Source organism: Balaenoptera musculus, chromosome 12, assembly GCF_009873245.2.
Source record: "Balaenoptera musculus isolate JJ_BM4_2016_0621 chromosome 12, mBalMus1.pri.v3, whole genome shotgun sequence".
In the NCBI taxonomy this organism is placed as follows: Eukaryota; Metazoa; Chordata; class Mammalia; order Artiodactyla; family Balaenopteridae; genus Balaenoptera; species Balaenoptera musculus.
The window spans coordinates 22960718-23104896 of record NC_045796.1 but is presented as its reverse complement, the minus strand read 5'-3'; the positions used below and the strand labels follow the sequence as shown (position 1 = coordinate 23104896).

Genomic DNA, 144179 nt, shown 5'->3' with positions numbered 1-144179 from the left:
AAACATTTGTTGAAGATCTACTATATCCCAGTCTTCATGACAAGCACTGGGGATAGAGTTATGCACATGCTGAAAAGATTTCTGCCACAAGGAACTCACATTCCAATGGGAAAACAGACTGTACACAAGCTAATAAGTAAATAAATAAGTAGCCTAGATATTGGGACAAATTCTATAAGGGAAATAAATATGGTGATATGAATGTGAGAGATAATTTTACCTACGGTAGTAGAGAAGACTACACTGAAAAGAAAATTAGGCTGAGACTTGAAGAATGAGAAGAAATGGACTTATGAAGCATTCAGGATGGTCATTTCAGCTGAAGAAACTACAAGAGCAAAGTCCTGGATATTAGTGGTTTGGTACATTTTTTTAAAGTCCAGGTGGAGAGTATAGCGGGGTGTGAGATCAACTTGGAGAGTTCGTTAGATCATGCCAACTATGAAGGTCATGGATAGAGTTTGGATTTTGTTTTAGGAGCAATGTGAAGAGACTGAAGTTTATTTATAATTTTATCCTTTCATTCTTTCAACAAACATTTATTAAGTACCCACTTTATGTCACAAATAATGATAGTTATTGAGAACTTACAGTTGAATAATAAATTCCCTCCCTCAAGAAAGATACAGACTTTCATAAAAATCATTCAATCTTTGTAGAGTTTAGGCATAGCTGGCTGCTAAAAGAATACAGAAGAAACAATAATTTCAGCAGAGACCATATTGGAGTTGTTCATCCCATTTCCAAAGAGCAAAAAAAATGTTTTTCTTTATTTACACTATATCTTCAACCTGCTTTAACAGCCAGGAAATAGTCACAAGCAAAGATGATTTTTTTTTCAGTACTTTGGCCAATTTGGGGCTGGTACAGTCCTAGAGAAAAATCTGGAGAAAACCATGAATGATTAAAATCAGAGGAAGCCAAAGGAAGCTTGATGGTATTGTGTTAGCTTGATGGCTAAAGTGAAGCACCACGGCTTCCTCATTCATCAAAGAACCAGGACAGGCTTTGTGTTACAGTGGAGTCAGTTAGTGCATGTAGAACATGAGGAGTGACATGATATCTCATAAAAGTTCAAGTGCATCACTGTGATAACAATGTCGTGGTCATTACTTGTCTCTAAACTCCTCACTATTGCAGTCTTTTTATTAATCTCCAAAATGAAAATATGAGGGAGAAAGAGAGACTGCCAGGCAAGGTTGAATGAAGTTTACAGATTGCAACTTAAACTTGAATGAATTTTGTTGTTGTTGTTATTGTTGTCCATTTTGTTTTTATTAATGATATGATGTCAATGCCCTCCAGCCAAAGACCACCAGGAATGACCCGATAGTTGAACAAGTTGATTTTTTGCTTGTGCTGTGAGGATGAAGACACATCATGGGACCCACGGGCTAGCTCAGTGACAGGGTGCTAGAGAAGACTTATGATAGGATGTGAGCTTGTGTTAGATGATTGTGGGGAGGATTTAAGGAAGCAGGACCTGGCTGTGGATTGGACGCCTCAGGGATTGAGGATAATTCTATGGTTGGGCATTGTAATAAGCTAAACCCAGTCTAACACCATAACTGGTAAAGAAGCAGTAGTTACTCATATTTAGCCAGGATAAGGGGCTGTCAGGTAATTTCTGTGGCTTGGACAAGGCACATATTTTTCTCAGTCCATCATAGTTACAGCATGGCCTTATCTGATTTTATGTTCTGCAAAATTGCTTATGTTCAACAGGAGAACACTAAGGTCTTGCTTGAGCCAGGACCAGCTTCTGGATGTCAGGGACTGTTTTTGTCTTTCTCACAGATTATTCTATATAGTTGTAGTAGACTGTCATGGCTTCATTTATTTGTTTGTTTGTGTAGGCACAGTAAACTTTCCCCCACGCTTCCATAGGGTAATAGCCCCCTTGGAAATAGGCATGCGCACCAGGCCTTAGACAAATGCTTAGTCACTGGTGCATGAGACACCCAAGAAGAGCTCATCAGAATCCTTCTCAGAGACTCAATATGTGGCTGGTGGAAGAAGAAATTTCTCTGATTCCTCTTATGTTTTTAATTTAGAGCTGCCTGAGATAATGTGCCCTGAGCCTTGAAAAAAGAAGAGAAACACTTTTTTTGTGCACAGAAACAGAGATAAGAGGTCCATACAAAGTTCAGGAATAACCATGGGCTTGGACACAGTTTTGCCTAACGTCCCAATCCACCACTAGATTCCTCAATCATATGAGCCAATACATTCTTTTTCTTCTTAATCTAATTTTAATTCAATTTCTGTCATTTGCAGTCAAAAGCATCTAGAATAATATATAAACATCACACACATAAGTAAAATTCTCCATTCAAGAACCAAAAATCCTTCTATTAAAATTTGTACATAATCCAGCAACAACTCTTTGCATGTATACTCCCATTTATATCTTATCTTTGACCAATTCTCCCCAATATACATTGCCACCATGCTGATACAAGACATCAGTGACCACACGTCTTTGTCCTGTGTACTACTGCAGTACACTCCTTACTCATCTCCCATCTTCTCTCTATTCTCCACAAAGCAGCCAAAATAATCTTCAGTAAGTAGAAATAAGTATACATCGGCTTGGTTAAAACTCTTTAAAACTTCCAATTTCCCCTCAAATAGATTCCAAAGTCTGGAGTTAGGACCACTGCCGAACTCCCAAACCTCATCTCATTTTGCCCTCCCCCTCCCCCTCTCTGCTTCAGTCACACTGGCCTCCTTTAAGCCCATCAAAAATATCCTGGTTTCTTTCTGCCATCAAGACTTTACATCTATTTCCTTTGCCTGGAACACTCCTCTAATCACCGCTGCCCAACAAACCCACCCTTAACCTCCTAGGTATCAGTCAGATCTCTTTCAGGTACATATAATAAAACAATATTAATAGTAAAATAATTTTGAAAACAAGCCTACTATGAGGTGTCTCTCCATCCTTCCTCTCAGCTTAAACATCAGAGGTCCTTTCTCATCCCCACCCACACATTGTTGTTCTCTGTCTCAGCCTTCTATTTCTCTAACAGCACCAGCATCATATTATAATCATATATTGATTTTTTTTGTTGTTTTCTTGGTTCTTGTATCTTTCCCACACTTATCTATAAGACTCAACAATACCCATAAGGCCCACTTTAGCTATCTGACCATCCCGCATAAATATTTGTTTTTGCCAATGTTTCTTGCCTAACTTTACAGTTTCCATGAATTTGGGAAATTCTTAATATTCTTCCCCAAGATTTTCCTTCTGTTCGAGTTAGCTAGTGTCCGTTCCTGACAATTAAGATTTCTCTAACCATGTCTGCTTTATTTACACTGTATACCCAGGACCTAACAGGGCACCCATTACATAGTGATGTTACATAAACATTTGTTCAAATAAAATTTTATGCTGTTTTATGAAGAAAAAACAGGTCTAAGAACTGTAATCAAATCAATAGAGTTGAAGGTAGGACTTCCCTGGTGGTCCAGTGGTTAAGACTCCGTGCTCCCAATGCAGGGGCCCCAGGTTCGATCCCTGGTCCGGGAACTAAATCCTGCATGCCGCAACTAAGATTCCACATGCTGCAACTAAAAAGATCCCGCATGCCACAATTAAGGCCCGGCACAGCCAAATAAATAAATAAATAAATATTTAAAAAAAAATATATATATATGGTTTATACACACCTTCTTTACTATTTGGGTCTGCTGAGTAGTTATCACAAAAAGTGCAAAAATGCTGTGTTGGGAAACTTAAACTTGAGGATGCCAAAAAAGTTATTTCATGTCTAATTGAACCATAGCAAAAGAAAAGGAAGGGTAAACTACTGAGAAAAATATTCTGACACTGAAGTTGTACACTTCTATACATTACCAAGAAAGCTGTGCAGTTGTTTCTCATGGAGACTTTAAAGATGAGATATCACAGTTCTCTTACTAGTGGTTTTGATGTCATCTTACAGCAGATAAAGCTTTGGTACAGATTATGATTCTAGTGATCTACGGTTGTTCAGAAGTTAATGCAATAAACCTGTAAGAAACCACCATACTTGAAATTGCTCATCAAAGTTACAGTTTAAATGCCATTTTACCATGAAAAAATTAGAGACAGGAATAGGATCAGAACCTACATAGGACCAGCAAAGTATAGTACCTGGTCATCCTGATGTGTTAGACTTCACATTTGTCCCAAGGTTGATTATTTTCCCGCTTACTAGTGTTTCACCAATGTAAAGTACATCCTGGGCAACTTTATTTTCATTTTTGTTACTAACCATAGACTGAAAAAAAAAAAAAAAAGACCAGCCATGTTTATCCACACCTATATTTTCAATGAAAATATAAGTCAATGAAACAGTCTCTCTCAATCAAGAAAACATCTGGCACCCAGCTGGAGAAAAAAAACAAGAATTGTAAGTCTAGCCTTTCTCAGTGCTTTTACTACATTACACCTCAGCCTTTTTAGGCAACTGGCATCCCAATGGATAAGAGAACCAAATCTGGAGGGGCGAGAGGGTGGTAAATCATACAAAGTATGGAATTTACAGCATTCAGGAGTTCAGAATTTTCAATACAAGAACTAGATCAGAAAAGCAGACACTCACAACAGCAAATGCCCACAGCTCACCCAAAGTCTCTGGCTCTTTCATCCTAACCAGTCAATTATATCCAACCATAATCATTTAAATTGGAAAATATTTGACAGATATTTCATGAATTTTACACGTTGTATTAGAAAACCATTTATCTGTACTACTTATAGTATTAAGAATACTATCTAAGATTATATTATATAATGACTCTTTCTTTCATTTTTTTCACTTAGTGGAACCTTCAAAAAGAACAGAATGCAGTCAGGTTTTAGTTATAAATCCCTAAAAATGGAAGTAAATTTTCATGCAGATAACAATGGAAGTCAGTGGATTACCACACAGCTATAGTAGAATCATGGTCCCACAGCCATAAAGTGGCTGCTTTAACCTGCAAGAGTTCTCAGGGTACCCTAAGAGTTGTTTCCTGATGACCAATGGTGAGCTTTCTTCTCATTTCAAACTACTGGACATTTAAAAATAAGGCAAATCTAAAGGCATGAGTATCTCATGAAGCTTTCAGAAAAAAGGGTTCAATTATGCTTTATGCCCTTGGCATTTCCCCTGAAAGGTATCATCCAAATGATACTTTGTCAGACACTCCAAGCTTTGCCTGACGTGAGGAAAGCCATGTTTATGGCTGCATAGTAGTGCAGAGGATATAGTCAGAGTATAACATTATGATGAACCCAATACTTCATAGAGTTGAATCAATTGTCTTCCAATTCCTGTTTGAAAGAAGGTTCCCATTTAGTTCAGTAAGAAAGAGAACTACAGGATGATCCCTCGAGGCATTGTACAAAATGCTTCCATTCTTTATTTCCAGGGACCCTTTTTATCTCCCAGCCCAGCACCATTCAACTCTTCATTTATTCCGTCTGTAGTTACTTGGTGAGCACCAACTACATTAAACTATATTCCAGGAACTGTTTTAAGCCCTGAGGATATGGTACACATTAACACAGACAAGTGCCTGCTCTTATAGGACTTTTATTTAAGATGAAGGAAAAGGACCATACAAGTGAGTAAAAAAAGAAACAAGATAAATGCCGTAGGAAAATAAATCAGGACAAGGTAATGGAATGAAATGATCTGATAGTGGCCTCTATGAATTGTTTGGTGACAGACAACCTCTCTGGCAAGAGTCAGCCATGCGAATATCTGAGAAAAGAGACTTCTAGTCAAAAGGCACAAGTGCAAAGACATTGAAGTGGGAAGCTGTCTGTGTGCTAGAGGAACAAAAAAGAGGGCCAGTGAGGCTGAAGTTCAGTGAGCTAAGTGGGAAGTGAATTTGAAACGGTAGTCAGAGACCAGATTATGGGATCTAAGCAAGTAGTTTTTATTTTATTCTAAGTCTATTGGGAAACAAAGGTGTGACATGGCCTAATTTAAGTTTACCATGATTTCTGTTTGCAGTGTGGAGAATGCCTTTAATGTGAACTAGAGTGAAACAGGGAGATTAGTTAAGCATTTACTGCATTAATCTAGGCAAAAGAGGAGGGTAGCTTAGAGCATGTGGTAACAATTGAAATGGAGAGAGAGTGAAAGACTCAAGATATATTTTGGAAGTAGAATCAACAGGTTTTGCTGATGGAGTGGATGTGGAGGGGCAAAGAAAGAATTAAGACACTCCTGGGTTTATTTCCCTTCAGTAAAGTGTGGAAGTCATGATATTTGCCAAAATGCAGAAGAAGGAGGGATCAAGTTTAGGAATGATGAATTAGCTGCAGACACATTAATTTTGAGATGACTTTGAAATATTCATACAGACAGTGTGATTTGCAGGTCTGGACCATAGCTGCTGCCCTCTTTAAGGCCCGTCCAGAACCTACATCCCTTGCTCTTGAGCAAATCAGTCTCTGAGCTAAAACTTGAAAATGAGCCTTACAGTGATTCAAGAATCCCTCCCCTTTTCTTCTCTTTTATTTTCTCATCCTTTGTGGAACTCTTCCTTTTCTTACTCCCAAGAGTGAAACTGTTTATCCCAGGACACTGTAACACACTTCAGCATAGCTTTGGGATTTTAAATGATTCTGTATTTGATCTTAAACATACCCACTCTACCAAAAGAATTTATTCCTATCTCTGCTCTCTTACTAATGACTGATCGTGAGTCCTCATTAATCAGAATCCCCTTAATGCACCAACTGTTGACAGCCACTTCCAAATCAAACCCTTACCCACTGCATCTCTAGTTCAGTGGGCCGATTCAACTGAAGTCTAGGTTCCTCTTCAAAGTCTTCACTACAAAGTAATAAACAATGTCCCTTTGATTTGTTTCACAAGTTCTGGGGCATCCTATGAAATAATTTATTGACTGCAACATTAAAGAGCAGTTTTTAAAGTTTTCTGGAACCTTCATAAAAGAATACGTTAAGGGCTTCCCTGGTGGCGCAGTGGTTGAGAATCTGCCTGCCAATGCAGGGGACACGGGTTCGAGCCCTGGTCTGGGAAGATCCCACATGCCACGGAGCGACTAGGCCCGTGAACCACAACTACTGAGCCTGCGCGTCTGGAGCCTGTGCTCCGCAACAAGAGAGGCCGCGATAGTGAGAGGCCCGCGCACCACGATGAAGAGTGGCCCCGCTTGCCGCAACCAGAGAAAGCCCTCGCACAGAAACGAAGACCCAACACAGCCAAAAATAAATAAAGAAAAAAAAAAAAAAAAGAATACGTTAAAGATGTCTAAATAGTCCATATCGACACAGAGAATGCTCTCTGAAATACATAAAAGCTATCATAAAACATTTTGACTCTGTTTCTCTGATAAATACCCAGTAAAATAAGTTCCCATTAATTATAGTTCTGATTTTTGTCTTACTCTAGAATATTCTTAGCTAAGAAAAGCCAATATCTGCCTTTTCATAAGAAATTATATATAAGAAGGCAAATCTTTTGCTACACCTGACCTAGTTATTGTCGCCTACCTTCTATATCTAATAAGCAAATCAACAGAGGCTTTCACTGAATATTTGCAGTGGTTATTATTGTTGCTGAGAGCTCAGGACAAAATTCTCATTTGTTTAGATAAAGAAACTATGAAAGCATAATTTTTCTTTCATCATGACTAAAAAGTAGGCGGAAACATTAAGAAAAGTATTGATTTCATATACTTTGAGGTAACTGACTCAATTTAAGAAAAGCATAAGAAACTTATACTAACGAAATAATATATTTATAGTTAACCTAGCCACTAAGATCTACTATGAGAGTTTAAGCTGTAACAACACTAAAATATTGCAACAAGATGAAAAATTGACATAATCATATAGATATTTCATCTAAACACCAAATAATAAGACACAGTAAGGTGATTGTGTGGAAGTTTCATTTTCCATCCAGATGTTTGGCACTCTGTTGAAATACCATTGGTTTGTATGTTTCTAGTGGACAAGAATGCTATCCAACCATAAAATACATGTGCAAAAAGGAATGAAAAATACCCTTTAAAGATTAATCAAGTGCAGCAATTTTTGCTTCAAGATTCCAGACCCCTCTCTCACTTTGCAATGCATTACTTTATGAAAATTTGAGTTAAGACCCTCTCATTTTTCACCACTTTTGCAGTCTTTCTATTAGGACGGGTTTAGATACTAATATGCATTAAATCTTATAATACAGTTCTAAAGAATATGTGCCCAAAAACACTTCCTCTAATGGTGGTTTCAATTGGTACAGAACACAGTTACTGCAGCAGAAAACCATGCAAGTAATTTAAATACCAGACATCATGATGCACCAACCAATTAAGCTGTTAAAGCCAAAGAGACTTCTCACATCTTGAACTTTGAAGCAAAAGCTCTCAACAAGTATACTGAGAGGGCAAGATTTTCTCTTTTCTTAGAATACACAGTTGAAATTAAACCCAAGTTTTTTTCAGTCAAAGTATTTATGTCTGAAATAACAACTTCAACTTTATTTCATTTCTCTGTAACCCTTATAGATTTCAAGTTTCTGACATATGACATCCTCCTCTTTGTAAGCAGCTATATATTTTATACTTTTTTGTGTGTTTTCTCTTGGATAATACTGCTCATAATTGAGTTTTATGAACAAATGCTATCATAAGAAAAAATAAATTTATTCATGATGCACTGACTTCTTTTGTTTATTAAATCAAAGAATATAAAAAGTAATCACACATACTTAAAGAGATACAATAATTGCAATCAATAATCTCTGGCCAGTCCCTCAGTGAAAATTCACTCACTGAAAAGCACAAGGTTCAAAATAAATCCAAGATTATTTATTCAATTATGTCATTGATTCTGAGATAGAAAAGAAAAAAAACACTCGCGTTAGAACTGATTCTAATTTAACTTGCATTAAATTTATTATCCCTTTAAAATAACAGTGAACAGTCATACTAATATATTAAATGGAATTATTAATTCCCCAATTCTGCACATTCCCACAATCTGTATGCTGCCAAATCATAACTCAAAATTTAAAGAAAATTACCATAATATCCTTTATCATGACATCTAATTATTTAAAGTTTCAAATAATAGAATGAATATCAACTAATAGTAACAGCAAACATGTTAAAATCAGGTGTTTAAAATTCTAACAATCACAATATGGGTTTTTTACTTATAGTATTATTTTTCCGAACAAATACTTCAAGTTGGCATTCATCTAACCCCATCAATATGAAAAACATAACACAGAAGAAACGAATAGCTTCCTTCTTTGAGCCAAAGTCTCAAAATCATAGGCAAATTGTCCTAATATGCACCTTAGAAATCTAAACAGCAGATTCTGATTGAAACAATCACACTAATTCCCTAAATAATTCTGGGATAGGATGGTATGTCATTAAAATGGAATAAATACCACTTTGTAAACTTCAAAAACGTCATTCTTTGCTAACAGAAGAAAAATGTTCTTTATATTTGAAGCTGAGAGGCAGGTGGACTTGAGGGTAGTGAAATTGGTTCATCTGTGACTTTATTGCTAGTTTGATATTTTGAATTATTTCAGAGAGGAAATAAAATATTCCTCAAAAATATTTAGCAGGATTTTAGTTTTAACTGAATAATTATACAATTACCTTAACAGAAAATTGTATATATAGTGATATTTAGATTTTGAATGATTTAAGGAAATATTAATAAAGGAAAGAATATAGTTATTAGATAATTTAAATAGAAATTTCCCTACTTGACACCAAAACAGTGTTCTAAGAAGACTGTAGAACTTAACTCCAGAACTTTGTGATTTTTGTCTTCATATGTGTAACTTTGCACCCTGAGTTTATTAAGTAATATTTTATTAATTAAAGAGAAGTCAATATGGTATTTTAAATCTGAGGTCAGTATAAAATGAACTAAAAAGCATTAAAAGTGTTCAAACATTTATCTTTATTTTCTATGTCTTGATTTCATTCATTAATAATAAATTCTCCTAAAGAAAATGTATTCTCCTGTACTGTGCAGTGAGGTATGCCAAATCATTCTATTTAAAACATGATACATTTCATTAATATGCTTCTTGGCAAACTGCCTGGAGAGGAGAAACAAGTTCTAATTTTTAAATACTCTAGACAGCTTATTATAGCCTAGGCTGAAATACAAAACGAATGCAGGCAGATCAAGTACTTCTGAAATTCAGCATGCACTTTTATATGGCCCTTATTGATTCCAAGAGGTTTATTTGGTTAAACACGTAAGCAGAAATAACACTGCTCTTGATAACTGGCTATTTAGGTAAATTTATGTTTTTAAAATAAGTTAGAAGTCTACACTAAATTCAATTTCCTATTGAATTTTATTAAGTATCTGCAAGATACCACATATTTGTTTGACCAAATTCTTCCTGCTTTGAGGTGGAGAAGTTTTAGCCATTGAAAACCATGAACTTAGGTGGATGAGTACGTCTAATGGAGAAAGCAGTCATATTAAAATAATTTGTGGGTTTTTTCCTCCTACTTCAGCACTCTCATAACACCATGCTTTTTTATACTCTCCTTTCTTTCATACATGCACGTAAAGAAACATGCAAAATGGGGAAAAAATGGATCATACTGATGAGAGCTTACACTTCTTGGTTTGAAGAATGCAGCAGAATACCACACACTCAAAGCAAATAGATAATTTCTAAAATTCATAAGAAAATTAGAAATTTTAAGCATAGACTCATGTTTACCATTAAATTTTTGCAACATATGCAAACAACAATTTGAACATTTAAGTGCTTGATTTTCAGATTTGATTATCTACAATGCCAAAATACTTCAAATGATTACAGGTTTCCCATTTCAACTAATTCTGTTAAGTACCACTAAATATTTTGTAAAATACTTTTTAGGTCCCTAAGCGGGTTACATTTATATTATTCTTCTACTATGAGTAATAATGGATAATTATTATCTGTTTATTGCCCAAGAGGAGAATTAGTTCCCAGAAATAAAATCTTGGTTAAATTCTGCTGTACACTACTTCAAGTACAAATTACCCACAACAGATTAAGACTTGGCTTTGTGTATAAGAAAATTTCCTGCTTGAAATTTTGGTAAGACACAACATATGGAAAAAAATAGAGCTCTTAAAGTAACTTGGTAAAATAATTTAGAAAATGAAATGGTGTAAAATGCTGTAACCACAGTATATAAGTAACGTTTCCTCCAATAACCATTAAAGATGCAGTTATAATCAGACTTTCTTTAGCACTCTTATTTTATTCTGTTGTAACATTACAAAAATGGCTTTCTGCACTAAAACTGTGCACCCCTTGCTCACACCTATTTACTCACACCTTGCTCCTTGTTCAAAAAAGTCTAATGAAAACATGCACACATGCTAATTTATTTGAAGTTGAAATGCACATGTATTTCATTTCTCAGAAACTTAATGGAAACAGTGCCTCAGTGTGCAATGAAGACAGTAATAAAATATTAGTAAGTGGAAAATTGTACTTGTTCAAAATCCACTAACTATTTTACACCTCTATAGAATTATAAACATTTAAGATATGTTCTAACAAGCAAATAGTCCAATAAAATATATGTTTTGGTATCAAAAGGTGTTCCATTAATTTTTATTATTTCTCTTCTCCCTTTTTTGTATAACATGCACAAAACGGAGAAAGAAATTCGGGGGCAGAAACTATGTTCTCACGTTGTTATATATGAAATTTATTTCTGTAAAAGTATTCACATGGGTGACCAGAATTTAAGCTATTATCCTTACCCCAGAATGAGAAAGGTAAACTCAGAGAACTATTCTTTTTTGTCCTTTATTGTCAGGGAAGCTCTACATTCCAGGGAGGAAAACTTGCATGCTTATTTCTTCTTCCGGTGAATTATCTGATTTCCTGTTTCCTGACAGTATTGACTATAGATAAATTATACAAATTTAAAGTTAGATAGATGAGAGTTCAACACCAAGCTCTTCCATCCTTTACTTATCTGCTTACTAATCCTCAGTTCCTTCACCCACAGAATGGGAACCAGAATAATGCCTTCCTTATGAGCTGACATGAGGCATTCCTGCAAAGGATATACTACAAGATCTGCCACATAGTAAATGTTTAATAAATTTTATTATTATTTTACTACATGCGGAAAGATGACTTTAAAACATGATGATAAAAACTATATTTCCTGAACATGTACTGTTATGCCAGGCACCATGTGAGTACTTTACATGCATTATCTAACTTGACCCTTACAACATTGTTAACCCATTTCACAGACAAAGCAATTAAGGGAACATTCTCTAGTCCCAAGCATTTCAAATATACTATATTTTTTTTTATCTCTTTTGAACTACTCTAGGCTTAAAGAGGAGATTCAGAGAAAAAGACATAGCTTATATCTACATTAAAAATAATAATTTGGTGAGAAATTTCTCTCCATTATGGCAGATATTACCACATTAGACATAGCTTTTTTCTTAATACTTCCATGAATTACAATACTACTAGATGAAATTATATAAATCAATTCATTGATTGTGTTTTTTAAAGATCTATTTCACCCTACATTTTTTAACAGATTTGGAATCTGGAATTTTTGTTCTACTTCTGGCTAATAATCAGTTTGATTTGTTTCCATTGTATGATTTCAGAGATGATAAATTTGAAGCTTATATCCTCTAACTTCATTCCTTAATAATAATAATAAAAATTTTAAATGTCCAGAAATAAATAGAAATATTTCACAATGTACGTACAATAACTATAAATAAGCTAAGTATACATAAGATCTGATCAAGGCCAAAGTTGAAACTCTAATTTTAATATGAACCAAATCTCACATGTGTGAGTATATGTATGTGTGTATAAGGCATGAAGTTTTGTTTGACTTGGAAAATATATGATAAAAGTAAACATTAAATATTTACTTCATCATGTTATATATAGTATGATCATACATCATAGAATATAGACTAATATAGTAACTCTCAGGTTTCTATTCCAAAGAAAGGAAATATTTGAAAAAATTGTGTGATTCACAGAACTTCTTGAAAATGAGAAATCATAAAAGTTTAGTGAGTGAATTAAAATTATAACCCAGTTGTAGAATGCAACAGTCAGATTCACAAAAATGTTTGTACAGATAATCCTCAAACTGCTTAATTCATGAAGAGAGCTCTGAGTATTGAGCATGTCTCCAAAGAGCAGGGCTCAACATTAACAGACAATCTGATTTTCAGTATTAATATAAATAGTAACCAGAAAGAAAATTCTAAAATGCAGTCATAATTTCATAATATTGATAACATTATATAATCAGATATGTGGCTATTGTTAAAATTCTTTTTTTAAAAAAAAGGAAAATTGAAATTTGTGGTGCCATTATTACTCTATAAGTATCATTATAGAAAAACATTTTTAACAAAAATTTTTAATGTTTCTTAATAAAATAAAAATTTTCTAAGATATTTTATAAATAAATATTTTTTCATTCTTAAAAAATAAATCAGATATCAGAGTATATGTCAATATTATTCTCTTAAACTTTCAATTATTGTATCCTTATAGTTAAGATGTATGTATGTCCTTTTAGTTTCTCATATATATAGCATATGTGAAACTAAATACATATGCAATGTATTGTATATGTATTCATATATACAGTCTAATATAGTATATATTTATATATATAGTGAATATATACTCTATAATATGTATTCCATATATCTGAAACTAAAGGGACATAGGCACATCTTAACTATAAGGTTCTGATAATTTAGAGCTTGAAAGAATAATATTGTTATGTAATCTGATATGCATGCATCTTGTAGTTTTTCATATATACCTATTTCTACCATCACATTATTAACAAGGAGAATGGTTCTGCATTGACCAAGGATTCTCACCCAGAAACCCATGGTTCTTTAGATTTTAATGGATGAGACTTGAAAGATTTATAAAATACCCAGAGTCAATATAAAATTTGTGTGCGATATTTTACACCTCTCTGATGAGTGGCTCTCCAACTTTCCTAAAGGTTAAGAACAACTATTAGAGATAGGAGAAAGTCAATAGAGAAAGAAAGAAATTGAGAGATGATGGAATAGTGGGTGCATGCACCATAGTATGGTGTCTGGTTTTTAAATCCTACCTCTCCCACATGGCTGTGGAATCCTCTTTAGCTTTCTTCATTTTTTGTTTAATTTTAATAACAATTGATGTTTATTAAAATGGAAAATGTTTTGTTAATTATTTGGATTCCAAATCTTTCAATATTGCAAATAAGAACTAATTACTGTAATATTAAATATTGACAATATATTAATAAATTTTAACTTATTCATCAAATTACAGGTGACATGAAAACATTAGGGATTCATGTCTTGTTTAAGTCTTTCCTTCCATGTAATTGTTAGGTGAGTAATATTAGATGAACTAGGACTACTACTAATGTTTGACAAATGCTACTAATGTTACACTGTATAAGTGTGACATATTACTTTGTGTATTTTTTGAAAGACCATCGTAAATATTTTAAATGTTCTTTTATTTAAAATTTTAATCCAAAATTATTCAGAGATGACTGTGATACTATGCAGAGTAAACTTCCCAAGTAGATTTTATATACACTTGTCAGGTGCTATTGCAAAAAAGGATGGTTGAACTCATTAAATGGTTGAACTCAGCAGAATTACGTATATCTCATCACAGCTACACAGAATGACCCAAATATCCAGGGATTTAGCAATGTATACAAAGATGGCCATGCCAATTTCTGAGTCATAGTTTTACAGTTTAGGACATATGATACCTATTTTACATTCAGATCATATTCAGATGATATCCATTTCACTATGCATAATACAAATGTCATCATACATTTTAATCACATACTGAGAAGTTACAGATATAAACTATTTCTATAAATTATGATTAATCATAAAAAGATTTGCTCCACCTTTTGAATTTTCTATTAGTTTATTCAAACAAAGGAGATATATACAGGCACTAGTTATGAATAAAATTCACCAGGAAAATATGACTTGTATTTCAGATATTTGGAGTTTGAATATTATACTCATTGAATCACAGAGTCAATAAAGAAATTTATTTCATGCTCCCGAATAAAACAAATTTAAGATAAATGTGCTAGGTTGGCTCTAGGAACAACTTCAATATTGAAGCAATATTGACTTATACACATAGATCAATACAGATATATTGCTTTTTGAATCACTTTTAATGTGAGTAATACATATATTTTTAATGTCATTTAAAGTCTTGTTCAGTGAAAAATGGTAACTCTGTTTGACTTGCCTTTTCTGAGTCAATCATTAAACTGTTTAATGAATTAGCTGAGATATAGTAAGAAAAAAAAGTTGTTTAGTTTTGCTTTACTCAATAGAGATACAAGAGTAAGTTCTTTTCAGGTAGTGAGTTGAATGGCCAAAATCACAGTGCCATTTCCTGCTTCACATTGTGCCCACTAAGTAATACAGATTTGGTCACCATGTTCTTAGAATTTTTTTTCAGGAATGTCACGCGCACTGCGGAGGAGCTGAGTAGGTAGGTGCTTGATAGAACTTGGTAGTCTCTCGATAGGACTTCCTTCCACAACAGAGCTGGCTATTGAAGTGCCTCCTGAAGCTTTCACTGAGCAGGTAAAGAGCAAATGGATTGACACAAGAACTGCAAAAGCTCAGAACCCGGGCCACTAAGGTGACAATCATGTGGCCTAGAGATGGGTCAATCTCATTATAGTTGAAAGACCTATACATGTAAAGGATGTGATTTGGAAACCAGCAGAAGACAAAGCAACACACAAAGACCAGCACAATTTTGGCCAGGCGTTTCCGTGTTTCCATCTGCAAATATAAGGAAATAGTCCCACTGATTAAAATGAAAACGGAGGCAGACACATTCTAAAACACATCATGGTACAAAAGATGTAAAACTTAGCATGCAAATGCATCCAAAATCACAAAAAGGATTTTCCTAGTCAAAGTAATGATTTTAACAATTTGATGAAGCCTATTTTGGTCACTATACTAATTTCACTTTAAAATATTTGACAGTTTATAAATGGGTATGTCTTCGTGTTAAAACTGTGATCTTGAAAATTTTCTTATTTTTAACTCTTTTTCTTTTGCTTAAAGTCTTATTGTGATCACTATAAATATAAATCATTTGTTTGTATTAAATCCATTGAATTAATAAACCACAGAATATATTCAAGCTTAGAAAATTTTTAAATCAGACTATTTTAAATAAGAAATACTGATTTATTGAAAAAGGGCATGACTTTCTTAAAACCCTTATCCACAAAAAAAAAAAAAACCTTGAGATTTAATTTAAACTCCTGACTCTCATAAATCAAAAGAATCTGACGTAACTGTCATTTCTATAAACATTACTATGTTAGGCTGTCTAACCTTAAAATAAAAATAAAAACATTTTCTATCTTTTCATAAAATTCACCTCCTATGTTTACTGTTTTATAAGAAGGTCTTCAGGAATGTGATAAACAGACAAAATTCAAATATGGGACATTAATCTTTTTAAATCTAAAAATCATTTTCTAACATCTAGAGTCCAAAGTTTAGCTCACATTTGTTTAATTTGTTTGAATATTTAAATAAGGCAACCTGAAAGTGAAAACATAATTTACCAAGATATTTATAGTAGACAACATATTTTCTGAGCTAAAACTATTGGTGGTTAACTAGAATATACCAGAAAAGTCTGGAAAGGTTTAGGATTGAAACAGATCTGACACTGGGGAGTAAGTAGTAGTGAATGGTGACAGTAAACAAAGGTGCAAGTGAAAAGGAATCTAGTTCAAGAAGCAGAATGTGGTGCTCCAGATGTATCCCAGTGGCATAAATTAGGCAACTTGGCCTTATAAATGAGGTGGATGTGAAATTTACATTACTAAGCACAGTCCTCCCTAGCAGGTGGAGCATAGGTGCAAGAATTTCACAGCAGTCTATACTTGGAGATTCAAATGTATAGGTAGGCTGTTAGCATTAAGATTACTTCTTGGCAGATGTCAAGCCCAGTTACCCAGCCAGAGTTTATAAGTCCCAATAGGGAAATTCATATACACACACACACACAAAAGTCAGAACTAAGGCCACTGAAAAACAAAAAAGTGGAGGTGGGGACGGTCAGAGGAACTCAACTTTAGAAACCAAAGCAAAAACTCAGATACCCAAACTGAGATACAAATTGGATCACAGAGCTCTGAATAAAAGGATTGTATATAAAGGGAAAAGTACAGTGAGCCTGTGACCCAGACATTTTTGCTTCAATGATGCCAGGTATTGAGGTAATAAATATATTACTTTTTCTAATAATTACTTTAATGACTGGTTATTTTTTAAGCCTTTAAAGCAGATGTGGATCACTGATGTTTATGGACATCAATAAATAGAGGTCACCATCTGCACAGAAAAACCTTAACCAGATTTAGTGCCCAAAGCCCCAGCCTGTGCCTCCATCTACAGCCCATCAAATTTTAATCATCTGTGATTCAACTAATTTTCATTCAAACTGGGGAGCAGGCACCCATGACCTCCCCGTACCTACAGAACCCTTTGGAAGAAGTTCCTCACTAGGAGTGCACAAATGTACAACTTGAAACTGTCCCATAACTGCAGTATTTCCATCTTTTTGTAGATTAACGCAACTGGTTTTACCTTACATTAGTACTATGTATTCTTTAGAGAAGAAAAAGTACGTAAGGTGCAGGTCATAGTTTTAAAATTAGTATATAATATTTATTTATCGGAAAAGCTATAAAGTTGAATTAGTCCAAGTCTTACTTCAGTACCAGCCCACCTCTGATCACTCTCACTATTGCTCTGCTGCCCTCTGTTCCCAGGCTCTCATTTTGGCATCTTAGCCAAACCTCATCCCCAGACCCCAGCAGTGTCCTACAGTCCTTTCCTGATGCATCCTTCCCCCAGACTTTCTGTCATCTTCAGTGAGCTAATGGGAGAAGAAAAAATAATTGAATAAATATATACTTACAATGTGAAATTCTTTTCTGGTTTGTTATGTGTTTCTTTGCATAAACATTTGCACATAAAGAAAAGCCACCAGAGACATTAATTTCAAATAAGCCTAGGCCCAGATGTCAGATAAGCTGGACCTCAGTGGGCTTTTAGAGCTAACACATGGCCACATATTAGAGAACCCCCAACATCCCTTCTAGTTCAGGCTAGTGCGTGTCCCAGTGCCCTTCTGACTGTTCTAATCATTCCTGATATTGAAAGCCCATGAAATAGAACTCAAAATAGCACTTACTGCTTCTGACCAGCTTGCCCCCAACACACACACCTACTGATCTTACCTGTTTTTTGGTATGTTCATTGTATTCTCCCGGAAGATTATGCGCACTTTTAATTAAGGTCCTCGCAATATGATAATAATAAATGCTAATAATAACAAGTGGTATAAGGAAGTAGACCAAGAAGATGAGCACTGAATGAATCTTTGGATGTAATTCGTCAGTCTGGGGGTAGGGTATACACGCCGTGAAGCTGCCGTTATCCAAGCCACCGATGTGCGCCACTTGGGAAAACACGGCTTCTGGAACAGCCAACAGCACCGAGACCACCCAGATACCCACGGCCTTTACACAGGTCCACAGCACCGCCCCTGATGTCTGGATATCCATGGGGTTTACAATGGCTCTGTACCTGGGCAGATAATACATTTCAAATTACTCTCTTAAGAAAGAAAAATTAAAAAGAGAAAGGAAAAGAGAGAGAGAGATCTTACTAAAAAAGAGGTGCCAACACCCCTTTATCCCCAGGCCGTTACGTAGTGTGTGGAATAACTAAGATCCTTGGTGTCTCTCTGTCTACAAGTCATTCCACTGCTCATTAGCACAGAAGACATGAAGAGAAAAGCAAATATTTTAAATTGTCATTTCCCAAATTGCAGTAATTTGCTTACCTCCTTCACAAGTATTTTCTAAATCTACACGTACTACAAGTATCATTGTATATTGAATATTTTTATTTAAATACTTTTATTTCCAAAAAAATCTGTTACTACTGAAATTGCTATAATATGCCATAACCATAAAATATAAAATGTTCACAAAATAGTATTATTAAAATTTACCTGGATACTCTTCTAGAGCTTCTGAGGCTGGGTCTCCTACTTTTTTTTTCCTAAGGACATTAAGAAATCTTAGAGACTAATCCAGACTGGGATTTTCTCCCTAATTCAGTCATAAGGACAAAAAGAACTGAAAATGGAATAACATTCTGTCTTTACAGTTCAAATTTCTTTAATGTCAAGACCTCATGCAGTCTTCTCTCCTCCCACCTAACACCATCATAGTGGTAAATGAACCACACTCCAGGACACAATGGCTTAAACAATCCAAGCCTCTACACCTCATTCAATTACACATGACTATTAAGCAAGGTAATAAATATACAAACCGAGCAAAATTGTATGTAAACCTCAAATTACTTATATCTGTCTTTAAAAGTATTTCAGGTTACAGTATACCTAGGAGGTTAACAAGATACAGCAGAAAGCGATTTTAGTCAGACAAGTCTGCACTGTTATCTCATCTCTGATATCCTTTGGAAAATCACTTAAGATCTTTTTCTTCATCTGTAAGGTAGAGATAAAAACACCACCCTCAAAGTTTTGTGATTAGAAAAACTGTATAGAACACCTATTACAATGCCTTGCACCTAGCAGGTGTTAACCATGCCATGACCCTGTACCTTCTCCTTATTTACATTTGAATTAGTCTGATATTCTAAAAATTCAGAATATTTCAAGCTACATAACAAGCAGATAGAGTCTCCTTCTGAGGTTCTGTAAAGATGAGTCTCATTGCCCATGGGAGAGGAGCAGTCCCCAGCCTCAATACCTTTCTGAGGGGAGCCTCTTTTTCTCCTTCTTGACTTGCACCAAGTGTCATTCCCAGACCCTCAACAGGAGAAAGATAGTTCACATTTTCATCTACAGGGTCTTCCCAAGAAACATATAGAAATTAAAGCAAAGCAAGAGCAAGCGGCTTCCACCCCAAATTAAATAATGTTGCAAGCATAATGCATTTTACCCAGACTTCGCACATGGCAGAACTCAACAGGCGTGAGTTCCTTTCTCCTATTCTGCTTAATTTCATGTACTTAAGAAGCTGAATGAATTACAATCAGTAACTAGAATGAGCTATTTTTTCTGCTTTTCTAAACTTTTTATCAGATGAATAAATTCAAAGAGGTTGGTTTGTTTTTTAAATCAGAGAGCACTGAGAGTTCTAAAAAGAAAAGTAGAAGTCTCTCATTCCATCTCAGGTCTCACTCCTGAGTTAAAACAAATTTCAAATCATTACTTCCTTATGTCTAAGAAATGTACTTCTGCCATTGTCTCTTGAATTAAATATTATAGACATTAGCTCTTGACATCCAATTATGGTAATTGAAGACTTTTTTTTCTTATACTACCTTTATTCCCTTCATTCCTAACTTCCTGATTTAGTAAGATATATTAAATATTTACAAAATAGCCAATACAATATTACTATGGCTAAACAAATATTGCTCACTGCAGAGTTAAGTAGTATATTATGATGATGTTTTCTTTCTTATACACATGTCTGACTTTCCCAGAGTTGCTACTTGGTCATTTTTTTCATTTGCATGATTTTCCAAGTACCTGAATTTATTTTTTCTCTAAATTTTCTTTTTACCACCTTCATGAATAATTGGAGCCCTGGTGCTTGAATCTCAGTACTACTTCTTTCTTAGTTTTTCACTTTATCAAGCTCATCGTCACCTTTTTTTGGTTTTGCTTTCTGAGGTATTTTATTAGCTTTAATTTCCATTCTTCATTCTGAATTTTTATTTCTGCTATCATATTTATAATTCCTAGAAGTTCTTTCTAGTTTTCAAGTCATTCCTTTGCATAGACCTTATTCTTACATTAGGGATGTATATTCTTGTTATGTATCTATGGAACTAAGACAAAAAGATGTTTAATTTCCTTCTCTTTCTAGAATAGTTTCAAGATTTTTTTATTTCTTTGGTCTCTTTATGCTAGAATCTTGCCTCAAAAGTTAGATATTTGCTACCTTCCAATTCATATTTAAGAACAAATTACCAAAAAGCTAACTATAAATTCTTTTGTATGTGGAAGAGGAAGGGAAAGAACAGAGAGATTTGGGGGACTGTTGATCACCACAAATTGGTTGACTAGCCTTCCTTGTTAGTCAGAATCAACAAAGAATATTCTGAACTTTCCTTCATGGATTTAAAAAGGAGGAGAAAAACGTCACTCCCTACCCTCACTCTCACCCCACGTAGAAGCATATGCTATTGCAGAAGCACTACAACTACAAAGGATGTTGGGGAAACTTCAAATAGGAATGGAAGTTATAACTCTCTCATTCTGATAAGATTGCCAAAGTAGAGCTAGCAACAGATCCAGAATTCTTGGTTTAGAAGTAAGAAGCCTAGTGGGAGCACAGGACATGGATAGAGAAGGCCTTTCAACAGGAATGATTCTTAGCCACCCCCTGCAAGAAAGGGAAAATGGACCTCATGGATCTTCCCCTAAATAACATACATGTGGCTGATAGGGGTGGACTACAAATTCTATAAGGCCAGAAATCGTAGTTTAAAACAACAGATTACTGAAGTGTCATTGTTAGTACTAAAACATAGCTTCAAATTGTCATAGGTTATACACCAATCAATGTTTTATTTGCATCTTTAAAAGGATAAGAAGCAAAAACAGTACAATTCAAATTAACATGAACATGTTTAGTCATGCTTCCTTCAAATATTCGTGAAAAAATTAAGGATGAAACAGTCCCTCAGTGTAAAAACTATCTCATTGAATTTAGTAGTGTTAATAGGTAGGTTTAAAAAGCTGGAACTTTTCTTTCAGATAGTATTGGAAAGATATCCCTAACTGAAAACTAGACAATAGCCAACAAAAAGACTTATAAAGAGAGCATAATCATGATTCACATATTAAATATCAATAAATAGATAGGCTTCTTCATTAATTCCTGTTTTAAATCTTGCTTATCATATCTGTGTACAGTCTAAATTTAATGTGAAGAGATAATTAAATTGAACCATATCACAAAATATATAAAGAAAATTAGATCATTTTTAGCTCATACAAATTCATTGCAATATCTCAAAATCTCCATTGACACATCTCTGCAAACCTTTCTAGTTACACTACCCATCCTTTTATTTTTTTCTTTTTCAGACTTTTATTTATCAGAGACCAACAAGGAGTCTAAATGTGAACAATCTGACCAACAGAAGCAGAAAGGGTATTGTGGAAGCAAGAGAGAGAGAAAATTTCAAAAAAGAAGTGTAGACCTCTGTGTCCAATACTCTAAAAGTAAAGAGAAAACTCCTTGAAACCAGATCCTGGGTCTTGCTCGCTGTTGTATCTAAAGAATATAACACAATGCCTGACCCACAGTAGGTTCTGAATGAATGTTTGTTGAACTAATAAGGAAATGTGGTCTAAGCAACAAGGAGATCATGCATTATGAGCAGTTTTGGTAAGAGAATGGAGGTAGTTGCATAACAGGTCGAGGTGAGAATGGAAGTGGAAGATGAAGACACAGTCTGATATCCAAGCTGGATCAATCTTCAGAATCACCCAGAGAACTGACAAAAGACAGAGAGTATTAGGTTTCTCCCTAGATTTACTGGTGCAGAGTCTCTAGGATGTAAAATGTGAGATTCTGCATTTTGTAAGATTGTCAAGGGATTCTGAACATAAGCCAGGTTTAGAAACCACCTTTCAAGACTGACTTCCGCAGTGAGCATCTTTCCACAACGTGAAGGTTTCTAGTGCAATGGGTGGAGAGTAACTGGAATCCAGCAGAAGTTTGGTGTTTGTTTGAAGATTCAGTTGCTTACCCTTTACAGTATGTCACATCATGTTTCTGTTTTTTAATTTTTATTGGAGTATAGTTGCTTTACAATGTAGTGTTAGTTTCTGCTGTACATGTCACATCATGTTTTAAGAGTATTGATACCCACAGTTTAAAAATGTTTTCACATAACTTGTTTCATTTGATAAAATAATCCTGTGCAGTAAAACTGATTAGTGTATCCATTTTACAGAAAAACTCAATGAGACTAAGGGATTAAATAATGTTCAAATGTTTTAAGAGTATTAATCCACAGCAAAACTTATTCTGAATGAAATTATTAAAATTTTAATTTAAAAATACATTTTTTCATACAATAAAATGTCTAATACTGTAAATAACCATTTAAAATTAATGTAAAATGTGGGATGTCACTTTGGAAAAGCTGAAAAATACTGGATCCAATTACAGAAGGGTCAGAAAGTTTATCTGTTCTTTCCTCAAAAAAAATCACTTTGTTTTTAACCCATTAAAATGTATGACTTAAATGACATGAATGTTTAATAAGGAGAATGACAATGACAAGTCATGTTGATGAAGGCAACATGTTGGAACTAGCCAGTCTACGATTAAAAGAATTGAAGGAAGACTATAGAAGGCAGAGAGATCATCTTTATAATTTTACAATAAGGTCATTTTGCTTTCCACTTCAATGCCTGTTTCCTGATAATTAACTGCATGTGTGAGTAAATATTGATTTGAATTAATGAGTCATTTGTCATCTGACACATAGGTAATACAGTAGAAGTAGTTACACAGCAACCCACAGTTTTAAAATGCTTTCATATGAATTGTTTCATTTGATAAAATAATTCTGTGCAGTACAACTGATTAGTGTACCCATTTTGCAGAAAAACTCATCAAAACTAAGGGATTAAATGATGTTCAAATGATCACAGAGCCAGTAAGCAGATGACTCAGGATTCACACCTACATCTTGTGACTACAGATTCTATATTTTTTTCAATGATAGCACATTGCAGAGAATATGAAGAATCAAAGCAACTGAAGAATCAAATGCTTTATCTAATCTATCTATTTTTAGACATTTGACCTCCTTGTCCTTTTAAAGTCAATAGTATTTTTAACAGGAAAGACGTTTTTACGGTGGAGAAACTAAGCCTCAACAGTGCTAGCAAATAACATTTCATATTTTTTTAAGTTATCTCTAAAAACTGAATTTTCACAGAATCTATATAAATGTCTATAATCAACTCTAGGTTGTGCTTTCATAATCCAAAACTGATTCCTAATGAGATGTTTTATGTTTGGTTCTCTCTGAAAATGTGGTCCTTTTCCAAAAATTAATTTGAATTAAATCACAATCATTAAAGTTTTAATTTTCAAAAGAGTTCCCCCAAATCTCCACAAATAATAAAGTAGAGAAGAAGGTCTACATTGGAAGTTGAAAAAATATTCTTAATGAAAATCTCCATAAGAAAAAATAAAAACTTAATGACAAATAGATGAATCAAGGGAAGTGTTAGGATGAAGTAAAAGTTTGGTGTTTATTTTTGCTCCCCATGAAGACCTATGAATAACTGAAAATAGAAGCTACTGCCCAGAACCTTAATAAATCAGTAGTTTTCATGAGGAGTAGGCTATGGCTCTAATGACATTTAATATTTTGTATCAATAATTAAAACAATGAGTTAAGAAACAGCTCATTAAGTTTGAAGCCAGCAATATTAAGCCAGGTCATCACTTTAGAGCATGGATTGAAACTGAAAATAACCTTGGTCAAATGGAAATAAATAAGGACAAAAGAACAGAAAATAACAGCAAGCAATAAAAAAGGGAAATTTAATGAAGACTTGTGTCCTTTTGTGTAGAAAATAAATGAATTTTCCAAATGCCAGATTGTCAGTACATTTGGGATGTAGGTGGGGTTCTCCAAAGAGCTGAAAATAATCTAAGGGTTACATAAAATATTGTTTAAACCTATACATTGATTCAAAAGTAAAAATAATAATGCACTGAAAATATACAAGTATAGCATATTACTATTTATCTTGTGCTAAATATTGGATAAACTCTTTCCAGAAGAAAATCTTCTACACTTCATATCAGCATCAATTTCTCCAAAAATGCAATTAATAAAGAAATAAGGACTAACTAAAAACTTTTAACTAAGAACTTGTTAAGAGTGAGCAAATAAAAAATGCAATTAAAATTATTAAAGGCCTTGGAAATTGGTCAAACCCTCCTGAGCAATCAGTAATTGGAAGGACCAGAGTAAACTGTTATTTTGGGTTTTGAAATATGCAAATAGGAACTGTACTGCTTGTGACAACTAACAATAAGGAAAGTGTTGAACTTCACTCTCTGACCTCATGGCTCGGCCAGAACAGATGTCACTATTTAAATGCATCGCTACAGGCAAAAGACTGAAAGGTATATCTTAGAAGGGCCTTGTTTCCACAGAGAAGTAGGCAAATAGAACCAGCATAAATGGTTAACTGAGAGACTTGTCTGAGATGTGATCACGTGGAACAGTGCGACGGGCAGAGCAGTGACGCGATGCACTGAGCGGCCCCACCAGTTACTAGTGTCCCTTCTCTTCTTTGGGTCCCTCTCTGCTCAGTATTCAAGGAGACAATAGGATCCTATCTTAGGTCCCTCACCTCTGCAGTTAAAGACATTATTCTTATTTTGCAAATGGGGAAAATGTTGCCTTATGGGCATGAGTTTTGTGCTGTTTTATCATTTTTTTCCAACTAGAACATTTGGACATAACAGATGCAGGACTAGCACCGAGATGCCATAACCCCCAACCTGGTGTGTTCCTTCCTTATTTATAGTGTGTCCCAAAGGTTTCAGATTGAGTTGGATAAACAATCTTCAGAAACTGTAAAGTAATATATAAATTATGGCAACAGTGGGAATATTGTGAGAATTATACAGCATCTCTCCCACTCAATATGTGAGATTCCTTCTAAGGAGAAAGGAAAGGGAAATAATCTAGAAGTACTTGAGACTAATGAGGAAAAGAAATCTGATTTATTGAAGATTTATTCAGTTTATTTTTCAAATTAAAAACTAGTACATTGTGCAGATTACAATTCATCCTGTCTCTATGGTTATGTAAAAATAACAACTGAGCACTTGTTATGCAAAACAAATTTTCCTTTTCGAATTGGCAGCTAGGAAGCTCTCAGACAAATGGATGGGTCAAATTTTGTCAAAGTATGGGTCACCTTATATTTTTCACCTTTTATTTTCCCTATATCTGGTTTTCCTCCTTTTTTTTATTCCTATTGTATGTTGTTTGTATCTTTATTTTTAAACTGCCTTAAATTCTTTTGGAACAAGTTGAAAATAAATGTCACCATTCTGTTAACATGGGTTATCTGTAGGGTGAGTGCAAGTGATTTTCTTGGGTATGTATGGTCAATCAGAACTCTCCCCAAAAGAGCTTAGAAGCACACTCTGAGCACCGATCTCAGCATCCACTGAGAGGCAAGGCCTTCTCAGGGTACTGTCCAGGGCTATGGACCAAAGCAGAAAGCATCTCCAATCACGGCCAGGTGGTTAATCAGATCTGAGCTTCAGTCAGGAGTTTTGGTGAGAAACCAGCAAACAGATAACGGCACTCCTTCTCACCACTGGACAAAGACTGATGAAAAAACTTCATAAGTGCTAGGGAGTGTTAGACCTAGGGGCCACATTTGGTATGTTTCAATACTTTAATAAATAATTATACCAAAGAAAACTGTTTGCATAGGTATAATATCCAAATAATGTTAACAATTCAAGGTTCACAGTTAAGGGAACTAGCTCAGTTGTGGAATTAAATAAGATTATCCTAACTAGCAAACAAAAGCTTGAAATTATAAATACATGAGCACATTAGATTTGGTGCACTATTATTTTTGCATTTAATCCAACATTGGCTGTTTAGTATCAGAAAAACAATATAACCTGGTACATTAAATTAATATTAATTTCATTTTCATTGTCTTACAGATTTTTATAATTTAACTTAGAAATGCATTTTAGTTAACAGTTTTATAAAAAGCAAAATAAGAAGTTGATACCTAGTTTTACCTTTGTAAATATATAAAATTAAAAGTTTATAATTTAGCTCTAGGAATCTGTGAAAATTTTTTCCTGTAAAGGAAAAAGGAGAAATTCTTAAAAGTTCCTTGCATTTTAATTATGGGTTTTTAGGCACCAAAAGGTCTTCAAGAATCAAAGAAATAATATTCTAAGTTTGGAAATACAGCTATTATAATAGATAATGAAGGAGATATGAAAATGGCAACAATAAGAAAAGTAGGGCTTATAAGGACCCTCCTACACGGTATCACAGCACACATGTCCCAACAGTAGGGGGTGGGAATGTGTGTGTGTAAGTGTGTGTGTGTATGTGTGTGTGTGTGTAAAACTGTTAGAAACATGATACAACAGAGAATATGCAAATACTTTTAGGCAGCTATTTAATGTTAGCAAGAAAAAGAAGTATATTTTCAAAATAGTAATAAAAAATTCACCAAGATAAAAGTAAAAATTAACTTAGAGCACCACTATCACCATTTCATATCATTCACTGTCTCTCCTCCTCCCATTCTCATTATGATAAGCCTCTGAGGCATATCTACAGGGGACACAAATGATCTTTCCTAAGGATGTATCAGCTGAAGCTCCTCAAAAAAGTATGGAATGGCAAGAATTAATAATCACAATTACCAAAAAGTGTCACCTGTACCACCCTTTGGCCATATCAAACAAGGTGATTCAAACCTCAAGATAGATTCACAAATATTGTGTTTGTTTCAAGTCTCTACTGTCCAGTAGTGCTGTCATCAATCATATGTAACATTTAAGTCTCCACTTCACATTGTGATATGCTTTCCAAAATCTAATTATCTTCCTGTTTCTTTCTCTACATTATTGTAATTCTGTCTCTAAACTCTCTACCTTTATTTTCTTAGGCAAAGATATTTAAGCCATCACATGAAGATAGGATATTTGGTTTAACAAACAATTGAATTTGTTGTTTAAAAACTCTAATAGGAAGTTTTTGTGGGTCTTTGCTTTTACTTTTCCATTGCTACAACTACTTTATTTTAAATTCAAGGTGTTTCTTTTATTTGCAGCTGCATTTTACAAGATTCTTTCATCCTATTGAATCTAATGAATCAGCTTTTGCAATCATTTTTCTGTTTTTACTCTGGGGTGCTTTGTTTTAAACTTAGCTTTTCAGTCTGCCATTAAATAAGAAAAGCCATCAGGAATTTCTTATACCTGGGAAAGTAATAATGCGGCTTAATGGTACAGAGTCCAGGTTTTGAATTGGGTTCAGATGATGTCTCCATCACTGTGAGATCATGAAAATGTTGCTTAATTTCAAGCCTTAGTTTTCTTCACTTTAAAATGGTAATAATTATAGTGCTTGTTTCATAGTGTTGTGAGGATAAAAAACTCACACAAAAGAACTTAGCACAGTACTAAGTGCAATTAGTCTTATACTTGTTTCCAAATCCACAAGAAATCAAAACGTTTAGTGAGATGAAGTGTGAGATTAAGCACTAATCAACACTTGATTACTATGTTCTAGAAGAAAAATAGAAGTGTAGACAACATATAACAAAACATTTCCAAACAATTTTAAGTGAATATTGGAATGTAATGTGTAATTTCATCACTAGTAATTCCAGTTCCTTGATTTAAATTTCCAAAATGCACACTGAGAGGCAAGAGTAGGCTCTGGACCAAGTAGAAGACACAACCCACCTTTCTTTATCATTGTTATTAAAGTATCCGTGCTGTGTTTACGAAGTACGTGATATACATAAACTGAAAAAGTCAGTAAATATATAAATACCATTTTATCTGACCTTGGTAAGAGCCAATTTACCAATCTCCATGAAAATAGATTGAGAAAAGTAGTATGAAATAAACTCAAGCCCTGGGTCTTGCTACAAATATCACCTTTAAAAATGAAAGCATAATGAGAATAATTTTAACTATTATAGTGATAGCTCTTCATTAAGTTTTATTCTAATCATTAAATAGAATTTTTTTTTAACTTTCTAATTAAAATGGGCCCCATAAAGAAGGGCAACTAAACTAAAAAGTCACATTTTAATTATGGAATACAAAAAAACTTTTAAAAAGATAATAGAAATTGTGTCATAGAAACAAAATGAGGTGCATAACTTACCCAAAGTCACCCGTTTTTGTAGGACTGTGGTTTTAGAAAGAATATTACAGGAACTAAAAAGTCAATAGTATTCAGTTTAAAAAGACAATTGCTCTCGACTCCATTCCATTGTCTTTCCTTCAATGAAGATTAACTCCTCAATGCCAAAGTGAAGTAAGGGTACTATTGCAAATACCAGGAAATTTAGATGGACTCATTTTTCATTAATAATTTAATATGTAAATTAAAGAGGAGGGCCATGAACACCATCTTAATCATCCAAGTTAAATTGTTTAAATCGCTTAAGCCAACACCGCACCGCTAAAGGAATTAGACCAGGACTCCATACAATGATGCCTAATTATACATTTCCCCCCACCCCCATCCAGACATCTCGTCTGCTGAAATGCCCAAAATCATGATTATAGACAGCCTGGGATAGTGGCACTGGATCAAGAGTCAGCAGGACTGGATTCTCCTCTCAGCTCTGCCAGGGGAACTTACATTCCCTGGGCTTCAATATCCTCACCTGAAAAATAACACATTTGAACTAGTTGATCTACAAGGTAGAATAATAGATATTTCCCACCCTTATAATATGTGGAAAGCAGACTTGATATCAAAGATGTATTTTTACAGCACTGTTTTAATGCTAAAATTTAGTACCTACCTGTTTGTGGAAAATATATATATATATCACTTGACTTGAGGTATTAAAACAAGAAGAATGTATAAAGTCATGTCTGAAGAACATGTACTAGTCTAGTTGTTTTTGCTTCAAATAAATAGCAGAATTTAGTAAGTGTAAATGATGTTTCTCCTTATTTGAAAAAAAAATCAAAATCAAACATTTCCCTAATATTAAGACAGACAGTCTTACCTATCAGGTTATTAAACTACCAAATAAGGAAAAGTGCACCTCTAAGCTTTTAGGGACATACAAAAAGCTTCTACAAGATTGTTGCACATTCATTCTATAGCTTTTCTGTGAAATGGGTAATAAAGATTCCTAGAGTGTGTGGAGCGCAGGGGAAGGCTAGGCTATGCAATTTTAAAACTACTTTTAAACTAATGCAATTTTAATTATTTTTAAAATAATGATTTTCTTACATATTTTTCAAGCGTCACATCAGTCAATTTTAACTCCTTTTACTCTAATTCCCAGATACAGTCTCTCTCTTCTCCCTTCCTCCTCCCAGCCCTTCCTTTCTCCCTCCTCTCCCCAGGTACACTCCCTGCCCCTCTCTACTGCTTTTCTAGGCCACCCACCGTTACCTATGCCCTTACCTGTCGGCGCTGAGAGCAGTGAGAGTGAACACGGACACCCCCACGGAGGTGAGCTGGATCACCGGGATGAGTTTACAGCCCACCTTCCCGAACATCCACTCGTCAAAGAAGTAGCGGGAAGCATCCACAGGGACGCAGGTGAGCAGCAGCAGCGCGTCCCCAGCGGCCAGGTTAGAGATGAAGATGTTGGGGACGTTCCTCATGGCGCTGTTGGTGATGAAGATCCTCACCAGCATGATGTTGCCCAGCAAGCCCACTGTGATGATGAGCAGGTAGAGGGACGGGATCACGCAGCGGATCACGAACTCCGCAGTGGTCCCGTCCGGGGCGGGTAGGAAATCCCTTTCGGAGACCTCTGGAACGAAACCGCTCTGATTCACGCCCGCGGTCCAGGAGAGGTTGGAAAGAGACTCGGGGGGCATGGTCTCTTTCCCAGGAGAGTCCGCTGGAGTTTTCATGCACCCAGGTGCCCTGAAAAGTGCAACGCACTCTTGGGCTCAATGGATTTCCCTCTTGCCAAGTTCACCTCCCGCGGGGATCGCGTCACACACCGCCTTGTCCCCAAGAGGACCGGGCCGGGTGAGAAGGCTGTCCGCAGGCTCCAGCCCTTCACCTTTAGAAGGGGCACGCACATTGGCTCCTGCTGGCTCCGAATTTAAAAAAAAAAAAAAAGAAGTTGAGTCTTTGTTCCAGTCCTCAATGGTTTGTTCTCGCTTATAGATAGCGGAGAACAGCCTTTCTGTGAACAAAGGTTTATCCCTCTGGAATTAATTAAAATACCTGCCAGACCTTTCTCGGGGAGGGGAGGACGTCATCTTGTCGCTGTCCAGCGAACCGCCGCTGAAACGCTAGGAACTAGCGTGGGGCGGCTGGCACTTTGCTGGTCCCACAGCTTTGCTCTTGTTTCTGCAGTTCCTGCTGTATTGTGTGGGATTGGAGGGGCTCTGAGTCCTCTCTCGCACACTGCCTCCCTATACAGATCTATTCTTACCCGCCTCCGAGTAGGAGGCGCCCCAGACAGAAGTCTGTGAACCTCTGAAGATTTGGGGGCTGAGCTGGTGAGTCCCTGAGGCTCTCGCACTGAAGTTAGGAAAGAAAAGGAGTGACAAAAGAGGAAGTAAATGAATGGAATTCCCTCCCTACTTTTCTTCCTTGATCCACTTTTCTCACCCCAAATATAGAAACTTTCCTACTGCTGGCATATTATTTTTTAACTTACAGTTTATTGAAATATAGCATGCATAAGGTACACAATTCTTAAATGTAAGTTCAGTCTAACCACCATTCAGAATCTACAAGCTAACCACTATCCTCTAATGTCACCACTATTCATTCTGCCTTTTATCATCTAAAGTTAGTTTGCCTGCTTTTGAGCATCATATAAATGAAATCATAAAATGTTTAATCTTGTGTCCAGCTTCTTTTACTCAACATTATATCTGTGAGATCCACTCACATTTTTGTGTGTAGTATTTTTCATTGCTCTATACTATTCCAATATAAATATACCACTGTTCGGGTAGCCCTTCTAATGTTGATTGACATTTGGATTCTTTACAGCTTTAGCTAATTTGAATAATGTTTCTGTAAATATCCATGTGCCTGTCTTCTGGTGCACATTGGAATTCCAGACGTGGATTTACTAGGTCACAATGATTATGTTAAACTTGAGCAGAAATTAACAATTTTTCAAAGTGAATTCCAAGCTTTTTTCTTTTGGAAACTTGCTTGACAATACCTATTAAGGCTGAACATATGCATGTCTATGACCGAGCAATGCCACCCCTAAGTATATACTCAATATATATCTGATACATTGTTTTAAATAGAATGTCCCTAAGAACAAAATAACTCTCCAAATTAACACCATTTGAGTCTAATATAAACCTCTCAGGAGTGGCACAGTTCTGAAGTTAGCCAAATAACACTATTTACATTAGGAAAAAACATCTGGCTAATTCTTGGTTAAAGGATAAAATTGTATGATAAAAAGAAAATTGGTCAAGGACTACCTACAATGATCTAGTCATAAGCTGATGAAAAGTGCCAAGCCATTTGTAAAATTTAAGTAATTTTTTCAGATATTGCTGACCAAGAACAGCATTTAATTATCATAGTTTAATTAGACAAGGTAAACATTTGCATTGTAATCAATTTTATGTTATTCTAACACAATTACAAGTGTTAATTATACTCTTCTTGGATTTCATTACTTATAATAGTCTGTTATTGAGGTTGGCTAAATAGAATGCTTGTACATTTGAATATGTGTTAATGAACTTTATATATCATAGATATCAAGGCAATTAATATTACATATAAGTTGAAAATGTCTCTAGGAATTTTATCTTCAAAGTTATTTAAGTTTTCACTTTTAGCATCCAATCTCATTATGCAAAGTAAATTAACTACAAAGCAATCTTCTAAATTCTGAAATCTCTCAGCCTTTCAAACTGCAACTATACATTTTAACCTATTTTATATGAAAACATATTTTAGTCTAAATTGCTGTATGCATAGCTGTATTCTCTTCTGATTGTGTCTGGATGATGCTAAGGATTTAGATAAGAAAAATGTCTAGTCTAAAACTGGATTAATAAATATCCAATTGCCTAGCATTGTAGAAATAAGGCATCTGAATTACTGATGTTTTCCATTTCAAGTGAATCCATATGCATTTACTGAAAGGCTTGGGCTCGTAGGAGTGGAGAGTATAATAAATGTGTTAATAATGATGGCCTTCCTGATATTTTATTAAAATATGTTATAAAGTTATTGTCACTATGTATGTGTTATTTAGACACATCACCAAGTTACATATAGGTACACGTGTTGTCACATTTGTATAGAATCAATATACATCAGAGATAAATATCTACTGAAGGAACAAACTTTTTTTTGAAATCAATGTGTCATACACTACATTAGATTCCTTAGCATCATGTCTAATTTAAATATTCTATGAAGTAGGTATTTGAATCTTAATTTTACATATGAGACAATCAAAACTCATAGAGACAAGATAACTTTCTTAATTTTATAAAGACATCAGATAAACTGCATTTTAAAGCTTATTATATTTGACTTCAAAGTCTATTGTATCTCACTGTTCCAAGAGAATAAAAGTGCCTGGGAAAATGTGATTTCTATATAATTGAAGGATATATTTTTAGTACTAAGGCATTCAATGTTTATAAAATATACATTATACATTTCATTGCCTTAAACTGAACAAATGCTTTTCAGAACTATATATAAACATTTCTTGCTGTTTCAAATTCATGCAAATAAGTTGGAAACCACAACCAAAAATAAGGACAAAATCAGTCAATTTAAACTAAGCCAATAATGGCACAGATGATATAATAAGTAGATAAAGACATTAAAAATGTTAGCAAAACCTTATTTCATGATTTTGAGGAGGAAGAGGAAAGCATTAGCATGTAAGGAGAGACATGGAGCATATAAAAATAAATATATTGAATTTATATTGAGATAAAAACAATGTCTGTGATGAAAAATAAACTTTACAGGATTAACAGCAGATCAAACACTGGAGAAGAAAAGGTAGAGAATTTGATAATATAGTAAGAGGAGCTATCTGAAATGAAATACAGAGAGAAAAAGACTGAAAATAATGAACAGAGTATCAGCACACTATATCTGTAACTAGGTCTCTGAAGGAAAGAAAGGAAAAGGTTTTTAAATATTTGAAGAAAAAATGGCCCCAAATTTTTCAAATTTGAAGAAAGCAAATCCCAGGCAGAAGAAACATGAAGAAAACTCTACCAAGATTGAAAACTAGAAGCATTCCCACTAAGGTCAGGAGGAAGGAAAGGGTGTCCTCCTTCACCACTTTTATCCAACACTGTACTACAAGTTCTAGGACTGCAATAGGGAAAAAAAAAGAAAATGAAAGGTATACTGATTAAGAAGGAAGAAATAAAACACTCCTTGTTAGGGAATGACATGATTGTCTATGTAGAAAATCCAAAAAAATCAACAACAACAACAAAAAGAGCTCCTGCAACTAATAAGCAATTACAGCAAGGTTGCAGAATATAAGGTTAATTTATAAAAGTCGATTGCTTTCTTATATACCAGCAATAAGCAAGTGGAATTTGAAATTAATAACACAATACCATTGACACTAGCACCCACCAAAATAAAATACTTAGGTATAAATCTGACAAAATATGTACCAGATCTGAGATTATTAAAGCAGATGAATCCATTGGGAACCTAACTGGGCTCAGATACTGCAGATCACATTACTTGTAATCAAGGTGGCCTATGGGAGACCCACAGGCACACACAAGTAAAGGTATATTTAGGGGTAACCACTCCCACATGAGTTTGTCTTGGGAAATGGAAAAATTTTCTGTGCAAATGCGTTTCCTAATTTCACTCAGGCAGTTACAATACAATGGATACAACATATATGGTAGATAAAACAAAACTGGACAACCAGGTCAAAGAGATCATTAGGGGAAATGAGACTAGGCATAGGTAAATCAACACAAACAGAATTCACCTTTAATGCAAAGAGTCATTCAGAGGATAAAACCTTCTTGCAAGAGTATGGTGCCCCATGATATCTTATTCTAGGGAGAAGGCAAATGAGAGTAAGCTTCTTAGTCTGGTAAAGAAGCTTTAACTAAATTTCTTCCAAAGGGAAGAAATGTTAAGAAACTGTGAATGAACAAAATGGTAGGAAGGAGCTTGTACTCTGAATCAAAAGGAGCTGTTAGATATATTACTACAAACAGAAGCAGGAGTAGCCCAGGATGGGAGGACAATGTCTAGAATGGCAGTGCAAAGAGTCCACAGACATTCTCCCAAGTGAAACAACTATAATTGGTGAAAATTATAAGTAAACATATATAATCATTTAATGTCTCTAGAAATTGTCCAAAGTACATACAGCAACTGAAGAAATATTATTCAATATTATCTACTAAATCTAAGTGAAAACATCCAAAGTCTGACATCTGAGACATGATCCTCTTTTTCTGTCCCCCACACTGTTAGCTCTGCATGACAAAAACTCCTCTCTGTGTGGGTGCAACAATGAACACAAGACTCCTTCTGCCCCCAGCAGAGAAACCAATCATTAAGCACCATGAAGAACCATGGTAATATGATATCACACACACATGAAAAAGACAATTCTCCAGAAACCAAACTTAAAGTCATGGAATATTATGATCTAACTGATAAAGAATTCAAGATATAATAAAATAAAATAATTTTATTCAGGAATAAAATTAATGAACAGAAGGAATACTTTATCAAAGAGATTGAAAGTCTAAAAACAAACCAAACAGAAATTCTGGATTTGAAGAACTCAATAAATGAGATGAAGAACACATTAGAAAACATTGGAAATAGAGAAGATCATATGATAGAGAGTATTAGTGAGCTCGAAGATAGAAATATAGAAATGAGACAGGTAGAAGAGGAGACACAATTAAGATGTTAAAAAATGAAGAAATTCTATGACAGTTATCTGACTCCATTAGGAAGGGCAATGCTAGAATAATGGGTATCCCAGAAGGAGAAAAGAGGGAGAAGAGAGCAGAGAGTTTATGTAAAGAAATAAAATCAGAGAACTTCTCAAACCTGGGGATGGAAATGAATATACAAGTCCATGGAACTAAGAGAACATCGAATTACCTAAAAGCAAAAAGGTCTTCTCCAAGACACATAATATTAAAGCTGTCAAAAGTTAGTGACAAAGAAAGAATTTTAAAAGCAGCCAAGGAAAAAAGAATGGTAATCTACAGAGGAACCTCCATTAGGCTATCAGCAGATTTTTTCAGCAGAAACTCTACAGGCCAGGAGAGAGTGGAATGACACACTCAAAGTATTGAAAGATAAACACTCTCAGCCAGGAATACTCCACACAGCTAAATTATACTTAAGATATGAAGGAGAAATAAAGGATTTCCTAGACAAACAAAAGCTGAGGGAGTTCATCAACACTAGACTTGCCTTACAGGAAATAATGAAAGAAGCTCTTCTATCTGAAACAAAAAGGGAAAAGCACACAAAACTTTGAGTAAGATGATAAATAGACATACAGAAAAAATGCAACTCTGTATTGGAATAGGTTGTTAAAAACTTAATTGTAGAACACAGGTTAAAGGGAAAAAAGCAGTGAAAGTACTATAACTACTTCAATTTGGTAACAAACTCACAACAAGAAAAGGGAAAATTTGAGACAAAAAAATCAAAAATGGGGAAGAGGAAAAGGATGGAACCCATATAGGCAAATGAAGATAAGATGCCATCAGCAGAAAAAGGACTATTTTATCTATGAGACAGTTTACACAAACCTCATGGTAACCACAAAATGTAAATCTAGAACAGAGACACAAAACATAAAAAAAGAAGAAAATGGGACTTCCCTAGCAGTCCAGTGGTTAAGACTCCATGCTCCCAATGCAGAGGGCACAGGTTTGATCCCTTGTCAGGGAACTAAATTCCCGCATGCCACACAGTGCAGCCAAAAAAAAAAAAAAAAGAGGAAACTGCTGAAAAAAAAATTATAGAAAACCACCAAACTAAAATGGCAGAATGAAATAGAAGGAAAAAGAAATAATAGAAATAGATAATAACCAGAAAAAAAGATAAAATGGCAGTATTAATTCACATTTATCAATAATCACCCTATACGTAAATAGATTGAATTCACTAATCAAAATATACAAAATGACTAGATAGATTAAAAGACAAGACTCAACTATATGCTGAATCCAGGAAACCCATCTCAGCTCTAAAAAAGAAATATAGACTCAAAGTGAAAAGATGGTAGATGATACCCCAAGCAAATTGTAGCCATAAGAAAGCAATTATAGCCTACTTTATCAGACTAAATACACTTCAAGCCAAAAAAGGTAACAAGAGACAAAGAAGGACATTATATCATGATAAAGGGGACAATTCATCAAGAAGACATTATTGTTATTAATATATATGGACATAACATAGGGGCACTAAAATGTAGAAAGCAATTATTAACAAACCTAAAGAGAGGAATTGACAGCAACACAATAACAGTAGAGAAAATAGTAGGGGACTTTAACACCCCACTTGCATCAATAGATAGATCATCCAGACAGAAAGTCAATAAGGAAACAGCAGTCTTATATAAAACATTAACCAAATGGATTTGATACACTACAGAACATTCCATCCAAATGCAGCAGAATACAGATTCTCCACAAATGCACATGAAACAGTCTCAAGGATAGACCAAATGTTGGGAGACAAAACAAGTTTTAATAAATTTAAGAAGATTGACTTGAGAAAGAAAAACGAAGCTGGAGGAATCAGGTTCCTTGACTTCAGACTATACTACAAAGCTACAGTAATCAAGACAGTATGGTACTGGCACAAAATCAGAAATATAGATCAATGGAACAGGATAGAAAGCCCAGAGATAAACCCACGCACATATGGTCACCTTATCTTTGATAAAGGAGGCACGAATATACAAGGGAGAAAAGAGAGCCTCTTCAATAAGTGGTGCTGGGAAAACTAGACAGCTACATGTAAAAGAATGAAATTAGAACACTCCCTAACACCATACACAAAAATAAACTCAAAATGGATTAAAGACCTAAATGTAAGGCCAGACACTATTAAACTCTTGGAGGAAAACACAGGCAGAACACTCTATGACATACATCGCAGCAAGATCCTTTTCAACCCACCTCCTAGAGAAATGGAAATAAAAACAAAAGTAAACAAATGGGACCTAATGAAACTTAAAAACTTTTGCACAGCAAAGGAAAACATAAACAAGATGAAAAGACAACCCTCAGAATGGGAGAAAATATTTGCAAATGAAGCAACTGACAAAGGATTAATCTCCAAAGTTTACAAGCAGCTCATGCAGCTCAATATCAAAAAAACAAACAACCCAATCCAAAAATAGGCAGAAGACCTAAATAGACATTTCTCCAAAGAAGATATACAGATTGCCAACAAACACATGAAAGAATGCTCAACATCATTAATCATTAGAGAAATGCAAATCAAAACTACAATGAGATATCATCTCACACAGGTCAGAATGGCCATCATCAAAAAATCTACAAACAATAAATGTTGGAGAGGGTGTGGAGAAAAGGGAACCCTCATACACTGTTGGTGGGAAAGTAAATTGATACAGCCACTATGGAGAACAGTATGGAAGTGCCTTAAAAAACTAAAAATAGAACTACCATACGACCCAGCAATCCCACTACTGGGCATATACCCTGAGAAAACTATAATTCAAAAAGAGTCATGTACCAAAATGTTCATTGCAGCTCTATTTACAATAGCCAGGACATGGAACCAACCAAAGTGTCCATCGACAGATGAATGGATAAAGAAGATGTGGCACATATATACAATGGAATATTATTCAGCCATAAAAAGAAACGAAATTGAGTTATTTGTAGTGAGGTGGATGGACCTAGAGTCTGTCCTACAGAGTGAAGTAAGTCAGAAAGAGAAAAACAAATACTGTATGCTAACACATATATATGGAATCTAAAAAAAAAAAAAATGGTCATGAAGAACCTAGGGGCAAGACGGGAATAAAGATGCAGACCTACTAGAGAATGGACTTGAGGACATGGGGAGGGGGACTTGAGGACATGGGGAGGGGGAAGGGTAAGTGGGACAAAGTGAGAGAATGGTAGTGTATATACAGACATATATACACTACCAAATGTAAAATAGATAGTGAGAAGCAGTCGCATAGCACAGGGAGATCAGCTCGGTGCTTTGTGACCAGCTAGAAGGGGGGGATAGGGAGGGTGGGAGGGAGGGAGATGCAAGAGGGAAGAGATATGAGGATATATGTATATGTATAACTGATTCACTTTGTTATAAAGCAGAAACTAACACACCATTGTAAAGCAATTATACTCCAATAAAAACGTTTAAAAAAAACCCAAAAACAAATGTACCAAGTAAAAATTTGCAAAATAAATAAATAAATTTAAGAAGACTGAAATCATAGCAAGCATCTTTTCTGATCACAGTGGTATGAAACTAGAAATCAACTACAAGAAGAAAGCCAGAGAAACCACAAATATGTGGAGACTAAACAACATGCTACTGAACAACTATTGGGTCAATAAAGAAATCAAAGGAGAAATTTTTAAAATGCCTGAAGACAAATAAAAATGAAAATACAACCTACCAAAATCTATGAGATTCAGTAAAAGTGATACTAAGAGGGAAGTTTATCCTACTTCAAGAAACAAGAAAAATTTCATATAAAAACAATCTAACCTTACACAAAAGGAACTAGAAAAAGAAACACAAATGAAGCCCAAAATCAGTAGAAGGAAAAAAATAATAAAGATCAAAGCAGAAATAAATGAAATAGAGACTAAAAAGATGATAGAGAAGATCCATGAAACTAAGATCTGGTTCTTTGGAAAGAAACAAAGTTGACAAACCTTTAGGTAGACTCACTAAGAAAAGAAGAGAGAAGGTTCAGATAAATCAGAAAGCATTTATAGCCTACTAAATCAGAAATGAAAGAAGAGAAATAACAACAGATACCACAGAAATACAAAGGATTATAAGAAAATATTATGAAGAGCTATATGCCAATAAATTGGACAACCTAGAAGAAATAGAAAATTCTTAGAACCATACAACCTTCCAAGACTGAACCATGAAAAAATAGAAAACCTGAATAGACCAACCTCTAGTAAGGAGATTGAAACAGTGATCAAAGCCTCCCAAGAAAACAAAACTCCAGGACCAGATGGATTCACAGGTGAAGTCTACCAAGCATTCAAAGATTTAATAACTAACTGTCCTTCTCAAATACTTCCAAAAAATTGAAGAGAAGAGAACATTTCTCAACTCATTTTACGAGGCCAACATTACCTTGATACCAAAACTAGACAAGGACGAAACACAAAAAGAAAACTACAAGCCAATATCTCTGGTGAACATAGATGCAAAAGTCCTCAACAAGATATTAAAAGGATCATACATCATAATCAAGTGGGATTTATCCCAGGGATGCAAGAATTATTTAATATCTCCAATAAATCAACATAATACACCACATTAGCAAATTGAAGAATAAAAATCATATGACCATCTCAATAGATGCAAAAAATCTTTTGACAAAAGTCAATATCCATTTATGATAACTCTCAAAAAAGAAGGTATAGAGGAAACATTCTTCAACATAATAAGGGCCATATATGACAAACCCACAGCTAACATCATATTCAACAGTGAGAAGGTGAAAGTATTTCCTCTAGGATCAAGAATGAGACAAAAATGCCCAGTCTTGACACTCTTATTCAACATAGTATTGGAAGTCCTAGCCAGAGCAATTAGGCAAGAAAAAGAAATAAAAGGCATCCAAATTGGAAAGGAAGGACTAAAACTATCACTATTTGCTAGTGTCTTGATTTTATATATAGAAAATCCTAAAGATGCCACCAAAAACCGTTAAAAATGATAAGCAAATATAGTAAAGCTTCAGGGTACAAAATCAATATAAAAAAATATGTTGCATTTCTATACACTAACAATGAACTAGCAGAAAGAGAAATTAAGAAAACAATCCCATTTACAATTGCATCAAAAATAATAAAATACCCAGGAACAAATCTAACCAAGGAGGTGAAACACCTGTACACTAAAAACTATAAGACATTGTCGAAAGAAATTGAAGAAGACAGAAATAAATGGAAAGATATTCTATGCTCAAGTATTGAAAGAATTAATGTTGTTAAAATTTCCACATTGCCTTAAGCAATCTATAGATTCAATACAATCCCTATCGAAAACCCAACAATATTTTTTTCACAGAAATGGAAAAAATAATCCTAAAATTTATATGGAACCACAAAAGACCCCAAATAGCCAAAGCAATCTTGAGAAAAAAGAACAAAGCTGGAGGTATCACACACCTTAATTTCAAACTATATTACAAAGCTATAGTAATCAAAGCAGCATAGTATTGGCAGAAAAACAGACACACTGATAAGTGGAACAGAATTGAGAGCCCAGAAATAAACCCACACATATATGGACAATTAATTTATGACAAAGGAGCAAAGAACACACAATGGAGAAAGGACCATCTCTTTAACAAGTAGTGTTGGGGGACTTCCCTGGTGGCTCAATGGTTAAGAATCTGCTTGCCAATGCAGGGGACAAGGGTTCGAGCCCTGGTCTGGGAAGATCCCACATGCCACAGAGCAACTAAGCCTGTGCACCACAACTATTGAGCCTGCGCTCTAGAGTCCGCGAGCCACAACTACTGAGCCTGAGTGTCACAACTACTGAAGCCCATGCACCCTAGAGCCCGCATGCCACAACTACTGAAGCCTGCCCACTCTAGGGCCCATGTGCCACAACTACTGAGCCCCTGTGCTGCAACTACTGAAGCCCATGTGCCTAGAGCTTGTGCTCTGCAACAAGAGAAGCCACCTCAATGAGAAGCCCGTGTATCACAATGAAGAGTGACTCCCACTTGCCACAACTAGAGAAAGCCCGCTTGCAGCAACAAAGACCCAAAGCAGCCAAAAAAAAAAAAAAAAATAGAATTGGGGAAAACTGGACAGCTACATGCAAAAGAGTGAAAATAGACCACTATCTCACACAATACATAAAAATCAATTCAAAATGGATTAAAGACTTGAATGTAAAGACTGAAACCATAAAACTCCTAGAAGAAAACATGGGCAATACATTCTCTGACATCAGTCTTAGCAATATCTCTGTGGATACGTCTCTTCAGGCAGGGAAACAAAAGCAGAAATAAACAAATGGGACATCAAACTAAAAGCTTCTTCACAGCAAAGCAAACAATCAACCAAACAAAACGACAATCTACAAAATGGGAGAAGATATTTGTAAATCATACATCTGATAAGGGGTTAATATATATAAACAACTCATACACCTCAACAACAACAACAACAAAAAATCTGATCTAAAAATGGGCCAAGAACCTAAATAGACATTTTTTCCAAAGAAGACATGCAGATGGCCAACAGGCACATGAAAAGATGTTCAACATCATTAATTATTAGGGAAATGTGAATCAAAACCACAATGGGATATCTCCTCATGCCCGTTGGAATGGCTATTACCAAAAAGGCAAAAGGAGAGGATGTGTAGAAAAGGGAGCCCTCATATATTATAAGTGGGAACGTACATTGAAGTAGCCACCATGGAAAACAATATGGAGGTTCCTCAAAAAATTAAGAATAGAACTCCCATATGATCCATTTATTTATCTGAAGAATATGAAAACACTAATTCAAAAAGATATAGGCACCCTTATGTTCATCATGAACATTATTTATAATAGCCAAGTTATGAAAACAATCTAAGTGTCCATATTTGAATAAATGGATAAAGAAAATGTGGTATATATACAGTGGAATACTACTCAGCCATAAAGAAGATGAAATCTTGCCATTTATGACAAAACAGATGGACCTTGAGGATCTCATGCTAAGTGAAATAAGTCAGACAGAGAAAGACGAATACAGTATTATTTCACTCATATGTGGTCTATTTTTTAAAATAAAATAGATGAACAAACCAAACCAAACAAAAACAAACTCATAAATACAGAGAACAGAGTAGTAGTTACCAGAGGAGAAAGGGGAGGGGGGTGTTTGAAGAGAGGGCAAAATGGGTAAAGGGGTCAACTGTATGGTGATAGATGGAAACTAAGCTTTTAGTGGTGAGCATGCTGTAGTGTATACAGAAGTCAAAATATAATGTTGTCCACATGAAACTTACATAATGTTATAAACCAATGCTACCTCAATTTTTTAAAAGTTTGTTCTTTGTTCTTTGAAGAGATCAACAAAATTGAAAAAAGTTTAGCTAGACTACCAAGAAAAAAAGAGAGAAGACCCAAATTACCAAAGTCAGATATGAAAGAGTGACATCACTTTGGTGTTTTACAGAACACAATCAAGAAAGTGGAGTGACAATCCACAGGATGGAATTTATAAATCATATATCTGAAAAAGGACTTATATCTTGAAAATATAAAGAGCCATTACAACTCAATAATAAAAAGATAAATAACCCAATTTAGAAATGTACAATGGATCCAAATAGATATTTTTCTAAAGAAGATATATAATTGATCAATCAGCACATGAAAAGATGCTCAACATCATTAATCATCAGGGAAATGCAAATCAAAACCACAATGAAATACCACGCCAAACTCACTAGGTTAACTATAATAAAAAATAAAGACGGGGAGTTCCCTGGTGGTCCAGTGGTTAGGACTATGTGCTCTCACTGCCAAGGGCCCAGGTTCAATCCCCGGTCGGGGAGCTAAGATCCTACAAGCCATGTGGTGTGGCCAATAAATAAATAAATAAATAAATAAATAAAGACAAAAACAAGTTATGACAAGGATGTGGAGAAATTCAAACCCTTAGAGAAATGAAAAATGGTGCATTCACTGTAGAAAACACTCTGGCTGTTCCTCAAAAGATTACATAAAGTACCATATTACCCAGCAATTCTACTCCTAAGCATATACCCAAGAGAACTGAAAACAAATGTTACACAAACCTATACACAAATTATCTTAGCTTTATTCATAAGAGCCAAAAAGTAGAAACAACTCAAATGTCTATCAACTAATGAATAGATAAATAAAATGTAATATATCCATACAATGGTATTCCTATACTGCATTAAGGAATCAAGTACTGATACATGCCACAATGCAGATGAAGCCTGAAAATATCAATACTAGGCTAGGTAAAGAAGCTAATCACAAAGACCACATAACGCATAATTTCATTTATATAAAATGGAATTTATGAAATTTATATGAAATGTTGAGAATGGGCAAACGTACAGAGATGGAAAGTACTTTAGCAGTTGCCTAGGACTGTTGGGAGTTGGGAAGAAATGGGGGGAAATGCTAACAGCTATGGACTTGTCTGGAGGGGATACAATATTTTTAAATTAATTGTGGTAATGGTTACACAACTGTGAATATATCAGAAACCATTTAATTGTACACTTTAAGTGGGCGAAAGGCATGGTCTGTGAATTATATATCACTAAAGATTTTAAGAAGAAGAAAGAAAAGGAGGAAGAGAAGGAGGAGGAGACTCATTAGCTTATTGTGTTTCTTGCTTCATCCATTTAGGGAAAATCTATGAACCCTCTGAATTATGGAAGTTTCTAAATGGGGAATATAATTCACATCAGTCTCCTTGACAGCTTTGGTTTCATGGGTAGATCAAAATAAGTCATACCCCATTGTTGACCTTGTGGGGACTGGAAATATTTTACTTTTCTCTCAGATTATCCCATTGAGAAATTGCTTGGCTGTTTTAGAAGACCCTTCCCATTGGGAAAGTATTTCAACTCAGTCCTGTAAAATGATAAAAGATCTGTGGTTATGCCACAAAATACTTGTATCCTGAACTCACCCATGTATGTCTTTTGGTTTACACCACCATATGCAGCAAAACCTGGTACCTGGGAAGAGGTCATTTCTGTTGGGAAGGAGCAATGAATACAACCATTATAATTTCTGATTTGTAGATTAAAACAAAAGAATTAAATAATTTTCCTAATGAGAAAACTTTGCTTTGGTTATATAATAAGGTGATTTCTATGAGTTTTCCAGTTAATGTTACTTGTAAAAAAATTAACTAGACTGCCACTTATGTAGCAGTGTCTTCACCTTAGTCATTCAGAAGAAACTTCTTCGAAATAGTTTTATCCACTTGCTGGTTTCAAACAGGATTCACAAAAATGTGAAAAAGATCATTTTATGCTAATTAGGACATAGAATTGGGATGAGATTGGATATTAATGAAAAACTTGAAGATTGAAAAACTTAGGGTACCAGAAATGTCAGTAACTAATCTGTGTAGAAATATGACTTCAAAGAATATGCATTAATATGCTCTTAGTAAACTCCACTGAAACTCCCCATTTAAGATGAAGTTCTTTCTCTCTTGGTGGGATATTTCTAGGTGCCAACCACCAAGGCATTACCTAACACACGAGGAAATGAGATTTGTACAGCTTAATTATTAAATTGACAAAGTAAGCAAATACTTCAATTCTTTCTAACTTAATGATATTTTCTTATTCTAAAAAGCCCATTTAATTATCACAGTACATTAGGTTTTCATTCTCAATGCTCAGTAGAGCCACAAAACGAAACAAAAAAATTCCAAATTGGAAAACTTGGCCTGAATGTGAAACTGGTAAATAATCTGCTAGGTGTCTTTCAAAAATAGGCAGGATTATAGTTTCTTGGGACTTAGTAGCTCCCAAGAATTTCATTTGAATTCTGAATTTTGTGCTTAAAGGAATCACCACAATGTGATTCAACGTTTTCCCCTCTTGCAGCATATGACTGGAAAGTAGTTCATACAGGCAAACAACTTGACTTAGTTTTCAGTAGAAGGTGCTTTATTTTTTTCAAATATTATGAAGTAAACATGAAAGAATAAATATTATCTTCAAATTCAATATAAGGTAAGAATTGAATAAATCTCGAAAATCATTGGATGTGGCATCAGCACTCCTCAAATAAGAGACAGGATGACTAGCATGTCTTTATCCCCTAAATTCTTATTACTAAACTATAACGTATCTTCATGGGCAATAGGAGTTGACAATTCAATATTTTGTGTCTCATTAGCTCCACCTACTGAGTGCTGGTCACATTTCAGAAATAGTTACAAGTAAATGCAAAAGGAACCAAATCAAAGTAACAGAAGGCTGACAATAGAATGATTGTATCTCAGCATTTCTTTTAATCCACGCTATTTGAATAGACATGCAGTAACCAGAGCAGTGACCGTCAGGTCAAAAAAAAAAGAATTATCTTTAAATTTCATTTATATAAGTATGACACTTAATTTGATTAAAATATTTGACAAAAGCAAATATTAAGCCATACCAGCCTTACTCATCAGAATTATAATAAAAATTATATAAAAAATACATGTGAAAAATCTTTGCAAACCACAAAACACTAAAAAATTTAAAACATTCTATACAATTTAACCCATAATGGAATGCCATTTTCAGTTTTAATTTTTTCAAAAAACTTTAAAATGCTACCACTGAACTTATGATCTAAGCTAGGCTGTTACTTTAACTTTGATTAATTAAAAAATTTGGGAAAGCTGAAATATTTCACTGGAAAGAGATTTTCCATATTGGATGTTTAAACCCCTTTCTTAGTATTTTCTCATATCTAAAAATAAAGGGGGGGGGGTATTTTTATAGCCTAAAGTCATATTTTATTTTTCAGTTTTGAAAATGCATTGAATCATACACACTGAACATGGTGTATTAAGACTCAATTGATGAAAATGGAGTGGTAATTCAAAATTCTGACTTCGCTGAAACAACTGAAAGAGTTAGGAAGCACATGAAGAACTCAAAGTGGTTAAGTATCAAGTTTATTGATATTCAACTGTTGGTAAGTCTTATAAAACAGAGTGGTTCTATTTGGAAAGAGTTCTTCTCACAAACTTTACCTCTTTTACCACCTTCCTGGAAATCTTGTCTGAAGTAATAAAATAACAATAAATAATAAAATAATAACTAATAATAAAATTAAAATTAAATAATTCCATATATCTGATTAAATACATTCATTACATGTTTTTTTCCTACTATATGCATAATGCAGGTAGAACACCAGGATTGAGGAATCAAACAATGCTCCCATTACATGTTTTCTCATCCATAGTCTCCAATCGTATAATAAGCAGCTTACTAAATTTGAAAGCATCTAAATATCTGTAAACATTTAAATATTTGCCACTTTTCCCTGAAATTTCAATTTTGTCTGAACATTTCCTTTTCACGTAGAGCCTTTGATGTTTTGAAAATATAAACATAGACAAAATATTGAAGTCACTAGTAGTCTCCAAATGCAAATACATGAATGTTTAGCAGAAATCTTCCTTTGGCCCAATTCCTTCCTACATTCACATTTTCCTGGCTGTAAACCTCTGGTGATGCCCCAGAGGTTTCTCAGCATGAAGAGCCCAATTATGAAATAGGCAAAACTCCACTCAAAGCTTATACATGCAGTTACAAAATGCTCTGGAGAGGTTAAAAAACTGATAAGAATTTGGTCCACTGAATATAACCTGCAGTGATATTGCTAGAGAAGACAAGAATTTGAATGCACGTAGGTTGGAAAAATAAATTACCTCGTTGCCTTGAAGGCAATCTCCTTGGGTCAAGGCTAAGACCTTTTTCTTTGGTGTTGTGTGGAGAATTATCTCTATCACTTTTTTTTCTCCACGTAACTAGGTGGTTTGTGGTCAGTAATCTGCTATTTTTTCACAAATTGTCTTTCAAAAAATGGAAAGGGTCCTCATTAGTTGAATGGGAATGATTGATCATGATAACAAATGTCTTTCTCAAAATCCATCATGACTTTAAATCAAGGTCAGGGTATGAATAGGACTTCTACCTTCCTCATATTTATTTTCTCTCTCTAGGTTTGTATGTCAGTCTGTGTCCAGCTAATGTCAACAGCAGAAGAAAATAACATCATGCTTCAAGAAATGTAGTCTTGTTAATATTTATTTAAGAGGTATTGACTTGCTAATGATCATCAGAAAACATTTCAGTCAAAAAAACAAAAATGTACTTGTGTCTACAAATACATTTAATTTCCATAGCAGAAACTTTAATTCAAGGAGAAAATAGACTAGTCCTGAGACTAAGGATGGTGGCACAAAACATAATATTTGCAAAGGTCAGTACAACTTACTGATTAGGGTTTCTATGCCAAATAACTTGCTAGACAGTTTACATTCATTATCTCATGTCGTATTCTTACCAACACTATGAACTCCATATTATTATGCTTGTTTTACCAGGAAGAAAACTAAATTTAGAGAGGTAAACTAACATATCTAAGGTCATCCAGCTAGACAGTGACAGAAGAGAGAACTGAAGTCTAGCGAATCTCCATTCACTAGGAAAAATGCATCCTGGCAAGGAGCTACATGTGATAGGATTAAGAAGTACTTTTTTCTAATTCACTTAGAATCAGAGTCAGCTCACCCAGCTATGCGCCTGTGGGACTGTCTGCCCAAATTGAGTGAGTTTTTCTCATTTATACAAAAATGTCCAGGGATCTAGTACCAGCCCCGTGTGGTGGCAAATGTTCTAAAACTTCAGGGAGAAGTTTGCTTTTAGCTCAGTTGATCAGAAATAGGATCATACACATAAAATTTAAACTTAGCCTGAAAAAAAGTATAGAATTTTAACTAGGAAGATGAAGAGTGGGAAGGTAAAGCAGGACATTTTTTGGAAAATGCAAAGGATCCACCCATTGTTCTGTGTATTCTCTTAATCTCACAGAAACATATACCTACCCAAACACATACACCCACACCCACACAAAAAGAAATCTTCAGCCTACAATTACTATAGGAAGCTGTACATAGAATATTTGGCTCAAAGGGAGTGTGTAGCATTATTAAAACCTTGTTTGAATGCAGATAAAGTTCTTCAAGGGGTTCTATTTTTAGAAACTTTTATGAAGAACTCATGCTCAAACAGTACTTTCACTAACAGTCTTGAAATTCTAGAAGGTTGTTGATGCTTTTGAGTTGTGACATAGCAGGAATCAGGGGAAGGTCTCTATATCATATCTGTGATACCACTTGATTCCAAATTACTCTGTCTACCAACTCCAGGGTCTTGCTTTTTCACAAGATCTCCTTGTGTCATTTGACAATTGATAAGCAATTTTCAGCCAGGTGTGACTTAGGCATTCTTTTATTTTCTTATCCATCAAATCTCCATTCATAACTGTTACATATCTCAATAGATTTAAGATCTATTGGCATAAAATCATTTTTCAGATTATTATTATTGTAAATTTTATCCAGTGAGGCAAATAACCCCATAATTATTTTCTTTGTTGTTAACATAATTGCTTTAAACAAATTAACTTATAAAATCATCATTAGAAACCTGCCACCTCACCCAAAGTAAGTTGCCTTACATACATTTTATAGATAAAAAGTGTTATTAGGAACTTGCAGCCCATAAACTCATCTTAAATTGTTTGTATCTCAAAAACATAAATGATGGGACTGGTTTCCATTCGTTGCAGTGTACAAGGATCTTGTGATGATAAGGTCACTAAAGGTCTCTAGACATTCACAAAACCTTTCACTACATCTTGAAAAGTATGTACCCTGAACATATAAAGCTGGATAAATCATTCCTTCTAAAACTATCAGAGACTATGTGATGGTTTTAGTTCATCTGACTCATAAAACTCGAATAATTATAGTCAGTAGCATATTTATATAATCATCTCACATATGGTTTCATATTTTACCAGCTCCAGTACATTTGCATCCTGAGATCTATATTAACATTTTAAAGGTAAATTAGCATATCCTAATACTTAATAAGTAGGAATTCATAGAAAAATGGACGTTAAAATTTTCTTCTAAAAGGGAGAAAATATGGTTTATATATTAGGTGTTCATAGCAGGGAAAGGCATTAATCAGCTTTCAAAAGCTAAATTTGTCTCAAGCTCATTATTATTCAAAGCAATGAATTTTCCCTGGTAACATGTCACAAAGCGAATAAAGAATGGAAGTTCTAATGATAGCGCAGCAATTTAGCACAGGGTTTTAATTCAGTAATCTGGAGTTTATGCACATAAGACTGATTATATGCACCAAAGTTTGATTCTACAAGCATTTCATAAATTAAAGGAATGCTATGTATTTCAACAATGCAAAATATGATTCAGTATATACTGAAATTAATAAACAGTTGGAGTATACTGCTTTGCCAAATATAAAAGAATCATTACTTTTCTCCACACTAAAGCATGCAACAAAAGCACTTACAATTTCTCATTGTGTCCAACATTGGAAAATTACAGCAAATTGATCACTTATAGAACCTATACTGATGAAAATCAGGGTGAAATCAAGGATAAGCACTGACAAATGAGTAATATTAAGATTGGGCTTCTGAGTTTGACTCTATAGCAAATAATTTCACAAAAACCATTGACTGTCAGACGTTTAGTTCCCTGCAGATACTTGGTTCACAGAAAATTATTTAATAAAACTGAGCATGAACGAATTTTAAAATTTAGTATTTCTGAGGAAGATGAGTAAAGCCTCCAATCAATAAATCTAAAGGGTCCCGTTACAGCGCCATAATGCTCACTAACTCCTTTGGTATTGAAGTAATTTGAAATAATATGAAAACTTGGGCATGTTAAAGGTATATGCTAATACACTCATATTTGTAGTCATCACTAAGTTATTACTAAGAATATTAATCCTGTGCACATAGCCAACCCTAATACCTAAGTTTCTCATTTGCTAATGGCAATTTGTAATAACTTCAGATAAGAGCCCTCCAAAGTCAGGTCTATTGATGCAGATTGTCTCATATTGGGAGAATCTGTTAATTGAAGAATTACACTAACACACCTTCAGGTTTACCTAGGAATCACTTTTAGGAGAAACGGCCATGTCTGAAAATCTTTTGGAATATGTGGACTATTCAAAAAGTGTCAGGAAGCATGGAAGCTTTGGGGAAGTTAATGTGAATCTGAGAGTTAAGAAATATTCCATCTTCCGGCACATCTGAAAGATAAACACCTCAGCTACCTAGAGCTATCTTTTTTTTTTTTTTTTTCCAAAAGCGACTGTGCAAGTTGGTCTAATTATTGCCTCTCTTTCTGCACTTTCTCCATATCCTTCCTTCCTTCCTCTTTAAGATTGAAATGTATTCAGGAACACATGTATTATAAAGGTTTCCAATTTAAAAAGAAAAAACATTTCCAGATTCACTTGGGTGACTGAAGGTTGTGTTTAAGAACCACAGGGAAGGAAGGCATAGGAAACCATCTTAGCAGATGTTCAATAACTCTTGATCTCCATACTCCTGATTCAGAGGCCTGTGTCTGGTCTCAGAGAGAGCCAGAGCAATGGAACATCTGTATGCCAAATTACCATTCTCTCACTTGGGTATGTCTCATATTCATGCTCCCCAAGTGTCTTAGATTGGGTTTCACAAGAATGGACTTTGAGATGATGACATGTGTGCAGAAGGTTTATTGAAGAGTGCTCTCAGGAGTTGACACTGTAAGGAAATGAGGAAAGTAGGACTGAGCAGATGAAGAAACACTTGCCATTTGGTTGCAACTGAAGTCTCCATCAATCCCAGGGGTTGCTCCAGAGCTGGAATGGCCCTTTAGAGTTGTTCTGAAATGCGATGGGAGCAGGCCTTTTAGCTCTGCATCAGCCAGTTTCTGGCCACATATCCTTTCCCTCTGGGAGGGGACACAAGCTTGGGTGAGGCATTTCCCTGCAATGGAGGGCTGTGTTCAGTGAAGAATATATGCATTGCCACCAGCCAATATTCCCAGCAGCGGGGGTGTGGTGCAAAGGCAAAGCGCCATAGCGTTCACCACCCCAAGAAGAGAGCTCTGACTCAATCAGGTTACTTCCACTAAATAAGAACACGTCATTAGGCATGGCCTTCTCTACCATACCTACTCATAGCCAGTTTCAGCTGGTGCCCTAAGAGCTTGTTCGGTCTGTTGAAGCCAAGTAAATTGGCCTGCTTTCACCCAAAACATAAAGCAAGGACTCTAGCAAAATGGGTACTTAAATATTTATAGACTCATCTTCAGTACAACTTCTCAATAACAATCACATCAACAACAATAATAAAATAGTATTTTATGTTAATTTGGTACATACAGTGCTAGGTACCATGTTAAATAATTCTATTTAATCTATCTTACTTAATCTTAATAGCAACCCTATGAAATGTGTACTGTTATTTTTATATTACAGATGGAAAATTGAAACCTAGAAAAAAAACCTGACAAATGTATTTAATATCACATGACTGATAAGTCATGCAACTTAGGGTTTCACACTCCATCATTGTAAGAACTTTACTAAACTATCTACACAACTTATTACTAACCATATACTACTTGACACTTGAAAAGAACTCTGTTGACTTCTTAATTTTAAATGTAAAGTTAGATCTACTGTGTTACAAAGATTGCAAAGTTGGCATTATACTTATTCAAAGCTCATATGATCTTAACTCTTCGGAACATTGTCAAGAACCATGAAACCAGTGTAAAAGTTTTTATGTTTTGGTAGAAATGGAGTAATGAGGATTGGGTATTCTTTTCTGCTTTCTTCATAACAACAACTAGAAAACTGGATCAAAAAAGGTAACCATCATTGTAAAATATGAGACAGCCATTGGAAAACAAGCAGCACAGGACTATAATCACCGAGAAGAGGGAAGCAAACCACGGGAGCCTTGAACACAAGAACTTATTTCCTTGAGGCAGTTTTCAGGCCACTGTTCAGGAAGTGGAAACCCTAATAGAGCCCAAAGTCCTCCCTGAATTTAGGAACCAGAGGCAGCATCTGAGGAGGCAGAGATGGCTAGAATTTGCAGGGCAACGTACTACCGAGGTGGGAGCTAAACAGAGAGAACTTCAGAAATCTGCAGGGGGTTCCACTTAAGGCTTTGACTGAGTACTGATCTGCTTATGCATGAGAAGAAACTTCCCATGGCTAGAGAAAGAACCACCCACTAAGATTTAAAGTACAAGCTGGGCTGAAAGTAATTTGTGTCTCCACAGGAGAGTGGAAAGACCTTGTAAAGCAATGTGTACCCTGTAGAATACTTAGAAACATATTATTTGAGTTGTGAGCCTAAATACGCCATATACTACAAGTTAATCTAAACTCAGCTTTGCAATGCTTTGATCAGGCCTCAAGGGTATCCAACTGATTCCGGTGACCTACCTGCATGCCAGAACAAATTCTAACACTATTGAAAGGATGACAATACAATACAGCAACCAACAAGTTAGGCATCCAGTATTAAAAATTATCAGTTATATAAATACCAGGAAAATATAACCCATAATGAGGAGAAAATCAATCATTAAAAAGAGACATAAAAATGACAGAAATGATGGAACTAGAAAATAAGGACATTAAACAGCTATTAAAATATACTCCATCCTCAACATCATTCATCATCAGGGAAATGCAAATCATAACTAGAATAAGAAGTCACCTCACACCTGTTAGAAGGCCCATCATAAAAAGACAAGAAATAACAAGTGTTGGCAAGGATGTGGAGAAAAGGGAACGCCTGTGCACTGTTGGTGGGAAAATTGGTGCAGCCTCTATGGAAAACAGTATGGAAGTTCTTCAGGAAATTAAAAATAGAACTACCACGTGATCCAGCAATTTCACATCTGGGTATTTATCTGAAGGAAACAAAAACACTAACTTGAAAAGATATATGCACCCTTATGTTCATTGCATCTGTGTTTACAATAGCCAAACATGGAAACAACCTAAGTGTCCATCAGTGGATGAATGAATAAAGAAAATGCAGAATATATATGCAATGGAAAATTATTCAGCCATAAAAAAAGACGGAAATCTTGCAATTTGTAACATGGATGGACCTTGAGGGCATTACACTAAGTGAAATAAGTCACTGAGAAAGACAAATATGATATGATCTCACTTATAACTGGAATCTAAATTTTTTTTTAAAAACTGAATTCATAGATACAGAAAACAGATTGCTAGTTGCCAGAAGTGGGACATGGGGGGGTAAGTGAAATGGGTGAATGGGGTCAAAATGTACAAATTTCCAGTTATAAAATAAACAAGTCATGGGGGTTTAATGTACAGAATGGTGACTGTAGTTAATAATAATGTATTGTATATCTGAAAGTGGCTACGACAGTAAATCTCAACAGTTCTCATCACAACAGAAAAAAATTTGTAACTATGTGTGGTGATGGATGTTGACTAGACTTGCTGTGGTGATCATTTCACAATATACAAAAATATCAAATCACTCTGCTGTATGCCTGAAACTAAAATAATGCAATGTTATTTGTCAATTAAGACAAAAAGTGAAATAAATATATACTCCATCTACATTTACAAAGGTAGAGAAAAATATGAACATGATGCTCAGAGAAATGGAAGATTAAAAAAAGACCCAAATTAAACCTCTACAGCAGGGCTTCCCTGGTGGCACAGTGATTAAGAATCCGCCTGCCGGTGCAGGGGACACGGGTTCGATCCCTGATCCGGGGAGATCCCACATGCCACGGAGCAACTAAGCCCGTGCTCCACAACTACTGAGCCTGCACTCTAGAGCCCGCGAGCCACAACTACTGAAGCCCGCGCACCAAAAGCCCGTGCTCCGCAACAAGAGAAGCCACTGCAATGAGAAGGCCGCGCGCCACAACAAAGAGTAGCCCCTGCTCACCACAACTAGAGAAAGCCCATGCACAGCAACAAAGACCCAACACAGCCAAAAAGAAATAAAATAAAGTAAAATAAATACATTAAAAAAACAAATAAACCTCTAGAGCAGGGTTGACTCTGGAAAGATTGGCAATTTTTTTCTTAAAGGGTCAGATAGTAAATATTTGGGGCTTATGGGCAATATGATCTTTATTGCAAACATTCAACTCTCACGAAAGCAACCACAGACAACACATAAATGAATGAGCATGACTACACTGCAATAAAACCTTATTTTACAAAACGAGTGGGCTGATCCATGGACAATAAATAGTTCACTGACCCCTGTCCTAGAGATAAAAATATCAGAAATGAAAAATGCCCTGAATAGGATTAGCTTCAGATAAGATTCTGTATAAGATCAGGGAAATTAACATAGTGACTATTCACAATGAAACACCATGAGAACAATGATTTATAGAGAGAATCACATATGTTTGGCAACATATCAAGCAGTCTTGATATATACACATATTCTTAGTCCCAGAACAAGATGTGAAGGAGAAAGAAAAAATATTTGAAGAAATAATGGCTGATTTTTTTTTCCAAATGTGTTGAAAACAAATCTACAGATACAGAGAGCTCAACAAATTCCAAGCAAATGAAGAAACTGAGGTTTAGAGTTGTTAGGTAATTTTGCCAATGTATTTTCATTACAAGCTATGATTCAAATTCATGTTTGCTGTTTAAAGAACCCAAGTTTTTACTTATTTGGTAGGCTTCCTCTCAAACTTGACAGAATGACTCTAGTCTCCATAATAAGAGCAAAGATCATATTTATTGAGAAGCCAAATATGCATCAAGCACTGTGCTTCATGTTATCGCCTATATTCTCTCATCTAATTACAGTATCTCTATTAGATAAGAATAATTTTCCCCATTTTACAGATGGAAAAACTAAAACTCACAGTTAAGACAGAATGTTTAAATAACAACCAGTAATGGTAGAAAAAGACATGAACTCAGGTCTTCTGGATTTACAGGCTGTGTTCTCCTATAGAGCTTGGCTATATGGATGGAGTATCTGAAAAAAGAAGTAAAGCATACATATTATATAACTAGAAACCATGTAGTTTAGGAATATTTAAAATACAAACTCATTGATAAAGATGGAAAACAAGGCCTTCAATTTAACCATTAGGTCAAGTAATTACTGGCATCATAAAAATTACTGACAATAAATCTCAGAGCTAGTACAATAGCTCCAAGTATGGTTATAAGACTTAGAATCAAAAAACAAAAAACAAAAACATAGATTGTGAAATTATTTATAAATCATAGAATCCAGTCTTTTCATTTTGGAGAAATGGAAACACACCCCAGAAGGTTAAATAACTTGCCTAAAATAACATCATTGGTTACTGACCCTTTATTCTAAGCCATCCCCAATTGCATTCCAGAAAATACAAATTATTCATGCAGAAGGACAAACCCAGTTTTGGCAGGTCAGAGATTTCAATGAGATGTGAATTGGTTAAGGATTGTGATTTATGAATTGAGGCAGCTATCCAGACTGCCTTATCTCAGCTGTCCTTCTGTGAAGCATGCTCTTGTGAGCACCTAAATTGACCTCTATTCCATCCCATTCAACAGTCATTGGATAGCTCATGTGGAGGGGGGTAAATACTATAACAGTACAAAACTTATATAGAGATCATTTCTTCTTGTTTGCCAGATATAAAATAAGCCAAGATAGTTTACGACACTACTCTGAAGGATTTAATATGTCATGCCTCATTTTAAGCAAGTTCTCAGCAGTATACACGTCAACTACATGCATGTATACAAATGTACATATGTACATACAACACAAGCACACATGCTCTTATGTAAGCCCCATGAAGGCAGGGGCCACAACGTTCTTACATATTACCAATACCTTACACAGCAGTTGATACTGTAGGTGCTCAATATTTATTGTATGAATGAGAAAAATGGGTGAAAAAGCACAAACACATAGAAAAGCATAGATCTAGAGCAATACATATAACTCAATTTTAAAGTACTAACTTAGAGCAGATTATTAAATAGTAATAATAAATAACATATGGATTGATTTTCACGTGTAAGCTGTCATGAATAGTGCTTTTCTACACTTTTAATTTATTCAATACTGTCTTGGGTTCTGCACAGAATCAATGGTTTATCCCCCTTCCGGGTTAGACCACAAAGGTCTTAAATGTTTTTAATCTAAGAAATTTTAGGACATCAAGAATATCTGTCAAAGATTATATGTGACTTTAGATTAGTACTGGAAGATAACAGCGATCAATAAATGCCAGCAATTTGTGTGTATGTGTATAGTAGTAGTAGCAGCAGTAGTAGTGCTAAATCTGAGCTTGCCTTCACCCCTCTATCTGAAGTTAAAAGCTTTAAGCAAGTTTGAGCAAGTAAGCTGGTATGGTTGCCTCAAATTTTTGGCCATTTACTCAGGAAATTGATAGAGGTGTCCTGGTCATTTTTTAAAATCTTTGAGGCTTGGAGAGCAGAGGTAGCTTTTAATGATTAAATTTACTCAAAGCCCACTGGGGTTCAATCCCACTAGTCCTTGCTGAGCAAAAGTCCATGTCTTGTCATCTTAGTAATAGACCCTAACAGAAGAGACACGCCTCCCAAATAGATTAAACAGAGATGAAGAGAGAGACACTGAAAATAGACATGGCATTTGCATGTTATTTATCCTTCCCTGAAACATTCTTACTCTGGCCAACACGAAGTTTCTTTACATTGAAGAAAGTAGTGGTTCTTCCTTGTTTAAGAAAGATTATTAATATGTTAATATCCTGTAGTCTCCACAACAAGGAAAAATGAATAGAAAACAATTGATGGTTCAAGCTCTCATTAAAGACAGGAGGAATAGTCCTCCAAATGCTTTAATAATCCACATGCAACAACCCTGTGAGGTAAATACTATTGTCATCCCCAGGTAAAGAAGCTGAGATTGAGATCTCAAATCTAGCCAAATGGTGAAACCAGTGTAGATTTTCTGACTCCAGAGCCCCTGATCCCAGATACCATGTGGTCATTTCGCCTTACACTGAGGCCAAATGGGAAAGAAACATTGGCTGAATTCATTTCTGTGGAGTCCTTCATGTTTCTCAAGTACTCCCCCAGCATGTATTATACTTGGTTAGCTCTCTGCATGGCCTTTCATATTCACAATGAGATCTGGCCAGGAGCATGGGATAAGGGCCAAGCTCTGCAGAACCATCCAGCTGCTGTGTGCCCTGATAACTCTCTGAGCTCTTCTCAGGAGAAAATAAGAATGTCTGAGCTTATTTCCCCTTCATTCCCTGTGTTTCAGGATCCTAGCAATCAACCTATTAATATCCTCAATAATATCCTTTAGCTTGTCATTTAACAACAAGTAACTCATTCACTGTCTGTCTCTACCTGGTTTTGCCACTTACTAACTGTAACTTTGGATAAATTGCTTAAACCCTCTAAGCCTCATCTGCAAAATAGATCTATAAGAGTACATACTTTACGGAGTTGTAAGAATTTAGAGAGAGAATTTGTTTAAAACACTTAGTAGCAAATAGAAACCGTTCAATAAGCGCAATGCATTATTATTAGCTTTTAACTACAGGAGAGTTCTTTTCCCATCTGTTCTAGTCCTTCTCATGTTCCTTTCACATCAGGAAGTGGGGGCTCAATGTAACAGCACACAAGCCTGACCTCAAACTTTAGTTCTCATAAATTGATTCTAGGATTCTCTACGAAAGAAAGTACATATCCATGATTCTCAAATTGCATTTTGAAACAGCCAAGATTCTTGAATATTAGATTTACTCGATTTACACCCCCAGTCATGTGGTAGATTGTAAAATTACTGCAAATTCTTCATCTTTCCACATCCATGCCACTGGAATGTGACTTCAGATCTTCCCACTATGAGCTGGAATCCAAGTTTGCAGTGAGACTTGCTTTGGCCAATGGAACGTTAGCAATCATAAATCAAGCAGAAACTTGAAAAGCTCTTGCACATTTGGGCTTTTCCATTACTTGCTGCTTTGGGAACTCTGCAATCACCACCATAATAAGAAGCCTGGGCTAGTCCCCAAAATGACAAGAAACATGTGCCATAGTCACCCTTATCACTCCACCCAAAGCCTGCCAACCACCTGACATGAGTGAAGTCATTCTAGATAATCCTTCTGGCAGCTTATCTGCATACTGACCACACATACACGTGAGAATCCAGCAGAAGTCAACTGAGCCAGCCCAGACAAGGAAAAATAATCACCCAAACCATAAGCTAAATAAGTGTTTGCTGTTTGACCATTAATTGAGTGGCTTGCTATGAAAAAAATTCTTAACTGATATAGATATTGGTAACCAAGGATCAGGGGCTACTATAACAAATATTTTAAAAAAACATGACATCATCTTTGGGACCAGGCAGGAGGCAGAAGGTAGAAAAGTAACAAAGAAACTATTACTAATGTCAGGGAAAGCAATGAGAAACTATTAGTGAAGGCTGGAAAAGCAGTGAGGAAACTACTGTGACAGGCTGGAAATATGGTAACCTTTATTATATGTAGTGAGACAATTAGCACAACAGTCACCTGAAATAACTTGGAAGGTAAAAAATGTATTAATTAAATGTTGGATTTGACTAAGTAACATCCCAGAGAGAATACTAAAGGTAACAGTTTGGTACTCCTGGCCACATTTTATAAGGTATAAGAAGAGAGAGATTACCTAGTGAAGGAGCCTAGAGATGAGTTTGCAAAGAAAATTTGGGGAAAATATAGAGGGATCAGGACTTGCTACACAGGAATTCCTTTCTTTCTTTTTTTTTTAATCCCTAGTGTTGGCCAGTAAAACTTTCTCATGTAAAACATGGTTTGAGGGTAAAAAACAAATCATTCATGTGACTATAACAGCCTTGATAAGACTCAAATACTTAAGGCATGACTAATGATCATCTCAATCAATTAGACAAAAGTTTTCTAAAAATCTTAAAAGCATGGTCTCAGAGAAGCTTAATCCAAAAATAGCAGTAAATAAATAAATAAATAAATAAATAAATAAATAAATAAATATCTGTAAAATAATTGTGGGTGTAACTTTTTTTTCCAAATTAATTGCATTAAATCTAATACAGGGGCTTCCCTGGTGGCGCAGTGGTTGAGAATCTGCCTGCTAATGCAGGGGACACGGGTTCGCGCCCTGGTCTGGGAAGATCCACATGCCACGGAGCAACTGGGCCCGTGAGCCACAACTACTGAGCCTGCGCATCTGGAGCCTGTGCTCCACAGCAAAGAGAGGCCGCGGTAGTGAGAGGCCCGCGCACCGCGATGAAGAGTAGCCCCCGCTTGCCGCAACTACAGGAAGCCTTAGCACAGAAGCGAAGACCCAACATAGTAATCAATCAATCAATCAATAAATCTTAAAAAAAAAAAATCTAATACATAGAAAACTCAAAAAGTGATTAAGAGACTTGTACGAGTAAAAGAACTACTAATTTCAATTAAAATAAAATAGTGGTAAAATTGTAGAAACGACTTCTGGTGCCCCAACTTTCTTCTAACAGAAGCAGTTTGAGGAAGATAATCAGCTTTGAATACAGCCATTCTTTTAAATGCAAAAGGGAAGATATTTTCAGCCAAGGACCCACTTCCATTAAGCGGTAGAGTACAGTAAACTAGGGAGCAGCTTTCGGGGAATACTACTATACCTTAATCACGGACATTTTCTCACTCCAGAATAGGAAGAACTGGCAACATTTCCCCTTCAAGATTTCAAAATTGTTATGGACCAGTGACAGTGATGTGCCTCTTGCTGGAGTGGAAGCATCTATTGGAATCATCCTACCCCTTATCACCATTGTATATTGACTTTGTAAGGAAAATAACTTTTCCTTTTGTTTCATTAGATTCTGGATCACCAAGAGTCACCTCTGAGCCACATCCAGATTTGCACATGAGACAAATCACAGAACCCTGGACTCAAACTTTAATGCTATAATTAGATGAGAGTTCTGACATCCTGGGATGAAGGTGAAGACATGTAGGAGAGATATGAATATATGTGATCATAGGACACACTGTGGTAGAATATAAAGTTGGCCACAGATTTTTTTCTGTCCTTGTACCCACAGCTCTGCAACATGACTTTGAAGGTCCATCAAGACATAGAATCTATTTCTTGAATCTGGGTTGGGATTGTAATTCATCTTGCCTAATGTAACATCAGCAAACATGAAGCAAGCAGAGGCCTAAACAATGCTTGCACACTGGGGATTGCCCTCTTTTGCTGCTTTTGGAAACTTGCAACTATTAACATGTAAGGAAGCTCAGGTTGTCACCCTAATTAACAGCCCTACCAAGTATCATACATGTGAGGCCAACCTCACTATCTTATCTGGTGAGTTCACCTTACATTTGGAAAGTAAAACTTGGCATACATCATTCATTTCTTAGCATCTTCCCCTTGGGAGCAGGTTGCCCACAGAGATCAATAGTTCTATTCTGCTCTTTTCATGCATAAATCTTATACAGGAGGGGGGCGCTCCATGCCAGAAAGGCAGCCATGATACAGCATTGACCTGGCCTGCACCTGTGTCTGCCTGAAAGTCACACTTTCCCAAAGAGTTAAGCTATGTCCCTTTTCCAACCAAATCTTTATGGTAGTAAGAGTGTAACAAAGGTGACATTTTGGTGCCCATCTGCCTTATTCCTTTGTCTTATGATTCAGTCGGGTCATAACCCATAAGAGGAAGACCAGTATTATTTATTTTGCCTCTCATAGATCCCAACAATGAAATGATGCTGCATTTTCCTCTTCTACACATGCAATTAAGGTTCAAGACAATTTCATTCATCTCTGGAAAAACACAGGAAGAACTTTGATGATTTTTACAAGTCTGACACTTGAATATATTTGTCTAAACAAAAACATTTACTACTGTACAATGGTAGAAGTCAAAGCAGGATTCCTCTCATGCAAATGATTGTTTTGGCTTTTGGATACCCCTTCGAAGGAATCAACACATAGCGAACCTGGAATTCTGTTTCACAGAAGATGAGAATATATACCAATTTCTCTTACTCAGCAGTTCTGAGGGGTGATTACATTGCCCATTTTTATTTTTTCCTATCCAGTACAACAGTCTGGTTCAACAAGGCCACGGCCTCTTGCTCATTGGTTATAACTACATGTGTTATGCAATCACTTCTCCACTTGCTGACAAGAGCAAGGAAGTCAATTGGAGTTATCACTTTCACAGATTGCAAACAAAACAAAGATGAGAAAAGCAGGTGAAGAAATCAAGTTTGATCAACCATTGGCTGAATAGTGTTATAGGTGGCTGGAAGATAGCAAGCAGACGTATTATCAGTTAGAAGGCAGCCACGTGTCATTCTTGGCCCCTGCTCATTCTCAGTACCCATAACCATGTCTAGCAGATGATGTGTCTACTGAGGACAAAAGAAAGGGAGGGTGGGATTATTCACATGATTTATGCTAGATCCTGGTCTTATCTTGGTTAGCAGTATCCTATCTTTTTCCTTAGAATCGAGATCTAACTGCAGATTTTTCCATGTCTGTGGTAAGTATTCATCAAAAAGACAAAGATAGTAACACATCAGTAATATTCAGTGATGTAATAGCTATCATAACCTGCTTTACAGTTTCTTAAACTTCCCAGAAATCAGTTTTATTCCATGGAAGTAAAAAAGAAAGAATCAGGAATATTTCCCATATACTTATCTTTTCAGACATACCTAAAAGGAAACCAAAAAAAAAAAAGATCACTTGACATTTCAGAGAAAACTCTAAGCTAAAGAGTCCACTGCTTTACGCGCAGACAATTCTTAGGTAACTGAGAGGCACTGAGTGTCAGAACCCTTGCCGGCCTGGCCTCCTGCTTTACTGGCACTCCTGTCTGTCTGGCTGGCTATGCTGACAGTGTAAATCAAGGGATTATCAGATTGACCACATGCCCTAGTCTTTTGTTTCTTTGTTTTTGTTTTGTTTGGGGAGGGAGAGAGGAAAGTTGACTGGAGCCCCAGAGATCTATGAAAAAAAAAAAAGACAGAAAAGGAGGAGGGGAGAGAAATGTGCAGTGATAAGTGTTTTCTGTTGTAAAAGTTATGACAGAAAATAAGAGTTTGATTCTGGCAGAAACAAACTGGCAATGTGGGTCAAGGATTAACCCACAGGGATGCCGGGATAACATCTCCTGAGACATGTCTCTAAATTACATCAAAAACTTCTATGAAGGATGTGTAAGTATTATACAAGCAGCAGCAACAACAATTGTATGAGCCCTATCTGTTATTTTAACCTGATCTGCATGAGTGCTGATGAATAAGTTTCTCTACATGTATGGAGAATAATATAAATATCAACCATTTACTTCAAAATATTCTGAATTTAAATAACTGTAACTAGAATAATTCAGGACGTACTTTTAGCTGTTGGTGCTTTAAAGCTGATCGCTCTCTCAATTTGATAATTGAGAAGAGAAGCTGTAATGACAACTAAATAAACATTATTTGCTTATTAAGATAGTGTGTATACTAATGAATTTAATGTTGGATTTATTATCCAATTTTTTAAAAAGGTACTAGATATACTAAGATTACCTTGATTTTATTGCAAAAGGATTACAGGGGTAAGGGATATTAATTAAATTCAAAGCTTTTTACAAGTTTCCAAAATTATTTATGTCATTAGCAACAAGTCCCTATTTGACTGTTGCACTTCATATTTTCAAAGTGAAAAGGGTAAGAAATCTCAAAATGCAGGATTTGAATTGGGCTTGATGATCTCTAAGTTTCTGTCTTTCTTCGAAACTTCATGAATCTTAAATTTTTTTAAATGTGATAAAGAAAACATCCTTTAAAATATCCCCCTTTAATGTTTGTTTTCAAAAGTTTTTTTTTTCTCCTAAAACTGTAACAGATGAAGCCTCCCACCGTGATCGGTCAATTCCACACCCTTTTCTTTGGATCGGTCCGAATGTTCTTCCTCGGGGTGTTAGGCTTTGCAGTCTATGGGAATGAGGCTTTGCACTTCAGTTGTGATCCAGACAAGAGAGAAATAAACCTCATCTGTTACAATCAGTTCAGGCCAATCACTCCACAAGTAAGTGTTTCTGTGTGCACAAATGTAAACCTTACTCTACACCAGATAAAATTGTTTTCTTTTAAATGTAAAATAATGTCATAATAAGATGAAGAATATTCTAACAGGTATTATTTCTAGAATAATTACCTTTTTTACATATTAGCTGTATATTTCAGGTAAATTAATTGGAGTTGGTCAAGAGTTTCTTCCAAGTCCAGCATTCTATTATCTATTGATGTTAGAATTATACTCCAGGCTTGTAATTAGAAAATGGAAATTGAGTAGATACTGAAATAATATATTTCATCATTATTAGTAATTGGTAGGTGATGACAGTAAAATATGACTACTTTTTCACAATTACTAAGTGTTTAAAGTTTTAAACTCTAAACATCTTGGTAATTAAATGAGACTATGTCCAGCATTACCACCTTCATTATATTATTTTTATCCTCATAAGACTTACAAAACTTAGAATTTTTAAATTAGCCTCTATTGAGGGTCAGTGAATTTTTTGTGTGTGTGTGTGTATTTTTTCATTACGTGTTGATTGATTTGACTAAGATATTTCTGACATACTTTAGGTGTTCTGGGCATTACAACTAGTGATTGTCCTGGTTCCTGGAGCTATTTTTCATCTTTATGCTGCATGTAAAAGCATCAATCAAGAATGCATTCTTCAAAAGCCCATCTACACTGTGATTTATATCCTCTCTGTTTTATTAAGAATTAGTCTAGAAGCGGTAGCATTTTGGCTTCAGATTCACCTCTTTGGTTTCCAAGTAAAACCTCTCTACCTATGTGATGCTGTGTCTCTCGGGAAAAAATTTACTACTATAAAATGCATGGTGCCAGAACACTTTGAGAAGACCATTTTTCTCATTGCAATGTATACATTTACTGTAATTACAATAGTCTTATGTGTTGCTGAAATTTTTGAGATAATATTTAGAAGATTATGCGTTCTAATTAGGCAACGACCAAAAGGTTGATTACCTACTGTCATGCCAAAATTATTTATCAACCATTTTTATTTAGTTTTATCTCATTCAGTGAGTATCTCAATTTCAAACATAAATATCTGTTTTTCAAACTAACCTCAGTGTGTCTAAAATTTATGTCTAGTATAAAATACAATACTCAGTTCTAAGGCAGAGATTCTTGAACAAAACTTTTGTTCCATTTTAATTTTGTCACACATTAGGAAATATACATGGAACTAATGTTAACTCATTTTTAAATAGTACTTTTACAGAGTTCTTTCATACACAACATCTTAATCAATCACAGTATTTTATGGCCAGAGAAACTTTTATTAACTCTTTTACACAGGGTAGAAAAATGAGGCTCAGGGAGATTAATATATGCAATCCTAGGATTCAGCTTTCCTAACTATAAAGCCATTTTCCTTTCCAATTAACTATGCAGCATAAACTTTGAGGATGTAATTATTGTAGTATTCATGTAAAATATAACTTATTTAAGTGCAAAAGTTGTCAATTAATTATTAAGAGTTATTCTATAATTTGATGACTAACTTGAAGAAATGGAGCACTTACATTTTTAATATTATACTTATACCGTTTTCTTGGAATTTTTAATATTAAATGATATGGTAATATGGCCACCAAATAAATAAAAAATGCTATGGAAAATACTGTGCATGGTTTCCTTGTTGCTTGTTGGAAAAAAAAACCCTCTGTGCTCATAGATATCCTACAACTACAGTTTCTATATTCAAGATTATTGAAATAGTAAGTTATATTTATATTAAGCTAGACTTCCTAAATAGCTATGAAATGATTTCAAACGCAATTTTTTAAACTTTTTATTTTATAAAGGAGTATAGCCGATTAACAATGTTGTGATAGTTTCAGGTGCACAGCAAAGCGACTCAGCCATACATATACATGTGTCCATTCTCCCCCAGACTCCCCTCCCATCCAGGCTGCCACATAACATTGTCAAAGGTAATTTTATATTAATTCAGTGCATTTCTTTTTATCTGCCTGTCTTACCAAGAATCACGTCCATACGATATCATTTAAAAACTTTATGTAGGGCTGCCTTATACTGGTGCTTTATTAGGGAAATAAGTATAGTCAGTCAAAAACTGAGGTTTTCAATTTTTTTCTTAAGCATTATTCAACCTATGGTTGATACCATGAATTTCTACATTAATTTTTAAATCATTGAGGCTTTCTCCACAGAAAAGCACAAGAAAAAATCCAATTTACCTTCATTCAACAAATAGCTGCATAGTATCGATTATTAAACACGTACCACATTACAAGTTCAAATACAAAGATAAACAAGATGTAGTACCTTTATAAGATCATATTCTAGTGAGGGGCACAGTGGCATGACAAGAGGCTGGGGGCTGTTGGAAATAGCCCCCTCTGAAGGGAAAGACTATTTGCTCATTGTTTTTGTTTAGAATCACTGGCCCTTAGTGATAATAAACAGCAACAATGTCTAGTATGTTTTATTCTTATTTTTAAATTATCTGTAGATAATATACCCCTTATTGCCTGTACCTAGGGTGGACTGCTCCAACCAATTCTCCCACAAACACACACATCTTCAATATGGGTCATATTTTCCTAAATCTTTAGAAGGCATGTAGTTTTTTATTGGATACCAGACATTGTGTGTTTTACCTTGTCGGATGCTGAATATTTTTGTCTTCTCATAAATAATTCTTAAATTTTATCCTGGGGCACAGTTAAATTACTTGGAAACAGTTGATCCTTTGTACTTCCTTTTAAGCTTTGTTAGATGGGACCAGTGTAGCCCTTACTGAAAGGCTAATTTTGCCCCGTTACTAAGGCAAAACCTTTCTGAGTGCTCTATGAGATGCCTCTTTGGTGCTTTGGAAATGTTATCTTTCCACCATTCTCAAATTCTTGAATTCCTTCCTCAAGCTGATTGACTCATTGTCTTAGCCCATTTGGGCTGCTATTACAAAATACCTAGACTGGATAGTTTATAAACAAAAGAAATTTATTTCTCATAGTTCTGGAGGATGGAAGTCTGAGATCAAGGTGCTGCATGTTCAGGTTCTGATGAGAGCCGTCTTCTGTGTTACAGACTTGTCATTGTATCCTCACATGGTGGAAAGAAGGCCAGAGAGCTCCCTAGGGTTCCTTTTATAAGGACACTAATCCCATTCATGAGGGCTCCCTCCCCATGACCTACTTACTTCCCAAAGGTCCCACCTTCTAATACCATCACATTGGAGGTTAAGATTTCCAAAATATGAATTTTGGGGGGACACAACATTCGGCCCATTGCACTCATCATGGTTACAACAAAAATTGCTGTAGCTACAGGAAGCAGGTTTTTGCTGTGCCCAGGGAAAGAAGGGAGAAGGGGCAAAATGACATTCTTCTTGTTTGCCTCTCAGGATTTTTCTAAGGGAAGATCATTGTTTAAAAAAACCAACAGACTTCCCTTTAATATCATTGCCCACGCACAGGCAAACAATTTGATTTATTCTTATTCTGATTCATCCTAGGACATTGTCAAAGTATGCTCCTATTTAAGAGGATTTCTACCTTAGCTGTTGGAAAAAGTAACTATTCTCAGTTCTGTGCAAATCTTGGGTATTGTTCCTTTTAATCCTTTCAGGTAGCTCTTTTTCTGCAAAGATGTTTAAAGATGTTACACTGATCAGGACTCAGTCGAAGACCCTTTACAGGTCTCTGGAGCTCTCATGCTTTGTAGCTTCTCCCTCTAAGGTAGTCTGTCCTATGAAAACTAGCCTCTTTAGCCCTGGACTCTCTCTCCTCAACTCACAAGGAGGAAGGATAGCATTTCTAAGCCACTAGAGGAACTCTGGTCACCTCTGCTTCTTTTAAGTAAACAGTCCATATTGTTATGTGTAAAGATACAGATCCTGTGAGAGTTGGTTTGGACAGTCTTTTCAATTCCTTAATGATCTATACTATTCTATGATTTCATTTTGTTAGTAACTATATCAGGATTGTTAGCACACAGCTCTATACTCCTGGATAATAAATGCTACATAAAAATATAGCATTTATAAAATATAAGATATTTAAATATATGTAATATAGTTTAAAATATAAAAACTGATTTTTCTAACTAAACTGCAAATGTAGCAAAAATTAATAAGAATGTCAAAGCTAAACAAATAACTAACCACTTGAAAATATAATTAAACTTATTCCATAAAAAGTTGTTGGGTCAAATAAGGTAATTCAAACTGAAATTTTTCAGTTTGTTTATAAATGAACAACAGTCAGAATATTACATATTAAAACCTATAAGATATTGCCAAAATTGCAGTGCATGGCCAACTGACAGTGGAAAATACATTTCTTTTTAAAAAATAAACAATAAATGTAATTCAAACAGCAAATGTGAGAACTTCAAAATAAAACTAAGGAAAAGAAAAATAATTTAATAAGGATAAAGAGAGAAAGTAATAAATTAGAAAACAAACAGCATACTATGGATAAATCCAAAATTGTTCTTGAAAAAACTATAAGTGTGGCATATCAAATCAAGTGTGGAAGTATATCCTTATAAGATTTTATAATATATATGAAGTTATATATTATCACTTGAAGTACACTGTGATAATTTAAAGATGTATACTATTAAATACAAGACAATCAGAAAAACAAAACAACAAAATTTTAGCTACTAAACCAACAAAGGAAATTAAAACATTCAATTAATCCAAAAGATGACCAAAAAGACAAAAAGGGAAAAAACCAGATGGGACAAATTGAAAACAATAACAAGGTAGTAGAACTAAACTTAAAAATATCAACAGTTACAATAAATATAAAGAACTTAGCACTCCAAACCAAAACAGGGATTTCTGACTGCATTTTTTAAAAAAATCCAGATCAAATTATTAACGAGACCCCACTTTAAATATTTAAATATTTAAATATTTAATATTTAAAATTTTAAATATTTTTACAAATAAATAATAATAAAAGTGGAAAAAGATATATCATGCAAACAGTAAGCATCAGAGAGCTGAATTAGCTGTATTAATATGAGAAAACTCAAGCAGATTTCAGGGCAAGGAATAATGACAGGGATAAAAGAGACATTTCATAATGATTAAAGTATAATTTCATTAGGAAGCATAACAGTTATAAATGTGTATGCCACCAGTGCCAAAATAGAAGAAGCAAAGCCTGCTAGAACTGAAAAGAGAAATAAATCCAATTATAATTAAAGATTTCAACATTCCTCATCAGTAATCAATTGACAAAGTAAAACATCAGGAAGGAAACAGAACACTTAAACATTACCAATAAGCAACTTGAACTAATTGATATTTAGAGAACACTCTTACCAGACAACAGCAGAATATACATTTTTTTCAAGTGCAAGTGTAACATTCACCAAGAAAGTTCATTTTCTGGGTCATGATAAAGTCTCAATGACTTTGTTTAATTCACAATAGAATTAAACTAGAAATTAATAAAAATAAGATATCTGAAATATGCCCAAATATTTGAGAAACTAACAATACATTTTTATTAACCCATTGATCAAAGAAGAAATTACATGGAAAATTTTAAACTACTTTAAACACAATTTATCAAAATTTGTGGAAAGCAATTAAAACAGTTCTCGACAGCATTTTAAAAGTTCTATATATTATGTTAGAAAAAAAGAATTTTTAGCTTCCACCTCAAGAAATTATTTTTAAAAACAGTTTAAATACAAATTACATAGTAGGGAAATAAAAATAAGAGCACGAAACATTGAAATAGAAAACTGAAAGACAATAGAAAAATCAATGAAAGGAAAAGCTGGTCTTTGAAAAGATTAGTAAAACTGACCAATTTCTAGCTAGACAGATTGAGATAATAAAAGAGAAGATGAAAATTACTCATATCATAAATGAAAAAAGAAAGAAACATCACAACAGAACATTTAAATGATTATAAGGAAACGCCATGAACGATATTACGCCAATAAGTTTGATAGTTAGATGAAATGGAAAAATTCCTTGAAAGACACATATTACTAAAAACTGACTCAACAATAAACAGAAAATATGAATATCTCTATACCTATTAAAGAAATTGAATTTAAAATCAGAAGCTTTCCCAGAAAAAAAACATCAGGCCCAGATAGCTTCATTGGTGAATTCCTTCAAATGTTTAAGAAATAATACTCCACAACCTCTTGTAGGAACTAGGAGGGACTATTTGCCATGTCATTTAACGAAGCCAGCATAACCTTGATATAAAAAATTCTTAGCAAAAATAGTCTAGCATATGTAATCCAGCAATATATATAAAGATAATACATCATGTTCAAGTGGGGTTTATCCCAGGAATGAAAAGTTTTTTTAACAGTCAAAAACCAATTAATGTAATTCAACTAGATTAATGGAATAAAGGAAAAAAATCACCTAGTCATCCTAATAGATGTGGATAAAAGCATTTGATTACATAACACCCATTTATAATGAAACAAACAAACAAAAACCCAAATCTCTCACTGTAAAATGGAACTAGCTAAACTTGATAAAAAGCATCTGGAAATATCCTATTTAATAGTGGAAGAATGAATAATTTCCCGTATAATCGGGAAAAAAGGTAAGGATGTGTACTATTACCACTTTTGTTTAACATTGAACTGAAGGCCAATAATACTAAACAAAACAAAAATTACGTATATATTTAATATATACTTATTCAATAAATGCAGTAAGACAAAAAATAGAAGATATACAGATTAGAAATGAAGAAATATCATCTTTAGTCACAGACATAATCATGTAAATAAAAAGTTCTAAAGGATGTGCTAAAAGTTACTAGAATTTGTAATTAAGTTATCAAGATTAAAATTTCTGTAGAGCAATAAAAAATGAAATTTAAATTTAAAAATAAGATTTACAATAATATTCATTAAGTATGAAACAGGTAGAGATAAATTTTACAACAGATGTGCTAAACCTGTACAATGAAAACTACAAAATGGTATTGAGAGTAATTAAAGATGTTAGGGCTTCCCTGGTGGCGCAGTGATTAAGAATCACCTGCCAATTCAGGGGACACGGGTTCGAGCCCTGGTCCGGGAAGATCCCACATGCCGCGGAGCAACTAAGCCTGTGTGCCACAACTACTGAGCCTGCGCTCTACAGCCCGTGAGCCACAGCTACTGAAGCCCGCGCGCCTAGAGCCCATGCTCCGCAACAAGAGAAGCCACCGCAATGAGAGGCCCATGCACCGCAACGAAGAGTAGCCCCCGCTCGCCACAAATAGAGAAAAACCCACACACAGCAATGAAGACCCAAAGCAGCCAAAAATAAATAAAATAAAATAAATAAATTTATTTTTAAAAAAAGAAATTAAAGATATTTTAAATAAGTGGAACAATAAACCAAGTTCATGGTTTAGAGGCCTTAATCTTTTATAACTTTGGTCACTCCAAATTGATGTGTAGATCCAATACAATTCCAGTCAAAATCCCAGAAAGCTTTTGTAGAAATTCATAAGCTGCTTTTAAATTTTATATGGGATACAAAAGACCTAGAATAGCCAACATGATTTCAAAAAAGTAAAAGTAGACGACTTACATTATGTATTCTAAAAACTTACTACAAAGGTACAATAATCAAATCAGAGTAGGTTTGGTATGCAGATAGGCATGTTAATTACAGGAACAATAGAGACCAAAAATAGTTCAGCACATATATAGTTGCTGTTTTTTTTAATTCTCCAATTTAATTCAATGGTGCTGGAACAACCAGATATCCATGTTGAAAAAATAAACAGCAATTTTTTACCTCTACCCCTGTCTCAGCCATGGACGTGTAAATGGACCTGGCCAAGTCATTGGTCTTCTCTTTCAGTCTTCTGCTAGCAACTGTAGGGAGAAAAAAACAACTCTATTTTAGGGGATGCTAAACAATCAGAATGTGAGTCTCATATACTGGAAGACAAATTTCTACCGTAGAGGGTGTACCCAAAAGAGAGAGCTATAGGTATATACTACCCTTATTACATTGGTTGAGCCCTGTCGTTTCCCATCAAAGTATTGGTGACCACAATTAGAAAGTTTTGCTGTGAGAAGACCACGAGTACACTGCAGTCCAGGGAATAGTGCAGAACATTTAACTTTTCCCACCAAAACACCAGTCAGTTCTGGTCTCTCTCCCTTTTCTTCTTCCTGTGGTTGCTCCTATCCCCTATCTCTGCCCTCCCCTAACTTGCCAAGGTTCTAGCCCCAACCTGGAGGGTGATATCAGGTCCTTCAGCAACTGATCAGAGTTGAAAGGAAGAGAGTTAGGTCTTTCTTCAGAGTAAAATATCAGTAAATTCTTAACTGTAAATCATCAACTGGAAAAATCAACTTCATGTTGTTAATATTTACTTTGTTTACACTCATAATTACTAGCTGTGACCTGGTGCAAGTTAAATAAATTCTATGTGTCTCATTTTTCTTACCTGTAAAATAATGAAAATGATAAACACCTTCTTTGCAGGGTTGTAGTAAAGATTAAATGAGTTGATTTAAAGTCACTAGAAACATGCCCGATACACAGTAGATGCTTGGCAAACTGCTAGCTAGTTATTATTGCTTTGTTGTGGCAGGGAAGAGTTGAAACAATTCATATTTGGTGAATGTAACTTCAATAGCAGGAAGTGTAGTTTCTGACCAAGGCAATCAGGCTAGAGGGTCTGACTTGAAGAGAGTGGAGAAGGCTTAAAACATCAGCCATGTACTGATGATTCACTAGGGCACTGGCCCTCAAACTTGAGTGTGCCATTAATATTCCCTAAAGACCTTTTAAAACTACTGATATTTAGGATCCAACTCAGAACAGTTAAATCCGTAAGCCTGGGCGGGGGTACCTAGACATGAACTTTTAAAAAATTTCTGGGGTGGGGCTTCCCTGGTGGCGCAGTGGTTGAGAATCTGCCTGCCAATTCAGGGGACACGGGTTCGAGCCCTGGTCTGGGAGGATCCCACCCACATGCCTTGGAGCAACTGGGCCCGTGAGCCACAACTACTGAGCCTGCGCATCTGGAGCCTGTGCTCCGCAACAAGAGAGGCCGCGATAGTGAGAGGCCCGCGCACCGCGATGAAGAGTGGCCCCTGCTCGCCGCAACTAGAGAAAGCCCTCGTACAGAAACGAAGACCCAACACAGCCAAAAATTAATTAATTAATTAAAAAAAAAATTTCTGGGGTGAACTTTAAGGACAACCACAGTTGAGAATCAAGAACTAATAGGAAAGAATAAATGAGACATCATAAGGACAGAGAGATGATTCTGCTTTGCTTCATTAATTTCTCTACCAATCTAGCAACTTCTGACTGGATAGTGGGAATAGAGCAGGAGAAAGAAACCATACTATCTTTGTCTGTTCAGGCTGCTATAACAAAATGCCACAGACTGGGCAGGTTATAAACAACAGAAATCTGTTTCTCGCAGTTCTGAAAGCTGGATGGTCAAGTTCAGGTGCCAGCATGGTCAGGTTCTGGTGGGAGCCCTCTTCCAAGCTGAGGACTGCTGATTTCTCATTGTATCCGCAAATGGTGGAAGGGCAAGCTAGCTCTCTGGGGTCTCTTTTATAAGGGCATTAATCTCATTCATGAGGGCTCTGCCTGCATGACCTAATCATATGCCAAGGGCCCCACCTCCTAATATCATCACCTTGGGCATTCAGTTTCAACGTATGAATTTTGGGGAGACACAAATATTCAGTCCGTAGTACATACGTTCTCAACTGGTAATGAATGTGTTGCTGAAATTGGGGAGAATACAGAACTCAGGTTTCTTGTAAAACAGGCAGCCTGCTGACTGAGGTGATGTACTCTGCAAAAAGGGATAGACAAAAATGTGGACTGGAGACAATACAGGGACACGGAGTAGGTTCTGCTGAGGTTGGGGTGGGGATAGGGTGGAGTGTTGATTAGAAAATAGCAGGCAGAGGGGAATTTCAGAGCTTGAGATCTTGTTTCTTGGAGATGGTGTGGTTCCAATGAAACCAGTTTTAAGATGAACTCTCAAAACTGGGGACTGAGATAAAATAAAGAAATAAAGATTAAGGTTACTGGAGGAGGTAAATAAAGTGTAAAGTCCTGATAGTATGGGCTGGAGAGGAGAGAAAAAGAACTGATGATGTCACTGATGGTAGAAGGAAAAGTTGATGCCTACCTACAATGGTATGAGTCGGCAGCATTGAGCAAGAGCTACTACCTGAACGCCTTATCTGTGCATTGACAAGATAGTAACTGTCAAATGACTGCAAATCGCTCATTACTCTCCAGAAACAAACGATCTACAAATTATGCATTCACTCTCCAGCTCAGAACAAAAGCTCAATTTTCTTTAAGCTTAATGTGTTAGTATTTATGTTGAAAAAGTATCTGGTTATTTTATCCAATGTGCCCATACAGAAGAGTGTAATTTAAAATTGAAACACATCATCTCTCATCTTACGCAAGAATTGAACTTAAAGTTTCTAAAATTAGAAAAGCTTCTGTGGACGCTATTAATATAATCTGAGGTACTGGAAACGACAATTCCTGAAGGATGCCAAAGGCAATTCATGTCTTTACCTTTTCTCCCAATCAGCAAACATTATTTTCTTTTTGTTTTTCCCTTTCTACCCATCCTTCAGCCACAAAAGGGGGGTCGAGGCTGGAAACAGAAGAGAAATAAAACAAAATCTCTTCTCCCTCCGGCCAGCGGCCAGCAGGGAGCGCTGGTGCCATAGGCGGTATCACCGCCAAGCTGCTCCACCTCCTCTCGGCTCTATAACTGCTACGAGCCAGGCGCACTGAGGTTGTCCCTGCTGCGAACCCGTAGTTGCCTCGGTGTCGCTGAGCAACGGGAAAATGGGCGGGATTTGCTTGCGCGTTAGTGCGCGCACCCTCCCAGACGGAAGCGGAAGTGTCGGTGGCCGGCGAGTAAGAAGGGCTTATTCCTGGAGTGGACATGGCGGCGCTTGCTCCGCTGCCCCCGCTGCCCCCGCTGCCCCCACAGTTTAAGAGCATACAGCATCATCTGAGGACGGCTCAGGAGCATGACAAGCGGGACCCTGTGGTGGCCTATTACTGTGAGTCTTTCCGAGTCGCCGCGGCCCTACTTACCCTGCGGGGCCCACACACCGCCCCCTGGTTCTTAAGGCAGGCCCCGCTCCCCTAGCTTTAGATCTGAGCTTTGACCTCTGACCCGCCCTGGGAATCCCTTGGGGCCCCTCCCTCCTCAGGGATCTCCACCTTCTCTCCGCCCCCTCGAAGGCCCCAGAAAGGCAAAACTTCAAAAGCACCGTGGTGTCCACGACCTATCCAGTCTTGTGCTTAAATATTTTTAAACAGAATACTTGGGCTCATGAACTCTGGAACACACTGTTCTAAGGTTTTTTTATTCTGCATGTACAACAAGAGCCTCCTATCGCCGCCAGGGAATCCTGATAATAACCTGGGTAGTTAAGTAATTGAGTTGGAGCTAAAACGAAGGTAAGTGTCCCAAAGACAGTAGTGATGTGGACAAAAGGAAGATTGACTAGTTGAAACTATAGTAATAAGTGCAGGTGAATTAGGGCAACATGCAAGCCCATTCAAAAATTCATCAATGGAGAGGAGCTGCTACAAAACAAGCACTTGGATTTGTCCCTTCCCCCTTCTGCATTCAAACTACCCTGTTCCACTAATGAGAATTTATAGTCTTGATTTTGAATAATACCTGGGGTTGAGACATTTGGTAGCAATAGTCTCACTTTGGTTGACTGTGATGCTTATAATCTACAGGTGATGAAAAACACAGATTAAATTTGTTGACACTTTTTCCTTCGCAGTGAAGAGAGTAGGTCCGGTGAACTTTATTTCATATTCCATACTCTAACGTTACTGCAAATAAAACACGTGGCTAAGCAACTATAAAGCTTCTGAAAAGGATTTTTAGCCTTTTGAAGCTCAATATAATGTGTCCTCTATTGTGGACGTTATGAGATTAGCTAAAATATGGTCCACTGTCATCCCTGCCATATTCCAGGTGACCCCATTTTCATTTCTCAAATTGCAAGGCCCTTTCAGACCTCCACGTTCTTCACTGTCTTGGACCGTCTTCCTTTCTTCTCCACTTGGCAGACTCCTTATGATTCAGGGTCTAACTCAAATGTCACCACTTCTGTGGGCAGTAAGTTGATTACTCTCAAGGCTTTACCTCAGCTTGTTCAAATCGTAGCAGCATTTTTCCATTATACTTGTTTTTGAGGTTCCTCAAGTAGGGACCATTAGTCTTTCATTCAGCTTGTATTTATTGAGATTCTACCTATATGAGCATTACCAGACACTGTGACTACAGTTCCTGCATTCATGGAACGTACATACTATGGGGTGGGGAGGTGAAGCAATAAAATGAGTATATTATGTAGAATATTAGAAGGTTACAAAGAAAAATAAAGCAGGGAAAGTATAGGGAGTACCAGGAGTAGGGTGGTAGGAAGTGAGGAAGGGATTTCATTTTTAGACTGGTCAGGGAGAGCTTCATTGGGTTCACGTCTGAGCAAGACTTGAAAGGAGTGAAAGGCAGGCTTTGCATCACCGGGGAAAGAGTACTCTCCATAGAGGGGGTAACAAGCACAGAAGTCTTGCTTGAAGGAGGATCAAGGTGACCATTGTAACTGGAGTGATAGAGCAAGGAGAAAAACGATGTGATAAAGTCAAAGAGGTTATCTCTTATAACAATGAAATAGGAACCCTTGATTCTGTGTAAAACTAATCCCTGTTTATGGGTTCTGTATTATATACCTTTGTGACTGCCCAGAGACCCTTTATTTCCCATGTCATTATCTTCCCTCTTTTGCTATTTCTTTCTAAACTTGCCCCAGTTTCCTTTATTTAAAAAATAAAAGGAGCTCCCACTGTGACATTCCCCTAAAGTTGCAGTCCTGTCTGCCCAGCCTCAAAGGTAAGCTTGAAATAATTGTCTGTAGTTGTCTTTACATCCTTATCTCATAGAACTTTTTCAGCCCATTGCGGTCTGGTTTTCATGCTCATTATTTCACTGTAATTGCTCTCAGCAGGGTCATGAACAAACATTTTTATTGCTAAATCCAGATGACACTTAAAAAATATTTTTGTTATGAAACATATGAATGTTAAAGAACATATATAATCTATATAAGGAACAGTAAAATGAATGCTAATGTACTCACTATATTTGCTGCTATTAGACTTAAATGTTTGCTGATCTGACGAGTGTGAAATGATGTCTCATTCGAGTGAAATTTGCAATTCACTGAGCCTTAATAAAGTTAAGCATCTTTTCATATGTTAATTAACCATTTGTGATTTCCTTTTGAAATACCTATTTATTGCTTTTGACCGTTTTTCTATTTCATTATCTTTTCTTAATAATCTAGCTGCTGATCCTTTTGTATATGCATTGTGATTGTCTTCTCCAAGTTTATAGTTTGATTTTTCACTCGATTTATGAAATCCTTTGATGTGCAAAAGTTCTTAATTTAAAAATATGGCCAGTTTATTAATCTCTTCCTTACGGTTCATGTTCTGATTTTCTAGGCCTTGATTTCTTTTTGTATACCTTATTTGGGACTTTGGCTTCCTGAGTTTGTAGGTTGGTGTCTTTCATTAAATTTAGAAAATTTTCTACTATCATCTGTTCAAGTACTGCTTGTCTGCTATCTCTATTCTCTCCTGCAGTTTTAATTAGGTATGTGTTGCATTTTTCTCCTTTAGCTTCTTTGTCCCTTAATGCTTTCATAGTTTGTATCCATTTTCTTTCTGTGCTACATTCTGTATAATTTCTTTAGGTCTGTGTTCACCTCCACATGTCCTATTGTAGAACCCATCTGTTGAGTTTCTATTTCCATTTTTTATTTCTAGATGTTCTCTTATTTTGTTTTTAAATCAGCCTAGCCATTTCTGATAATCTTTTGTTAACTGTGTTTTTAAAACACTCTTACTTCTTTAAATGCTTTAAAAAATATTTAACGTTTATATTTGCTGTCTGATAATTCCAGTGCATGTTATATTTTAGGTGTGATTCTGCTGTCTAACAGAAGATGGCTCATGATGACTTTTTTTCCTTGTAATTTATGCTCTAGACGTACTAAACCAGTGCTCTTCAAACTTCAGTATACAAATAATTCTACGGGAATCATTTTCACAATTCTCAACTTCTGTATGTTTCTTTCCTGACAAAGTTCCTTTGGTCAAGGTAGCAGAGTAGTATGCTTCTTCTTTTTTTTTTTTTAATCATCTCCTGTTCTCAGTTGCCCTTCTCCTACTTTAAAGAAGAAGGACATACTCTGATGCCTCATTAGCATTTTTATGGTGTATTGCCCTGGAGGAGAAGGTGGAAAATACTCCAGGGTGTCCAGAAAAAAGGGACAATTCAAATAAGTTACTGGTATTAGTGAAACCCCCATTAATTAAGGTATTAGGTAGAGCTTCCTACCTTTCTCTGTCTTATTTGGAAGAAAACCAGTCAGAGCAAAGAATAAGCTTTTATTTTAAAATGCTGGGCATGAGAAAGAAAAGATGTCAAAGGAATATTCTAACATATAACTTTTTATAAGGGGAGCGGTCAAGAATGAAACTCAGAAGAAGGAGGAATTGTTCTTAGCTATTAGCAACCATTGTTTGGTCATTTTGGATCTTATCCAGAGGAGTGCAGAGGGACAGTTTGCGACCAAGATCAAGTGCAAGGGGGTGTGGGAAGGGTTAGCTGTGGGGACAAGGACATGAACGTACCACATTGGAAATTTCTCTGTATTTCAGAGTCTCTTACACTTGTATGTATGTATGTTAAGGGTAACATCTCATGTTCAAAATTGCCCTGTGTTGAGGTGTTCTGAAGTTTCAAAATGGTAAGAGTTTTCATTATATGACCTTACCTTTTTGTTCTCTGTTCCTTACTAAAGTGTCATTCCGGAGGTAAGAAACAAAAGGGAAATGCTGAAGTGGGGCAGTGCCTTATTTCATCCAAGTCACAAGCTCATGTAAAGGTCTGTAGGTTATCAAAATTTTAGAATTAGAATTCAGAAATGAGGTACCCACCTCAAATATGTTAACATATTTATTCGAATTAGAGAAGTCATATTTTTCTGAAAAAAGTAAACCTCCAGTGGCTGATTGGTTTGGCTTTAACAACTGGTTTTGCCATTTATGTAAAATGGTGGACATTCTCCTTAAATGAGGTAAATCTTTAGCTCTGAAGTGTTTTGTTTTTTCAGAAATACATTTAAAACAAGTGACAAAATTAAAATATTAAAAAATTTTTTTCCTGCCAGCGGATGTTGAAATGAACAGTATTTCAGTTTTCCCAATCCTGTGTCACTGTCTTAGGATAAAAAGAAGCCTTTGAAAGAAAATGATGAGTCTTTCTTTATAAGATCTTTTCTGAATACTTCACAAGAATTGAGAAAATGAATACTCTAATGATGGGGTGACAGATTCTTTTCTAGTCTTAAAACAAATTTTGAGGCAGACCTAATTAAAATGTCAGCTAAGAGATTATTAACAATATTATTTGATGATAAGTGATGATGTGGTTTTTAGCCTATAACCCAGAAGGAATTTAAAGAATAAAGTGATTTTGCTGTGACAGAGCTTCCATTCTCATCTGCTGCTTTATATGAATGAATTTTCTCCCTTGTTAAATTCATAAAAATGAAAGTAGGAATAAAACCAATACTCTACCCTGGTTCATTATGAGGATGAATCATATTAATTCATAGATAGGCAGTTTAACTCATTATTTCATGCATTTCCAAGAAAATTGTACTATTTATACTTAATGATTATTAAAATAAATAATCATGTTGTCTTGATCAATTATACGTAATCATAATTGCCAAAACTCAATTCCAGAAGAAACATTTTAACACATAGTACCTTCTCTCACAGGAAGTTTTGTCAAAATTTCAATTTTTATATACTTTCTGTTGCAGAGCAGTATGATAGGATAATCAAGTAGGACTTTTGAGCATACAAATACATTTTTTATAATAAAATTCTATAGGATAAGTAAATAGAAATATGGGTTAAAAGAAAATACAACAGTGTATTATTTCTGACTCTTAAAAAACGAGCTTTTTGTATCTTAAAATAGATTATAATAGATACCAAATTGCTATGGTATTTACAGTTGAAAGAGTGATATAATTTTTAGATGTCAATATTTGATGTAGTACGGAAATTACATTTTTTTACCTGTTTAAACTTCTGATGAGAAGTGGTAGATGTCAACTGAAAAATGTGTGAAGGGATACATTTCTATAAACTTAGAGCAAACAAAAATATTCTAAATTCCTAGAGCAAGGAAGAATTTTTTGTGAGAAAAAAATTCAAGATTATTTTGCTAAAGTACTTGCTGATTTATAAAAGTTCCATATTCTCTTTTATTTCTGAGGCTTTATATATGTTGCTCTCTGCTTGGAATCCCCTCTGACTTCCTCTTAAGCTAACTTATGCTTACGGACTCAGTACTTTTTGCAGATTGGTTTTCCTGACCTCATAGAATGCTCTAGAAATGGTTTCACATATGTCCCTCATCTTGATCACATTGTGTTATAACACTGTTATCTTTCTGTCTCCTGGATTCTCCTGGAGGACAGGGATTGTTACCTTTTTTTCACCTGGCACATAATTGGCATTCATAAATATTTAATGAATGCCATTGTTCTAAATATTATGAATATTCCATTCTTACTAGAATGTAAGCTCTGTGAGAGCAAGAAGTATGTCTTAGTTGAATCTCTTAACTCCTAATACAGTACCTAAGCCATGGTGGATAATTGTAAATTATGTAATTTACATGTAATATCTGTTGATTGAATAAATGAACTATACGGTAATTCTTAGTTTTTTCACATGCTCTTACTACAGTAAGGAAACGTAATGAAAAGAATTTCAAAACACAGTATTTTATGACTTGTGGGTATTAGATTAAGTCATAGATATGTCATAGGATGTGCCCATTGTGCCTCCTCCTTTCCAGTATTTTGTGATTTCCAAAAATGATTTATATCTGGCCTTAATGGGAATACTCTAGTGTTTTATCATTTTTTAAATTGTTACCTTAATATTCCTACATTTCTAAATTGTTTGATCTTTTATTTTCTTTTGAAGTCAGGAATGAGTGTTGAAATAGCATAGATCAAATTACTTTTTGACTAATATGCTTAGTGTTTACTTCTCTGAACCTTTTAATATAGTAAGTAATAACAAATTATTAAATTTACTCATATTTGGAACATCTCCTCATTCCTGGAAAGAGTCCCATTAGATTTTTTTTTCATTAAACTTTTTATTTTGAGATAATTGTAGATCCACATACAGTTGTGAGAAATAATACAGAAGATCCTGTGTGCCTTTTACCCATTGTGCCCCAATGGTAATATCTTGCAAAATTATAGTACAGTATCACAACCAGAACATTGACATTGACGCAATCCACTAATCTGATTCAGACTTCCCTAGTTTTCCATGTATTCATTTGCGTGTGCGTGTGTTTTTAGTTCTAAATAGTTTTGTCAGGTGTAGGTTCATGTATCCATCACCGTAGTGAAGATAGAGAGCAGTTTCCTAAGAAGAATCCTTCATGTTACCCAATTACAGCCAGAACTTTGTTTTGGGGGGAAGTTCTTTTTTATATTTGTCAATTTCTTACATTTAAAAAATTCGACTTGAGCTAATATTGATGTACTAAAGTTTTCTAGAATATCTTTCATATCTGTCAGATTTTCAAATTTATTAGTTAAAAATTACAAAGTTAACCTTCCCATCCTTTCCTCATACCTATCACAATCAGCCAGTCATCAAACGTTTAAAATTTTACTTATCTCCTTAGTTTCTCTGATATCATCCCCTCACCTTACATCTAAGCTATTGACATAGCTTCCTACCTTCTGCTTAAAGCAGGTAGTCCCTGTTGCTACTAAAAAGTTCTGCTTTAAATGCTTAGTGGAAAAAAACACAGAATAAAAGAATGATAAAGTTAACTAAACATTTAGGAATTGTATGTGACGCAAACAGTACAATTAATTTATAAAAACGTTGCGTTAGGAAAAAATATTTCCAATAGATGAGAGACAAAGGACCAATATCCCTGATATATAAAACACTCATATAAATCCATTTAAAAAAAACCAAAACTAAGATCCCCATAGATAAATGGACAAAGAATATGTATGTACTACTAAAGGAGCGAATACTAATTATTAACATTCAGGTAAATTAAAATGGCATACCTTTTTTGGACTATAAAGTTATGACTCAGTGCAAATGAGGATATGGTGAAATTTTCATTGACGTGGCTGTGTGAGTTGGTTCAAAGTTTTAGAAAGCATTTTGTCAGAGTGTTTGGAATTGTAAAACTATCTGATGTTCAGTAATTCCAGTTTTGAAAAGCTTGTGCTTAGGAAATAATCACTAATATATTAAGAACTTTATGCAGAATTCTCTGAATGATTATTTACACATTTGTGGCAAGCTGAAAACAACCTAAATATATATCATTGTGGAAATGGTTAAGTAAGTTATGGTATATCCATCAGATAGAAAGTGATGTAATCATTTAAAAATTAGAAAGCATCTTTTGTAACATGGGAGAAAATTGATATAAAAATACAGGATATAAAATTATATATATACTACGATTTGAACTTTCTTATATGTACATAAATACATATACTTGGAGAAGAAATTGTGGCTTTTAGGTTTATGTATGGTTTTCTTTTGATTGTCTTTTATTTTTAATGTTTTCTATTCTGTAAGTGGGCATGTCTCAAATACTAAAAAACAAAAGCTTTATTAAAAGCAAAAATTTTTTTAAGGGTACTTGTGGTAGCTCCATCTGACTATCAGAAAAAATATAAGTGCCTTTAGGAGCTACTTATGATTTGAACATGGCATCATCTTTTGTAGTTTCAATCAAACTGAATTTCATTCCGTTTCTAGAACCTTACTGACTTTCTGTTGTCTCCAAGCCTTCCAACATTGTTCTCTCTCCCCTGGTACCTCTTCCCTTCTCTACCATCCCCGCTTCATTTTTATCCTTTGGATACTAACTTGAATGTCACTTTTTCTGGGAGACCTTCTCTTAAACTCCCTAGTTTTAAGGTGCATCATCTCTGTGTCCTCATTATGCCTTGTATGGCTTTACCTGATTGCTTTTCATTTGCCTATTGTGTCTTCTAGATGGTAAACTTAAGAAGGCTGCACCCTGCTGGGAGCTCTTTATTCATTTATTGTACCAGGTAGTGCTAGGCCACTAGACATATTTACACAATAAAGAATAGGTGCTCCAAAAATGTTAAATTGATCTGAATTTTAAGGCAACTATGGTCCCTACAGAGAACTATGGCCTTATAGCTGTCACTGAATAAAGAGGCCAGATGACTAACATTTATGTAGCTCTTGGCATTAATAACAATACTTTTCTTCAGGGTATCTGATTTGAACCTTATAGTTATCCTGGTCCTTTTATTAGTAAGTGATGGAGCCAGGACTTGAATGCCAGATTCTAGATGAGAAATGGTTATATGTAAAATTGTTGATAGTAGGTAGTAATTAGAATACCACTTACAGAGTGAAGGTAAAGGCACTAGTTAAATTGGTGAAAAAGAAAGGGGGAGCAATGAAGATTCCTAATAAGTGGAAGAAATGGAGGACAGGCTTGATGTTATTAACATATCTCTGAGCTCTGTATGTCTCTCTCTGTTTTTTTTCCTTAATGAAGCCAGAAAATACTTGTCTCTACTAAACATGGGCACCATATGATAACTGTTTTGATTCTGTGAAGTTTGGTGTTGTGGATAAAGCTAAAAGTAGAAAGACTCCTTCCTTTTAAATTTGCTTAAGTAACTAAATACATAAAGTTTCAAGTTTGTTTTTTTAAAGTTTCCTCTAGGGGGTGATATTGTACAGTTAATAGACATTCAGTGAACGTGTACAAGTGTTCTTTCAGAGTCATGTTTATATGATCATAGGAAAATTAAATATAGTTTTCAGGAAGTTGTAAATACATATGGTATATTTCATATACAAGATGTTATAAGATGCACAAGTGTAAATTTTTAATTTAGTTTAAATAAAGGCTGAAAAATATTGGATTTTTTGATTGATGGTGGATATTAGGATTAATAATCAGTTGCCTGTTATTTTTTTGTTGTTACTCACATAGAAATTGGATTTTTTAATGACAGATAAGCTTAACTAAGCCAATAAAGATAAGCAGTGGCTTTTTTTTTTTTTTTTGCTTATTTCTGAACCTGTAACGATTAATTTGAGCCCATAGTCCTCTTATCTAAGTACTTATCATTTTTTATTATAAGCTGACTCGGGATACTTTACTGTAGCAATGACAGGTTAATAAATAGGCACAGAAAGCTGGACTACTGGCTTATCCATTAGTACTCCATTCTTTTTGTTTTTGCAAACACATATGCAGACATGCATTTTGTATCATAAAATAGTCTTTTTAATAATTACTCCTTTTTTGAGTAAAGTAAATCATTTTGGTTTTAGACTCTTTCAACCTGTTTCTGAGGTTGAGGGGACAGGATCAGTGTAGTCAAGTAACTTGTCCTTATCTGTCATTGTCTTATGTTTGGCACCCATGCAAGTTTAAACCATCTTTGATAAGATTCTTTTTTTTAATGACAATTATGATTGTTCAAAGTGAAAGCTTACATCCTCTTGAGCAGCACAGGTTTCAGTGCTTGATAAATTCTCACTTTCATTCAGTTCAGCATGTATTTTTCTGTGGCTTGTCCAGGTTTTTTGGTTTTTAGGTGTTTTTTAATCCCAGTTAATTGTTTCTCTTTGGAAACACTTTGGAGTCCATTGTACCTCCACTGTGGGCTTATTAGATATTCCTCTTTGTTTTAATTTTTTTAATGGTTGCTCTAGCATTTACAGTAACTTGTCACAGTCTACTATCATATAACACCTCACATATAAGGTAAGAACTTCACTTTCTTTTCTCCTGTCCTTTGCCTGTAGTTGTTATGCGTTTTATTTATACATAAACCATAAACCCTAGAATATATTTTTTATTTTTTAACCATCCTTTTTAAGAAGATTCATAAAATGAGGAAATACAATTTTTAATATATTCCCACATAATTACCATTTTTAGCACTCTTCATTCCTTTGTGTAGATCATTTTAAATCTGGTATTTTCTTTCCTGTTGAAAAGTTTATCATTTCATTCTTAGGATTGCCACCAATTCTTTCAGCTTCTCTTGTGTGAAACAAGCTTTTATTTCATTCTTATTTTTGAAAGATATTTTTGCTGGTTAAAAAATTTTAATTTGTCAATTTTTTTGCCACACCTCCCCACCTTTGGAGGGGAGGATTCCAATTACATGTATGTTAGAGCACTTGGTGTTTTCCCACACCTCACTGAAACTCCGGTTTTGTGTTTGTTTTTGTTTCTCTTTTCAATCCTTTTTCTCCCTGCTTTAAGTAGTTCCTATTGCTGTGTTCTGAAGTTCACTAATTTTTTCTTTTATGGTGTCTAAACTACTATTAATCCTGTCCAGTAAATTTTTTATTTCAGATAGTATATTTTTCATCTCTGGATGGTCCATTTGTGTTCCTTTGTGTATGTTCTATTTCTCTCCTCATTTTATTCATGGTTTCCATTAAATATACTTTATAAGAGTTCCCCAGTATTTTAATGTCATTGTCTGCTATTTCCATTATTTTGTCATTGTTTTATCTTATCTTATTGTTTTATCTTAGGTTCACATTCTTCTGCTATTTGCCATCATTAGTCATTCTTGATTGGTAGCAGGACAGAGTGAATTAAGTTCTTGAATGTCTGTTCTTGAAGGGATTTAATGCGACCAACAATTAAGTTAATTGCTGTTCAGTTAGATTCTTTTGTGCTTTATTTTGTTTGTTTTTAGCTTTGGGGAGCAGGTCTAAAGTAGTCTTTGCTTTAGGGACAGGTTAACCCTATCACTAAAGCATATCCCTTTGGGGGTCTCTACCGAATATCCTGGGTAAGCATCTGGGGCTCTCCACTCCTTTTGGTTGGAACTTGAATGCATCCCAGCCCTGTGTGTGCTCTGGGGACAATCCAGCTCACAGCTTCTGCTCATTCTTTGGCCGTGTGGAGTTTTCTCTTTCACATGCACATGATAGGGTTCTCCTGAGCCTCAAGTTTACCCCTATACAGATTTCTGGATTTCTTTTCTTCATAGCTTCATCCTCTTCAGAACTCTGCCCCTCAACTTACAGCTGCCTCAGTCTCCGTGAACTCCAGTCTGTTTTCTCAACTCAGCTAGAGGACTGTGCTCTGCTTTGGACTCCCCTCCTACTCCTTAGACTGGGATGTACCTCCAGGCAGAATGCTAGGCTGATATTGGTGTCACCTCATATGTTTCCTTTCTTCAGATGTCTTGGTCGTACCATGTTTGTTTCCATTGTCTGAAAACTTGTTTTGTATATTTTGTCTAGTTTTTTGGTTGTTTACAGTGAGATAGCAAATCTCACTACTCCATGTGGTCAGAATTAGAATCTGTGTTCTCATTTTAGTAATCAAATCATCACTTAGTGTTTGCTAAGTACCAGCACGGTCTTTTAGTAGGAATTCAGAAATAGCGAACTTTTTCTTAAAGCTACTGTATTATGACAGAAGCTCAAAAAAATTTGTTTAATGAAGGAATGAGTGAAGTAAATACCCTTTATTAATATATATTCATTCATACTTTGTTTTTATTCTTTGATTTGGAGGTCCATTCACAAAAGATAATACTAACCATATAGCAGGGATTTATAATAGACTTATGAGTAGAGTAATATATTCAGTTCTATTTATTGGAATAAAATTTGCCTTTACACATCAGTGTATAGCATAATGATTCCTATTTGAGTGCTACATTAATTTAACCTATTAACTCATCACTATTCACAATTGTTTTTATACACCTTTTGTGTGTTTATATCATGCATTTCATATTTTTAGATTTCTCATGTATAAGCAAGGGTGTGTTAGAATGTTAATGTTTAGATTTAATGTTCATACCTTCAGGATTAGTAAATGTTTGTCTCCTAAATGTTTCACATTAAAGTTAGGTTGGAAAGTATTTAATCCTTTTGCAAATATGCCTCATTACTCATCTTCAAATAATATTTATTCATAAAAATAAACACATCTCCTTGATGAAATAAATCAAATATATTTTCTTATACATGATTCTAGCTACATATTTATTCTGTTTCAGTAGGTAACTTTCCATGTTAGACATTAATTTTTCGTCGTACTGCTGCTGCTACAATGAATTACTTGTCCTGAACAGAGTTCTATATGAAAGTGATGCTTTTTTTCCATCCATTATGAAAAAAGATCTTTTGGTGTATTTATTAATTTTCATAAGTAGATTTAATGTCTTTTCATTTTTGTTAATATTAGAAAGTGTATCTTGTGATACAACTTAAGAATTGTAAACCATGTAAGATATTCAAAAATGTAAAAGGCCAACTTTTATCCTAAATCTTTCCGGGTCTGAGATGGTTCTTTCCAGTCCTTCGATTAAAGGTGTTGCTTTATAATAATGTCTTTGTAATTGCAAAGACTGAATATGCATGTAAGCCAAGAAAAAAATGCATGTAAGTGAAACCATTAAACTATGTTGTCATTACACTATATTTTGAGTATCAGCCATTTGTATTAAGGTTAACTTTTAAAGAACAAGAAGCTGACATTTGTTTATATTTGTGTTGTGAGGGAGATTGATGATGGTTGTGGTGATAGTGAATTGGGAATAATTTGATTTTTGCTTCAAAGGAGATACAGATAATCTTCATTTTTATTGTAAGCAACAGTAGAAGTAGTTAAGAGTAACATCAGAAACAGATTTGTACTTTCTACATAGGAATAAATCACTTTCGCTTGGTAGCAAGAAAGTGCTGATTAATTTTCTGCATGTTTGCTTAATGGGCTGTTACCTATGCTGGATAACCATTTATGCCCAAAGTTGGTCCACTAAGTAGCTAACTACACTCCATAGATGGTAGAATTCATATATTGTTCACTACTTTGATAAAGTAAGGAGAAAGACCTCCTAGGGAAATCAAACTGTCAGTACTGTATTTCCTCACATTATTGTGTTATTGTGTTGACTAATAGTATATATAGATAGCGAGTAATTAATTAACATCTACTGAATTTTCTGTGTGTGTGTTTGGGTGAGGTTTTGTTTGAAAGATGTTTGAAAAAGTCATTTGAGAGATTGGGAAGATAAGGAAATCAATCTTACACAATTAATATAAAATGTCTTCAGAGAATGGAGAAAACAGGAGAGAAGATGGTAAACAAAATAGAGAACTTTAATATTTTCAAACCAAGTGTTTCACATAGGATGCAAAATGTCGGCACATCATAAAAATTTTAAACAACTGTAGCTTGTGCTCAGTTTATAGTGATGGAAAGTGTATTTTACTTTGGTCGAATAAATAATACTGAAATATTCAATTATAAAAAAAGGTATTAAGCTCATTTGAGGTTGATAATTATGGTATTTATAGTGATGCTGATCTGCCAGTGGTCTCTGTTGCTAGTATGTAGGCATAGGGAGAGAGGATAGTTGGGCTTATATATGAGTGTGCTTTTGCCAGAGGAATGTAATAAAAAGATTCAGGGATAGGAGATAGGACAATAAAGTTCAAGAAAAATCTATCATAAAATCAAAGCTGGTTGCAGAGGGAAGTTAAAGGAGAAAAGACTGGTTGTAATGAAGAAGTAGGGCAACACCAGTGAACTGGAAGCCTGTTGTAACAAGCAGAGATTAAAATTGGAAGAAAAGGAATTATGCTTAGAGTGAGTGCTTGATATACTGATATTGACAGTACAGCAGTTTGAGATGGTAATTTAGTCATGGGGTGACTGGCATGTAAAGGAGAGTACGTACAGTTATTGGAGATCATTGTTGATAAGAATTGAGAACACAGCACTGTGTATGCATAAGAAATAGATTTGCTTTTTTATCACAGAAAATTCAAAATTACAATTGCTAAGTAAAATAAGGATTTATTCCCTCATTTAAAGGAAAGTCTGATGTTGGCAGTACCCAGTGCCAGTGTGCCAATTCCATGAAGTCATCAGGGACCCAAGCTCTTTCTAATTTCATGTCTACAAACTAGCACGATTACCAAGGTCGCCTTGTGGTCCAAGATGTCTGCTAGAGTTTGTCATCCCATTTCTATTCTTGGCAGCAAGGAGGAGAAAGGGGAAGGAGTCAGTAAGGTCTTTCCCCTGCTGTCATTCCCCCTTTTAAGGTCCAGAAGTCTCTCCCAACAATTTCTGGTTATATGATATTTGTCTTAGGTAATAACATGGCCATATCTTGCTTTGAGGAATACTGGGAAATACACTGTTTTGGCTAGCTACGTTACAACTCCCTAATAAAGTGTAGGGATCTAGTTTGTAAAGAACACGGGGAGAAAGGATGCAGGTAGACAGCTAGAAGTCTTTGCCAGAAGTGTTGATTATCCATGTGAACAGCGAAATTTTCAAGATGGTGGAAAGACAAGGAAAGACCCTGAGGTCCATGGGCAATTACAAGCATAACAATCCAATGGAAGAGAATTATGGATTATGGAGAATTATGGATGAGCCCTAGACCAGCGTATTTAGAAAACATTGAGAGAACACTGTAATAGTGGGATGCAAAGAGAAAACCAGTCATACTTGCCAATTCTCTTTTTCAATTCTCTTACACACTGGAAGGAATGTAAGAGAATTAAAACTCATTACTTGAGAGGACTGCAAATAAAATGATTTTTTCAAGTGGCATTCAGGTTTTAATTAAGACAAAGAGGAAGAAGGAATCTGAGGAGAGGTAAGGGGGTTTGCTGATTCTGAAACAGTAGTTCCAGGGAATATGGTAGAAGGAACAAGGCTGTGTGGAGAAAGTACAGTTTACAGTTGAGAAGAGTAAGGATGCAGTGAGCAGTGATTCTTAACCTTTTGCTCACCTACCCACGAGTTAAAAATAATTAAACACAAATCTCCAATATTATGTAATTATTTATAAATAACTTTTCTGTATTGATGTACTAATACTATATATGTATTATAAAAATACTATATGTGTTATAAAAGATATGTAAAAATAGGAACTTATAAAGAATGAGATAGACGTATCAATAGAAATGCTGATATCTTCCTCCCCACACTCCTGCCAATCCCTGGGATCTTATAGGTCTCAAAGGCTGCAGCCTCAGTATAGCTTAGGGTGGGGACTCTTAGGGGAAATAGGAGCAACCTAGCACAGAGTTGATCCCTACACTCAACTAAAAGCCTTCGCCTTAAAAATAAGAGCAAGAACACTTAAAATTCTTCAGAAAAAAATTTGTAATACCGTAAGACATAGTAAGATTAAATTTGGAGGAAGAAAAAGCATATTATCAGTTACAGGTATTATCATGTGAGATGACATTTAATCTGTGATCTCAGTGAAATCAAATAGCCAAGACATACAAAAAGCAAAAACATATTAAGGAACCACAGATCATTAGAGAAAGAAAGGATTATTTACTGAGTGTATTTGAGACAGATGCCAGTAACTGAGGTGGATGCATGTTATTAAAAGTTAAATTCAAAAAGGAATTTAACTGGAAAAATCATAACTGAATATCCAGTTTCTTAGAGATAAAAGAGCTTTCCAAGCTTAGAATTGATCGGGGGAAAAAATCGCTTTGGGTACATAAATATTTTAAGCTTCTGTGTTTTAAAACAATATTCAAAAATTGAAAGATGGCACAATATTTGCAGCCAATATGTTTATTTTCCAAAGAGCTCATGTGATGCACTTTTAATTAAAAAAAAAAAAAATGCAACAAAAATGCTGGAAAAAAAGACCAGAACAGCTCACAGAGAGGAGGTGTTGGGGAGTTCAGTCACAATTACAACAAAAGCTGACTGAAACAGGTGCAGAGCTTGAACAACTCAAGAGATAGGACTGGTTCGAAGAGGGCAGGGTGTTCAGCCATGCTTCAAAAGGCGTGGAGTGGGGAGAGGTGATTAGAACCTAGTACTCAAATGGGTAAACGACCTGGACATGTTGTTAAATATGACTGGTTAAAAGAAAGAGAAAAAGACAAAATTTAGTCACACTTGTGATTAAAGCAATGGATAATAAGTGCTTTTTTTGCTTCTCAGAATTTTTTTTTTTGTCAGAGTGATATCCAGTGCTGGTTACTGTGCAGTGAAAATGAAAGCATCACGCTTTTTACACTGTAAGTCGGTGTAAATCTATACAGCACTTTTAGAACTCCATTTTTTTCCTCTCATTAATACCTAGATGGATCAAACCCTTAAATTTGATACAGAAATAAATGCATTAATTAATTAAGCTTAAAGCTCTGTAACATGTGTTAGCTCTAAAAGCCTAAGCCTTCAAAAGTAGTTCCCTCAGATACAGCTATTGAAATTAAAAATACATGCAGAATACATAACTGTATTATTTGTATATTAATGCATCTTTAAAGAAGATATGATTGGGTTGACATAATTGAATTGGAAATCCTGAGAGTAGCTAACATACCAAGCCATGTTCTAAAGCTGCAGTAAATAAAGCAATGATAGACCAGTAGACTAACAAATAACAAAGCAAGATAGACAATATAAAGAATTAGGCCCTTTTATCCTATGAAAGCTTAATATATGATAATGAATGATAAAAGTGGCATTTAAATCAGTGGGGCAGAATGCGCTATTCTTTCATTCATGTATTTATCTATTCAGAAAATGTTTATCGAAGGCCAGGCACTATCCCAGATGCCAGGGATACATCAAACCAAGTAGACTACAATCGCCATTTTCATGGAGTTTAAGTTGGAGTTGTAGTAGAATCAGAGGATAAAAAAATTGAAGATGATTACCTGCTGAGGAGAAAATAAAGCAGAGAAGGGGGATAGTGTTCACAAGATTCCATTTGGTGGGGGAAACATGATATCCCTCCTTCCTACTGTATAAAGGAACTGCCACACGGCAATCTGTTAAAAAGCAAACAACCCAACAGAAAATTTGGCAGATTTTTTCCTTTTATTTTGATAGCTATTCCTAATTCATAAAGGAGGATATAGAGCTATCCAGTAAATCTCTAATACCTTTTGAGTAGTGAAAATGCAAAATCAAAGTGAGATAACACAGTTCTGACATTGATAAGTCTAATATCAATTTTTAATTTAATATCAATTTTTTGTGAGTTTAGGAGAAATGGGTGCTTGCATGTGTTATAGATATAACTGCATAGTGGTAATTCGTTTTGGAAGACAGTTTTAAGAGTAGCTCTTAAAGTGAGAAAGGTACTACATATACTATGAGCCAGCAATTCTCATTCTTGGTATCTCCCTCAGGGAACTCTTGAATGTATGCTCAAGAAGGTCTGGTAGCGCAACATGTTTTGTAATGATGAAAATCTGAGAACTACCCAAATGTGCTTTAGTTTGATGTGGCCATAGTGTGGAGCACTGTAGTGCTACACAGATCTCCTGAGCATATTGTTGAATGTAAGAGGTACATTATAGGCAGTATATGTACATACCAGTGGTAACAACAATTACCACCAAACTTTACAGCTCTTATCACTGGGAAAGCTATTTAGGATTGTGGTAGCAGAGAGGTTTTTAGCTTCAGCCTTATCTCTAATATTTCTGTTTTTTTAAAGAGATGGTATACTTACTTATTTGTATATATAAAAATGACCAAAACAATTCTCCCTGTTAGCCTCAGCTCGAGTGGCATTTCCCATTGTCCCAGCCCATATTGTGTATTTTATCAGTATTACTTATCTCGCCCTTGGCAAGTGCTCCTGTACACGTGGTTGTTTTTCTGAATGCCCTCACTTACCTATTAAATTGCAGGTCCCTTTGACAGCTTAGGACCTAGTCCTTTTATTTTTTAAACATAATGCCAAAAGAGAAGGCCTTACTTCATAAAAATTTGTTATCATCATCATTCATCTTGCATTCTTTGGATAATATTTTTGTGTTCTTTATATTTGTGAATAAGAGCCATAGTAAATCAAAGTTTTATTTTATTTCTAAATTCACTTAAATTTTGAATTATTAATTAGACAAAACATATTTTAAACATTCAGTCCTGGAAATTGTTCAAATCGTATTTTTCTTTGTAGGTCGTTTGTATGCGATGCAAACGGGAATGAAGATTGATAGTAAAACTCCTGAATGTCGTAAATTTTTATCAAAGCTAATGGATCAGTTAGAAGCTGTAAGTTGAACACTGAAAATTTATTTTCTGATTAATGTTTAAAATGCCGTTTTATTTCATTTGTGTGTGTGTTGTCATTTTAGTTCTTCCTGTTGGCAGCAATCAGCAACGTCATAGCTGAGGAAAAATAAGACACTTTTTTTTTTTCATTTACGTCATACTGCTTAGGGAGTTGTAAGTAGGTGTAAGTCGGTTTCAATATCTTTACATATACATTATATCTTGTTCCAGGTTATTGTAGATGATCTTTGAGTCATTCTTTCATAAGTGACAAACCCTTTCTAACCTTCCTTCATGCAGTCACACGGATGATTGATTTGGGAATTCTTAAATGGCTCTTGTAATAATGAAATCGGGGACTTCCGTGGTGGTCCAGTGGTTAAGACTTCGCACTTCCACTGCAGGGGGTGCATGTTCGATCCCTGGTTGGGGAACTGTGATCCCACGTGCCGTGAGGCATGGCAAAAAAAAAAAAGAAACGGGCAATTTATTTAGTGAAAAGGACCATGAAGGAAGTTGCCTATTGTTTCTTCCTCCTACTCTTGGTCCCATAACAAGATACTCTTATGGTCTAGGCATTTTCCTCTGCTAGCAGAAATGTGGTAGGTGACTAATAAGTCATCTTGAACTATGATGGAACTTCACAGGTTATGTAGAAGCACGAATCCAGGGAAAATTGAAGGATTTGATTGGGTGTCAATGCATCAAGAAGGCAGTGTTAAACCATAGTAACCTTACTTAGTAATCAGGGCTCCACCCTGTGCCTCCCGTGCCCAGCCATCCCGGTGTCTTTTTTAACAATGTCAAGGTTTACTTCTCATTAATGCATCTCCTCCAAGGCAGTTATATTCATAGCTGTGGCTTACTTTTTATTTGCTTATTTAGTTATGTGACCTGCTCAAGAGAATTAGAAACCTAAATATTTATTTGATCAGTTGCATTATTTTGTTTGGAGAAACAAAATTCAGACATATTAAAAATCAATACACTTATACCAGTCAGCCCAGAACTTTTTTTAAATGTTGAAAGTTATTCAGATCAAAGCCTACTTGTATTAAGCAGCCATGGGCAGTAGTGTTCTCTCTAACTTTGTATGGGTGCCTGGCCTTCTGACCCGGAATCCTGTCATCTGCTACTATTAACCATCCAAGGTAGCCTGGCGGCACCACTGATGACAACTCAGCTGCCCTTGGAGCCTGTCTGGCCTTCTACTTCTAACACTGCTTCTGTGGATGCAGGAAGAATTTGAGTACTCTTCTTTTGGAGGGTGGGGTTAAGAGGTGGGAGGAAGAATGTGTCTGACACATAGCAATACATTTGTACAATACCGTCTCTTACAGACATTTTATATAGAATATATCTCTTTATTAATTTTACAGCTTAACAATAATAGCTAAAATAACAATAGTTTATGGATAAGACAAAACTCAAACAGTTCTTTATAATACTCAGAATGTAAAATCACATTTATAAAGAGACTTACCAGGAATTTATTATTTAATCTACATTAAATAACAAGGAATTTCATTCCATGGTGAGAACATATCTGCTTGTGCTATAATGTTTATATTTATAGTTGGAACACTTCAAGTGTATCATGTTTTTGCTGCCAGATATTTTATGCTGAAGGTGAGATGAAATGACATGCTCCCACTAAATTTTTCTAGAAATAAATTGCCTACAATTAAATCATTTCACAGTGTGGATACAGTAAACCAGTGTTATATGTGGGGCTTTTTTTCTGTTTTTGTTCAGGATAAGCATGCCCAGACGTCCTTAAATTCCAGTATTCAATCTCTTCTGGGCCTTAATTATGAGAATATGTACTTTGCTGATTTTATGAAAAATCCTCTTGCTTTTTCTAAATTTAATTTGTTATTTTACAATGTTCTTTGAAAAAAGCAATTTTTAAACAGTAGTGTGGTACTCACATCTAATATGCCAGAAGGTCATTTTACTCCAGTATGACAGTCTGAGTAAAATGTAGGAATTTAGTTTGTTGTTTTTAAAATACTTTAAATTATTGTATGTGTAGGAAAGGGATGTACTGACTGGAAATTTACATGGTTGTAAATTGTGTTGATTTGAGGTATATATTTGTCTAAATTTTTAAAACTTCCATAATCCTATTCTAAGTTTGTTTTCTTATACCTTACTTAGAATTAGATCTCTAATGCAATGTGCTCTGAGAGATACTTTTTTAGGATATAATGATTCTTCTCATTGTATTTTTCTATATTTGATAGAAGAAATTGAAATAGGAATAAATTAAAAATTTAAATTATGTATGGTTAGGAAAGAATTTCTTAATTCCATTTTTAGGATACTTGTTAGTACATTTGAAATATTTGTCTGATGCTTTACATAGATAGTTGGATGTTTTTTATTCTTGATTATTTTGATATTTAGAGCTAAATTATACTTTCACGTTATCATGAGTGTCTTCAAAATTTTGTGAACATTGGATTTGATTATTGGGAATTTTTATACTTAAGTATACACTTCTTTGAGCCCAGAATCATAAGTTCTGTATCTCATTTTATTTTAGCTTAAGAAACAGTTGGGTGATAATGAAGCTGTTACTCAAGAAATAGTTGGTTCTGCCCATTTGGAGAATTATGCTTTGAAAATGTTTTTGTATGCAGATAATGAAGATCGTGCTGGGCGATTTCACAAGTAAGTAAAGATAGATAAAATAAAAATTATAAGTTTAGTTACTGTATAACCAGAATTTATCCAGTTTTCTCTTGATCACTCTCAGCCTTCCTGATTAATGATTTAGATTTTTTTTTTTTGAATCTCAGAATGAGTTTGGGTTACAAGAGTAATCCTGGCTTTTTAAAGAAAATGGCTAAACGAAGAATACCCAGGGCAGACTCATTTTCTTAGTAAATATACCCTAACTAGCCATTTAGTAAAATCTGTGTTGATTTTAACCAAAAACAGCCTGGTCCAATGATACTGATTTTAAAAATTCCCACCCCTACCGATTCAAGTGATTTGTCATTATTATGATAAGACTTAAATACAAAGAAATACACATGGCTTGATATGGATTCAGATAGTACTGTCATTACATTTTCTAAAATCAAAAGCATACTATGAAACCTTGTAGTATGGTCACCTGTTGTATGTGTTGTAACTTCCTCCTAATAACAGATTACAGAAGGAGCTCCATTGTGTTCTTGAAATCTGATTTTATTTAAAACATTAATTTCAGAGTGCTTTTATAAACATTGGAAGTTTTTGTCTTGTAGCTACAAGACTAATTCTTACATCTTTCATTTGAATTAGATGAACTTTTCTTTTCTCTTCCAGAAACATGATCAAGTCCTTCTATACTGCGAGTCTTTTAATAGATGTCATAACAGTGTTTGGAGAACTCACTGATGAAGTGAGTGTACATTCTTTATTGTCTTATTGGCTGGAGATCAGTATGGTTGCTTTTTATTAGTTTTATTATTACATTGTTTATTTAGAGCAGCATGTCCATCAGAAATGTAGTATAAGCAAAACGTGTAATTTTAAATTGTCTACTAGCCACATTTTAAAAAGTGAAAACAAAAGATGGAATTATTTTTAACAATAAATGTTATTTTTTGTAGTAAGTTCTTTAAATCCAGGATGTATTTTATACTTTAGTGAGTACATAGCTACTGTACTGGTCTCTGAACCCCAGGTTCAGAGTTTGATTTTATTAAGTGTTTAAATATTACGGATCCTGGATGCTGTTAAATTTCTGTACTGTTATTTGGTAAACATTACTGGAGGCAGAGACTTTTTAGTGCTGTTTTTTTCCTATTTTGTTTCTAGCCAGGAATATTATTGTTAAAGATTTGTCTCTATTGTAAAATACATATAGAACTTGACATTTTACAAGATACTTCCTATCCATTTTATCAGTTTGTTTCTCATAAGCACTCTAAGATAAGTAGAGCACATATTCATTTTATATATGAGCAAACTGAGGCTAAGTGACAAACTTGTTGCCGTGAGTTCAGCGTTGTTTTCACTGTAGCAGGCTTTACCATTGACGTGGAAAATTTGTTTTCTGAGACGGGAGATATTTCTCTAGAAAGAGAACAAAAGAGAGAGAGAGAGGAAGGAAGGGAGGGAGGGAATGAGGGAGGGAGGAACGGAGGAGAAAAGAGAGTTACAAATGAGACTGATAGAGGCATGTCATATTAGTGATTTGAAATCTATGAAGAACATTGCTTTCTATGAAATGATTTTTTCAAAATGGTGAGCAGCTCAGTGTATCGTTCCAAACAAAACAAAGTACAATCTATCTATGAGATATTTTACATGTTCATAAAACAGTGCATCAAAACTGTACAATAAATGCTTGGTTTATATGTAAAATGTAGTTAAGCTCTAGGCCTGATGATCATAAGCTGAGTTTTTGAGTTGGCAGAGATGTGCAGAACATTTCAAAATTGTGCCGAATGAGGGACACTTTTTTATTGTGTGTGACTGTCCCTTTTCTTTCAAAACATCAAGCATCCTGGCTCTTGCCCACACAGCATTCCCCAGTCAGATGACTAGAAACCACCAACAGATATTTCCAAACACCCGCTAGGGTATAGGGAAATGCCCATTGAGAGCCACTGCTGTTAACTTTTCTTGAAATAGAGAAATATAAGAGAAAACTGAGGCCTGGAGTGTGAAAACCACAAATGCGTCTCACTTTTTTGCATTTTAGAGGCCCTGTGGATCCACTGTTTAGCTCCCTTTCTACTCCTGTCTCGTGTTACTACTGATCTGGATTTTTTTTCCTGTTTTACTAGTATGGGGCTCTATACTAAATAGGGCATACAGAGGACATAGAGGTGATTTAAGCATGACATTATGGAAAGCTGTAGATAGGTAGTAGGGTTTTGGTGAGTACCAGGTGGCTGAAGGAGAATAATGAGACCAGATTAGAAAAGTAAGTCATAAGCCAGATCAGACAGATGATAAAAGGCCTGGCATCTTCAATTAGGGGATTTATTGAATAAAGAATTATACTTTGGGGTGCTTGGTATGATAAGACTCTATAGAATGAACTGGGGTAGGAAAGAACTACAAGTCATTTGGCAAAAGAACTAGTTAATGATTACTGTGGAACTTCGTACAAAGTGGGTTGTCGTTGACCTGAGGAAAAATAATATGTTTAGACTTATATTTTAAAGTGTGAGGTGCAGGTATAGCATCCAAAAATAAATCAGCACAAGACTCTCAGAAACAAAAAGACAAGAAATATGCAAAATAGAGATGAAAGTTCAAGTTAGGAGATTAGACAAACCCTCAGGTAAGAAGATAGTTTTGAAAGAGAGAGAAGATGGTCAGGTAAACATCCTGATAAACACCTGTATTTAAAAGGCTAGAGGAAGAAGTGAATAAAGAAACACAATTAGAGAAGTGGATAGAAATGTAAGATATTAGAAGAGAAGGTCATGATAAGGCACAGTAGCAGATCAGTTTGCCAGACACTTCTGAGATGGCTTTTCTTGCCTCTCCTACTTCTTACTTAGAGGAGCTCCTTTTGCCCACGTATCTCAGACGCAAGCACACAGTTCTTTGAAGTTATAACTGCTAACAGTGGGGAACCCAGATAAAAGGTAAAGTAATAGATACAGGAAAAAGAACAAAATGTCCAGAAGTCTTAAGTGAGTAATGTAGGTTTTGTTTTGTTTTTGTTTTTGTTTTTGTTTTACTTAAGGGACACATAAATACCTCCACACATAATTAGCATGTAATTCATCTGCATTTCAGAAGGAAAAAACATCTAAGTTTACATATAGGTATCCTTAACAAAGAACAGCTTTCTTAGTTATTTGAACATAGTAGCTAAGGCAAGGACTCTTAATGGGACAAATGAGAGGGCTTCAAAAGGAGCTGGGGAAGAGATGTTTAGATACTGAGGATACTGAAGACTGCACGTAGCCCAAGAGTGAAAGGGACATTTTCCCAAAATGTTTACACTCTTTTCTTTCCCAGTCTAATCACCCAACCTAAGTTTTTCTGCCTTGCATTGGCATTAAAGTAGGAAATAGCATCTGTGTTGGTGATTAAAGGATCCAGAGAGCAGGAGGGGTCTGAAATGGTATGGGAAAAAGAAATTAGGCATTGTAAGGCCAGCATGGAAAGGAAGTCCCTATAATTATTTGATTGGGCTGAGGTTTATTCTTTGGGCCTTTATGTAAATCCTGCATTTTAAATTAGAAAATGTATGTACACACATTTAGTGTGTAATTATATGTGGGTGCTCTTCACTAACTTACATGTTTGTTATAACATGCAAAGTTTATACATCCAGTGAAAGTTGTATATATCAAAAGTTATAATTTGTTTGGCATACAATGCTGACATTTCTCATATCCATTATTATACAGTGATCTTATCCTTATAGGACTAGTGAACTGGTTTTTGGCCATGAACTAAGGTTGACTAAATAAAGGCAGCCGACAAGGAAAGTGAAATACTGGCAAGATTGTCCATACACCAATAACATAATCCCCCAGCCAGCCAGTTTGATCAGCCTAGTTTCAAATTCTATTTTCCCTTACTTTTAATGTTGGTTTTTTGTTCCATCATTTTCCATTTCTAGAAGTGGCATCTTCATCATTATCACTGAGATACAGGTTTTTCAGAATAATGATTTAAAATGTCATAACTTTAAATAATGCTCCACTTGAGTGGAATAGGGAGGAATACACTCTAGCTGTGACTTTCACAGCTCCTACCAAAACAGATAAGCAAAGTAGCCATCGGCATCAACCCTCTCTGGTAGGTCCTCATTGTTGTCTGAGGAAATCTCAGGCTTGTATTTATTTACTTGTGATTTAAGCACTCTATGCCTAAAACAAGACACAAACTAGCAGAACATTTCTTATTTCACAATAACTATTAAAAACATGACATGTTTTAAAAGCTGGGTATAACTGGTTACTCAAAGCATTGTAACTCATTCCCTCCTTTCCACTTTCACTTTAGTTTCATCCTATACTTTGAAAACACTAGCAGAGACAAAGACAGGAAACAGAAAGGTGGGAAAAGAATAAGTTTAAGGATTTCAGGTAGGCAGATTTTTTTTTTTTTTAATATATGCTCCTGTAGGTGTATTTCAGGAATTGCTATTTCTTATTTGTTCATTTATAAAGGAAATGTGGTGGTGTTATTACCTGCATAGTATCCCATAGCTTTTTAATAAAGCTGGAACTTTCTTCAAAAAGAGTTGTTTCCCTTGCTTCTCAAAGAATGCTGTTTGAGAAACATTAAAGTCTATAATAACAGAAAATGAGGAAGGGAAAGGCATTATAATTATCTTGTAGTTTTTATTTGTGTATTTTAAAATTATCTTTTAATTTTATCATCTTTATAATCAAGATAATGGGGTTTTTTTAATTATATTTTTTAAAGTTTAAAAAATGGTGTGTTTTTTCCCTATCAGTTCTGAAAATTTATTTAAAAGAACAGTGACAGTGGTTGTCAGATCCAAGCCTAAACTCCAAACCAAGAGGTCATTTTACCTCTCAGGACTTGGTTTTTCTTCTGTAAAATGGGAAGCCTGGTTGAGCAGATCTCTGAGGTCCTTTGCAGCTCTACCAGTGTATGATTATATGTTCCAAGCATGCAAGAAGAGATGGGAAAAGGAGAATAAAAAGCAAAGATGAAAAAGCAGACAAAAAAAGAAAAGGAGAGAAGCAAAAATAGTTTTAGATTAGAAGCTACAAAAGGAGGGATGAAAAATTACCCATTTAAGTTATATAAACGATAACAAAAAGTAGAGACACCAGAAATTATGACAGCAAAGAACTAATTTCTAGTAGGAAGAAAGGAGAAGAAACATGACATGGCAATGTAGGGGTTGTCAGTGTAGGGAGGGAGCAAGACGAACATCTGGGGCCTTCTTATGGCATTTGTACGTAAAGATATTGAGTCTTCTAATTAAATTCCTTTTATTTAACATTCCAGCCTTTTTTTTTTTAAGGTCGTTCGTTGGTTCACAAGCTACATTACTGCAGTTTACCTAATTAATTTTCCTATTTTAGGCTCTTTTACCCTGGAACCTATTCTCCTCTGTCATTGTTTTATTGAAGAACCTAACAGGGACTTTTCCTTTCCTGGCATTGCAAGTCCAGACGCCTTCTTATGCTACTTCTTACCAGTCCAGTTGTATGTTTGTCAGACTATTCTGCTTACCTCCCGCTCAGCTTTCACCGTTGTAAACTTTGGTTTTTTAGCCTGCTTTGTCTAAGTCTTACCTTCTCTTCGAGTCTTAGCTCCATTATTCTAGCCCTTATATGCATTTCTCCATTCTCTCAACTCATTTAGGATCTTAACTTTATGAGTGTTACACTATAAATGTATTGACTTAAGTTTTTTGTTTTTTGTCAATTATTTTTTTGGCTGCGTTGGGTCTTTGTTGCTGCACATGGGCGTTCTCTAGTTGTGGTGAGCGGGGGCTACTCTTCATTGCGGTGCGTGGGCTTCTCATTGCAGTGGCTTCTCTTGTTGTGGAACATGGGCTCTAGGCACACAGGCTTCAGTAGTTGCGGTGCATGGGCTCAATAGTTGCGGCGCGCATGCTCTAGGGCACAGGCTCAGTAGTTGTGGCACACGGGCTTAGTTGCTCCACGCCATGTGGGATCTTCCCAGACCAGGGATTGAACCTGTGTCTCCTTCATTGGCAGGCAGATTCTTAACCACTGCGCCACCAGGGAAGTCCCTGACTTAAGTTTTGTATATCGTATTTTGGAGTAGATTACACTGCAAGTCCTCAAAGGGGAGACTCTCATTCTACTCTTACATCTTCTCTGGCAGTAGCTGTAAATTTGCACATTGGGTAAAATCTCAGAGTAAAAACAGTAGCTATTTAGTAGCTATTTAGCTATAGATATTTCAAAAGTTGCTATAGTTTAGCTTTTCATTTTTCAATCTATAGATGAAGATAATGTTCAGACTTGTTTACATGAAACTTCTTTCATAACTCATCTAAAATGTAATAGATCTCATTTTTCTTGGTCTATTTCCTGACATTTTTTCCTTTTAATTTCATGTCATTATTCATAGTTTGCAGTATTCACAGAAATTTTAAAAGTCTGTATTTTCTTTAGTCTTCAACTTAAAAAAAATACTTTGTTGCTATTCTGTTTCTGAACACTCCTATCTGTTTAGTTATTTAACTCTTTTAACTGTGCTTTATATATACAATTCCATCTCAAAATTTGATTAAATTTGTTGTCATTGTAAACTTCTACCATTCCTATAACTGTCTTGGAATCAGTTTCCCAGTTTTAGGTATAGAGTTACCAGAAGTATATATTAAAATTTTTAATTTTGTATTTTAAAGCAAGTGATGTTCAAAATATAAATAAGTTATTTTTCTACTTTAACATCTTGTATTAACTACTTACGGCCAGTATTGATAGGCTTTCTTTTATCGTATTTTAGATTTATTTCACTTCTAGCAATGTTTGAGGAGCAGATACCATTTTGCCTTTATCTGTTGAGTTTCTGCTAATTTGGGGAGTCAAATGAATATGGCATGTTTTCCTGCCCTCACAAGGTTTGTGTTCCAACTTGGAAAGGGAAGCAGAATAACTGAGTATGATGATATATGGTGTAGTAATGACAAAATACAGTGACACGATCCAGTCCTACCATTTGCCTGGCACTGTGCTTAGACACTTTAGATATATCTTGTTTCACTTTCACAACCCTGAATTACAGTGAGAAAACAGAATCAGAAAATAAAAGTTCCTTGTCCCCAGATGCTATGGCCCAGAACAGTATTAACAAACTCTGTGTGATAAAGGTCCAGCATTTTTTTCTTCTTAATTTCCATTCTGTTGCAAACTGATTGTTTTGTAAAATATAAGTAATAATTAACTAGAAAAATAAAACCTTAAAAAGACATATAAAATACAAGCCTAATTTGCTATAAGTTTCCTAAATGCTCTCAATTTCTGTACTGTCTTGTCACAAAAGTGGTAAACAGTTTGCAGGCCAGCTCTGGTTCTGGGACCATATTTTGATTGGCACTGATCTACATCCCTCTATGGGAGCTCCCAGAGAATCCTGTTTGTGTCTCAATCAGAGACTCTCCCTACTCGAAAAACAGGGCTGCAACATAACTGGAATAATAATGTACATGAATAGCTGTCTTCAAAGGAGGTAGTACATGAATAGCTGTCTGCAAAGGAGGTAGTCTGTTTAAGGTATTCATTTGCACTGTAAGGTTCAGAATTAAGCAACATCTTCTTGCGAGCCTAGAAAACCATGGTAGATCAGGAGAAATGCATCTACTTACAAAACTGTGTTTTGTACATACACCATACCTTAAGTTTTCATGCTCTCACTGTACACTGAAGGTCTCATTCTTAATAATTGTAATAATAAATAGAAAGATATGAGGGTAGTATTGTCTCTCTTATTAGAGTAGGAATTTCATGTATCTTGTATTCACTTCTGTATAATAATTGCCAAGAACAGTGTCTTGTACCTGATCTTCAAATAGTTGTAAATGAATGAAATATTTTTGTATGCAATGTTAGTATAATGTGGTTCAGAATACTGCAGGCATTGGCCTCAAAATCCCATATGCCACTTCATAACTGTGTGACTTTGGGTAAGTTATTTGACTTATGTAAGCCTGTTCCCACATGTGTAAGATGAAGAAAATTGTTACACCTACTTCTTCAAGGTGTCTTGGATTTTAAATGAGAAAATATATGTAAAGCCTTTAACAAAGTACCTAGCATATAGTAAACGCTTAAAAATCATTAATTTTGCTTTTATTAGTTGATGGATAATGTTCTAATATTTAGAGAGGACATCCACATAAAATACATGAAAATTTTAATGGAAACTATCCTCATCTACTCAATCTTATATATTAAGATAAATTTATTCAGAAATAGGCATATTATGTATTATTACTACTATATTTGGAGGCCCAGCATGTACAATTGGAGTCCCAAAAAAGACACTAGAAAGAAAATGTTGAAGAAATAATGACCATAGATTTTCTGAATTGGGTGAAAAAAATAGTTATGGAGCCAAGAAGCTTAGTGAACCTCAAGTAAAATAAATACAAAGAAACCATACCTGAGAGCATTTACTGGTTGTGATAGTCCAACCAGTAAAGTTCAGTGATGGAAGAGGAAATCTTGAAGGAGCTGTCTTGGGAGATGACACATTACGCACAAGGTAACAATGCTTTGAAGGATGGGTGGCTTCTCATTTTTTAAAAAAGTTGTGGCAAGAAGATAATGAAATTGGCATATTTAAAGTACTGAAAGAAAAAGGAAACAAGCAAAAGAACCTGACAGCTCAGACTTCTATGTAGAGCAAAGCTACCCTTCAAATAATGAAGGTAAAATAAAAGACATTTTTAGATAAATTAGTTCATTACTAGCAGATCTGCACTAAAGTTCTAAAGAACTAAAGAACAGCAGAAAGGAGGTTTTTCAAGCTGAAAGAAAATGATACCAGATGACAACTTGGATTTATAGGAAGGAATAAAGTACACTGATACAGTGTATAAGTAAATACATTAAAAACTATATATTTCCTCTTTTATTTGTTTCTTGAAAAAAATATATATGCCATTTAAGTAAAACTTATTGTAACTATACATATATATTTGGTAATCCCCCCCCAAAAAGGCAGGGAAAGGGAACAGAGGGAAACAGAAGCAGATAGGACTAATATAAAACAAATAGCAAAGTTTAGGCCTACATACAGCTGTATCAGTACATACTATAAATGTAAATGGAGTAACACTCCAATTTAAAAGTAGAAAGCAAGTCCTAACTGTATACTATTTATAAGAGACATCCTTTAAATACAGAGACACAGATATTTTGAAAATGAAAGGATGAAAAAATATTCAGTGCAAATACTAAGTTAGCAAAATCTGAGGTGGCCATATTAATATTAGATAAAGTAAACTTTAAGGTGATGTTTTACCAGAGGTAAAATGGGACATTTTGTTATCAAGAAGATATTACAGTTCATTAAGAAGATATCACAGTTATAAATGTCTATGTACCTAATAGCAGTTTTAAACTTTATGAAACAAAATGTGATAAAAATAAAAGAAAATATAGAAAAAAAGTCATAATTGTGGTTGGAGATTTTAACACCCCCCTCTCAGTCATTGGTAGGATAAATAGTTTAAAAGCAGTAAAATTATCTAAAATGAATAAAGACTGCCCACATCAAATATTGGCTAGAATGTGTGAAAACAAGAGCTTTCGTACATCGCTTGGTGAAAATGTTAGATGTCATAACCACTTTGGGAAAAGATTTGGCAGATTTTTATAAAGTTAAACATACACCTACCTTTTTACCCAGCAATTCCTTGGTGTTTATCCAAGAGAAATGAAAACATATGTCCAGAAAAGACTTGTTCAGGAGTGCTCATAGGAACTTTATTCATGATATCCCAAAGCTGTGTAAACAACCCAGATGTCCACCAGCAGAGGAACTGATAAATAAATTGTGCTGTTACTAAGGTATAAAAAGAGGCTACTGATATACCCTAAAACATGGATCAATTTTGTAGACATTATGTTGAGCAAAAAAGGACCCAAAAGAATACAAACTGTATGATTCCCTTCATATAAAGTACTACAATAGACAACTTGATTCTAGTGAAGAAAATTAGGAGTTTTTTGGTGTATGGCAAGGGGAAATTGATCCGGAAAGGGATATAAAGGAGCTTCCTGGGGAACTAGAAATGTTGTATTTTGATAGGAGTATGTTTTACACAGGTAGATCTTTTTGTCAAAACTCAAACTATACACTTAAGATTTATACATCTCAAGGTATATCAGTTTTACTGCAAAAAAAATTTAAATATTGAACTATTGTTTGTAGATTTGCTTTTTCTTGATGGTATTGAGTTGGCAATTCTAAAACTTGTGACTCTATATTCGAGGATTGTACAAATGAGTAAATATATTGAGGGAGCCAGATTTCTCACTTCTGGGGAAAGAAGTTACAGTGGGGAATGGGCGAAGACTAGATTGTATTATAGTGTTGGATTGGAGTTGGAGATGTCCATATTAACTCATGCTTTTAAATATACAAATAAGGCAAAATAGATATATTTCTATAAACAGTATGTATGTATACTATAAATGTGTGCATATACAATATATGCATGTATTTGTATATACAGCATATATACATAGGTGTGTGTACACATGCACATAAAACATAGTTCCTATATCTCTGTACTGAAAGAACCTAGAAGCAATGATGCATCAATAACAGTGAGCACCTCTAGTGCCTGATTTTGTGTTCTAAATACCCTTCATCTATAAAAGGAACCAGGACTCTTATAGAAAGGACTGAATCTAGGGCTGGGTAAGTGAAAGTACTAAATGAAGCTGGACCTTCTTACTGTGCCAGAAAGTAAAGAAATGGTTCACATAATCACAGGAACATGTCAGAAGGATCCAGAAGCCAACTTGAAAGGGTTCCCACTGTCGGCATCAGGGACAATTTGACTATCGAAATATAAATGATATTAATAGGTAATGCATTGAATAAAATAAGAATTCATTGGTCCCTACTGAAACATACATGGAATAAATAAATGAATGAATAAATAAATAATGGAAGGACAGAGAAAGCTCCTTACAGTAGCGTTCTAACTAATAAATAGAGAAATGACGATAAAGTTAGAAATAATTAATGGGATTTAAAACTAGAGGGTAGAAAATTTAGTGATGAGCAGGATATTTATATTAGTCTCTAAATGTCTCCCCTCAGATTGCTTATTAATTTTAAAGGGGAAAATAGTAAGCCAGTAATGGAAAAACCTGTCTGACACCACTTTAACCAAGTCGTCAAACCTAACACAATCAATATTGGGACCAGCTGATATTATGTGGCTCCTAAAAAGATGAAGGGAGAAAGGCAAATATCACTTCAGTGCAAATCCTGTGGAAAATGCATAATCTGAACCTAATCATGAGGAAATATCAGATAAATCCAAACTGAAATGTCAAGGTCAAGAAACGCTAACAAAGGCTGTTCCAGATTAAGGGCTAAAAAGATAATGACAACTAAATAATGGATGCTTTTTAAGTTAAATAGACCCAGGGGAGGAACTACCAAGGACATCATTGGGCCAATTGACAGAATTTATTGGGACTGTGGATCAAACAGTATTCTTGTGTAAGTGTTAAATTTCCTGATTTTAATAACCGTTGTGTGTGAGATTGTCCTTGATCTTAGAAAATGATTAATGAAAGGGTAAGGGGGCAGAGTGACTTCCAACTTACTCTTAATTGGTACAGAAAAAAATGCAGTAAACATTTTGCATATTAATATGTGCATAGTAAGTCCATGCATATTTGAGTAGATTGATAATACAAAATGTAAACAATTGGGTGATCTGAGTGAAAGATATCCTGTACTAGTTTTAAAACTTTTCTCCAAGCTTGATGAAATTATATAAAGTAAAGTTATTTCACAAAACTATATATATATATATTTTTTTTTCCCCCCCCAAAAGATAGCATTGGCTTCTTTTCTTGCCCTGGTGGATTTTTTTTTTTTAACATCTTTATTGGAGTATAATTGCTTTACAATGGTGTGTTAGTTTCTGCTTTATAACAAAGTGAATCAGTTATACATATACATATGTTCCCATATCTCTTCCCTCTTGCATCTCCCTCCCTCCCACCCTCCCTATCCCACCCCTCTAGGTGGTCACAGAGCACAGAGCTGATCTCCCTGTGCTATGCGATTGCTTCCCACTAGCTGTCTATTTTACGTTTGGTAGTGTATATATGTCCATGCCACTCTCTCACTTTGTCCCATCTTACCCTTCCCCCTCCCCATATCCTCAAGTCCATTCTCTAGTTAATGTTCATACCTTCTTTGGATATCTTTCAGCTAATTGGAGTGTACCTTTCAAATATTATAAAAATAGAGTAAATTTAAGTATTTGTGTATTATAGTTAAGATTTTATGGTACAGTTTTACTCTCATTTTTAAAATTTGTTTTATAAAATTCTAGTTGCTTTGAAAAATACAAAGGTATAAAAATTTTGAATAAGTCTCCAGGAAATACATGTAATTTGTGATAACACTTTAATATTTGAATCATGATAGTAAGTTTGTTGAATATGTATTTTTAAAGTGTTTCTCATTGTGCTATGTCCAGTGTTCCTGGGAGTTATATAGAGCCCTTGTTGTTTGTGTAATATACTTGGGAGAATTGAGGGCCTAAGAGTATAAATGTGTTATCTGTGATGTTACCACCAACTTAGAGATTCTTATTTTCTTTTGTGTCGCTAACTACTTTGAAATGTTATGAAAGCTGTGGCTTCTCTCCCATGCATATGTGTATTGCTTTTTTTTCATATAATTCAGGGGGTTTCAAGGACACCCTTCACCCTATCCACTGACCCCTCCCTGCAAGCTTAAGTGAAACTGTGTACTGAAGTTTAATGTTCACATTTATTCGTTAGCAAAAAGTGTTTCACTCCAGTTCAGTGTTTTTCTTAGTGCCGTTCTAGAACAGCCAGCTTCAGAATCGTTTGTGGTACTCGATTTAAAAAAAAAAAAATGGATTCCAGAATCTACTGTCCATTCATTCATTCACCAAATATTTGTTAATGTCTACTACATGCCAAACACTGTTCTAGGCAGTAGTAATACAACAGTAGATTAAATCCCTGCCCTCATGGTAATCACATTCCTCTGGTGAAGACAGACAATAATCAAATAAACACATAAAATGTATAGTATGTCATGATAAATATCATGGTAGGGATCCCATGGTTGGGATAGGAAGGTCAATTTAAATAAGGTATTTGGGGAATGTCTCACTAAGAAGGCAACATTTTAGCAAAACCCTGAAGAAGATAATGGAGTGAATCATACAGATGTTCCAGGAAGAGACAAGAGAAAGTGCAAAGATTTGTGAACAGCACAGTTACCTGTTAAAGTTCAAGACATAGCAAGGAATACAACGTGGCTTAATCTAGAGTGAGGAAAGTGCTGGCAGGTGATGGTGGGGATGGGGAGCTCAAATAGAGTTGACAGGATTTGACTGCTATCTTTAAAGTGTTATTACTTGCATTATAATGGACAAGGGTGGAAATAGGGGCACCGTTAGTATATTATTAATAATCAAAGTGAGGGCAGTGGTGGCTCAGACCAGAAATTGCAATCGAAGACATGGTGAGAAACTGGATACATTTTGAATGTAGAACTGACAGAATTTAAGATTCATTGGTAGAATATGAGAGAAATAGAGGGCTCAAAAATGACTTCAGAGGTTGGGGCTTGAACAACTACAAGACATTTACTGACGTGGAGGAACGAATTGAGTAGCGGGAAGATCTGAAATCGGTTTTGAACTTTGGATGTTTTGAGCTATCAGATGTACAAGTGAAATGCTGAGTTGAATGTATACATCCTGAAGTTCAGAAGAGAGGTCTGAGCAGAGAATATGAATTTGGGAGTTGACTGCACAGTATTTAAAGCCATTAGACTGGAAGAGATCATCAACGTATAGTGTTGAAAACAAGACAAGAAGAAGTCTAAGAACTGAAGTCTGTGGCACTCCCCACCCTGGAGATGAGAAAAAATCGCTATGAAGGTCTGAAAAGGAACACCCAGTGAGGCAAAACCAGAAGACCTTGATAACCAGGAAAGCAAGTGAAAAGGGGGTTGCAAGGAGGAGGGAGTACTCAACTTTCCATGTTAATGGGGACAAGTAAGATGACATCTAAGCTTTGGATTTAGCAAGAGAAGTAATCCTTAACCTTGACAAAAGCAGTTGCAGTGCATGCTAGGGGTAAAAACCTGACTAGGATGGGTTCAAGAGGAAGAATTGGAGACAGCTAATATAAAGCATTCTCTAACACACCATTATAAAGCAATTATACTCCAATAAAGATGTTAAAAAAAATAAAAAATAAAGTATTCTCTTTCAAGGTGGCTTTTTGGTATGCTAATGGAGAATGATTTATATCAGGTTTTCTATAATTTGGGCCAAGAATTTCTTTTTTTTCATGTGGACCATTTTTTTAAAGTCTTTATTGAATTTGTTACAATATTGCTTCTGTTTTATGTTTTGGTTTTTTGGCTGTGAGGCATGTGGGATCTTAGCTTCCCAACCAGGGATCAAACCTGCACCCCCTGCATTGGAAGGTGAAGTCTTAACCACTGGATCACCAGGAAGTCCCAGGAATTTATTTTTTTGTTACACCCTAATATGATTCTTCCATGCTCCAGGTTTGAGAACCCCTGTTTTAACGTATGATTGGTGTTTGCTGGCCAGTCATTCTTCAGTGTAGCAAGTGCAAATGATTTAAAAATTAAATGAAAATTCTTATTTAACCACTGCTGACTTAGTGGCTAAAATCTGCAGTTGTCAGTGACTCTCATCAATCCAGTTACAAAACAGGAACATAGAGGCCAGGGACAAAAGTAAAAGTTCTTTTTGTAATTCCTATTTCCCAGAAAGGATGTCTAATCAGCCAAAAGAAGTTAAAAGATTTCAAAAATATTGACATCTTGAAATTCTTCTCTTCAAATATTAATATTTAGCATCCTTTATTTTAAAGAAAACAATGTAAAGGTGAATTAGTTTTGAGTTACAACTGCCAAAATCTGCTCAAAATACAAGCACCAGTTTCTAGGGGTGTCTTGGAAATAGTGTGGAATAAAAATCAAACTGTTGTGTTGACTTATCTGCTTTGGGGAAATTTTTTTTGATGTATTTATTAAAATGAACCCATTTCAGGTTAGAGTAATGTTTTTTAAACTTCACATACTAATGAAGGAACCCAAGGTGTTTTAAATGTCTCTACACTGTTCATACTATGAAATTAGGAATGAAGGAACCTTCTAAAGTCATTACAATACGACTTACCCAATTAAGTCTTTAGACAATATTAAATTATTTCAGACCAAAGAAAATCTGTCTCATTTTTAAAAGACTTCAAAAGAAGGTAACTTAAACTTTCCTAAGCAATTTATTCATTTACTTTAAAAATGACTCTCTTTATATTTAAAGTACCATTTAAAAGCCCATTTTCTGGTTCTGAAGAACCTAGGAGCAGGACAGGAATAAAGACTTAGATGTAGAGAATGGACTTGAGGACACGGGGAGGGGGAAGAGTAAGCTGGGACGAAGTAGGAGAGTGGCATGGACATATATACACTACCAAATGTAAAGTAGATAGCTAGGGCTTCCCTGGTGGCGCAGTGGTTGAGAATCTGCCTGCCAATGCAGGGGACATGTGTTCAAGCCCTGGTCTGGGAAGATCCCACATGCCGCGGAGCAACTGGCCCCATGAGCCACAACTACTAAGCCTGCGCGTCTGGAGCCTGTGCTCCGCAACAAGAGAGGCCGCGACAGTGAGAGGCCCGCGCACCGCAATGAAGAGTGGCCCCCACTTGCCGCAACTAGAGAAAGCCCTCGCATAGAAACGAAGACCCAACACAGCCAAAAATAAATATAAATAAATAAATAGGTAGATAGCTAGTGGGAGAAGCCGCATAGCACAGGGAGATCAGTTCAGTGCTTTGCGACCACCTAGAGGGGTGGGATATGGAGGGTGGGAGGGAGACGCAAGAGGGAGGGGATATGGGGATATATGTATACGTATATCTGATTCCCTTTGTTATACAGCAGAAACTAACACACCATTGTAAAGCAATTATACTCCAATAAAGGTGTTAAAATAATAATAATAAATAATAATAAATAAAAATAATAATTAAAAAAAGCACACTTTCCCTTATTGTATATATTCCCTTCTAAATTGCAAATTGCAGTTTGCTAATTGTAGCTTACCAGAACAGCCCTAAATTGAATGGCTGGGTTGACTACTAGTGTGACATGGGGTAAGTCATTTTACTTTTGTAATGCCACTTCCTCATCTCTATAATGTTGGGATTATAGAATCCTAAGAGAAAAAGATGAAGAAAGTATTATGGACTTAAGACAATACAGGTGTCACATTTAGTGATGGAAGTTATTGCCTGGCTTTCACATTGGACTCCAAAGCTCATGCCGAATTTGTTCATCCCGTTACCTCTGGCACTTAGCATAGTGCCTGACTTGAGTAAATGATAAATAGCTGTTGACTTGCTGGGAGTCAGGGTAGCTCATACGGGAATAAACATTTGAACTGAACCTAAGAGAAGAGGAGACTTTTGGCAGAAGAGGAAACCGTATGAGACAGGGAGAATAGCACGAGAAAGACTGCAGGTGAGGCAGAATCCCAGCTGGATTGAGGGAAATGATAGGAAATGAGACTGAAGCCATGTCCACAATGTAGAAGGCCTTGAATGCCAGGTTAATCTGTGTTTTCATTGAGCCAGTCTTTTAATGTCTCAGAGCCTTAGTGTGAGTAAAACATGACCTGCCTAAATTTCAAGGTTGTGGTAAGGACCAGGTAAGGGGAAGTGGAGCAAAATATAATTGTACCTGGAAGAAAATGAGAATCAACGTATGGAACTTTTAAAAAAATGGAATATATGAGAGGATTGTTTTATAAGAGAAGAAAAGTTAAATATACAAATTCAGTAATTTGAAGGGTTACTTTTTCTTTAGGTTTCTGTATATTGTACTACTTATCTATAGTAGTATGTACAGAATCTCACATTACAGAATACTCAACTAAGTATCTGGACTGTATGCAGTACTTGTAGTTATTGATGACTTAGTGGATCTTTACAAAAGGCAAATTGCAGTTGTTTTCAACATAATAAAGTCATGTGTTCTCTCCAACTTTAATGTGCATACAGATCACCTGGGGGGTCTTGATGTAGTGCAGATTGTGGTTCAGTAAGTCTGGGGTGGGCTAGAAGAGTCTACATTTCTAACAAGCTCCCAGGTGTTAGCAGTGCCACTGGTCCATGATTATAATAAAGGTCAAATGAAAATATAAACTGAAAATCAGTAGTCCATCCGAAATTCTAACAGGTTCTACTCTTGTATTTTTAAAGCAAATTTTTGTCTTATTTTATAGCATGTAGCATAAATTTTAAGTCAGGATAGAAGAGGCAACTAGCAGGTTCTTCACTGATTTTCCATTTCTCTTTACAGCAATCCAGTGATGTATTATTTTCCCCTTTTTAGAACCGAGGTAACTGAGATTTAGAGCTGGTAAATAACATAAGTTAAAAGGTCAAGTTTGCGTAGCTGTCGGTCTGATGTTCATGTGTTTGCTGTAACCACTATAGCATCTTAGTTTTTTGTTTGTTTTCGTATATTTGTACAGATTAATTTTTCCCTCTTTAGTGAAAATCGTTTAGTATGTTGTTATTTTATGTTTAATTTTAAATTCAATTTAGCCTATTTCTGTCCTATGCATAAAAGTTGCAAGTTTTGCTGAAAGGACACTCCTATAGTTCCCTTGTAGACCTTTTCTGAAGCACGAAACCACAAAAGAGAACTGGTAATGTGTCTTGAGGAAGATGGCTTTTCATGAAGTCTGTCAAGCCCTAGGCAGTTGGTAGAATCCCGTGATAAGGTGGGGAGATTGCCAGAATATTTCAGAGCTGTACCGTGCAAAAATAGGTTTTATCACAGAAGTATGATGTAGGTCATCATAATGTATATTTTTATTTGACTTATTTACTGCAGTCTAACATTGACATAAAAATATTTCTTTTAGAATGTGAAACACAGAAAGTATGCAAGGTGGAAGGCAACATATATTCACAATTGTTTAAAGAATGGAGAGACTCCTCAAGCAGGGCCTGTTGGGATTGAAGAAGATAATGGTATGTATTTATCTAAGTAAAATGATTTAGTAGAATCATAATTGCTCAATATATTATTATTCAGAGTTTTTAGAAGGAGTGATACAGTTTTGTTTCCTTCATCAGGTCCAAAATCAGGTGTAAAATTATAAACTTAGGGACAAGTGAAAAATTAAGGCCAAACTGTTCTAATATCTGTCTGTGTCAACTGCTCTAATATCTGTCTCCTGCCTCTAATCAGATTTCTTTCCTACGTGGGACAGGCAATCCTTTTTTAATCTATAAAATGTTTCCAAAGAACACTGAATTTATTTTGTATATACCTGAGGTGGGTTTTTTGGGGGGAGGGGGGCAGGTAATACTTTCACATGGTTAAAAATTTATACAGTATATAAGAAATATGAAGTGAATGTCTCCTTTCCACCACACCCTTTATCTTCCCAGATTCTACTGAAACCCAAATAAATAAATAATGTTTTTAGTTTTTTGTGTATTTTTAGAGATTATTTTTTATAAATTACTAGTAAATAGGAATATATACCCTCACTTTTTTCACACAATTGGTAATACACACACTGTTCTACATCTGGTTGGTTGGTTTATTTATTCATTCATTTGGAGGACTATTTAGAATTTTATAATGCCACTCAGTAAAAAAGCAACACTACAGTTCTACATATAAATACTATGTGTAAACTATTTTTGCAGCTCTTCTCCTAGAGAAGCAAGCTTTTATGCATCATTTCAAGTGAATTTTTTGCTATCTATTCCTGAAGGACACTTCATGATATATCCTTGTTTAATCTTGAGGTAGCCTTTTTCACATAGAATGCTTCTTACAGTCATGTAATAAATGCCTTGCATTCATATAATGCCTTAAAGCTTACAGATCATTTTCATGTATATCATGCCCTCAAAAACCTCCAAGAGACAGTTGATGTTATTTCTGTTTTACAGAAGAGGAAATTGAGGTTCTGGGTTTTGGCCTGCCTAATGTCATAGAACCACAGAGAAGGAGAACCAGAAGTTGAATTATTACTCAAAGTCCTTTGTTCTTTTTACTAACACTATAGCATGAATACTGTAATATTAAGTTGTTACTAAGTGTTTAAAGTTAACTATTCTAAGACATGGTTAAGTTTTGGAGTTATTTACATCATGGCGGTGAAATTGGATTTTTTCAAGCGTATTGCTACAACCTTATTTCTCACTTTTTCATTTAATATTTTGGAATGTTTTACATACTTCCTTTGCTGCTTTAATACTGACCACAGTCAGGCATGTTTTATGTCAGTCCTACTGTTTACAAAACCATTAGTCACTTCCAGTTGTCCAAAAGGAAAGATCCAAGATCCTTAGCCTACCAAGCAAGACTCACCACGATCTGGCACTGACCAGTTTTATTTCCTACTCCTATCTCCTGTTCTCTTAGTCTGCTAAGGCTGCCATAGCAAAATACCATAGACGGGGTGGCTTAAACAAAAGGCATTTATTTTCTCACAGTTCTGGAGGCTGGAAAATTCAAGATCAAGGTCCAGCAGAGTTTGGTTTCTGGTGAAGATCTACTTCCTGGCTTTCAGAGGACCACCTTCTCTCTGTTCTCATATGGTGGAGTGTCAAGGAGAGGGGGCAAAGGAGGGGGAGAAGCGCAGATCATTCCTGTTGGATTAGGGCTCCTCCCTTATGACCTCATTTAACCTGTAGTTACCTCTAAAAACCCTGTCTCCAAATACTGTCACATTGGGGGTTACGGCTTCATCATACGATTTTTGATCAGTAGTATGTTTAAATATAGCCATTCTGACCCATGTGTAAGGGTTCTACATTGTGATTTAAGTTGCATTTTCCCAATGACTGTGATACTGAGCTCTGCGTGTATTGGCTTTTTATATATCTTTATTTATGAAGTATCTGTTTAAATCTTCTACCCATTTTTTGTGGTAAAATAGACATATACTATAAAATTTACAATTTTAACCATTTAAATGTACAGTTGACTGTCATTAAGTACACTCAGACTGTTTAGCCTGTAACCACCGTCCATCTCCAGAATGATCTTCATTTTCTCAAACTGAAATTCTGTGTCCATTAAACAATAACTCCCCTTTACTCCCACCACCCCCAGCCCCTGGTAACCAACTTTCTCTTTTCTGCCTCCGTGAATTGACTACTCTAGGTAACTTATCTCAGTGGAATCATACAGTATCTGTCCTTTTGTGACTGGCTTATTTCTTTTAGCATAATGTCCTGCAGGTTCATCCATGTTGTAGGATGTGCTGGAATTTCATTTCAAAGCCTGAATAATATTCTATTGTATGTGTATACCACATTTTGGTTATCAGTCATCCATTGATGGGTGTTTCGGTTGTTTCTATCTTTTGGCTATTGAAACCAGCTTTGATCCCTGGTTGGGGAACTAAGATCCTGCAAGCCTCGCAGTGTAGCCAAAAAAATAAATAAATAAGCCTCTCTTTTTTTCTAATATAAACATTTAAAACTATCAGTTTTCTTCTAGGCACTGATTTAATGTCATCCCACAAATTGTGATGTCATTTAATTCAAAATAGCTTCTATTTTCTTTGTGTTTTCTTTTTTGGGGAATGGATTATTTAGAAGTATACTGTTTAATTTTAAAATATTTGGGCTTTTCTAGCTGTCTAAATTTAATTCTGTTTTGATCAGAGAACATTTTTTTGTAAGATTTCAGTATTTCAAAGTTCATTAAGGTTTGTTTCATGGCCCAAAATATTATCTGTCTTTGTGAATGTTGCATGTGCATTTGAAAAGAATGTATTCTGCATTTATTAGATGTGCTGTTCTGTGAATATGAATTATATAAGGGTATATTTTAATTAATATTTTAATTGATATTTTATTCTCCAACTATGGGGATTTTACTAGTCCTGTCAGCTTTTTTTCACTAGAAACTTTATTTTATTAGGCACATACACCTTTACAATTGCTTTTTTTTAATATATGTATATTTATTTATTTTTGGCTGTGTTAGGTCTTCGTTGCTGCACGTGGGCTTTCTCTAATTGTGGCAGGTGGGGGCTACTTTTCACTGCGGTGCTCATTGCGGTGCACCGGCTTCTTATTGTGGTGGCTTCTCCTGTTGCAGAGCATGGGCTCTAGGTGCGTGGGCTTCAGTAGGTGTGGCATGCAGGCTCAGTAGTTTTGGCTCGCGGGCTCTAGAGCGCAGGCTCAGTAGCTGTGGCGCACGGGCTTAGTTGCGCCGCGGCGTGTGGGATCTTCCCGGACCAGGGCTCGAACCCGTGTCCCCTGCATTGGCAGGTGGATTCTTAACCACTGCACCACCAGGGAAGCCCTACAATTGCTTTTTTTTTAAATCGACCTAACCTTTTTATCATTATGAAACATCCAATTATATCTCTGCTAATATTCCTTGACATGAATTCTGTTTTGTCTGTTACTGAAATTAGCCACTTTCAGCTTTTGCCTCTTGATATTTACATGGTATCTATTTTCATCCTTTTAAACATATCTGAGTCTTAAAGCACATAAGTGTGTCTTTTATTTTTCAATCTTTCAAAATCAGCCTTCAAAATAGTGTTTAGCCATTTACATTTCATGTAATTATTACTATATTTAAGCCTACTGTTTTTGCCATTTGTTTTCTGTTAGTCCCATCTGCTTCTATTCCCTCTTACAGTTTTCTTTTCTCTGGTGAATTTTTCTTCTTTCATTCATTATGACTACATTTTTCTCTGCGGCCTTGAATGTATTTATAGTACCTGCTTTAAAGTTATTTTCTGCTAATTTCAGTATCTGGGTCATGCTGGGGTCTTTTTCTGTAGGTTCTCTTTTTCTACTGACTCTGGTCACATTTTCCTCCCCCCCGCCCCCATATTTCTAATAATTTTTGTTATTGATAACATCTTGTAGCTTTGCATTCAGTTATCTTCCTCTGCAAAGTCTTGATTCTTGTTCTAGCAGACGGTTAACTTGCCTGAACTCAAACACTGCCCCTCTTTTCTTTCAGCTTTAAGGCTGTTGCTTTCTTCAGGCCCCTTAGAATCTTCCCTGAGTGTGCATGCATAGTTCAGGGCCATATAGATATTTAGTTGAAGTTCGTACACACATTTCAAGGCTCACTTCTCTGCAACTCTTTCTTTTGCATAGACTTTTGGGTGCCCTCAGGTGAAAGACCACATGAAAGCAGACTTTACCTGGTGAGATTTCCTTCCTCAAGGGCCATCTTCACTTTAATTTCTACCAGCTTTTGATCACTTGCCACTATCTTTAAAAAGTGTTGGGGGGTTTTTTGTTTGTTTGTTTGTTTTTTCCTTCCCAGATGTATTAGTGTTAGAGTTCTCTAATATGGGAGAAAATGATATGTATATAAAGTATACATACATCTACAACTTTACTTAGTAAAATTCCCAAAAGTGGCTCTCTTATTACTCCTTTCTACATAGACAGCTCAGTGTGAAATTTTATTCCTTTGTTTTTGTTGATTAATTTGTTGAACAACACACAGGTAATCATTTAATAACTAGTAAACAATAAATATTGAGTAAAAGGCAGCTGTCAGAAAGTAGAGTTCTTATGGAGAGCATAAATGTGACATGTTTTGCCAAAAATGTCCTCCATTTTTCATAAATTTAAAGAATGGGTTTAAAGAAAATTTATTTTTAAGAAAGTTTTTTTCCCAGGTATTTTTTATTGTAATAGCATTCAAGGTGGTATTTGGAATACCGGTTCTGAGACTTCTGTGCACATGTTACTAGTGTTCCTCTGCTCCTTTTCTTGAAGACTGCTCTTGTCCCTCTTGCCTCAAATCCATCTATCTTGTAGCTTGTTATTGAGCTGCTGCATTCCAAGGGACCCGACCTTGGTTAACCTTTGTACTGGAGACAGAGACACTATGATTTCCAAATGCAATCCTTGAGGTCAGACACATACATTCATTTTAGAGACCAATCAGACTTTTCCCCCAAATTAAAAAAGGCAGTATTAGAAACAAGGTGATGATTTGTATGTGTGTGTGTTTTATTATATATTAGCCTCTTAAACAGAAAACAAAAAGTGGAGCTACAAACCAAAGTTACAATAGTACTAGCTTTTCTCATCGCCCGTCTATCTACTGTTACCAGAGGTCTTTATTTCTTCATAAGGCTTTGAGTTACTGTGCAGGGTCCTTGACTCCAACCTGAAGAACTCCCTGTGGCAGGCGGGTCTGGTGGTTAAGAACTCTCTCAACTCTTGATTAACTGGGAATGTCTTGATTTCTCCCTCATTTTCGAAGGAAAGTTTTGCTAGATATAGGATTCTTGGTTGATGGTTTCTTTCCTTCAACACTTCGAGTACATTGAGCCATGCCATCTGGCCTCCGAGGCTCCTGATGAGAAATCTGCTCATGACCTACCTTCCTGGGAAATCTCTCAGCTTCATAGACTTTCATAATGTACCTTATCGTGTCTTATGCAACAGAACATTTTGTGTAGTATCGTGAAGTCAGTTAAGTTGTAACATTATTTTGAGACCAGAATTTAAGGAAAAGGAATTGAATATTTCAAGTGTAGACATTATGAGCTCTTTAAAATTATTACCCATTTTCAAACTAGAAATAAAAAGGCCACTGAAGTATCCTACAGATTTTAATTTATAACAAAGTGAATACCAATATCTAATAACACATGTAAAGAAAAATGTCTTTGGGATTCTTTTTCCTAAGTGTAAAGGGGCCTTGAACTCAAAAAGTGAGAAAACCACTGTGGTTTATCCCCAGCTGTGATGCGTTCATTTCTTGCTCTGACCTCAGAGTGCACCACTGTGATGTACTTCACAAAGCCCTATAAAAGAGAAAGCTGGGCCCAGGTTTTTGGTCCTTAGAGCCCAGGAAGCTGCTTTTGGTGACCTGACGGCCTTGGACCTACAGTTAGCTTGTTTTTTCCTTGTTTCTGCCATTTTGTTGATTTTTGTTTCTCATTTCTCTACTCTTTTTTATTTGCCTCATTGTTCTTTCTACAGTTAGCATAGTCAGTATTGTTGGTATAGTTAGCACAGTTGGTATAGTTAATAGTTTATTAGCATAGTTAGTGTAGTTAGTACTAGTTAGCGCTGTTGGCATAGTGAGTATTGTTGGTATAGTTAATACTTGATTAGCATAGTTAGTGTAGTTAGTACTCGTTAGCGCTGTTGGCATAGTGAGTATTGTTGGTATAGTTAATACTTGATTAACATAGTGTAGTTAGTACTAGTTAGCGCTGTTGGTACAGTTAGCATAGTTAGCGTTGTTAGTAGAGATAGCATACTTAGCACTGTTAGTACAGTTAGCGTTGTTAGTTAGCATAGTTAGCGTTGCTAGGTAGTGCTGTCAGTCAGTGTAATTAGCAGATCACCATGATGCAGGGCCTCACAGCCAACTCTGCTGACAAGGAGGTTCATATTGATGACTTCGAGATCCTCCGCACCATTGGTGAAGGCACCTTCGGTAAAGTGAAGTTGGCCCGGCACATTCTGACCGGGACACAGGTGGCTGTGAAGGTCATAAAGAAAAGGCGTCAGAGCTTCTCAAGTGCCCAGGCACTTTTCCGGGAAGCGTGCAGTATGAAGGCTCTGAATCACCCCAATATTGTAAAACTGCTGGGGGTGATTGACACAGAGGAGACAATTTTTCTGATGATGGAGTACCTTAGTGGGGGGGAAATGTCCCGCTATTTGAAGATCCATGGCCGTATGACAGAGGCGCAGGCCCGAGGCCCGTTCCAGCAGCTGGTCTCTGCCCTGCAACACTGCCACCAGAGGGGCATCGTGCACCGGGACCTGAAGCCAATGAACCTCCTCTTTGATTCCAACATGAACATCAAACTTACAGACTTTGGCCTCAGCAACAAGTGTGATGACACTGGCCTACTGGACACGATCTGCGGCACAGCCCCTTATGCTGCCCCGGAACTCTTCCTGGGGCAGAGCTACAGCGGCCCTGCGGTGGACGTGTGGAGCTTGGGAGTAGTGCTCTACACCATGGTAACTGGGTCCCGGCCCTTTCTGGGAAAAGACTTACAGCAGCTGCGGAAGCAAATCCTACAAGGGCAATACCCCATCCCACCTTATCTGTCTTTGGAGATAAGGGATCTATTACAAAAAATGATTGCCCTCAGCCCCAGTGACAGAGGCACCTTACCTGACCTCATGAGTCATGCTTGGTTAAAAATGGGCCAGAAGGAGCCACTCCAGCCACCCTGTGAAGAGGACCTGGAGGTGACAATGGTGACGACTCCGGGCTTGACTTGCGACCAGAGCCAGGACACTGGAACAGGCAGTGTGAGCTCCATGAAACCCAACGTGGGGGTCTCCATCATAACTGTGAAGCCCTTGTCTTTCGGGGACCTCAGTGGCAGTGAACTTGAGCCTCCTCCAAGCCCTGTGGTGTCCTCCCTGCAAACCAGGTGGCCCTACCAGAGACAAAATGTGCAGCTGCAGGAAGACCAGCAGGCAGGGCAGAAGACCGGTGAGTCTCCCTGTCCCCCACCCAGCCTGGAGTCGAGGACTGCCACCCCCAGCCCAGCCCCCCAGCGTGGCACTGGGACATCCACCTCCAGCAGCAGCGGGATTGGAGCCCCAGAGGGAACCAGCTGCTCCCTGTGTGTGTCCAGCACTGGAGGGTCCTCCCACACTGGGCAGCCTGAGAGTGTGTCCTCATCCACTCTCTCTGGCCACAGCCAGAAAAAGCAAGGGGTGGCTGGGAGAATCCGGAACTTTATTTTGAAACATCTTTGTTGCAAGCTGCCCAGCATGAGGCGTCATAATAAAGTGAGCCCATGTGAACCCCATGCATGACCGAGGCAGGAAGGTCAGGCCGCCGCGCTCCCTGGGGCCCGGTGCAGGGGAAGAGGAGTGTGTTCTCTGCACGGCCTTCAGAAGCATCGTATCCAAGACCCTGGCCAGCTCAGAGGATGGTCCGGAGCAGCCCGGGCGACCGAAAGCGAGGCCACCGTGGCTGCAGGTCTGCCCCTCAACCCCCACCTGGGTGAAAACTTCAGAGACTGGACTGTCACTCCTGGGGCACGTTTCCCCTCCCCCACTCTTCTGTCTTCCGTGTTGGTGGGGGAGGGGGATAGTTCTTGTTCCAAGAACTCCTTGGTTCTTCCAATTCTGGTTAATAAACTTGATGCTCCAGAAAAAAAAAAATATATATATATAATATATGCAAAGATTTTACAGAGTTGGAAAGTATTAATTTAAAGAAATGTTGATCATACTGCCAGGCACAACTAAGTGTTTTAAGAAAAGGAAAAAAATTAGAACAATTATTTTAAGAGAAGCTGCTTATCAATTGCATTAAATAGAATTACATTCAAATGTCTGTCATGTCTGTATAGCAAAATAAGAATATTTGGCATTTCTATTTCAAAATACAGATCTTCCTCGACTTACAATGGGGTTATATCCTGATAACCCATTATAAATTGGAAACATAATTTGAAAATGCATTTAATACACCTACCCTACTGAACATCATAGCTTAGCCCAGCCTACCTTAAAAGTGCTCAGAACACTTACAGTAGCCCACAGTTGGGCAAAGTCATCTAACACAAAGCCTATTTTATAATAAAGTGTTGAATATCTCATGTAATTTACTGAATAGTGTACTGAAAGTGAAAAACAAAATGGTTGTAAGTGTGTCGGTTTTTTACCCTTGTGATTGCGTGGCTGACTGGGAGCTGTGGCCGCAGCTGCCCAGCATCACAGAGAGTACTACACTGCATATCGCTAGCCTGGGAAAAGATCGAAATTCAAAGTATGGTTTCTACTGAATTCCTATCACTTTTGCACCATCGTAAAAAAAACCCGTGACTCAGGGACTGTCTGGACCTCATTTAACATTGCATGTGTATTATATAATAGATGTTGAGGAAAATGAAGATGCTGGAGCAGCCTCTCTGCCCACTCAGCCACCTCAGCCGTCATCTTCAACGTATGACCCAAGCAACATGCCATCAAGCAGCTATACTGGAGTACAGATTCCTCCCGGCGCCCACGCTCCAGCTAATACCCCAGCAGAAGTGCCTCATAGCACAGGTAGGAAATTGAAGCTTCATGAGTTTGACCTCTCCTTTCATAAATAACAACTGCAGTTCTTCTCATATATGTGCCTCATAATGATGGTCCTAAAGCATGATAAGATCTTTAAGTTCCATTTGAACCCACCAAAAAATTAAATCCTTTTCGTTGAAGTTTTAATATTAGTTGTATTTTATTTTTTTAAGAAATGACAAAATATTTATGTGTAATTGATTACTATTGACCTTATGTTTTATTAATAAGTAAAGTTCCTGTGCTTTTCGTGTGTGTGGCTGTTTTCTTTTTCTTCCCCTCCCTTTCTTTCCCCTTCACTGTTGAAGAATAGCACTGAGGTGAGTGGGGCTTATTACAGGATGTGTCTGTCAGGTTCCCACTGTGATCGCAAGATTCATTTTTCTTGACTTATTCCCTTAGGACCCTGCCTCCACCCTCAACATGGGTATTATTGATGAAGGAGCAAGCTTTGAGGCACAGAATCTCAATAGCAGTGGATTCACAGACAAGTGAAAGGAGGGGGTTTGGGGTTTGTTTGTTTGTTTTTTTAATATTACAAACGTGTCTAAAAATAAACCACGGAAGTGATGCCTGCTATCTTTGAATAAATTAGTACTATATGTCTGTGTTTCCATAGAAAAAAGATCTGACAAAACTAGTCTCCAGGAATAAGTCAGGGTCATAAGATAAACTTTTGAAAGTTGCAGATACTCTTGTTTACTTGTATTGTTGACAGAGTATCACCCATACTTCCAAATAGAGGGGCATTTAAAACCATAGTTTAAATAAATCTTAAATTTAATTAATTTTAATTTTTTTTCCAAAAATTGTTTTTAAACTTTTATCTCAGCATAAGGGTAATCTATGGTAGTAACCTATATATTTCAAAATATTTAATTAATAGAATAAAAGTTGTCTTTGCGCCTTGATTTCTACTATTGCTGTTATTCACCATTACTTCATTGACTTTCAAATTTTCAGCCTCAGTTTACCCAAACCATTTAGGTTATTTTGCATGAGTTGAATAACATTTAAGAGTTTTCTGTTTTGACCATTGTAGCAGCGATTATGATTAGTTTATTTCCTCCTATTTTAAAGCTTTCAACTTCATATCATCTACAAATAATGCGAACATTTTTGTCTTTAAGCATATTGATGAACATGATAATTTTAACACTGATCTCTTTAGTATCATCATTCTGTATATTTTACCCTGCCTGACTTTTCATTGCTTTCAGGTCTATGTGATGGAATTAATAGACCAATTTCCATTAGTTTTGTAAGTAAAATTTCATGGAACACTGTTTTAAATATTTTATTATCTTTTGGGAATATTCAGTTTTTCCAGGGTAGAATGAAGTAAGCAAAACCAGCTACATATTTAGATGTATTTGCCTTTGATAAATACTGCTCAAGTTATACTATTGGTAGTAAGTTTAAAAACTGACCAAGAGCCTCCAACACAAGCATCCTTACAGAATGGTGAAGTGAGAATAAAATACACTTGGGAGTCACATAGTATTAGTTATTAGTTTCTACTTCTTGCTAAACCACAAACTCAACTGTTACTCAGTTCCCGACCGAGGTTATTCCCTCTTTTAAAATGAAATTAATCATACTTCTCATAGTTGTTTTAATTATTAAAGAGGAGGAAGTATGAAAATTGACTACTATGCCTAACACAAAATCAGTGTTCAGCAAATTAGCTTCCTTTTCCTTTTTTTTTTTCTTTTCCCGTATATTTTATTACAGAATATTGAGTAGAGTTTCCTTTGCTATACAGTAGGTCCTTGTTGGTTATCTTTTTTTTTTTAACATCTTTATTGGAGTATAATTGCTTTACAATGTTGTGTTAGTTTCTGCTGTATAACAAAGTGAATCAGCTGTGTGTGTATATATATATACATACCCATATCCCCTCCCTCTTGCATTTCCCTCCCACCCTCCCTATCCCACCCCTCTAGGTGGTCACAAAGCACCTAGGTGATCTCCCTGTGCTATGAGGCTGCTTCCCACTAGCTATCTGCTTTACATTTGGTAGTGTATATATGTCAGTGCTACCCTCTCACTTCGTCCCAGCTTACCCTTCCCCCTCCCTGTGTCCTCAAGTTTGTTCTCTACGTCCGCATCTTTATTCCTTTCCTGCCACTAGGTTCATAAGAACCATTTTTTTTTTCTTAGATTCCATATATATGTATTAACATACAGTATTTGTTTTTCTCTTTCTCACCTCACTCTGTATGACAGACTCAGGGTCCATCCACCTCACTACAAATAACTCAATTTTGTTTCTTTTTATGGCTGAGTAATATTCCATTGTATATATGTGCCACATCTTCTTTATCCATTCATCTGTTGATGGACACTTAGGTTGCTTCCATGTCCTGGCTATTGTAAATAGTGCTGCAATGAACAATGTGGTACATGACTCTTTCTGAATTATGGTTTTCTCAGGGTATATGCCCAGTAGTGGGATTGCTGGGTCGTATGGTTGTTCTATTTTTAGTTTTTAAAGGAACCTCCTTACTGTTCTCCATAGTGGCTGTATTTACATTCCCACCAGCAGTGCCTTTTCTCCACACCCTCTCCAGCATTTATTGTTTGTAGATTTTTTGATGATGGCCATTCTGACCGGCGTGAGGTGATACCTCATTGTAGTTTTGATTTGCATTTCTCTAATGATAGTGATGTTGAGCATCCTTTCATGTGTTTGTTGGCAGTCTGTATATCTTCTTTGGAGAAATGTCTGTTTAGGACTTCTGCCCATTTTTGGATTGGGTTGATTGTTTTTTTGATATTGAGCTGCATGAGCTGTGTGTGTATTTTGGAGATTAATCCTTTGTCATTTGCTTCATTTGCAAATATTTTCTCCCATTCTGAGGGTTGTCTTCTTGTCTTGTTTATGGTTTCCTTTGCTGTGCAAAAGCTTTGAAATTTCATTAGGTCCCATTTGTTTAGTTTTGTTTTTATTTCCATTTTTGCATCTATGTTCATCAGTAATATTGGTCTGTAATTTTCTTTTTTTTGTGACATCTTTGTCTGGTTTTTGTATCAGGGTGATGGTGGCCTCGTAGAATGAGTTTGGGAGTGTTCCTCCCTCTGCTGTATTTTGGAAGAGTTTGAGAAACATAGGGGATAGCCCTTCTCTAAATGTTTGATAGAATTCACCTGTGAAGCCATCTGGTCCTGGGCTTTTGTTTGTTGGAAGATTTTTAATCACAGTTTCAATTTCAGTGCTTGTGATTGGTCTGTTTATATTTTCTATCTCTTCCTGGTTCAGTCTTGGAAGGTTGCGCTTTTCTAAGAATTTGTCTATTTCTTCCAGGTTGTCCATTTTATTGGCATATAATTGCTTGTAGTAATCTCTCATGATCCTCTGTATTTCTGCAGTGTCAGTTGTTACTTCTCCTTTTTCATTTCGAATTCTGTTGATTTGAGTCTTCTCCCTTTTTTTCTTGATGAGTCTGGCTAATGGTTGATCAATTTTGTGTATCTTCTCAAAGAACCAGCTTTTAGTTTTATTGGTCTTTGCTATTGTTTTCTTCATTTCTTTTTTATTTATTTCTGATCTGATCTTTGTGATTTCTTTCCTTCTGCTAGCTTTGGGGGTTTATTGTTCTTCTTTCTCTAATTGCTTTAGTTGTAAGGTTAGGTTGTTTATTTGAGATTTTTCTTGTTTTGAGGTAGGATTGTATTTCTCTTGACTTCCCTCTGAGAACTGCTTTCGCTACATCCCATAGGTTTTGGGTGGTTGTGTTTTCTTTGTCATTCGTTTCTAGGTATTTTTTCATTTCCTCTTGGATTTCTTCAGTGATCTCTTGGTTGTTGAGTAGTGTATTGTTTAGCCTCCATGTGTTTGCATTTTTTACAGATTTTTTCCTGTAATTGATATCTAGTCTTATAGCATTGTGGTCGGAAAAGATACTTGATACGATTTCAATTTTCTTATATTTACCAAGGCTTGATTTGTGACCCAAGATATGGTCTATCCTGGAGAATGTTCCATGAGCACTTGAGAAGAAAGTGTATTCTGTTGTTTTTGGATGGAATGTCCTATAAATATCAGTTAAGTCCATCTTGTTTAATGTGTCATTTAAAGCTTGTGTTTCCTTATTTATTTTCATTTTGGATGATCTGTCCATTGGTGAAAGTGGGGTGTTAAAGTCCTCTACTATGATTGTGTTCCTTTCGATTTCCCCTTTTATGGCTGTTAGCTTTTGCCTTATGTATTGAGGTGCTCCTATGTTGGGTACATAAATATTTACCATTGTTATATCTTCTTCTTGGATTGATCCCTTGATCATTATGTAGTGTCCTTCTTTGTCTCTTGTAATAGTCTTTATTTTAAAGTCTATTTTGTGTGATATGAGAATTGCTGCTCCAGCTTTCTTTTGATTTCCATTTGCATGGAATATCTTTTTCCATCCCCTCACTTTCAGTCTGTATGTTCGCTAGGTCTGAAATGGGTCTCTTGTAGACAGCATATATACAGGTCTTGTTTTTGTATCCATTGAGCCAGTCTGTGTCTTTTGGTTGGAGCATTTAATCCATTTAAATTTAAGGTAATTACCGATATCTATGTTCCTATTACCATTTTCTTAATTTTGGGGGGGGGTTGTTATTGTAGGTCTTTTCCTTCTCTTGTGTTTCCTGCCTAGAGAAGTTCCTTTAGCATTTGTTGTAAAGCTGGTTTGGTGATGCTGAATTCTCTTAGCTTTTCCTTGCTGTAAAGGTTTTAATTTCTCCATCGAATCTGAATGAGATCCTTGCTGGGTAGAGTAATCTTGGTTGTAGGTTTTTCCCTTTCTTCACTCTAAATATGTCCTGCCACACCCTTCTGGCTTGCAGAGTTTCTGCTGAAAGATCAGCTGTTAACTTTATGGGGATTCCCTTGTATGTTATTTGTTGCTTTTCTCTTGCTGCTTTTAATATTTTTTCTTTGTATTTAATTTTTGATAGTTTGAGTAATATGTGTCTGGCATGTTTCTCTTTGGGTTTATCATATATGGTACTCTCTGCGCTTCCTGGATTTGATTGACTATCTCCTTTCCCATGTTAGGGAAGTTTTTGAGTATAATCTCTTCAAATATTTTCTCAGACCATTTCTTTTTCTCTTCTTCTTCTGGGACCCCTATAATTCGAATGTTGATACATTTAATTTTGTCTCAGAGGTCTCTGAGACTGTCCTCAATTCTTTTCATTCTTTTTTCTTTATTCTGCTCCCTGGCAGTTATTTCCACCATTTTATCTTCCAGCTCACTTATCCGTTCTTCTGCCTCAGTTATTCTGCTGTTCATTCCTTCTAGAGTATTTTCAATTTCAGTTATTGTGGTGTTCATCACTGTTTGTTTGCTCTTTAGTTCTTCTAGATCCTTGTTAAATGTTTCTTGTATTTTCTCCATTCTGTTTCCCAGATTTTGGGTCATGTTTACTATGATTACTCTGAATTCTTTTTCAGGTAGGTTGCCTAATTCATCTTCATTTATTTGGTCTTGTAGGTTTTTACGTTGCTTCTTCATCTGTAACATATTTTTTTGTCGTTTCCATTAAAAAAAAATTTTTTTTTGATGGGTGGGGCTTTATTCCTGTCTTACTGGTTGTTTGGCCTGAGGCATCCAGCACTGGAGTTTGCAGGCAGTTGGATAGAGCTGAGTCTTGGTGCTGAGAGGAGGACCTCTGGGAGGCCTTACTCCGATTATTATTCCCTGGGATCTGAGGTTCTCTGTTAGTCCAGTGTGTTGGACTTGGAGCTCCCACCACAGGAGCTAGGGCCTGACCTCCAGCCTGGGAACGAAGATCCCGCAAGCTGCATGGCACAGCCAAAAAAAAAAGAAAAAGAAAGAGAGAAAAAAAAGAGCAGTACGATATCAAATAATGAAAACAAAATAAAATTAGAAAGATAAAAATATTAGGAAAAATAAAAATATAATTGAAACAACCGCAACAGGGTAAAATAAAACCACAACAGAAGAGAAAAGGGGGGTGGGGGGAAAAAGCCAAAGGGAGAGAACAATAACAAACTATAAAGAATAAAATAAATTTAGAAAAATAAAATCTTTATTAGGAAAAATAGAAATGTAAATGAATCAACAACAGTGAATCCACAAGGTAAAACAGAACCCCAGTCTAAAAGAGGAAAAAAAAAAGCCTTTGTATGGGGCAGAATTTAGGCGGGTGTGGAACTTAGGCAGGGGCGGGGTTTAGGGTGGGGCGAGGCCTAGGCGGGTGGGGGGGTGATGTTTGAGTGTGGGGCCGGGCCTAGGCTCAGGACCCAGCTGGAAAAGGCCCTGGGGACGGGGCCTCTGCTTAGGACCTGCAGGGAAGGGGAGAGGCAGCATGTCCAACGGAGGGCCTCTGTAGTGTGGAGTTCAGGAGTTTGGAGGTAGAGCCTGGGTGAGGATGTGGGAGTGGGGCTTGGGCTCTGCACGGCAGGAGGTTGGCTCTGAGGGCAGAGGATTAGGCCTGAGAGCTCAGCAGGCTCCCCGGTAGCTAAGTGGACAGGGAAAGCACTGGCCCTGTTCCCTTCCGTTCCTCCAGGTCCCCCCCGCCGTCCCCCCCAGCGTCTCCCCCGTCCCCACGGGACCCCTAACCATGTGTGGGTCACTGGGTTTAGGAACTCCTCCCTTCCCCCAGCCACCCCTCGGGGTGCTGGTTCCAGAGGTCCAGCCTTTACTTTTGCTCCCCCTTCCCTCCCTCCCACTCCCTCAGGACCCGCAGGGCTGGAGGGGGCCTCAGTGGGCAGAGGACAGGCCCGGGATCTCCGCAGGCTCCTGGGGGCCCAAGTGGGCAGGGGAAACCTGGCCACACTCCCTTTTGATCCTCTGCCCTCCCAGTGGTTCCCCAGTTTCCCCTTCCGGGAGTGGGATCCCTTCCCCTCCCCCAGCCCCCCCCAGGGGCACCAGTCCCGCCCACCTCCACTTCTCCTCCCCCTTCACTCCCCCCCACGCCCCCACGTCCTACCCGGTCGCTGGGGGTTCCTCCCGTCCCCTTAGGTGTCCGTGGTCCTCCATGGGTGCCTGGTACGTGCCTTAGTTGTGCTTCCTTTTTTTTAATGTTCCTTCCTATTTCTGTGCCAAAGAAACGGTATTTAATAGCAAGTTAATGAACACTTAAAATCATTTTGTGAATCAAGAAAAGTGTCACTGTTGGGGTAGGACATTGACCTTACAAAAAGATTGCCTAAGGTTTATTGCTCAGACAGTGTATCTTAGGGCAGAGTTGTGGTATAGGCCCATATACATATATTTTATATGTAGGTATACTGTGTGTATATATGAGAGGGAAAATATGCTTGTAGTGTAGGAGGGTTGTAATAGGTTGAACCAAACAAAGTGTCTTTTTGTACAACAAAAGCGATAAAATATTAGTAGTTTCGTATGTTCAAACTAATAGACTCCTGCTCAGAATATCCACACATAAAGATAGATATCAGGAGGTAGTCTTCTATTTCTGTTAGGAAGTTTTCTGGCATGAACAGTTCATTTTGATCCATTTAAATCTGGCATGAGCCTTATTTTTTTTTTTCACTCTCTTATGTTCTTCAGAGTGGGACATAAAACTAAAAACCTTGGAACTGCTTTAGGGCATCAGGTGTACATTCTTATAGACTTAGCATTTAAATAATTATCATAGCTATTTCATAAACTTATTCTAACAGAGCTATATTAGATATTGCTATCCCTAATTTACAAACTAAAGAAATTAACCAGTTATCCCCAAAAAATACACGTAGAAACATACCTAATAAGTGACAGTACTAGAATTTGAATCCAAGTCTTTTGGATTTCATGTTTTTGGCACCTCCCTTCTGTTTCCCTTCCAAGGAACTAAAGTTCTATCAAATCAAAACCTACATTTCTCATAATATTTTTCCTCTTAAGGTTGGCTTGAGATATGGGAATCTCCTCTTTGCTGGCAGATTTTTTTTTCTATTATATTTAAAACAGTAAAAAAAAAAAAAATAGTTCATAGTTGCCTAATAGAAAGTGAAATAACAGTTTTAGTTTATAAATATAGCAGATGTTTCCCCTTTTACTCACTTTAAGAATGATTTACTTTCTCTCATATAAAGGTCCAGGATGCACTTTTATCAAAGGGAAATCCTTAAGATAGCTGAAAAGAATAGTATGTACTAATATACAGTTTTTAGTTCTTCCACAGAAAAGCAGAGGGTGCAAGGAGGGCGGGGATAGTGATTGTTTGAACAGCCAAGTGTTTACCTCTTTGTGCTTTTACCACTGTGTAATATCAGATAGAGGCAATACAGCCTATGGTTTTTTCTTTCTCTTGAAACATGCTTTTCAGTCTGTAAATATTGAAGATGTCAGTAATAAATCTAAATAGATTAAAAGAGTTATTTTAGAATTAATGCTAGCCTTTTAATTATAAATGCAGCTCACCTCATAAGTAAATGAAAAACTTAGCTCTTTTATTGTTGTTCTTTTAAGTGACAGAAGTACTGCATTTGAATTCTGCTCTACAGCTTTCAAAGTGGTTTATATTCTGGCCTAACCATTTCTTCTATCAGTGCTATTTTTCCATGATTATTCTGAGGTTTATTTAAGCCAATCTTCTTACATTTGCTTACAGTGTTCCTCGTAGTTAGCATGTCTTTCTCTTTCTCTGCCTCTTCAAATGCTACTGACCTTCAGGGTTCTGTTTAATACTTTTTACAACATCTTCTAGAGTTTTCTAACTAACACCCATTTCTCCCTTTTCAGAATCCCCACCCACATAGTCAGTAGAACAATTTAGTACTTAATTAGAAATCATGTAGCATTTAATTCTTGAATATATATTAATCTCATCAAATAGCCTGTGTAACAACCATCCGCTAAAAAATTAACCAGAAGTTACTTGTTAACATTTCTTTTTGTTAAGTAATAGAAAGAAAGAAATTTCTAACACAGTTCTGCTTTCCCCCAGGAATGTTTTTATGGTGACATCATTCCAACATACTGTAGTCCAGGGGGCTGCAACCCATTCACAAATTGACAATTGAAATCTTTCCAAATCAAGAAAGAAGGAAAAACAACTAGATTTGGGCATTTCAAAAAATAAATAACATAAACTAAAAACCATTTTTACTGATTTAACAGATATTTATGCACTTAGTTGAACCTGTATGCTAGGCCCCCGTGGGAACATGTCATGATGGCTGCCAAGAACACAGGCCTTGGTCCCTGGGCGTGGAAACAAATGAGAAGCAGCATCTTCTGACTGCTGCATGAGGCGTGTTGAGCAGCCTGTGCTGTCAGTTCAAGTCTTGGTTGAATGACTGTGACCAGAGTTCTTAATAAAATGCAGATTACCTGTGTTTTTTTTTTAATATCTCTCAAGTAAAATTTTACTACATAACTAAATTATCTCTCTGTAAATTCTGTTTTGTTCTTGTTAAGTAATATTACCTACTTAATTAATCATCTGGAGATGTACAAATAAGCATTTAAAAATTAATGCAGGAGGCTGACCAAAGAAAGTATGCCTTCTCCATAGAGAAAAGGGTTTGTTAGGAGAATTTTAATTCAGGCAGAAGCACAAATTACTTAGTAAGGAATGGCACTGATATCCAGATTGTCTGTCAGATGGTTGTCAACTTATCCTTTTTTCTAAAGATCTGTGTGAAGAATATCTATAGTCACCTACCTGTGTTTTTATGCTCAGCTGCTTCAAATCACTGGACTTCACCAGGTAGTCTCAAGAGCCCTCTCAAATCTTGCATTCTAACTTTAAAAAATACATGTTATGTAAATTATGTGCCTTTGAAAGTTCAAGTTTTCTGGGGAGAATTATGTCATATGTTTATAGTTTAATATATTTTGTAAGCATTTATCAAAATCAAGCAAAAGATAGTCATTGAATTGGTCGGTTTAAATTTGTATGTCTCCTGACTTTGCAGTTATACTTCTGTAATTTTTTCCTGTAAATATATTCATGCATATACATGTTTACAGTGTATAAAAATATTCATGTAGTATTAGCTATAGCAACAAAAGTTTGGAAAGAACCTAAATGTTCGTCAGTAATGGATAGCATTATAAATTGTGGTTCATGCATGGAATGGAACACTATGTAGCCATTAAAAAGAACAAGGAGGATTAGGGACTTCCCTGGTGGTCCATTGTTGAAGACTTTGCCTTGCAATGCAGGGGGTGCAGGTTCAATCCCTGGTCGGGGAGCTAAGATGCCACATGCCTCACGGCCAAAAAACCAAAACATAAAACAGAAGCAGTATTTTAACAAATTCAATAAAGATTTAAAAAATGGTCCACATCAAAAAAAAAAAAAAAAAAGGCGGATTTAAATATATTTAATCTGGAATTATTGCTAAGGCATATTAAGTGAAAAATGCACAGAATAGTACAGTATGCAGACATATTACCATTGGCAAAACATACATACTAAATAATGCGTTCTCCATAGAGAGAGGAGTTTGTCCGGAGGGTTTTGATTTAGGCTAGAACACAAATTTCTTAGCAAAGTACATTTATTTCCTTGCACACACACACACACGCTCACACTGGCCTGGACACACACATGTTTGTATGTGCATAGAAGGGTATCCTAAAACTAATGATAGCCCTCAAGTGACCTGGAATAGGAATGAGAGGCAGGCTTTTCACCCTTTTTTTTCCTCTCTCTCTTTTTCTTTTTTTTTTTTTTTACTATTTAAAATTTGTACTTGACTTTTCATCCATACCCCTTTGTACTTTAAAAATTTTTGTTAGTTCAATTTTTAATTTAAAAAGTAAGATTTTCGGGGCTTCTCTGGTGGCGCAGTGGTTGAGAATCTGCCTGCCAATGCAGGGGATACGGGTTCGAGCCCTGGTCTGGGAAGATCCTACATGCCGCGGAGCAACTAGGCCCGTGAGCCACAACTACTGAGCCTGCGCATCTGGAGTCCGTGCTCCGCAACAAGAGAGGCCACGACAGTGAGAGGCCCGCGCACCGCGATGAAGAGTGGCCCCCACTTGCCGCAACTAGAGGAAGCCCTCACACAGAAACGAAGACCCAACACAGCCATAAAATAAAATAAATAAATAAATAAATAAATAAATAAATAAAAAAGTAAGATTTTCATGACTTAATAGCACCAAGCCTGTAAAGTGAAACTAGTTTGTCCTAAGACAAAATTAAATGAGCTAAAATAGTATATATTTAAACCATTTTTTTTCCTTTGGATAGGGATTGAGAAGATCCTTCACAGTCAAGACTTCATAGCTGCAGAACATATTTCAGAACTTCAGTCAACCTTTGTGAAACCATAGCTCTAGAACTGTCATTGGCTATGTATCCGTGACCCTGAAAACGTCACAATTTGTTTTCTCCCTCTCTTCTGTCCCCTTCTTCTTGTCCTAGTGTCTATCCTACTTTACCTTTACTACAGATTACCTATTCAGATTTAACCTCTTAGCTTAGGGCAGAAGAATCCTGTTTTCTATTTGAGTCCATTAATCAAGAGTAATCAACTTTTCCTGTTCATTTGCTTTCTTGTTAATTGAATCACCTAAGTCTCTTTTGGGACGTTTCAACAATTTGTGTTAATTTTTTAGATGATTAATAATCTTCAACTCTAGTATATTAGCATTAGTCAAGAATGCTAGTTATCCACTGAATGTGACAGTCATGACAAGTTCTAATAGGAAGTCAAAACTAATTGCTTATTGGATATATAAAAATATTAAAAACATATAAACTGGAAAACTGGAATATATAATTTGTAATTTCATTCATAGTGATGAAATGGGACTCATCCCATAAGTTAAACTAAATCATAATTATATCCCACCTTATCCCCAAAATTAATTATTTATTTAAGAAATTAAAAGGTAGGAATGGAGTCTGTTACTTCGACAGATATTAGGTAAGCTTTACTTGAGAAGCAACTTGAAGTATTAGACATGATAGCAAATGCAAAATACATGGTAAGAAATGTGTGGCCAATACATGTGTGTAAACACTCAAAATGTATTTTTCTGCATATTTCCTGTAACAGCCTCCACCATCAAATAAGTATATCAAATTTCAGTTCATTAAGGTTTCAAGAAAGTAATTAAGTGAAGTAATGAAATTCCTCCATGATCCTTTGAGCGCTTTCCTAGAATGTAACTGAGAGGTGTAACACTTTTATACCCATTTATGGTTTTCTGATTTGCAGGTGTAACAAGTAACACTATCCAGCCTACTCCACAGACTATTCCGGCCATTGATCCTGCACTTTTCAATACAGTTTCCCAGGGTAAGTCAGCTGTTTTTTGAGATATAGTGTTTCTGCTGTTTGGGGGCATTGTTTTGTACTTTTATCTTAGGAGTTCAGTCTATTTGAATGTCTAGGTAATTTGAAACACATTTCTTTGAACGCCTTTATAAACACTAGATTCTCCAGTAAACCAAGATTGTTTCTTATTATCAAAAATACCTAAATCCAAAGGCATTCTCTTTTTTTTTTTAATCTTTTCAACTTCTTTTTTTTTCCCCCACTTGGTTGTTCTGTTTGTTTAATTTGGTCTTTCTTATTCACAGTTTTCTTCATGTGTCTGATGAGATTAGTCCTTTTATATTTAGAATGAAGATGTTGATTGATTATTTTCAGTAGATGTTATTGAATTTCCCCCGATACTATGTCTGCAGGTCTGTTTCCCACTTGATTTTTCTGTTCTCCCCTGTGAGTGGGAACAGGCCATTCAGCTTCCTCCTGCATCTCAGCCGTGGATGAGGAGATCTTTTCTTGGAGGGGGATGGCAAAGGGTGTACCACACATACCTTGTCAGTCCTAGCTCTGTCCAGGAAGTTAATTCCACAATATTAGAGAGACATTCTCTATCTTTTTTGCCTAAGGTCTCATGTGAGAGATGGGAAGCCATTAAGGCTGAGGGTGTGCAGGTATGCAGAGGTTGATAGAGGGGGGAAGGATGTGAAACTAGTGCAGATAATTGTTTTAGACTGACTCAGTAAAGATCCCCCCGGTCCCACTCATACAGCTAGACCCTCTCAAGTTTCTCTGGATAGGCTCCCCAGTTGCCTCCTATATTACATGTTCTGAGTTGGGATTTTTTTTGACACTGTTTTATCTAACAGCATACCTTCACTTAATTTCTACTTTTCTAGAAGTTTCTTTAAATCTCTTGTCAATTATCCTTTCCAGTTTTTACACTCTTTTCTCTTCTCTGCTTTTCCTTCAATTTTAGAATTTATTTCCTTTTGTTTTACCTTATCATTTTAATATAGTTTCAGAAGGAAAAATAGTCAATTATGTATGCTTAGTCTACCATCTAGAACTAGAACCCTGGAATTCTTTACCCAACCAAACTGTCAGGTGTGAAGGCAAAATAAATATTATTAAATATGTAAGGATTCTGAAGTTTTGCCTACCATACACCATTTCTAAGGAAGTTATCAGAAGTTACTCCATCAAGAAAAGAATGATAACCAAGAAAAGAAATATGAGATATAAGAAATGGTGAAGTTAATCTTAGGTCACCTAAAGAAAAATTCCATTGACAGCTTTTCCATAGGCTTGAAAAGCAATTGCTCTAAAATTAGAACAGAAAATCAGAGCTCCCCTCCTTTAAGAAAAATCAAGCGGATTCCATGCAATATATAGAATAAGAAGCTGTAGAATGGGAAAGAAATGGATAAGAAGCTGTAGAATTCCTTTCCCAAGAAGAACGAAAAGATCCAAGAAAACATTTTAAATCGTACAAGTAGTTTCAAGTAAGAAGCAAACTGAAGTATGCCATGATTTTGAGCAATAATGGAATTATGAAATATAAGAAAAGGGATTTTGTTTGACTTGGACACAAGGAACATTCTCCTTGAAATGGCATAGGCTTATCACAAACAGAATACTTTATTCAGGGCAGAATATAAATCAACACTGACAAGTGAAGGTAGAGAGATATTTCTGGAAGTTGAAAGGTGGAATAAAAGAAAGCTGTTATTAGGACGAGTGTCCAAAAGTGAAATGTTGCGATTTTTTTCTAGAGTTGATGGAATGAGAAATAGAAGACAAAAGTAAGCAACTAAGAAATTTAAAAGCACTAAGAAATTTAGAAGGAGATAGGGTAGGAGAGGAGGAAAGTGAGGTAAATTCTTTACCTTTCATAGCAGAGTGTCAGTAGATAAAGCCTAAAAACTGATAGATCAAGAAATGGTGGTATAAGCTTATCAACTGGGGTTAGGGAAGTAACCTAGAGAAAACAAAAAATAGAAATAATTCAAAAGTGAAGTGGGGAGGGGCAAGGTAGATGACTTATTCAAATGTATGAGTTACATTAAGTTTATTCTACTTTTCCTGGTTTTATTAAAAGCAGATAAGTTATAAAACCTAAAATCAAGAGCTGCAATGGCCTTTGAGTCCTGAAAGGCCTAGTTTACGAGTATGTGTATGTTTCATGGGGGAACATAGTGCTAAGGTAAGAAGAGTAAAGAAACTATAATAAACTAGCAAATTACCCAAGAACATAGTGGAAAATGTCTATTAGTAGACAGATAACCTGCCCAGCAAATACTATATTCCTCTGTTAAACTTGTTTTCCAGATTCCTCTCTATAGTCCCATGTACCTGTAAAAGCTCTCCCTAAAATATGATGTGAAAATATCTGAAGCAGACTAGACAGAACGGTGAAACAGAATAAAGAATCCAGAAATCGGGCCACACAGTATGGGAATTAAAATAATGACAAAAGTGGCATTTGGATCAGTGTGGCAAGAAAAAAAACATCAAAACTGATGTTAGAAAAAATATATATAAGATACTATCCCCCAAGTCCTGTATCTCATTTGGTTGTATCTTAACAGGTTGGACTAATGAAAAGTAATAAATTGCATACAGCAAAAGATTTCCTCTCCCCATTATATTGTTAAAATGCAACTAATAGACCAGGAGGAAATCAATACTTAAAAAAATAAAGAATTACTGTTCAGAGCATATATAAAGAGCTCCTGCAAATAAATAAAACTTAATAGGAAAAAAAAAAAAAGAGAAATAAACATAGGGAATAACTCTTGTATGCTGTTGGTGGGAATATAAATTGGTAAAGCCTTCTTCAGTAGCATTCTGTCACTGTCAGAATTGCAAATGTTTTTTTGACTCAGCTGTTCCACTTTTGGGAATCTATCTTAGAGAAATATTTAGACATGAGCACAAAATGTATTTACAAGGATATTTTATTTCAGCATCACTTGTATTAGTATAAAACAATTTTAAGTGTCTATTAATGAGAAATTATGGTCCATCTGTCCTATGGAATACTGTGCACATATTTTAAAAGGTTAAATACTTTTGTAATGAATTTGTGGCTCACTCTGAAGAGGAGAATAGAATTGGGAAGAAGGTAGGTATTTGAAGTACAGTATTTACTTTTTTAACTTGTATATACCTGATAGTATTAGAGTGTGAATAACAACTTACCTCTTAAAGGTTTTTTAAAAATTAAATGGAATATATGAAAAATATTTAGCATGGTTCGTGACATAATAATATTCTGCCGCTAATCATTACTATTGCTGTTGCCATTATTAAGTGATGTGTCCTGGCGATGCCTGGATTTAAGGGATCAGTACTGTACTTTATATTTACCTCCAAGATTTACTGCAGGGAATCAGATGATTCCCATATGATTTTGCCTATGCCTTCCATTCAAGTCAGAGGATAATTGAGTACACTAGGATCTGATTATCCAAGGTCCTTCCCATGAATTTCTAGTTAAGTAGGGAAAAATCTCTAAAGACCCATTTTGGAAATATTTACAATTAAGTATTCTATCTTCTGTCAAGATTAGATAAATCAACCTTGGAAATAGATGCTTCTAGCAACTGAGCATGCAGGGATTTCTCTTTATACCAAATAATGTTACCTTTGATCCAATGCTGACCCAGGCTCTTTCCCCCGGAATAGAGAACTTAACTGATGGCTCTACCTCTCCTCTGCCCGGTTCTTGTCCTGCCCTGTGAAGGGGAGAAGCAGCTCTGTTATAAAGACAGTCTTCTTGAAGGCATCTGGAACTTATAAGCACAGATTTCAAAAAAGAGATATTATATTAAATTAGACAACCTCTCTAATTCTTTTTTTTTTTTTTACAGTTGGATTAGCTGTATGTGATTTTTCTTTCTTTTTTTTTTTTTTTTTTTTTCTAATTCTTTAAACACCTTTTAGGTCCACAGTGTGCTCTCTCTGGTTCTGATTATGGCTTCTGGTAAATTTTAATGATAGAAAAAAAACCAGCTTTCATTTAGGTGCATTAAGTAATAGTTACTATTTTGAATATAAAATCAGATAAACTGAAATTGAACAGTTGTTCTCTTCCTGAAATGTGTTTTCCTTTGTTATGTCTTTTTCACTTTCTCTATTTAGTTTTTAAATGCTAATTTAAAAGAATCCTAACTAGGAAGCAGATTTTATTTTTATTTAATATAAAATTTTAATTCATGCATTTTATTATTAATGACTTATAGATAATATTTTTAAAGGAAAGAAAGCTTGAAATATTACAAAATAGCAAAAGTAACTATTTGACATGGCTTTTTAAGTTCTTTATATATTTATATATATATTATATATTTATATAGAATATTTTTATATATTCTACATAAATATATATTTACTTATAAATATTTATGTATTTAATTGGTAAAAATAAACTTTAACATCTATATAAATCTGTAAATTACATTTTGCATCTAAATCTGTAAGTTGGTTATCATCTAGTTATTACATTTTATAAGATAGTTACATAATTTGTCATACATGCTGTAAGCTATATATTATGTATCTGTAATTATAGTTTTCTGCTAAGATATTTTATTCACATTTTATAAATATTGAAATTGTTATTCCATGAAAAAAAAATGCAATATTTGTGTTTTAAAATAGTTTTATCATTAGTAGATAAGTTTAGTTTATAAAAACTAAAATAGTAATGGAGTTCTTACTACTGTACACATTTATATTTTATTAATAAATAAGTGGTATGTCAGCAAAACAGTGTTAAAGCTGATGCTGTAAAAAATAAAATTAGTCCTGAGCATTAGGGCTTTCCTCCAGCAAGTCCAGTAAATTCTGGATAGATGTCTTACATATTTAAACATTGCCTGGAGATAGAAGAATAGACTATTAAAGCATAAAATGAGTAGTATTAAGGTAAACTTAATTTTCAAAGAAGTCTCACTCACCTAGATAATATGTCTCACTCACCTAGATAATAGTATACATCTAGGTGACTAGAGCCTCTCAATATACTTTGAAAAAACATTGATGAATCGTTCAAAAAAAAAATAAGCAGAAGTGTGCCTGACTAAATTGTCAAAAGAACTGCAGAACAATTGTTTTTTAGGTTTAATGGGTAACAAATGCCAAGTCACTAAAATACTAAAAATAGAACTGTGGAGAAACTGTTTTTTGTTTTTTAAATATATAATTACATTTTACTAGTTTATTCATTTGTATTTCTTACTTTTAAGCAAGACCAGAATTCAGGGAAATTAAAATAAGTTCTGTTAAAATTGGAATGTGTAATCTCTGATTCACAACAGTAAGGGCCAACTCTTAATATAAGCTTTAATAATATTAATTCAACAAATATTTGAAGGCTTTGTATGTGTAACACACTGGGCTAGTTACTATATGTAGTTGTATAAGTGCATTATCTTAAAATCTGAAATTTAATTAATGGTTAAATCTGTGTGAACTTTTATTCCTTTTAAAATGTGGGAAAGAATTTAAAGTACAGACAGCTTTTTTATATTCCTTTGTTGAAGTTATTCAGCACTTACACTGGGCTAGAAGCTTTAGGATGGATACATTGTTTCAGTATCCTTTTTTGAAAATTTTTAGAAAATAATAATTTGGATAAGAATTTAGTATCAGAGTACCTGGAATTGCTACATACTTTGAAGTCCTTGCCTAGGGAATGTCAGAGTTTTCATTTTATGCTGTACTATCTGGCAAAATTAAAAGCAACTAAAAAAAGTAATTGTATTTATAACTACAAGCTTATAAACAGGATCGATATGTATTATATGTTCATTTAGAAACAGAATCGAAATATATTATCTTTTCGTTATGTTGTATGCCCCCAGCCTTCTGACCAGTTCTCCTTAGAATCCTCATAAAAATTTCTAAAGAAAATGGTATTTATTTCCAAAGATAAGACACAAAGTCAGTTTTTAATTTCACCTTTAGAAATATATATTCAAGTATATTCAAATCTTAGATTAAATGAAATGTTTTCAGTGTGTTTTTTTTACCCGAATTATTTAGTTGGGCTCTATCCATATTAATCATATGTGTAACTAGAAAACTTGCTGGAATAAATTTTGGACAAATAATTGGTAAGGGTCATTTACATGTTTAATTGTGTAGTTTAATGACATATCTTAGTTAAACCTTAGAGTTTTGTATATGGACAGCACAAAAATGCAAACTATTTTCATGCTTAAAAAAAGTTAGATGACTTACGTAACTTTTTAACATAAAGTTTGTTATTTAATTTTTTTTTGAGTTATATTTATATTCTAGTTCAAATGAGGGTTGAATGGTTTAGTCTGTGTGTATTTATTGTTCCATGAAAAGAGAGGCTCAGCAATTCTAACATACACACCAAAGCTATTTTCCTTGTTTTATACAGAATATAATTTTTTTGCAGTTGATTTGCCAAAATATAAAGGCTTCCAGTTTATGACTTCTGGTAGGAAAATCTTGCTCATATAAGTTGTTATGTATTGACATCTGTATGGTTTATATTAGTAATTTAAAAATTTTAAAGCATAAAGAAACTTTATTCAAATACAACTGGGGATTGGGGGAAAAAACCTTCCATTTTTTAATATAACCTTAAACATTTTCTATAGTCTTGAATATAAGCATTTACCTAGCCTAAAAGAACGCTTCCTATATTCTTTGTAAATATCTTAATTACTCTGTTTTTCTCTTAGGAGATATCCGACTAACACCAGAGGACTTTGCTAGAGCTCAGAAATACTGCAAATACGCTGGCAGTGCTTTGCAGTATGAAGATGTCAGCACTGCAGTGCAGAATCTACAGAAGGCACTCAAGTTACTGACTACAGGCAGAGAATGAAGCCTTTGTACAACATCCATGCATTTTTGGCTTAAAGAACTAACAGTCCACAACTCTATCTTCAGCCTATCAGGAGCATATTTTAAGGAAGACTTCAGTTCCATTGACTATAACAATGGAATCTGTGTCTGTGTATCAGATTCCTGTTGAAGCATTCATCAGCAGCCTCAACCAGTTTTCATTGTCCATTTAGTGGATTCAGTAGTCTCTGGGTAGATAGGGCTGATGTGAGCAAGGTCCTAAAAATGCCCATTTGAACCCTGCTTGTTCAAAAAATGAAAACACACTTCTATAAAATGTATTGGGAATTAACTTTGTATCTTAATCTACATAAATTAAGGAATTTTTTAAACTATAATTTGGACAAACAGACCACATTACTTTGCTATAAAATTCTAAATTTAACTTTTAATAAAGATTGCCAGAATATTCTAGAGATGTTTTTGTTTTCCTCAGGACTTCTGAAACAGATACGAACATCCTAAACTGTTAGTTGAATCTGAAAGAGATTATGTTCAAGTTTCAATTTATATTCATGTTAAATATAGCTACATTAAAAGTTTAAATGTTCATGGAAGGAAATGTAATAAGGTAAAGAGGTAGAATCAGTTTTAGACGTAAGAGTAATGTTGGTTGCTCAACTGTTTTCCCTTATTGACGCTTAAGGTGAATTGGTATTTGCTTCCTAAGCAGTTTGACTGCATGTATTAGAGAATGAAAACAAGACATTTGTAATAATGCCTGGAAACTTGGTGCTTTGAGTTAAGGTTCTCCTCTGCTGCTATGGAATGGATTCCATAGAGTGTATAGTTATGAATGATGCAGAAGATTATAAAAACATAGACTCTCAGTTGTTAAGTTTATAAGTTATGTGGGAATTATGGACTTACTATGTCACCTGCATTTGTGCTGTTTAAAAAATAAATACAAGGATTCTTTTAACTAATTCAGTTTATCACAGAGCCAAATGTCTGTTTTGCATGCTAAAATTGTCAGTTTTCTAAAGTCATTATTTTTAGTTATAAGGATATAAAGAGAGAGAGAGAAATTTGGCAGATTTACCTGAAATTATCTGGTCCATTTCATTCATTCCACTAATATTGGGAATCTTTTAACATAGGGGTCAGCAAACTATGGTCCATGGGCTGGCCATTTGTGTAAATAAAGTTTTATTGAAACCAAATAATATCGATTTATTTATGTTTCGTGTTTGGTTGCTTTCCACGATGGCAGAATTATATGGCCTGCACGTCTAAAATATGTACTACTTGGCCCTTTAAGGAAAAGTTTGCTGACCCCTGTTCTGACAGTCTGTTTGAAAGAAAATGAATCATTATCTCATAATCTCTTATGTCTTTCTATTTTTCTTTGCATAAGTGTAACGTTATTTATATAGAGTTCGATAGAATGAATATTGACAGAATAAACTGTTCTAAATTATTGCAAAAACAAGCCCCCCAAAAACATGCCTCCTGAAAAACATTTTCATATCTTTCACAGCTGAATTCTCAAAACATTTGCAGGGTTCAACATTTGCATCTGGAATTCCAGGACTCTGATATAGTTCTATAGAAGTTTATTGAAATCGAAAAATGACTAGGGTGATCTTTCATGTTATAAAAGGTAAATGTAAAATACAGTTCAGCAAATTTTAATTCAAATCCTAACATGTCTGGCCACTAGGAAGAAAACTGTCACCTCTCATTTCACACCCTACCTGTTGCTCCCAGTTTGGAGAGCACATGGAGGGGAGAAGATGCCGTGGAAACCATGGAGTCCACTGAGAAGTGAGCTGTGATGTAGCAGCCCTCACCTGTAAAGTGGAGGGGACACCACTAGCCACCTCAGAGTTTGTTATGAGCACTAAGTTAGGTACTACACATGAAGTGCTCAGCAAGTAGTAGCATTCCATAAATGTTTATTGTTATTAATGTTACAATAATAATGTAAATTGTTAATCATTTGTTTCCTGACTATCAGGAAATCCCAGTTGTTTCTGTGGCCCATTACTTTAAAATGCTTTCTTGCATGAAGGGATTGAACTATAAAGATTTTTTAGCTTTTTACTTCCGCATATAAAATCTGACAGGAGAAAGTTAGAAATTTTCTGATGTAACACTAGGGTAAATAGTTTTCAATTGGTCAGTCAACATGTATTTATTGAGCAGCTACTATGTGCCTGGTATCCTCATCCTTTGCATGAGGGAACAGCAGAAAACAAAAAAAAATCTCTGCCTCATAGAGCTTTATTCT

The 144179-nt window shown here is 35.5% G+C and overlaps 3 protein-coding genes across 8 annotated transcripts; 2 read left to right on the top strand and 1 right to left on the bottom strand.

Moving 5' to 3' along the window:
• Positions 1 to 15446: 15446 nt before the first annotated feature.
• NMBR (neuromedin B receptor) lies at positions 15447 to 30786 on the bottom strand. Its single transcript, XM_036871953.1, is given in 4 exon segments — positions 15447 to 15581; positions 15584 to 15859; positions 18349 to 18697; positions 30365 to 30786. Coding segments are annotated over 4 exon segments (1182 nt in total).
• A 28150-nt stretch (positions 30787 to 58936) lies between these two features.
• On the top strand, positions 58937 to 65452 carry GJE1 (gap junction protein epsilon 1). 4 transcript variants are annotated; one of them, XM_036871877.1, is made up of 4 exons: positions 58955 to 59010; positions 62277 to 62312; positions 63671 to 63853; positions 64420 to 65452. In XM_036871877.1, the coding sequence occupies exons 2-4, from the start codon at positions 62304 to 62306 to the stop codon at positions 64825 to 64827; spliced, it is 600 nt and encodes a 199-aa protein (XP_036727772.1). In that variant the 5' UTR covers positions 58955 to 59010; positions 62277 to 62303; the 3' UTR covers positions 64828 to 65452. The 4 variants fall into 4 exon arrangements, with proteins under 4 accessions (XP_036727774.1, XP_036727772.1, XP_036727773.1 ...); XM_036871878.1 differs by lacking the exon at positions 58955 to 59010 and adding an exon at positions 60536 to 60604; XM_036871876.1 differs by lacking the exon at positions 58955 to 59010 and adding an exon at positions 60645 to 60762.
• Positions 65453 to 74727: 9275 nt separating this feature from the next.
• Positions 74728 to 142881, top strand: VTA1 (vesicle trafficking 1). Of its 3 annotated transcripts, none has more exons than XM_036871432.1 (8): positions 74728 to 74908; positions 92975 to 93069; positions 95618 to 95745; positions 96388 to 96463; positions 113715 to 113823; positions 122677 to 122850; positions 135005 to 135085; positions 141781 to 142881. In XM_036871432.1, the coding sequence occupies exons 1-8, from the start codon at positions 74788 to 74790 to the stop codon at positions 141924 to 141926; spliced, it is 930 nt and encodes a 309-aa protein (XP_036727327.1). In that variant the 5' UTR covers positions 74728 to 74787; the 3' UTR covers positions 141927 to 142881. The 3 variants fall into 3 exon arrangements, with proteins under 3 accessions (XP_036727327.1, XP_036727329.1, XP_036727328.1); XM_036871433.1 differs by lacking the exon at positions 74728 to 74908 and adding an exon at positions 91015 to 91073; XM_036871434.1 differs by lacking the exon at positions 122677 to 122850 and having other exon boundaries at positions 74749 to 74908.
• Positions 142882 to 144179: the final 1298 nt, after the last annotated feature.

What these genes read in the sequence shown, in the direction of transcription:
- GJE1 (XM_036871876.1), top strand. An exon ending in CAGATTTTTCCATGTCTGTG is followed by an intron (nt 62,313 to 63,670) that starts GTAAGTATTCAT and finishes AAACTGTAACAG; the next exon opens with ATGAAGCCTCCCACCGTGAT. An exon ending in TCAGGCCAATCACTCCACAA is followed by an intron (nt 63,854 to 64,419) that starts GTAAGTGTTTCT and finishes GACATACTTTAG; the next exon opens with GTGTTCTGGGCATTACAACT.
- VTA1 (XM_036871432.1), top strand. Translation starts at nt 74,788, where the DNA reads ATGGCGGCGCTTGCTCCGCTGCCCCCGCTGCCCCCGCTGCCCCCACAG. An exon ending in CGTGCTGGGCGATTTCACAA is followed by an intron (nt 95,746 to 96,387) that starts GTAAGTAAAGAT and finishes TTTCTCTTCCAG; the next exon opens with AAACATGATCAAGTCCTTCT. An exon ending in TGGGATTGAAGAAGATAATG is followed by an intron (nt 113,824 to 122,676) that starts GTATGTATTTAT and finishes ATTATATAATAG; the next exon opens with ATGTTGAGGAAAATGAAGAT.